Source organism: Zeus faber, assembly GCF_960531495.2.
Source record: "Zeus faber genome assembly, chromosome: 20".
NCBI lineage: Eukaryota > Metazoa > Chordata > Actinopteri > Zeiformes > Zeidae > Zeus > Zeus faber.
In genome coordinates, this window is record NC_137207.1 from 20,061,087 (window position 1) to 20,180,205 (window position 119,119).

At 43.9% G+C, this 119,119-nt stretch overlaps 4 protein-coding genes across 4 annotated transcripts; 3 read left to right on the forward strand and 1 right to left on the reverse strand.

Moving 5' to 3' along the window:
- Nucleotides 1-4,185: 4,185 nt before the first annotated feature.
- adrb1 (adrenoceptor beta 1) lies at nucleotides 4,186-5,436 on the forward strand (the record flags this gene model as incomplete). The annotated part of the gene is made up of 1 exon (XM_080021276.1): nucleotides 4,186-5,436. One exon carries the CDS (start codon nucleotides 4,186-4,188, stop codon nucleotides 5,434-5,436), a length of 1,251 nt encoding a protein of 416 aa, XP_079877402.1.
- Nucleotides 5,437-21,751: 16,315 nt separating this feature from the next.
- ccdc186 (coiled-coil domain-containing protein 186) lies at nucleotides 21,752-58,924 on the reverse strand. The gene is given in 17 exon segments (XM_080021044.1): nucleotides 21,752-24,316; nucleotides 25,597-25,731; nucleotides 25,734-25,818; nucleotides 31,461-31,686; nucleotides 33,944-34,024; nucleotides 40,005-40,194; nucleotides 40,421-40,676; nucleotides 42,219-42,361; nucleotides 42,474-42,560; nucleotides 44,416-44,514; nucleotides 47,405-47,509; nucleotides 49,559-49,678; nucleotides 50,198-50,410; nucleotides 52,645-52,773; nucleotides 54,841-54,967; nucleotides 56,373-57,388; nucleotides 58,866-58,924. Coding segments are annotated over 16 exon segments (3,078 nt in total). The 5' UTR covers nucleotides 57,371-57,388; nucleotides 58,866-58,924; the 3' UTR covers nucleotides 21,752-24,232.
- Nucleotides 58,925-60,185: 1,261 nt separating this feature from the next.
- On the forward strand, nucleotides 60,186-102,709 carry tdrd1 (tudor domain containing 1; the record flags this gene model as incomplete). The annotated part of the gene is made up of 22 exons (XM_080021277.1): nucleotides 60,186-60,291; nucleotides 64,188-64,225; nucleotides 64,328-64,388; nucleotides 64,886-64,952; nucleotides 65,393-65,459; nucleotides 66,841-67,020; nucleotides 69,952-70,095; nucleotides 70,990-71,158; nucleotides 71,577-71,660; nucleotides 72,260-72,436; nucleotides 73,089-73,196; nucleotides 78,702-78,872; nucleotides 79,039-79,314; nucleotides 81,510-81,638; nucleotides 84,032-84,199; nucleotides 85,009-85,362; nucleotides 85,871-85,981; nucleotides 88,230-88,352; nucleotides 90,648-90,815; nucleotides 91,338-91,505; nucleotides 100,846-100,907; nucleotides 102,701-102,709. The coding sequence occupies 22 exons, from the start codon at nucleotides 60,186-60,188 to the stop codon at nucleotides 102,707-102,709; spliced, it is 2,940 nt and encodes a 979-aa protein (XP_079877403.1).
- A 616-nt stretch (nucleotides 102,710-103,325) lies between these two features.
- On the forward strand, nucleotides 103,326-117,593 carry vwa2 (von Willebrand factor A domain containing 2; the record flags this gene model as incomplete). Its single annotated transcript, XM_080021280.1, has 12 exons — nucleotides 103,326-103,341; nucleotides 104,615-104,748; nucleotides 105,304-105,413; nucleotides 108,030-108,227; nucleotides 110,263-110,396; nucleotides 111,035-111,164; nucleotides 111,298-111,353; nucleotides 112,299-112,406; nucleotides 113,138-113,719; nucleotides 114,263-114,814; nucleotides 116,183-116,305; nucleotides 117,460-117,593. Coding segments are annotated over exons 1-12 (2,262 nt in total). The 5' UTR covers nucleotides 103,326-103,340.
- Between the last annotated feature and the right edge of the window lie 1,526 nt (nucleotides 117,594-119,119).

The following is a 119,119-nucleotide window of genomic DNA, read 5'->3' on the forward strand; positions in this document are numbered from 1 at the left end:
AATTACTGCCTCGTCTCCGGCCCAACAACCAGCGGCCGAGCGGGAATCCGCCTCCGCCCCCCGATCAGCCGCTCCGGGGCCGGATTCTGTCCATTCCTTGCAACCTGTTCGGCAATTTTCCTGCGGACATTGCTTCATCCTTGTACATTCCATGTTCACATTTTTAAAAAGTCACTGGTTGACGGGGCGGAGCCGCCCTTTTGCTCACGGCTGTTCCACCCCGCCGGCTACTTCGAGGCACTTGACCCCAGCCATTCTTTCTTCTTTTTTGATGAAACGTCTGACACCCGATGCCTAGGGCCACGCGGCCACGAATCGGCGCATCCTCGGGTTGACAGTGACGTCACCCGCCGCCACGCCCGGCGGATCAGGCTTCTGCCCGTTCAGATCGCCCTCGCTCCCTCTGTCGGGGGGAATCCACGGCGAGGTCTTCATCCGCACGACGCCAGCTCAAAAATCCAAACGTACTGGACCACTGTCCTCCTGTGGCTCGCGATGGATCGTTGCTCAAAATCCAACCACATATAAGCTTAAACGGTAAAATAAATGAATAAATAAATAGATAGATCAATGGATTAAATAAATAAATAACTAAAAATACAAATAATAATAACAATAATAATTATTGGAAATGTAATTCCCGCGCAGTCACCAGGACCTCCTCCTCGAAAGCAGGTTTGACAGTTCATGCTTCCGATGAGAAAAGCCGCGTGGAGGGCAAACGTTGCAGGAAAAAACAAGTAGTTTGATAGTAACAGGGTTAGACGTAGAAGGACGGCCCTGACTTTGTGTTTTTCCGGGTCCCCGCCGGGAAAAGGCCTGATATGATTTAACGACAACAACAGGAGACACTTAAATTGAGTAAGCAATGCCACGTCCTCCAACGCTGGCCGGTGTAACCTTTTGCAACCGAACAATTTATAACTTTATCTTGTGTGTGTGTGTGTGTGTGTGTGTGTGTGTGTGTGTGTGTCCTCCTGTCCTCTGAAGTGGAATGAACCGTGTCCGGCAGGAATGCAGATGAGACGGACTGATACAAGTTCTGGTTTGATGTCGCAGCAGTCGTGATTGTAGTGGATGTGTGTGTGTGTGTGTGTGTGTGTGTGTGTGTGTGTGTGTGTGTGTGCGGTCGGTTTGAAGCTGTAGGAAACTCATATTCACTGGAAATAAGGGGTTGTAGAGGTTCCAAATACATATTTAACAGGAATATAACAACAACAATAATAATAATAATAATAATAATAATAATAATAATAATAATAATAATAACAACAGATTATACCGTTTTATTTTTTTTAATTTAGCCTTTTTTTAACCAGGTTTGCCCCATTGAGATCAAGGATCTTTTTCACACGGGCGACCTGGCCAAGAATAGCAGCAACACAGGGTTTCAACAAAAAATGAACACGAAAACACATAGAAAACACAGAGATACGAGCAACATTAAAAATGAGCAGATAAAACACTTACGCACAGACAACCTGGCTCCAACCGAATTCACCAGCGCTTTACAATGGTTTGGGGTTACTGTGTTTGGAAGTTTAAGATCTGTCTGTAGATTGTTCCGTGCAGTGGGCGCAGAAAACCTGAAAAAAAAAAAAGCTTCTTTGCCGGTTTGCTTCGCACTTTGGGAACAGAAAATGGCAGAATGTCGTAATTGTAATCTTAAGATTGTAATTTCAATATGTCAAGTTTAAAAGAGGCGATAAGTGAAGTAGGGATTTTGCCAGGAAAGGCTTTGTAAATAAAAAACATACCGACGGCTGAGGCGACGTGCGCAGCAGCCCAATTCACTTTTGAGTCTCACACAGCGGCGAATAAGAGATCCACAGCTTGTAATGAATGTCAGAGCCCCCTGACATACAATGACACGCCCTGACACGGCCTGATCCGCCATGACACCCCCTGACACGCCCTGACACGCCCTGACTCCCCCTGACACGCCCTGACGCCCCCTGACACGCCCTAACACGGCCTGACGCGCCATGACTCCCCCTGACACGCCCTGACACGCCCTGACGCCCCCTGACACGCCCTGACATGCCCTGACGCCCCCTGACACGCCCTGACACGGCCTGACGCCCCCTGACACGCCCTGACGCCCCCTGACCCGCTCTACCATGGCCTGACGCGCCATGACGCCCCCTGACACGCCCTGATGTGCCATGACACGCCATGATGCCCCCTGACACGCCCTGACACGCCATGACTCCCCCTGACATGCCCTGACACGCCCTGACGCCCCCTGACACGTCCTAACACGGCCTGACGCGCCCTGAAGCACCCTGATGCGCCCTGACACGCCCTGATGTGCCATGACACGCCATGATGCCCCCTGACACGCCCTGACACGCCATGACTCCCCCTGACATGCCCTGACACGCCCTGACGCCCCCTGACACGTCCTAACACGGCCTGACGCGCCCTGAAGCACCCTGATGCGCCCTGACGTGCCCTGATGTGCCATGACACGCCATGACGCCCCCTGACACGCCATGACTCCCCCACACACGCCCTGACACGCCATGACTCCCCCTGACACGCCCTGACACACCCTGACGCCCCCTGACACGCCATGACTCCCCCTGACACGCCCTGACACGGCCTGACGCCCCCTGACACGACCTGACGCCCCCTGACACGCCCTAACATGGCCTGACGCGCCATGACGCCCCCTGACACGCCCTGACGCGCCCTGATGTGCCATGACACGCCATGATGCCCCCTGAAATGCCCTGACACGCCATGACGCCCCCACACACGCCCTGACACGCCATGACACCCCCTGACACACCCTGACGCCCCCTGACACGCCCTGACACACCATGACGCCCCCACAAACGCCCTGACATGCCATTACGCCCCCACAAACGCCCTGACATGCCATGACACACCCTGACGCCCCCTGACACACCCTGACGCCCCTGACGCCCCCTGACACGCCACAGCGCCCCTAACGCCCCCTGATGCCCCCTGACACGCCCTGACACGCCACAGTGCCCCTGACGCCCCCTGATGCCCCCTGACACGCCCTGACACGCCACAGCGCCCCTGACGCCCCCTGACACGCCCTGACACGCCACAGCGCCCCTGACGCCCCCTGATGCCCCCTGACGCCCCAGACACCCCCTGACGCCCCCTGACGCCCCAGACACCCCCTGACGCCCCCTGACGCCCCCTGACGCCCCCTGACACGCCCTGACGCCCCCTGACGCCCCCTGGCGCCCCCTGACGCCCCCTGACACGCCCTGACACGCCACAGCGCCCCTGACGCCCCCTGATGCCCCACGACGTGCCCTGTCCAGCGTGTCAAGACAGGCGCTCATCAGTTAAAAACCCTCGGTATTTAAAAGATGCCGACTCAATTTGCTGACCATTTCTTGCGGCAATTTCCTCGGACGATGCCGTTCTCATGGTTCTAAAAGTGGTAAAGAACAAGAGTTTTGTTTTATCTGCATTTGGAACAAGTTGCCGTTGACAGCGCTGTTGTGCTTCATCACACGCATCGTGAAGATGCACGAAAACCGAAACAGGAGAGAGAGCGAAGCAGTTAAACGACCGTGTCATCAGCGTAGAAAGGAAAGGCTGCGTTTGTAATATTCTGTGTGTGTGTGTGTGTCTGCGTGTGTGTGTCTGCGTGTTTGTGTGTGTGTGTGTGTCTGTGTTTGTCTGTGTGCTTGAGTGTTTCTGTGTGTGCGTATGTGTGTGTGTGTGTGTGTGTGTGTGTGTGTGTGTGTGTGTTTACATGTGTGTATGTGTCTGCGTGCTTGTGTGTATGTGTGTGTCTGTGTGTGTATGTGTGTGTGTGTGTGTGTGTGTTTACATGTGTGTATGTGTCTGCGTGCTTGTGTGTATGTGTGTGTATGTGTGTGTGTGTGTGTGTGTGTGTGTGTGTGTGTGTGTGTGTGTGTGTGTGTGCGTTTGTGTGTGTGTGTGTGTGTGTGTGTGCGTGCGTGCGTGCGTGTTTGTGTGTGAGAGAGACACCGCACCGCTATTGGCCGCGGACAGCCGTGACGTCACCGCCCCGCTCTCGGTCACGGTGCAGAGCGCGCGGGGGGCGCGGGGTGGGGTGGGTGGGGGGGCGGCTCCAGATGGAGCGGCACGCGCACCGGCCGCCACGCGCTCCGGATCGCTCCAGTCCGCGCGCGCACGCAGCGGGATGAGCCGGGCTTCCCTCCGCGCAGCATGGGCGGCGACGGGGCTCTGACCGAGCAGCTCCAAAACCGCACGGACGCGCCGCCGCCGATCCCGCCCGGCGGAGGCGGCGGGTCCGAGCCGTGGACGGCGGGCATGAGCCTGGTGATGGGGCTGGTGGTGCTCACCATCGTCTTCGGCAACGCGCTGGTGATCGCCGCCATCGCGCGGACGCAGCGGCTGCAGACGCTGACCAACGTGTTCGTGGTGTCGCTGGCCAGCGCCGACCTGATCATGGGGGTGCTGGTGGTGCCGTTCGGCGCCGCGCTGGAGGTGCGCGGCTCGTGGCTCTACGGCTCGTTCTTCTGCGAGTTCTGGATCTCCGTGGACGTGCTGTGCGTCACGGCCAGCATCGAGACGCTGTGCGTCATCGCCATAGACCGCTACGTAGCCATCACCTCCCCGTTCCGCTACCGGAGCCTGCTGACCAAGGCGCGGGCCAAGGCGGCGGTGTGCGCGGTGTGGGCCATCTCCGCCCTGGTCTCCTTCCTCCCCATCCTCATGCACTGGTCCCGGGACGACGTGGACACCGGCTGCTACGAGGACCCGCAGTGCTGCGACTTCGTCACCAACCGCGCGTACGCCGTCTCCTCCTCCATCATCTCCTTCTACATCCCGCTGCTCGTCATGGTGTTCGTGTACGGCCGCGTGTACCGGGAGGCGAAGAACCAGCTGCACAAGATCGACAAGTGCGAGGGCCGGTTCCACCACCACGGCGGCTCCAGCCCGGGGGCCGCCGTGTCCAAGTGGCACAAGAAGCGGAGCTCCAAGCTGCTGGCGCTGCGGGAGCAGAAGGCGCTGAAGACGCTGGGCATCATCATGGGCACCTTCACCCTGTGCTGGCTGCCCTTCTTCATCGTCAACGTGGTGCGGGTGTTCTGCGCCGAGGTGGTCAACAAGAACCTCTTCGTGTTCTTCAACTGGCTCGGCTACGTCAACTCGGCGTTCAACCCCATCATCTACTGCCGGAGCCCGGACTTCAGGAAGGCCTTCAAGCGCCTGCTGTGCTGCCCCCGGCAGGCGGACCGGAGGCTGCACGTCAGCTCCTGCGACCTGTCCCGGTGCCCCGGGGGCTTCGTCACCTCCCTGGGACCCAGCGCCATGGATGTCGGGTGGTCGGACTGCAACGGGCTGGACAACAGCGACTGCAGCTTGGAGGGCGGGGGTGAAGCCGTCCAGCTCCGGGTCCCGGCGGTAGGACCGGGGCCGACGGTGTTGGGGAAGCCTGGGGGTCTGGACTAGCCTGGGGGTCTGGGGGTCTGGACTGCGGACTGTGGAGCGCAGACTGAAACCCCAAAATGCCATATTACGCGTTTGGAGACGTAAATTACGCATTTGGAGACGTGGCCCGCCCGGCGGTGTGGACTGCAGTAGTGCAGACTGGACACCAAAATGCCATAATTCGCATTCGGAGATGTGAATTCTGGGCATTTTGGGTTGCAGGGTGACTCCAAAATACCGTATTGCCCATGCATGTGGAGACGTGACCCGCCTGGTGGTGTGGACGGCGGGCGCGCGGACTGCGCCTCAAAACGCCATGTTACGCATTTTGGAGACGCGAATAACGCTTCGCCAACACGGATACGGACGTTGCGGGTCACAGCGCCGCCTGGAGGTGGGTTTGTTGTGTTGTTGTGCCAAAGGTGAAAGATGCACTGGGTCCGAACGACCTCCAATCAGGGCCAAACTCTTTTTACTCCACCCAACAGCGCTGCCGGGGTCGTTTTTAGCTCATTAACATTGCTGTTGTGTTGTAATTTATTGCAGAATTCACACAAAATTATATGACATTTTTTAGACCTTAAAATAGGGCTGTCAGAGATAAGACCGGCGGACCGAATTAAGGCCAACAGAGTGATCCAATCCGGACTGAGGGAGTTTTTTTTTGACTGAGGGAGAGGACTAACACCTAGTTAAATGAATCCAAATTGTTCATGAGTTTGGCACCCCTGAAAACATAGCACATCTCAGTCAATATGAGTTTATTGTTTTCTTAAAGTAATATATCTGCATTGATTCATCGAGATTTACGATTACGCTTTTCGCCCTCTGTTGTTTTTTTTTTTTTTCTTTGTTTGTTTATTTGTTTTGAGGGGTCACACACCGGACCCCCGGCCCATCACTGGTGCCCTCACCCCAGCATTTCCACTCATTAGTACTATCACCTATTTGGGTGCCACTCTGCAGCGTAAATGTACCCGTGAAGTGTTGGAAACGTGTTTACCTCATCGCTAACAAGTGCAACTTGAACTACTTGTTTATATTAAACATGTTTATGTAAGATAAAGACGTATTTATTTGACTTTTCTGGCTTTATTTACACAACCATTTAAAAGCTATTGGGGGATTTATACCCTTTGAAGAACATCTCTTTCTTATTTTCCATCTCCTCTGCCATCAGCTCAGATCTTCAAAGTATAAAAAAAAAAAAAACAGTGTGTGCCGCGTCTCAGCTCATCTTTAAGCATTTTGGATCGTTCAGAGATGCATCGAAATAGTTTGGATTGTGTCAAATTGGTTTTACAAATATAACGGAACTAAGTTGGTTCATGGTTTCGTAGGGGAGACCAGGGCTGGTTATTGTCGTTTTAGCTGGGGTTTTTTCAGTACCAGGAAGACGTATTTTAGGCCTGGGTTGCTTGAAAGGTGCTTATAAATTAAACTTCAAATTATAATAATAATTATTATAATATTCAAAATTATTATTATCATTACCATTATTGTTGTATTTTAAATTAGGATTATTATGTCATTATGATTATTGTTTTTTACTATACATGTTTAATTATTTGTTTTGGTGGAAAAAAATACAAAATTGACAGAAATTCAATGTGTCTATTTTTTAGTATTGTCTTTTAAACGCAAACATCTGCATGTGGTATGTGTTATTGTCCCAGTGTATTCTCCCTGGAAAATACACTGAGGAATCAACTGACTGAAAAAAATCCCCAGAAATTGCCCACACGAGCGAGATCACACAGAACACGGGTCAGAGGTCACAGCGCTTGATTGGCAGATTAGCGCAGGGCAGGTTAGCGCACGGCGCCCCCTGGTGGTGACCACCGCGACAAACAGCCCCCGTTCCTCTTACTCAACCTCCGCTCCTCTTCAAAGGCGAGTCCCGCTCCCTGTCCGGCTCAGCTGCGATAGCGACGGAGCCCGGAATGCATCTGATCTGTGTTGACACAGCCGAGCAGAGGCGGACGCATGGGCTTGTTAAGGAGGTTTGCTTTATGGGGTGGACTGATAACATACCGAGTGAGGATCCGAAACTTGAGGGATTAGCCGAGACGGAGTATCGACTCGATCCATCCGACCATTGGTTTGGGATGTTTCAGACAACGATAATCCATCGTTCACACATAAGACATCGAACATTCTTCTATGTGTCCAAAATAAGTACATTTCTTTAATATCTTATTTTCTGATATCATATAACGATATCAAGGGTATGATCCTTGATATAGTTTTTTTTTATTCTCAGATACCAGTACCTTATTTTAGGCGGCTACATACTGGTGTGGTGTTTGAGAGCCATAACGAAGCAAACGCAGCTACATTACCTGACCTCCAGATTGTGCTTTAAAAGGCTTTTCATTGTGTGTGCAGCGGCCTTTATTGAAATGACTTCAGAGAGAGCCGGTTTTATCCGTCACTAATTCATAGCCAACAGGCACCAAGAAACGGTACTCGCTGTGCCCATTTGTTTAATAAGATAAAATAAAAAATACATTTAAAAAAAAAAAAGAACATCATGTCGTCCTCCAGCTGGGTATCAAGGGTGGAACACAACGGCCAGACTTCATTTCGTGAACCTTTCACAGTCTCAGTTTGGATATCCCATCCATCAAAAAATTTTTTTAACGAAAATCTGCTCGCTGTTTTTCAACTCCGGTCTTCTTAAAATGTTTGTTCCCGTCATTTATAGCTGTTCATAGCGACCGCCTCTCTGAGCGCTCTGCTGGTGTGAAAATCCCCACTCTGCTGCTTCAATGCAGTGCAACCAATGCAACGTTTGCAGGGGCAAACGCTTAAGAATTAAAAAAACAAAAAAAAAATAAAATGTCGTTTTCAGAAGGTTTTTTTGATACTTTATTGGCTTCTGGCTAAATCTGCGCTAACGATAGAAACTAGAAACAGGATGTGGAGCCGCTTTCGATTGGCCACCTACTGTAGCAACGTTACACTTTGGACGAAATTACAAAAAATAGTGACGGAGGAAGTGTGATTTCATGGTTATTAGACGAGGTATAAGTAGATTTCAATGCAGTCCCATGGGGCATTCGTTTGCCCCATGGGACTGCATTGAAATCTACTTATTTTGCATTGAAGCAGGGTGAGAAGCTGCAGCAGAGTGGTAAGTTTCTCAACACTTAAACGCTCAGGGAGGTTGTTGCTATGAACAGGAACCAAACGTTTTAATAATCAGGCCCGGGTTGAACGTATCCTTCAATCTGGTTTCGTCTCGGCGTGTAAGCGTCGCCAGAGCGGCAACAAAGAGGCGTCAGAGCAGGGTCAGCTCAATGCCTTGGTCTCCTCTTTGGAGCCGCTCCGACTAAAAGGTGACCGCGGAGAGAAGGCCTTTTGCTCAATCTGTGCGATACGCTTGTCCCTGTTTAAAACATTTGCAGTGACTCAACCTCGTCCTTTCTGGCGCTTTGTAATCTCCAACCTTTTTTCCTTTTTTACCTTTTTCATTCGACTCCATCCTGGAGGCTTGACATGCACTTATTTTTATTTATTTTTTAAATTCTGCCATCGCTAGTGGATGTGAGAGGAGACACAAACTGTAAAATACAAAAGAAAAAGTGCTTGATGGTATTGCATGAACAGTCAGTGCTTTAATAAACCAAACATATTTATAATTATTATTATTATCATCATTATTATTATTATTGTTATTATTATTATTATTATTATTATTATTATTATTATTATTATTATTATTATTAATAAAATAAAAAGCCAAAAGCATCATTGAATGAAAGCTTTTCTATCCTGGTTCTTGAACTATTAGTCCGTTTGAGTCCGAATCAGAGTCAAATTGATACTTGTGGGGTCATTTTGTGAGGGGCGTGGCTGGACACGTACCCGCCGGAGACATCGATTCATTGGTCAGGAAACATCGCGACGGAAACATCAACGATCCTTCTCCGAACGCGCTTAGAAATCGAGGGAGGTCAAGCGAGCACGGAGCTGGTGAGGCCAGCGTTGGTGTTCCTCCCCAGAACAGGTGACTGCTCGGTACCTACGGGGCCTGGCTCGCATGTCAACGGGCGGCCGCCCGCATCCCATAATACACAGCGAGCGGGGTTCACTTCGCGGCCGTTTCGTACCTTTACTGCGTCCACGCCGGCCCAGACGGAGGGCGCGGCGGGGACGCGGGAGCGCCCGGAAAGGTCCCGCGTGGTTCCGCGAAAAAGCATTCGGCTCCTAAAGAACCGGCTCTCCGCGCTCCTCGAAGGGTTCTTTGGGGCTTGACAAGGTTCTTCATTCTTATTTTTGCAGACCGGTCTCCGGCCTGGGAGCGGACGCTGCCATCCAGGGCAGCTCTTCATCACTCCAAAGAACCGTTTAGCACATCTTTTTTTTTTTTTTTTTCCTTTTCCACTGTGTATCCCCACAAATGACGTTGCCATCCAAAAACATGGTCCTGGTCACTTCCATTACAGCCAGAGGAATCACCACAGGGGACTACGGATGATTTACAGTGGTCATCTGTGACATTATTTTGTTTATGAAAAAAAAAAAAAAAAGAAAAAATCCTGTGTTTGATGCTTTTTTCAGCTGGGACTTTACAAGAAACAGCCATTCAATGTGTTTTCGTTATGCATGTGCTCCCTTTGCAGTATATGTCGCTTTAACATGTTGGTGGCGGGTCCGACTTCCCCGCCAAGAATGCACTGATCGCTCATATACATCAACTGAAAGGCAGCCCAAAAAAAACCAAAAACGATTGACCAGAGGAAGACGTACTTTTGAAAATATCAATGACCTTCTAAAACAAAAAAAAACAAACAAACAAAAAAAGCCTCCCGTGCTCCTTAGGGCCTTTGTTGGAGGATTCACAAAACATCCCGGAAAAACAGAATTGACGTGACTTCCTGACCTGGTTTTTGTTCCACTTCTCCTTCACCGCTCTGTCAAGTGATCAATAAAAACACATTTGTTATAAAACGGGATTTTCTTTCCCCACCATTTGAGCTCTTTTACTCAATGATGAATGAACGAAAGAATTTCCAAACGCGCACGCACACACACACACACACACACACACACACACACACACACACACACACACACACACACACACACACACACACACACACACACACACACACACACACACACCTTTACATGTTACTGATGAGGGTTTTAAGCCTTTTCCGACACTATACATCTAATGCATATTCTCAATGGTTTGTTCCTCATAATTCTGCTCAGCTTTGAAAGCCCACATCCACTTGAATACAAGGATAAAAAATAATTATATATATTTGACCACTTTCTGATTTTCTATAGTATATAATACTTTCCCTCCCACTTCTCTAGCGTCTTAGCGATGCTCGTTAAAGCCCGTGTGATGTGATCCATTAATCTCCCGAAAAGAAACTCCCGCTTTTGTCACGCCGAGCGGAGCTGCTCCGGAATACAGCCGACGGCGCTCGGAGTTCAAAAACGGGGATCGGAGCCGAACCCGAGAGAAATCTTTGGTCGGAGAGAACTCAGAAAGGCCGCGCTGCTGAAAGGAAGGCGTGCTGCCGTCCCTCCAGGGGCTCATGGATCTGCCGGCGGGGCGGTTGGACACAATCACATACATCTGCAGTCCTTCTCGGAAAGCTGTCGTACGGACCCCGAACTGTGTGCGGGGGGGGGGGGGGCATTGGACCGTGCTCCCAGAAGAAAAAAGGCTCCGCTCCTTTGAAGGACGGAGGCGACGGAGATCTACTTCGCGCTCCTCCAGAGCTCCTCCAGAGCTCCTCCAGAGCTCCTCCAGAGCTCCCCGACGACGACGACGACGATGATCCGGTCGGGTTGTTGAGGAGGCCACGGAGGGGGGCTCACGAATGCCTCCCCTGAATTTGCTTTTTTTCGTACGGTACGTACGGGGGGGCCGTCATCATCCTGGAATAATGGGGGGAACATCGCGGAGGGGACGTGGTAGGCACCCTGGGGCGCAGCTCATCATGTCAAATGGCTTCACGGTCCTTGAACGCTACACCAATGCAGAGCGATTCTTGGACCCAATGACTCCTATGGGATGGCTTCCCGCACCATTGAAGATCCCCCGCCATGTTTGCGACAAACAAGGCGGGGGGTTGAAGGCGTCCATTGGCCTCCTCCAAACATAAACCTGTCCGGGGGTAGGAAATGGGATGAACGGTGACTCACAAGGCCGTATTACTTTTTACCCCCGGGGCTCAGGGGGTCCAGGTTTTTTTTCTCTCCATATTTTCTCCATCCTTGTGCCTCGTTCGTCTTGTTTCGACAGTCCGAGCGGCGGCTCTTCCATCAGCTCCAGCTTGGCGGCCTCGTAGTTTGTTGAGACTGGCTCACAGGAACGCCGATTCAATTCTGCAATCGTTTGTTTTTTAAAGCGGTGCTTTTGCGGCAATTACCCACTACCCTGCGAGCGTGCGTCCAACCCCCTCCCTGAGCTTGGACTTACGGCCGCCGAGCCATCCCGCAACAGCTGAGCCCACGACACGCTGAATAATCCTGCAGTTGCTTTTGTGACCGACGCACTCGTGTTTTTGATGCCAAACGCATCTTTGGAACTCTGCCAGTTGCACGTTGCCTTAAAAAAAAGAACGTATGCTAATTGGGCTGATCGCCGGGGCTCTTCAGTAGCTCAGACACGCTGCTAATTGGTGACTCGCCACCGCAGAACTTTTCTCTCGAGAGGTGTTTCTATTATTCCGTCCGTCCCCTGTAAGGCTTCCGGCGACTGCATTTTCCTGAAATTGTTTCCTAAAGGTGACATTGATGAGATTGAAGAGTTTACCGCTATGATCTCATAATGGCTACGTCAGCAGTTCTCGTCGGCAGGTTTCTCAGCTCTGGGTTGCCGGGTCAATGAGCCCTCCTCCATCGTTCTGGCTGTTAATCTCCCATTTTGCGGCTGATTTGTTTTGTTGAGAGCAGGACGAACCAATGAGCTCCTCCTGCAGGAAGATCCTTCCTTCCATCCCCTGGAGCAGAGAATCTCAACCTTTTTAAAATCAAGGACTGATCGATATAATGTGAATCGTTAGGCCACGGACTCCGTTTGATAGTATCTAGTCTCTGGGGACCCCGATCTGAGAAGATTTTTATTGTTAGATCTGATTTAGTGTCTCTGCTCTCCTCAGGGAGATAACAGTGAAACGAGGATTGAAAGTGTCGTTTTCCCCACATCCGCCAACGCTGCTGAAGTTTGGACGATCCCGACCAATGTGCTGCTGAGGAAGTCCAGGATCATTTCCTTAACATCTTACCTGACACAAGGCCTGCACAGCACGTACGGCGTTCTGTGGTCGACAGCGTCGCAATTAAAGATCCCAATGTGCCGGGACTCCGTTGAGCTCAGAACAGACTTGGCTCGGTCCGTCACATCTGAAGCGCGGGAGTGTTCGGCGCCTGTGTGTTTTTTTTATTTCTATCTTCCGCAACTAATGTGCCTCTGAAAAGGCTTCCCATTAGACCTAATGAGACCTGGTGTCATCAAGTGGCTCTTAAAGGAAAGATTATTTTGTGCCCTCAGCGAGGGAATATTAATCAGCACTTAAGGCGGCTTAGTAACACATTCGCCTGTTTTCCTTTCCCGCTAATGACACTCGCCTGAGAGTCCTTGCCATCCGTTTCAGTCAGATTAGAAATATGAATGGATCCAGGCCTCGCACTCTGTGTTTAATACACATTTTAAAAACCATCGGCTGTGACAACGCACGTAACAACAGCAGCATCAACAGGCTCCTGGCAGCCACCCACCTTCCTTATTAAGCATTATTTCCTTGGCAGGAAATTCATATTTTGCCAGATTGGGCGTGGGCTCGCAGATGGGCACGCTCGTCAGTGGATTGAAGAATAATTATTTTAAATTGCGTGTGTGTCAGCAGACATCGTGGTCAAAGCCAAAGGGAAATTATTTGACATCAAAGTGTAATGAGTTTTGTCGGGATGGAGGTGACAGTTGGTCGAGTATTAGCAGACAATGGAACAGTGTTCAGCTGCAGAGGTGTTCCTGAGGAGAGCGTCAGGGTTAATTAGATGGGGATTTGGGTGGAACTTCCCGAAAACTAAAAGAAGAACGAGAAGAACAAGAAGAAAAAGAAGAACAAGGAGGAAAAGGAGAACAAGGGGGGGGGGGGGGGTAGAAAAGGAACACAATCAAAAAGAAAATGCGAAATAATTCAAAAGTTAATTAGACGGGGATTTGGGTGGAAGTTACCAGCAAGGAAAAGAAGACGAAAAATAACAAGAGGAACAAGAAGAACCAGAAGATCGAGGACAAGACGAACCAGAACAACAATAACAAGAAGAACCAGAAGAACCAGAAGAACAAGAAGAACATAACAAGAAGAATCAGAAGAACAAGAATAACCAGAAGAACAAGAAAAAGAAGAACAAGAAGAACCAGAAAAACCAGAAGAACAAGAAAAAGAAGAACAAGAAGAACCAGAAAAACCAGAAGAACAAGAAGAACAGAACAAGAAGAATCAGAAGAACGAGAATAACCAGAAGAACAAGAAAAAGAAGAACAAGAAGAACAAGGTCTGAAGAGTTTATCTTCAGACCTGTTCTCCAGCTCGAGCTCAGGGATCATCACCTCGCTTTAGCTCATGTATTTTGTGAGTTTATGTCAGAGATACTACCTGAACAAAAACCTTTTTTAATCCTACGTGATCTTTATCTTCGTTTGGTCGTCATCCCTGTTAAAGGGTTGAAAACCAAACAAATTGATCTGAAATCAAAATTAATCATCAGTATCAATCAAATCCGTAACCCCGAATATTGTGCAGCTCCCCTTCGTGCCGACAAAACAGCCCTAACGCGTGGAGGCACGGACTCCACAAGACCTCTGAAGGTGTCCTGTGGGATCTGGCACCAAGACGTCAGCAGCAGATCCTTTAAGTCCTGGAAGTTGTGAGGTGGGGCCCCCATGGACCAGGCTTGTTGTTCCAGCACATCCCACAGATGCTCCATCAGGTCGGACCCTCACCCCGCCCATCCACATGATGTAGAAGAAAAGGTGATTCATCAGACCGGGCCACCTTCTTCCATGGTCCAGTTCTGACGCTCACGTGTCCATTGTAGGAGCTTTCAGGGTTGGACAGAGGTCAGCATGGACACTCTGAGCGCTCCCATACGCAGCGAGCTGCCATGCACTGTGTGTTCTGACACCTTTCTATCACAGCAACATTCAGTTTTTCAAAACTTTGTGCTACAGTAGCTCTGGTGTGGGATTGAAGCAGATGGGCTGGATTAAGCTCCCCACGTCCATTGATGATCCTTGGGCATCCATGACCCTGTCGTCGGTTCACTGGTTGTCCTTCCTTGGAGCACTCTTGGTAGTGGCTCAGATCCTTACCCTGCTTCAACACATCAACTTTAACAACTGACTGTTCACTTGCTGCCTCATATAATAATAATATATAACAGTATGTATATAATAATAATGAGACTATATATATATATATATATATATATATATATATATATACTGTATATATATAATAATAATATATAACAGTATACAGTGTACAGTATATAATAATAATATATCCCAACCCTGCCATTGGAACCATATGATCAATGTTATTCACTTCACCTGTCACTGGTTTTAATGTTGTGGCTGATCGTTGTGTAAGGTTGTACAAATTAAATATCTTGACTTTGTAGGGGAAGACAACTGAATTGGAACATCTCCCATGATCTGAGGCAGGAGGAGTCACTTTTAAATCCACCTGCAGACTCAATACTGAGGGAGTCCTTTTTTTCCAGTGAGAGCACTATCTCAGTTTGTCTTTAAAATGTAAGTCTCCATGAAAACTCACTGAGTAAATACTCCTGGTCGCAGCGTCAGGTCCTACGTTCCACGCACAACGACCTCAACAAGGTTTCCTCCTCGTAAGGAGTTGGCTCATCACTTAAGCAAATATTTTCATTATTACAAAGATGTCGCATCCCCTTAAGCTGAAATGTGCAATACTTGTTGAATTAAAATGTCAGTTTATGCAGAGAGAGGATGAATTCACTTCCTGTCATCCAGACACTGTAACGTTCGCTCCCTGCCAATGCCGTCCCAGCGCCATCTGCACTTGGTTTTCAACCAATATAACGCTCCGTCCTCCAAAAACTAGAGAGAACTGTCTGTGTGATAAATTCCCCCTTAAATATGAAACAAATTATATGTATTTTATATGAAAATAATATAAAATATAATAATAACAGCATAATACATATTAAAATAATAAAACAATATATAACATAATTATAATACACACTTTTTTTTTAATAAAAATAAAAATATACAATATGTACAAATATAATATATACAAATATAGGGGGTCTTTATGGGTCTCTTTTGTGGCATAACATATAGAATTGGACAAAACCACGGATTGACATCGTATGGATCTTTGTGTAGTTTATTCTTAGTGTCAAAATCATTTTAATCGAAAAAAAAAACAAACATATAAATCGATTTACAGTAAGTGATCACACCTTCACTGAAGAGGTCTTGATGCAGCCATCTGCTGCATGTGTCGTTTAAAGTAAAAATCCCCCAGTGCATCGTTCTACCTTATTTCCCGCTGTGGGTGTGGACTCTGGGGTCCCACTGGGATCCAACTGGGGTCCATATGTTTGGACCAGTGAGGGAACCTGGCGTCTGCCGGGCTCCATCTGCCGTGTTTGGTCGAGGTCTGCTCCACCTGTCACATGGGGAATATAGAAATATGTTTTCATACACAATCAGGCCTGTTCCACTTCCACCTACTGCACACATTCTTTATTAACACACACACGCACACGGACACACACACACACATGCGCGCGCACACACACACACACACACACACACACTACACACTTAAAATGAGCCTAATGATGTCTATGTAAAAAGTATATAGAATAATGCTTTTTGCTTTTAAATGTGTTAGATGTTAGTTTATGGGAAAAGTCAAATTATAGTCACAATTTTTTCAAAGAACAGTAATATCACTTTTTTTTTTTCTTTAAAACTACTTCTTGCAAGTGCCTCAGCACACCCAGAGCGCAAGGTTGGTTACAGCAGGTTGACAGTAGGAAGCGACGCAACGTCCTGTTTCTAGTCTCTTACGTGGATCGAGCTGATTTTCAGAGGTGAAAAGCCTTAAAAACTTGATCAAATACTTTTTTTTTTTTTTCGGTATAACATACAAACACTCATTTTAATGTGAACTTCTAGTTTTCACTTCTTGCCTCATCGGACTGAATGTAATCCCAGTGATAAGCTGCAGCCGAGTGGTAGGTTTATCTGCGCTTAAAGCGTTCACAGAGGTTGTTGCTGTGAAATTAAATGATGGAAATGATGGAACTGGAAACCAACATTTAGATCCGAGGTTGAAAACCCAGATCTGGTTGAAAAATATCCAACCTACAGTCAAAACTTTAAAGTAGACATTTTGACATGACTGTATACGTGCAGTAGATAGATACTTTATTCATATATACTGTATATATATATATATATATATATATATATATATATATATATATATATATATGCAATCTATAGAACTCAACAAATATATCAGTATATATCTGAAAATAAGGCAAAAAGAAAAAAAAAGTGTAAGAAAAATCTGGGGAAAAAAAAGTAAAATATATAATACACCAGTTAACTGCACACAATACAAGATGGCAGGAAAATGGAAAATAAACCTGGACATTTTAAGCAGTAAAACAGAATAATGATAACAATAATAATCTGTATTAACAAATTCACACCTCCGGTTGTTGTATGAATGTTGTATTATTGTATTATTATTTTTTTTTATGTTTGTTGATGGTTTCTGTGCTTTACACCACTTTCACCTCCACCCACTCACCCACCCAGGAGTAGCGGCTAAATGGAGGGACGGCCGCATTAATGGTGGTGGCCGGGCGCCAAAATATTAATAATCAAGTGACGAACTGTGAAACACGTCGCCACAAAGAGTAAATCAATTTGGGAACCGTTGGAGCACCGTACCCCGGCGATACATCCCCGGGCTTTGGTGTAATTACTGTATTGAGTGGGTGCAGCGCCGGGTGACATAACACCCACTCACTTCCTGCATAAGTTAACTGGATCCCATTGGGGGATGGATGTTCGTGGAGGCTCCATCCCCAAAACTCATCTCGTTCCTATTGATTAGTTCTGTGCTCTAATAAAAGCCAGACGGCGAGCGGGAAAAATGTGGAGAGAAGCGCCTCAAAGTGTCCGCTCCTCCGCGCGCTTCTCAATCGATCCCAGCGCCGATTCCTCTGGGGACGAGACCAGAACTGACGGCCTCGGGACGACGACGCTGCCCAACGCGGAAGAGAAGGTTTTGGAAGGAAAGCGACGGATCGTGACGTCCTGTTTGACCTGGATGGAAATAGAATCACTTCTCTGCAGAGGGAACGTCAATACAAAGAGCATGATTATTATTATTATTACCAGGAGAAAATGGGTCAGAAATCTACTGTTTTAACTGTGTTTAAAATTTGATGGAGGGATAAGATTGGATTCAACTAATTGTCATTGCACAGAGTAGTACAAGCACTGAGGCAATGAGATAAATTTCTCTGCATTTTACATCCTCGTAACTGAGGTATCTAGGAGCAGTGGGCTGCCATGACGCGGCGCCCGGGGAGCAGAACGATAGACAGACAGATATAGATAAAGATAAAGATAGACAGAGACAGATATAGATGAAGACAGACAGACAGGTGGCTAGAAGGTTGCATACACTGTAACAAATAGCCAATAATAATTAAAGTAATATATATAGAAAAATTTACAAACAAACCAAAAACAATTGCACATATCAGAACGAATAAGCAATAAGTATAAACAGTACTTTTAAAAAGAAAAAGATCTGTCAATAAACAACATATGGATCAACGATCCAGTAAAATGAGGAAACTCTGCGTGATTGTATAAATATATCAACATATTCTAAATATATTCTAAATGCATAATCTGAACAAATCAACATATTCTAAATATATTCTAAAATCACATTCTAAACAAATCAACATATTCTAAATATATCAACATATTCTAAATTCACATTATAAATAAATCAACATATTCTATATATATTCTAAATTCATATTCTAAATAATTCAACATATTCTATATATATTCTAAATCCATATTCTAAATAAATCAACATATTCTATATATATTCTAAATAAATCAACATATTCTAAATCTATTCTCCATTCACATTCTAAATATATCAACATATTCTCAATCTATTCTAAATCCATATTCTAAATAAATCAACATATTCTATATATATTCTAAATAAATCAACATATTCTAAATCTATTCTAAATTCATATTCTAAATATAACAACATATTCTAAACACATAAACAGAGTGATTATAAAGCATATAGATATACAGTGCTGATGGTTAGAGAGGGAGAGAGAGGAGAACAGACAGAGAGAGACAGAGAGAGAGAGAGAGACAGAGAGAAGGACAGAGAGAGGTTGCGAAAGAGAGAGACTTTGACCCTTAAGGTTCCTTTAGAGAGAGAGAGAGAGAGAGAGAGAGTGTAGATGCACAGAACCTCTGACCTGGATGCTCCCGTCCTCCCTCCAGAACAGGGTGGAGGCCTTTGGCTGCACATCCAGGAGGAGCTGGGAGATATCGACAAAATCCAATATGAAGCACGCTCCTCAGACCAACACGTGGATGATCCATCACCTGGCGATGACGATGCGTCGGTCATGTGGATGTTATGACCCTGAGACCAGAGCAGCCCTACCTCACATCAAATCTATCACAATATATGTATTACGATAAAAATGTTATTATCTATTCAATACTGCGGCCTTAGCTTGATATATAAACCAAATAATCAAATGGAAAAATATTGTTTATAGCGCATGTGGCATAAAAGTGGAACAGCTTCAGGATAACCATCAAAAATTCAGACCCCTCGAAAAAATGTAAAACATTTTTGGTTTTGAATATTTTATTAGTCTCTCATCATTTTTAACAATAAAACGTTAATGCGTCTGAAATCCCGAGATGAAGTGGCTTCTCTTTAAGATCTGACTTTTATTTTTTTTTCCGGTTTTTATATTGACTTTTATTATTATATTTAATAATTATATTTATTATATTTACTTTTATATTTATATTTTATCATATTATTTTAATATTGTATTTAATTAATATATTGTTATACATGTTTTTATGATATTTTAGCCTGGTATCTGTTTGGTCCGGGGACCCGGGTCCAGTTTTTTGGGCTTATTTCTGGGCCGAGTGTGTATTATTTGGGACGTGAGGAAGAGTAGGAGGAAGGCAGCCCCACTTCCTCCGCCCGAACGGAAAAGCTGTCAAGAGAAACACAAAAAAGTATATTCAGCGGCTGTCAGGAGCCTTTGCAATAATTGCCTTGTTCTGCCTCAATTCTCACGTGCATGCTGACAAATGTGGAGGAAAGCTCTTTGTCACCGTTTTGGCATGAGAAACGTCAACAAATCGACACCCAAGGGACTTTAACGTTTTTTAACCGAACACGTGGTTCACGTCAGCGTATACCAAACCCAATTTAAGCGAAACGCTGTGTGAAATGTGTATAAAAGTGAGAAACAGACGGAAAAACGGTCGATTTTTAAGACAGATGGCTCCCATTGAGAGTCTCGAGGGTAAGACAATCAATTGGTATTTAATAAGCCATGTTCAATAATAACCTGGGACACAATGGATACGGCAACTTGCATCATGTAGCGTGGTCCAAACGATGACTGTGCTTCCAGTCACAGCGTTATATATTCCTGCAATCATAGCAACGTCTCTTTGACAAAATGATTATTCATCTCTCCAGTCGCACGACTATTTATTATTATTATTATTATAATAATTCCTCCTCCTCCTCCTCCTCCTCCTCCTTCTCCTCCTCCCGGGGGCCCGGCCCTCACGCCGGCTTGCGACCGATCAAACAGTAATGAGGCTCGCACGAGGCGGGCTCCGCCATCTGGTCGCGGATCACCTTCATAATGCAGGGAGTGGCACGGAGAGACGGCTCCGAGGCCCGGCCGCTCCCCGGAAAGTCGCGGGGGGGACGGCGCGGAGTCCATTCCCCTTCCGAGCGACGTCTTTTATCTGCAGACCCCGGCTTATCGGAAGAAACGGGGGAATATTAAACATTCGGCGGAGTGGGAAGCTGGCTTTACACCGGCTGCGACAAACGGCGACGACAAAGCGCGAGTCCGGTCATTTCGGTGGAAAAGCCGGGTTGGCTGCTGCCATGTTCACCGTCAATAAATCGGCTTTTTTAGGAATCAATTTTGAGGATAAAAAGAAAGTTTTTATAACGGTTTTCCGCTAACCCCTAAATTTAGGAAAATCAGAAAAAATAAAGTCGCAACAAAATATACTTGATGGTTAAACCCTGATGCAGGTCGTCGGATGGCCGCTAGGGGGCAGGATCAGACAGTCGGAATGCGTTTTTCGGATTCAGCGTAAAGTATCAACTGAAACTGAATTACGCAATATATATAAGTTTGGATTGGAAGACCAGCCTGTCGAGTGAAGGATCGCTCAATGCCGCCGATATCCTTGAGAATCATCTCCCCAATCTCCCGCCGCATGCTTTTCGGACGATTCAAAATGGCGGACTGCCCATGTGAGTAAAGGTGCAGCCGAGTCCAATTTTTCAAAAAATAGACGTAAAAAAAAAAACTGAGACGTTAATTCAGTAAAGGCAGAAATGTTTCGGAGCAGTTTTGCGTGGTCGTCATACTTACTATTACGCTGCTTTTACTTGTTTCTCACTTGATTCGTTCTCTGCAACCCTGAGCTTTTTGTTTTGTTATTTCTAGGCCACTGCCACTGGAGACTTGTGGGGAACTTCGCTTGATGCAGCTTTAATAGTTGCAGCACGATGTGGGTCTGAAATAATAAGGAGCATCTTTGAGACGTAAGAGACACTCGCAGGAACACACGAGTGGCCTCAAGCGGCTGGCGCTCCCTTCAAAGAGTCGTTCTCATCAAGTCCTTGTGTTCACGATGAGGAAATTGTGCTTTTAAATGTTAATTTTTTTTTTATTTTATTTGCTCCGTGATACTGGATTTCTCAGAACAAGACGGATCCATTTCACCGTACTTGGCTCCCAGGTGGAGCGGTCCCCTCCGATATGAAAAATATGAAACAACCAAGAGAATCTAAGAGATTCATGTTTTATTCCCTGGAAACACCATATATACAAATTTAATCCAGAATCTGCATTGTTTTGTTTTTTTTAAAAACATCTGACAATTTGTACAGATTTATCTACAAATGTATATCGTAATCACAGTTTGAATATTCCACAGAAGGGGAGCACAATCACCACACAGCAGAAGAAACGATAATAATGACGACAACGACAAAAAGAAGGAGAAAGTCGACAGAAAATACAAACGCCTCACTTTGCCGCCGGACGCACCGAACGGCTCCTCCGCACGGTTGTATCCACACGTGCCTTGTCCATTTTTTTTCCCCTCCCCACTTTCGTTTAATCAGCACGTCCTCAATATTCACACACCACGCCGTCGTACTCTGGGGAAAAACAAAAGGCTTCTAGAAGCGCCGGGAGGTCCCACGCAGGCCATACGAAGTGTTTCGTTGAGGTTTTTTTATTTGCCCCCGGTCATTAAACGGAAACCTCCGGTATTTTTTAATCTGAATCATCCACCGGTGGATTGGATCCGGTGTTGAGAGAACAGCGTTGGGTGCTTTCGGGGGGGGGGTCGCTTTCTTGGGCAACCGCGGTCACCCCCGTCGTCGTCGTCGCCGCTTTTCTCTCTCTCTCTCTCAACACTGGAGGTGGCGTTGTTCGCGAAAACAACCGGGTTTTTTTTTACGTTAACGGGCGGAACGGGGGCTCTGTTGAAGTATCTATAGGCTTCGCTGGTCTCCACTGTGTGTGTGTGTGTGTGTGTGCGTGTGTGTCTGCGTCCGTTTCGGAGGGCGTGCACGCAGACAACAAACCGGGCAGCTGCGGCGGAGGAGGAAACCCCGCGTTGTGGCGTTCCCGCAGGCTTCAGGCTGCAGGTCCCTTCCTTCAGCGGCTGTTCGGGACTCCGGTCTAAATGTAAATGGCGCTTGCCCTCCCGGACGCCTCTAACCCTGGGGTCGCGCCGCTGGAGAGGCGGCCATGACAGCCGGAGCGCGACGGCCACGGCGGGTGGGGGGGGGAAGGCTGATTCGCACGGAAACCCACTCACGACAGAGCGAGATAAGAAAGAACAATTAAAGCGAAGGCATTGCACGTTTCCCTCGGCGACATCCATCTATATAAGCTGCTTTTCTATTGGCTGCCGCAGAGCCGGGACCCCGCCCTCGCCCTCTCCCCCGTCCCGACGCTCTGCGTTCACTGCGGCTGCCGCCTTGGAAACTCAAGAAACACTGCGTTAATCGACGAGTGCGACGGGAATACTTCAGACAGTTTTGTTTTTTTTCTTGCAGTTGGATATATTTCCTTGGCACTTTGTGTGGAGAAAGTCTGGATCGCGTTTCGACAAGAACTAAGTGTGAACCGGCCGCTAAGTAGCGAAAGCGCCCAAACTGAAAGGGTATCCAAAGACAGATTACATTACACATAAGAGAAATAAACATCTTAAAATAAATCAGTGAGCAGAGATGGCCAAAAATAAAAATAAAAGCAATGCCGTGATTTCGGGGGGGAAAAAAAGTCATCCAAAGCTAAAAATCCATTTCTTTACCCCAAATAACAAAAAAAAACATGAAATAAATTAAATCACATTCAAATTGGACTGACTGACCATTCCAGACCTACATTCAAAGCCTTACATTTACATTTATTTCCAACGTCAATTTACTTCAATTCTATAGGATTTGAGAGGATGATGGCGGGGACGCCACGGCGCCGCGTCTCCCAGGACCCCGGCCGCGGGAACGCCCGTCCCACTTTGAAAGCCGGGGGATCTGGCTCCACCCGAGGAGCCCCGGACGGAGCCGCCTTCCAATTTTTTTTCTTTTTCCTCCGGGCAGAGGGAGAACCCCTTTTGCCTTCTCGTAGTCGGCCTCACGTGAACTTTGTCGGTGGAGAAGACTTCGGGCCGTGAAAGACGGAGCTTTCTTCTTTTTCTCGGCGAAAAAAGGAAGAAAAGAGAAAAGAAATAAAAAATGCATAGGTGGTGCGAGCGGCGTCCCAGAGGGCGGCCGAGTGTTTTAGTGCCCGTGTTTGCTTTTCTCTGCTTTCCGCTTCACAGAATTCTTCATATAGAGCAGAAGTAGCAGCTGTTTGGCCGACGGGACGTCTGCAGGAGTGAATTAAATGTCGAGACGAGAATAGACCGTTTTCCCTGTCCTTCACCCCCGGATGTGGGAAACCTACGCAGGTCCCAAATGGAGAAGCGCGTTAGAAGACCAAGCTTTGCGGAAAGGTACGATGTCCGCTTGTCCGCTTGTTCTCGATGTCCGCGGGAAGTTGTCACCGCCGCGCGCTTTTTGGCGCGACGGGGGTCGCGGCTCCCGCCTCCGCCCCGAACCGACGGCGTCTCCTCGGACGCCGCGTCGGAAGGCAAAGACGGAAATCCGAAGCTAGAAGTGCTCGCCGGGGGCTAAAGGGAGGCGGACATGGAGAACCAGGGGAAACCGACGCATGGACGGGCGGAGGGGACGGAGCGAGCGCCAGTTTGCGCCCAAACCCGCGCCGCCGTCGGGACAGGGTGGGGGTTTCCACACAAACGTCCAGACCGCTCGCGGACAGTTGGGGCTTCTCCCCTCCGCGCGCCGTGGACCCGGCAGCGAGGTTCCCCGCGGGTCCCTCACGTCCCGCTTCCTGCGGCGGGACGACGTCACTTCCCCCTGACGCCGTCCCCGGCTTCCCTCTGGTGTTTGATGAGTCGTTCGATCTCCGCCCCCAGGGTTTGGAGGTTTTCCTATTCGACAGAAAAAAAAAAAACAGATACGTGGGTGTGAACTGGGGCGTTGACAAAAATGAAATATCACAATATTTTCGGGCTAGTACCGCTGCGTCGATGATTTTCGGATACTTTGCGGACGACTACGGGCGCTTTTATGAGACATTTACACGTAGGAAATAATCATTCATGTGGATCATATGACCGAGCGTGGATTAGAACGGCGAGAACAGTAGATGAAGTTCACAACGTTTACAAAGCTTCAAATCCTCGCCATTATCTCGACTCCGTATTAAATCGACGTACTGCGTTGCCCAACCCCCAGAACGCAATTTCATTTGGTTCAGAACCTCGATGCCCGGACGCTGCCGTCTCCACGACCCCGCCGTCCGCCCCGCACGGCCTCTCACTTTTTAAGACCGTTTTGGGGGGGCTCCGCCGCGCAATAAAAAAAAAAAACAAACAAAAAAAAAACAACAAAAAAAACTCTGCCTCCGCCCGCGGAGCACGGCGTCCTTTCCCACCGACGGCATCAATAATGCAGCGCTGAGTTTTTGAAGCTGTCAGCTCCAACACGTCCCATCCCTCAGAGGGCCGCGACGGCTGACAGACAGGCTGACAGACACCCCGCCCAGACGGAGGGTGTCAATCTATCAAACAAGCCGACAGATGGAGGCCGTGTTACGCCCGCCACAACTTAGTTGGGGAGAGTTTGAAGAGACCTGACCCGAGTGTCCCGCCAGTGTCACTCAGAGGAGCTGTACGCCTAAGCCACCACTTCGTAAACTACGACTTTACGTCGCCATTGGAGAGCACGTCATTTCAAGTTGGGGGGGGGGGGGGGGGGGGGTTAGTGAGACGAGACGCCGTGCGACGATTATGGACGGGTGTCCCCCCCCCCCCCGTAAATCGTTCGGTTTTCACTGATTTCTTTTCGCTATTTCTTTTGTTTGATCTCGGCCGCTGCTGCACAACACACTGCGTACGCTCATAACCAACCCTCTGCGTCGCCGATGGGCTTTGGACAGGAAGACTAAAGTTTCTTAAAATGCTCTCACGTTATCACGGGATCAGAGAACTTAAATCAAGACATTTCGAGGACCTTTAAATAGCACTTTGAATTGAATAATGTCTCAAACAAATACAAAATCCTCCATCTACTGAATATGTACCGTACGAGGTGATTGCAGATGGAAATTGATCCAAAGAGTTCCAAAAAAAATGTAAGACGGAAGAGTTTCTAGTTGACACTGTTGGAACTGTGACGGAGCTGCCGGCGGGGCGGAGGGTGCGCTCACCTTCAGGGTGATGTTCTTGAGCAGCGTGTCCTCCAGCACCGCCTGCAGCTTCCTGTTGATCTCCAGCGACAGGTCCAGGGTCAGCCCGCCGTCGGCCGGGTGCGAGGTGTAGAGCGAGGCCATGATCCCCCCGCGCGCCGGCTCAGGTGGGCCTTGTTGAAGTCGGAGGCCTCGGAGGACAGGGCCCCCGACTCCTCCCTCAGCACGTAGCCCTGGATGATCCTGCGGGGAGGCGGGGAAATCAAACCGCTCCGGTCAACGTGTTTAGAACCGCCTGGAAGTCGGCTGGTGGCGGGACATGCAGGGGGAGCGAGGCCCGTCACGGATCACGCAAACCAGGGGAGTTGATCAACTGGGGGACGTGTTCATTTGGCATTTCAAAGCGGTGAGACCGGTACAAATATGATATACACTCAGTGGAGACCTGATTAGGTACACCTTTCTCAAAACACGGTAGGGGCCCCAGGACAGCCCCAAGGGGGGGCCACACCGACGTGATGGATATGACACAGTCTCTGTCAAATTCCCATTCCACCACCTCCCAAAGGTCTCCGCTGGATTGGGATCTGCAGACTGCGGAGGTCATTGTGGGGGGTCACTGAACTCAACGTCATGTTGGGATGGATCTGGCTTCGCGACACGCTGCGTTCTCCTGCTGCGAGTCGCGGCGTCAGAGGACGGCTGGACTGAGGGCCATAAACGGACGCACATGGTCAGCTGTGTGCTAATGAGCCCAAACGGGTACAACGTGAACAAGGCAGGGAGGCCAGGAGAAACCCAGGCAGCCAGTAATGTATTGCTGCCCACACACACAAAGCTCTCATGTTTACTGCCCTTGTTTACTGCGGCCTGAAGGACCGATTTGGATCTGGGCTGCTGCTGCACAATATATACACTGTGCGCCCACAATCAACTCTCTGCATCTTATCTATACAACCCATTGGCTTTGAAGACACGTTGGACTTGGACTTCAGAACTGTTCTTAAAAAAACGCTCAGACATGATCAGGGGATCAGAAAATGCTATTCAAAAAAAATAAGATTATTCTTTTTTTTTAAGTCCCTTTAAATACCAGCTTGAATGAAAGGTAATGTAATGTATTAATGCTTCCTTTCAAAACGCCGTCACATTGATCTCGCGCGCCGGCAGCTTTGTTGGAGCTGCCAGTTAATCCAGCGCCGCGTTGTTGGTTTAGAGCTTGATGATAAATCAAAACTTTGCTCTTTAAATTGGACTTTGATCAAAGAGCGAGGCATTCTGGAAGCTGTGAAAGAGAATAACGCATTACACGACACAGGCTGCTGTGCGAGGGCGGCATCAATTCATTTTGACACCTTTTTTTTTTTGGCTTTCATGTAGTTTTTACTGCAATTTTTCCATCAGTCATTTGTTTGTAATAAAAAAAACCTTTAGGATTATAGAAAATTGGCGCAGATATTTAACGTGAGACGTAACTGTAGCCATTGGAAAAAAGGGTTGCAATCAAATATTTTGAGCTTATTGTTATGCTGCTTATGTCTTTCATTGAATAAATTTAAATAATTTTCATTAGCATTTACAACTACGATTTCATCCGGTTTGTGCACATCAACTGATGAAATCACTTTCATTGTGTAAAAGCACATTGCGTGTCCACCTTAACTGTCATGTTAACGTAGAGTGCATCAAGGTTTATTGTCATGCAACCCCCCCACACCCCCAAAAAAACCCCCTTCAAACATTGAATATTAACATGTGCCTTTACATTAACTTCAGAGATCAACCATTCCCCACAGCAACCCAGTCACCACGAGTAACACGTCAGAAAGAACGCAAGTAACTGAAGGAGACACCGTTACTGAGCCGCAACTGACAGTTTGTATTCCTTGAATGTCCTTCAGCAGGACATAATGCTGAACGCAGATTTTATTTATTTTATTTTTTTATTTTTTTTTAAAGAGATCACAGGAGGGGGGGGGGGGGGGGGGGGGGGGGGCTCTGCTGAAGATCCATTTTACATGCAGGTGACTGAGAGGGTGAAGGGGGTGGGGGGTGGGTGTCACACCATGCATTAATGGAGTGCATTATCTTCCTTCTTATCACACAACACACATCATCTGCATCCGTGAACTTCAAGGGAGGACTGATAGCTACAGCTACAGCGAAGAAAAGCAGGAAAATAACCTCTACGCCGGCACTAAATGGAAGCCACAAAGGAATGCCACACCCACCCGCACAGACACAGAAAGAGACTTACCTCTAACTAGCCTTGCGGGGGCCCATACTAGGACCCCAACTCCGTTGCGACGGTGTTTGGTAAAAACAAACAAAAATGACAGAAATTAAAGGCGTGGTCTGAGCGCGGTTCAGTGATTATCATGCAGGGGGTGCGGGGGGGCGGACAGGTCGGGCATACCCAAGAGAATGAGCTGTCCTTGGCACCGTTTGTAAACCTCTGGCGTAGCAAAGGTTAGACTGAGTCAAACATGCACGAGGAGGAGGAGGGTACAGGGTCTACGCAGGGTTCGGGGTCAGGAAAAGCAGTCCAACGAGCGGCGCCGACAAAAGGGGGAGAATCAGAGAGGGAGGGGGACGTCTGCCAATGGCGAACGGTCTAAAAATAAAACCTTCTCCATCAAAGCAATCTCTCAGTTTTAAGTCATTGCCCGTTGCAGATCTCCATCCATTTATGGGCAGTTTCCCAGGTTAGGAAGCCATTGCAGGAGTCATATCAAGTCCCCGCGAGCATCGGCTCACAGCGGCAATATCAATCCACATCATCTGAGCTCCAGTCCTGGAGAGGCAGGGGGATGGAGGCGTGCGATAACCTTCAAATGACACGCCGCATCTTTAAACTTCGTGGGGGTGGGGATTGGTCTCTCGCTAGCCCACGGAGCTACTTACAGTGCATGGCTCCCTTCTGCAGTGCTCATTGACTGGGTCACCTAGAGCAGTAAAGAGGAGGCTCTCGGGAGGAGAAGGATACATAACGCAGGGGAGCTCCTCTGGATCGATCCCGCTTTCCATTCCAATTTTGAAAGTCAAGTCAATGGATGACCAGGCCTCACTGCGCGCACCACGCGCGCCGCGCCGCGCCACACACACACACACACACACACACACACACACACACACACACACACACACACACACACACACACACACACACACACACACACACACACACACACACACACACACACACACACACACACACACACACACACACACACCAAAGTGTTTGGTCCCTCCTGAGGCTGTGGTACAGACACATAAAGGCAGGTGATAATCTCCACTAGACGTACGCTCTGCATTAGAATTTACCAATCTATCCACTGATGAAAAGCAGTTCAATTCCCCCGAGTTTCTTATCACCTTTTTTATGCCACCATTCCAGCTTATAATTACTATAAGTATAAGAAAAGGTTATTAGCGAAGTATAGTTGAAAATTCAGCAGAAATTCAGCACCCAGGAGCCAAAATTGTTTTTGTTTTTTTTGTTTTTTAAAAATCACATTATTTTAAAATAGACAGGTTTACTTTTGTATATTGTATTCTACATCATACCTATTACATAATCTTTAAAAAAAAATTGTTTTATTTATATCATGAATATTATTATTATTTTTTTTATTTACAATTTCTTTCAATACATATGTTTCATAAAAAAAACCCCCACTAACATTTAAGTGTACCACTGAGGCCTCCACTCAAACTAAATCAAAATTTGGAAAGTGCTCTCTGTTCCCTCCCTTTCAGTTTCTCACGGTTGGCCCGCTGCAGCGCTCTCTGCCCGGTACCGTAGGGACGGCGACACAAAGGCAAAAGGACAATTTCACATCTACATCGCGGATAACGTAAACCCCCCCCCCCGCTAGGCTATGGTCTGACAGGGCTAAATTAAGCCTCACAACTGTGGGATTTGTCCTTGATTTTTAACTGGTCTATGTAGGTTATGGCTCATGGACGCCGTCCAAGCAGCGAGGGCCCAAATGAGATGTGGGAAAGGCGGTCTGACTGGAGCAGGAGGGAGGACAGGATGGGAGGTGTTTATATATAATACTGGCGGTGAACGAGATTTAACAAGATTTCACTGCTTGCTTTTCTTGAAATCAGTTCCTTCTGAGTTTTTTTTTGTGATTGTAACGACCAAAAATGTTTTATTTTTTCCCAACTTTTCTCAATGGAATTTGCAAACTCTTGCTTTTTGTTGTTTGTTTTTTTTTAAGTATAATTGTGTGCTTGGAATTGGCAAAAATAGCAAATAAAAGAAAAAAAAACAACAAAAAAAAACAACACATTTCTTTATGTGACAATGACTCTTAAGGGGTCATTTGTGATGACTTCCTATAACAATACACATTCTGCATATCACAGAAACAAATAAAAATATTTTAGAACTCGTCTTGCTTTAACTTTAGACATAAAGAACAATGAGATCAAAGTTACAAAAAAACCCGAAAAAAAAAACAAAAAAACCCTGTAATTCCAGTAATAGATCTATAAAATAAACTTCCCGATTCAAGATACACAAATAAAATCAGCACTGTCTGGCGACGTCTGTTTGGGATAGGGGCGAAGAGTTTAATGAGCCTGTTGATTTGGCGACTTTAACACAGAAAGTTCTCACACATGTTTTCCTGGAGGGACTGACAAAACATTCCTGGACAGTTCTGGTTGTGACCGACCCATCATGGCGGAAAGGAAATACATTTTTTATTGCCGTTGCCCAAATAGACGTCGATGACATTTCACGGAAACTCTTCATACCGATAATGGCTTTTAATCTTGGATTTGGCCTATTACTGCCGCCCTTCAAGGAGCCGTGTGCGCCCAGTTGTGCTGCGTCTCCTCGGGCGCGGAGACGCCCATGAATATGGAAATGGCTTCATTACAGATCCACACCGAGGAGATACTCATCCCCCATGAATGAAGAGCGCTGACAGAGCTTTGTACGCCAGGAATGAGAAGTGGGTACACAGAGAGAAAGAGAAAGAGGGGAGAAAGAGAGGGCGAGAGAGAGGAGAGAGAGGGGGGGGGGGGAGGGAGAGCGGAGGGGGTGAGAGAGAGAGAGAGAGAGAGAGAGAGAGAGAGAGAGAAGGAGAGAGGGGAGAGAGAAAGAGAGGTGGAAAGGAAGAATGGAGGCTAATTGGAGCAAAATTTGATTTGATTTACCACAACACTGACATTACACCGATGCAAAGAATCGACTGTTTACTTGCTTCAGTGTGTGTGTGTGTGTGTGTGTGTGTGTGTGTGTGTGTGTGTATACGTGTTCCGCTCGTAGGATGTCAATACAAACACGCGCAGGATAAACCGGAAACTGTTTCCGTCGAGAGTCTGACGAGAATGAGCGCTGGCGGAGTGATGGCGCCCGCCGATGCTGAGGTGGAGGTGTCAGTGGGAGCGACGGGCGGTGAGAGGAAGAAGCCCGTCAGCTAATCGGCATGCGACAGCACCCGCGCCGCCATGCAGGCAATTAGCGGACGCATTATTAGACTCGCAATCTCTCAGCTCGCGGTTCTGCCTATTGGTGAGATATTCCCGCGAGCGCAGGCTGGTCCTGGGATGGCAGCAAAAAAGGCATCAGCAGTCTTCTGGCGGCCGTCGCCGCGGGAACATTTGCCAAACCTTTCAGCGTCCGTCAGCGTTCTGTGACGGACCGTTCCACCGTCCACAGCCCAACAGCAGAGGCTACGGCCGACATCGAGGCTATTTCATTCTATTGTTTCTATTGTTTTTTTTTTTAAGTTATGCCACCACTTTCAAGTATCATGGTGTGTATAATGTCGATACAGGCGCGTCGTCACACACCTCATCAAAATTCGAATCGAAATCCTTCCCGACACCTCCCTCCAAAATAAAAGTCCTCCGCTCCCACTCACTTGGTCTTCTTGCGGATCTCCTCCACCAGCTGCTTGATGTGGTCCTCCATGAACTCGATCTTCTCCTGCTTGCGGGCGAGGGCTTTCTGCAGCCGCACGATGCGCTCCACCAGCAGAGCCTTGTCCACCTCGGGGAAGCTGTCCACCACCACCACGGAGGGCTGGTTCTCCGGAGAGCGGTGCTCCTCCCCGGCGCCGGCCCCGCCGTGGTGCGTGTTCAACGAACCTGGGGAGCGTCGGTGAAAACGATCATTCAGCACCACAAAAAAAAAAAAAAAAAAAAAAAAGAGACACTATACAACGAAACAAACGGCACCAAGATGAACCCTAGAATGCGGATGGGTCAAAAATGACCCAGATGATGTTCTCTGGATTTTTCAAAACATAATAATGACAATATTCCTGAATGAAGGAGTTAATTAATTATTATTATTTATTATTAATTATTATTAATTCATAATTTTTGTGATGTGAACCAAATAGTTTAACTCTATTAGTTTATTCAATATAAATCAATAAATAATATGTCCCAAAGAATCAATAAAAATTGTAAGTCGGGTCGCCTATGGATCAAAAGGCAGTCAAGTTGCCAATGCGCATTCTAGGGTTAAAATCACGAAAAACAACAGAGAATAAAAATGAAATAACCAATGAGGGCTTGGACATGATGAAAGAAATACTATGTAATTAAACATATCCAAACAAAAGATCAAGAAAGGAAGTAGTGTATGAGTGGCCACGCCCGCCCCCATCCCCCCTCCAGCCCAGGGAGCAGCACCAGGACAGCCGAGGGACCCCCACCGCAGATGCTCTACAGGCTCTTTTCATACTTCTCCATCAACACTTTGGTGGAGGCTCAGCGTGCGTGGCAGAGTTGGCGTGTGCACGGGGGGGACCGACGGTGTAATAAACATGTGTTGGTGCTTTCGGCGAAGTCTCCTCTCAATGTCCTCGTCCCGCTTTTGCGACGACGCGGCCCCCGATCAAACAGTCGACGTTCAATCGACGCGCGGGACTTTTTCTGGAGGTCGGCCACGTCCGCAGACACGCTTCCGTCGAGAGATTTCACCAGGACCGGACGCCTCGGCGCAAACACTCGTGGCTCAGACGACATGAGGTCTTAACGCTGCCGCTCGCGCGACAAGACCCCCCCCCCAATCCTCTGGTCTTTTCTTTCAGTCTCACGGATGTCACGGCGCGCTCCCTACACCATGGGTCCCGGACGAGGTGCTCACATGACATGGTCCTGCACGAGGCTTTGCCAAAAGTAAATAAGGACGAGAGCTTTAGAACTAAGAACATCTTATCGTTTCAGCTGGGAACAGGACACAGACTGTATGGATCAATTCTGAGAGGTGGAGGTCAATTATAAGTTTTACCGAGTAAATTTCGTAGTGCAACAAAAATACTTCATATTAATTTCTTGGAATATATATATATATATATATATATATATATATATATATATATATATATATATATATATATATATATATATATATATATATATATATATATATATATATATTTATAACAACATGCGTTTTCTATACAGACAAAACCCCAAAAGGGGCTAAAGTCATGTAGTCTGAGCCGGGCTGAAGCAACTTTGTGATCAGTTACAGCGGCAGGTAATGTGAAAATCCCTGGTCGACGAAGGTTCATGGAGAAGTATGTTTCAGATGCTCGGCGAACCACAAACGGAGAGCGTCGCGAACCCACCGCCCACCCACCGAACACACCGTCTGAAGTCGGACCCCCGCCCCCCACAGCTCAACTAAGACACACAAACCACAGACGTGGAGTCACCGCTACCCCAGGTTAAAGTGGGTGTTTCACTCGTCTCTCCCTAATCATTTAGAGATGCAATTAGTGCAATCACATCATAGTGTTTCCGTTTGTGAATGAACGAGTATAATGTTTTTTTAACAATAAAAAAATATCAATGCATTATCACTTTGTTTGATGCATGAACATTGAATTCTTTATACATTTAATTTTATTATGTGCTTATGAAGTATTCATGCAACTGAGGCAATTTATTTAAAAAAAGCTTGATTCAGATCCGAAACATATTTTTGTTTCAAACCAAACTGGAAAATGTACTTGAGTAGGAAACCAAATAGTGATCTACGTCATAACAACAAACTGTATTTAGTCTAGTTTCTGCTTTCCCATTGTGCACTAACCATATCGTCCAGGGTAGAAACGACTCCCTGCAAAGCAAACCCATGAATAAAATAATCAGGAAGAAGATAAAACAAATGCAATTAACAAAAAAAAATATATATTAAAAAAACTAACAAAAAAAACATCCAGAGCCCATTTTAAATTAAATAACGTGAATCAGTGCTTTCATTAGCCAACAAACAGTAGCTAAACATACACTATAAAAAAAACAAGAATCCAATCCAGCAGTGTGTTGAATCTCTGCAGTGGCTTCTATGAAGAGGTTGATCTGAACGGAAGGAGGGAGGTCGTACCTGAGGAACTGGAGCGACTGCCCATGCTGCCCACCTCACGGTCGCAGCCTCCGTTCTCCGCCTGCTCCAGTTTCTTGCGAGCTGAAAACAAATGAAGAGGCGCAGTTGAGAACAACTGAGTGCTCAAATGAGATGAACTCCTCCTCTAAGAGAATGACCCCAGAACGCTAAATGCATGAATATGGAATCTTTTAAAAGGGTATTCACAGCACTGACCCTGAAAACCTAAAACAGTGACGTTTTACAAGCTCCCTATTTATTTTTTAATAAGCACAGAATGGGTTATTTCTGAAATTATCCTTTTCATTTTAGAAAGTGAGGCATGGAATTTGGAAAATTTATGGGAAGGGAAAAAAAAAAAAAAAAAAAAAAATCATGGAAAATTTCTGAATTGAGGATGGATGATAGAAAGATTCTCCAGCTACTTTCTTTTCTGTTCATGCCAATTGTCCAGGTAACCTTGCAAACACTGTGGCCACAGCTGTGGCTCTACTTCAACTGGAAGGAGCTTCACCAAACAGCCGGTACCTTTCTCTTCATCCACAGGCTCCAATTAAGGAATTTACATTTGCAGAGCTTTTCCTCCTGGAAATTATAATATACAATACACTATATCAGCAGTATATCAGTATAATATCGTACTGTGATATGAGACAAGACATTGTCTGGGATTGCTTGGTAATATTATCCACATTATATAAAATATTGTCAAATTATGGAAATGGAGATAGGGGACAGGGGACAGCATGGACACTCTGAGCGCTCCCATACGCAGCAAGCTGCCATGCACTGTGTTCTGACACCTTTCTATCATAGCAACATTCAGTTTTTCACAACTTTGTCCTACAGTAGCTCTGCTGTGGGATAAGGCCAGGCGGGCTAGACACCACTCTCCACTTGCATCAATGAACCTTGGGCGTCCATGACCCTGTCGTCGGTTCACCGGTTGTCCTTCCTTGGAGCACTCTTGGTAGGTAGTAACCACTGCATAGCGGGAACAGCCCACAAGACCTGTGCTTTTGGAGATGCTCTGACCCAGTCGTCTAGCATCACAATGTGCTCCTTGTCAAAGTGGCTCAGATCCTTACGCTGCTTTAACACATCAACTTCAACAACTGACTGTTCACTTGCTGCCTCATATATCCCACCGCTTGACAGGTGCCATTGGAACCAGATGTTATTCACGTCACCTGTCAGTGGTTTCAATGTTGTGGCTGATCGGTGTATATATCAGGATATTTGATCTTTGAGTAAGATCGCCCAGCCCTACGCCAATGCCTTTGGAATGACAAAATCCATGCAGACACCTCAGGAAGAGGGTTCAAAACCAGCCTCGTTAACTGTTTCCAAAAAAATAAATGCGTTCCCTGGTTAGAAAAACTTCATGAAGTCCCTTGAAAATGTACTGCATACTCAGCGAATCTGTCCTCCATTGATAAAAGGCTTCAAAATGACTCCCTTGTCCAGGAATCTCACTGCGCCAGTGATTAAAGCTCACCGCTAATCGCAATGTGCTCGCCCATAAGGAGGGCCTCCTCGTCTCGCATGACAATTACCTCGTAACTCAGAGCTCCATCCATAAAAGGACCAAGACAACAGGCCCTGGAGAGGCCGGCGTGTTGGGGTGGATGCGCGGAGAGAGGGACCTTTGAACGCAGAGAGAACAATGGCTCCCGGGATGTTGTAATCATGTTTTCTGCCCACTTCCCCGGTCCGTGCCAGCCCATTCTCAGTCAATGAAATTGCCTCCGGCTTGACACAACGCTCACAAGCAGAGAATGTACACACAACATCGAGCACGCCACATGAAGCCTGAAGATAAGAGGCGGACCGTCCATTGTCTTGTCTTGTGGGCGAGATTGCAAGGGCAGAGCGTACTCGCGTCTGGAAACACCAGGGGCCGATTGCAAAAGACGGCATTAATCACTCATAAATAATAAGACTAAAATAATAAAAAAACTTGCATATAGAACTGAGTAGTTGGCAGGGTCTCATGATTCCATTAAGTTTTGATGCAAATCGTTCCGGTTTGATTCAATACCCGTTCATGTCCATATTAATGAGGTGGCTCATAATAAGATTCTATACATTTTATCCATGAGAATTTCAACTGACTTTTCAGTGTCCCATCGGATGTGCGTTACAAAAATATTTAATGGAACAAAGCCAATCGAGTACAGATGAAATATTTAAATTCATTTGTCAATATGGTAATATGCAATTTATGCAGAAAATGGTTTCATGACTCCCCAACCAAGTATTGATATTATACGCCTTTCGTATGTCGTCAAATATGGCACCTTCCTTCAAAATATTTTAACTTGGACTTTTTCCTCTGGCAACTTTAATAGCTTGCAAATACTTCCTGCAGCCAGCCAAGAGTCTCTGAAAAGTTTGTTTTGGGATTCCTCCCCATTCTAACTTGCCTCAGAAGCCTTCTAGTTTGGTTTCTTTGACCTCCTTGAAGGCATGGCATGTTTGAGATCTTACCACAGACCTTCAATGATATTCAAGTCTGAGGAATTTGTTTGCTATTCCAAAACCTTTGCATCTTTGCCATATAAAAACACAAAAATACTTTTTCAGTCATCGTCATTGACCGTCTTCCATGCTCCTGTATGTTTAAGCTTCTCGTCCCTTCAGCCTTGCGCACGAGGGGGAGGGACAGTCCATTAAACATATGGGGGATTTATTTTGTGTCCGATTATTATTATTTTTATGGCTGTATCCGAATGTTGTCAGTCGAAACGCATTTGGCGCACAGAGGACGGCTCCATGCCCCGTCCCTCCAAATGAAACAATTAAAAACCGTCTTTTTAGTTTCGGCTCTCCGGGATCGGGGCATGCGGGGAGCCGTGTTTGCGTCCGTATCCGGATGCGGACGACTTACACATATAAAAATATGTTTATGATTCCCCTTATTTATAATTCCTCATTTAAATGTTATCGCTGTGTTTTTGTAAGCTTGTTTCACTGTTATAGAAATGCACAGACTGAAGAAAGAAATAAAAAATAACTACAAATAAATAAAAGTGCCCCCTCCCCCAGATGGGTAAGCCACAACACCATGGTGATAGTTGCTTTTTCACCTCAGTAAGACAACAGTGACACCGTCGCAGCCCTGGTCTTTCCTGGAGGTACTTCATGGCTGACTTGGGGAGTTAGTCTTGGTGTAATTGCCTTGCTGGAATACCCAACCTTTCTTCATCTTCAGGACTTTAATACTTGTAACCCACAGAAGACAATCCACAAATGTGTACCCATGATCCACAAATATCTCACTATCCACAAACACGCATTTTTGATTGGTGTTGTGTAAAGCTATAGCCACAAAAATACAGAGCGATTTGCAAATACGCATAAATGCTCTATAAACACGTATTTTAATTTTACACAATGTTATGGGTTTTACAAATGTAAATAAATTCACAACAACAAATACATGTTAAGTCATATTTATGTATTTCTAGAGTCTACGTATCCAATGCCATTTTAGTCAAATTTTATTTCATAATGCCACATTTATTTATTTCGGGGGACTTTGATTTCATAATGCCACATTTCCATCTGTTATATGTAAATGATTGGGGCGTGGTTATCTCTCAGACTCCTTAGTCCGTGTTTCAAGAGGGATTGGGTGTGTATCCGACACCGCCGCCGAGCCTTTGCGGCCAGTGTAGGCGGGCCGGTCCTCGCCCAGAGCGACAAGACCCGGTCGGGGTGCAGTAAAGACAGTCCGCCCTGGTCGAGGGTCACGCCAAGCGAGGGGGCCCCGTCCATGGGGTGGAGCCGGGATGCGCAGCGAGCAACCGAGGGTAACAAATAATCTTCTGTGGGTTACAAATATTAAAGTCCAATAAAAACTTCCATACTCTCTAACATTGTCCTCTGGAATCTGTTGATATGTGATGGATGCATTGCTCCTCCAATATTTCCAGTGACCTCAGCTGTCACACAAGCCCAAAGCATCATGAGTCCACTCCCATGCTTGACAGTTGGCAAGGTGTTCTCAGCTACAAATGCTTCACCCCCCCCCCCCCCCCTTTTTTTTAATTAATTACATATATATATATATATTTTTTTTTTTTAAACCAAAACTACTTTCCTTGGTTGTCGCCCAAAAATATTTTTGGGGTTTTGTCCGTTCAAAGCACATTGTTTAAAAACGATTCAGGCTTCTCAAGGTTCTTTTTGGCGTACTTGAGGCGCTTCACTTTGGGTTGAGCTGGCAGGAAAAGCTTCTTTCTGGTAGCTGTTGCATGGATGTTGCCTTGTTGCTAAAGTGCATTGTGTTGTGTTGTGGTCTACTTGACCTATCTCAGCTACGGCTTTCTGCAGCACGTTTGCAGTGATGCACGGCTTCTTCTGAGCATTTCCCACCAGGTTTTGAGTGTACGGGTGTCTTGGTCTTTCAGAACTTGGCTTGACTTCAGCTATTTCATTTGTATTCCATTTTCTGATGCTATTCCTGACAGTGGAGGTGGGTACGTTAAAACATCGCAATTTTGTAGCCTTCTCCTTGTTGGTGGAAGTGAATTATGCTGATTGCTGAACACTTTAGAAGAGCCTATGGTTGCACTGAGTGACCACAGGCAATACTTAGTCACAATTAGTAGGCATAAGTGACCAACTTTAAAAAATAAAAATAAAGAAAGTAACAATGAATAATACAGAAGGGTTCCAAAACTTTTGCAGAGGGCCATTTTCCTTTTTTAGATGCAGAAACTGTAAAAATGTTGAATAAAAAGTAAACTTCTTTAAATTTTAAAGAATGTTTTAAAGATGTCACGTTCAACTTGATACATTTTAGAGCTCAGATCAGCCAAACGAAACCACATAAGGAGCCAAAAAATAAATAAAAAATTCTTAATAATAACAGAGGGGCTTTTGATGCAAAGTGAGAAATTAAAAAGCTTAAGATGTTTTCCACTGCTGTTACTGCAATTCCAAAGTGCATTTACAGCACATTCAGGAGAGTTTGTAACTATATGTGAATTTTTATAGTAAATATCGAAGCTGATTTAGGTATTTCAATGCAAACTACAAAGCACCTTGAGTGCAAAATGAATAAGGGTAAATTCCACAAAAATCTCAATCTCAAATCTCAATCTATTCCTATATTTTCCATACTACATATACATTTGTTAAAAGCAACTGATATACAACAACGAATCTTTAGAAAACTGAGCTTTATTCTCTTTCCTGGCGAGTGACGCCAACTTTAAACTCATGGTGCATTGGTCAACCAATAGGATCGGTGTTGTTTAGCTGCACTGCTAGGGAGGCCGGGGTCAATAAAATATTTATATACAGTTGAAACTTCTGTGGGTGATTATTGTTTTTGAAAATTTATGTTTTTGATGTATTGATGTTTTGACCATGTTCCAGAACCTGAAAAAATAGAAGATTCACGGTTGTAGATAGGGCTGCCATGATCACGAAATTTTAGTTGGCGATTGTCATACAAATAACTGCTGCCAAGAATTTAGCTGTGTTTTTTTGTTCATTTTAAGCCACTGTCATAATATCAGCTGAAGAGTGTAAAAATACACACTCACTTGAAGAAGAAGAGACATTTGACACTACACATATACATGGGTAGACATTTAATTTGCCTGACCCAATTTGATGGAAATGCATTTAATTCATATTTTATTTGTTGAAACATTTCTAACATTGTCTTAAAATCCCTCTTAAATTTGGATGGAAATACATGATTGTGGAATTTAACGATATTTTTCAAAATGATGACAATAAGCTCAAATAATTGCAATCCGACGATTATGTAATAATTGGGACAGCCCTAGTGTAGAGCAACATTATGGATGTTTTTAGCCATGGAGCCTTGTCTGGACCCTATCTCATCCATTCATTCATTTACGATGTTTGCACTTATTAATGGGAAGCCTCCCAAATAACTGAGGAACTTGGCTGGCCTAACCAGCTTGTCCCAGATATCCCAGCATGCCTTTCAACAATGACACTAACGCAGGGGAAGCCAAGCTCTCTCTTCCTCTTGTCTGTTCTTGGGCGACTCAGACGGGCAGCGGAGACGGCGTACCTTGCGTTAGCTGTTTGGCCAGGTCTTTGATGTTGATCGCATTCTTCCTCTTATTGGCCAGCAGCTCGTCCTTGGCCTCTATTACTATGGTTTCCAGTTTGTCGAGTTCTGCCTGCAGCGCCGCCCGCTGCGCCTGCAGGCCTTGAACTTCCTGCTGCCTCCGCACCTCCTCCCTCTTGAGCTGCTGGGACTGCGGAGGAGGGGGGGGACATGAGAAACTGTATGGTGGTATGGCAGTTGGTCATTCTTTTATTAGCTAAACAAAATTAATAACCTGAAGTCCATCGGACTCCAAACTGGTTTCATTTTTTTGTGGCAAATTGTCCAATATTAAAGTCAGCCAAAATAAGGCCAATTGTTTCGATCCCCCCTCCCCCCCCAATTTCTCATGCTACGATGACTTTCCGGTCTCCCACCTTGACATCCAGGAGAGCCTTGGTGTCCGTTAGCTGGCTGCGGAGCTCCTTGGAGGTGTTGCTCAGCTGGTCCAGCTGGGCTTGGAGGCCGTTGTTCTCAGACTGCAGCAGGGCGTTCTTGCTGCTCAGTTTCTCGGTGAAGCCCAGCAGCTCGGCCTCGCGCTCCCTGCTGCCCTGCACGTCCCGCTGGAGGTCTCCGATCTGGGCGTTCAGGCCGTCCACCTCCTCTCGGAGGGAGGAGAACTCCTCCTTGTCACTGGAGGATGACAGACACGACTCAAATTCACCAAACGAAACAAAACAATTCACTGAGGCGGATACAAAAAAAAAAAAAAAAAAAAAAAAAGAAAAAGGCAACAATGTTTGATTGAGGAAAAACCACGCAGGTGTTTATGACGCGCAGAGTTCCCCAGATTAAACAGACCACATGTAACCGCTACAGAAACAAGTTTACACAAAACCATCTCCCCACAGGGAAATAATCACATCAGTGATATTGTATGTACCAGTCCCAGCTGTATCTGCCAAGTTTTGTGTGATTGTCGCCACCAAAATTGATGCCACGGATTTTCTCAGAATTGGATTTTACTACTACTACTTCTGCTACTACTACTACTTCCACTACCATTGAGGGGAGATAGGTCATACTACATGTAATAATACACATCATCCACATCAAACTTATCTTTTGGCCATTTAATGCACAAAAATCTTCAAAATGACAAGTATTGCAGGGATCAGTGGAATTTGTATTCATTAGTGTGATCACAAAATCACACAATTTCCTGGAGAGACATAATCTATTGTATACACTGTAATCATAGTCAGCCTGTATTTTAAAATGGCAGACTTGAATAGAATAAAATGCTGATAGTAAAAAGATGTCATCCAACAAAACAAATCAAGGTGGAGAGACCACAGAAAGCTGCTTTTAGTAATAAACAGGAAGCGCCTTTTAGTTGGTCCATCTGTGCAGAACACCAGAAAACCCCCTTCCACAACACCACACACAGTATCTTTTGCCATACACTTCATCTTTCTTTGGTTTATCTTTCAAGGCTTCCATGAGGATTTTGAGGGAAAGGGACAAGGATAAAGCTTCTCACTTCTGTCAAAACCAATTATGGTGAGGGGGTTTTGTTGATGATTTTAGTCGACCTTGTTTCACGTGGACAAGAAGCGATAGCTTTGGTGAAAACAGGACCATGTTCTCCGTTGGAACAGAAAAGTTGAGAGACATAGCAGCTGAGAGGCGGAGCCCTCCTGTGGATGTAGCAGCGGTTCAATAAACTGTACGGCAGGCCTTTTCCCTTAACTCTCTCTGGTAGGTAAATCCTGACAGAGGTTTCCGCTAACATCCACCCGTGCTCCATCGCTCCCCCGGTTTATCTCCCTCCGAGCACTTGGCTGATAACAGCCACAATCACAAACTGTGGAACAGGGTGAGGACGCTTCCTTCCGCTGCATCTTGGTCGTAAAAAAAGTTGCGTTATGCTCAGCTTGTGCCTTGTGTTGGCACTCCTCGCCCGTAGGCTGTTACTATGTAGGTGACCCCGGCAGGCCTCAGGAATCATTATATGGAATTAAACAATCTTCTGAAATATCTAAGGATGGCTGTGGCTTCCACCATATTAGATAAGACAACACTTGATTAATGCGAGTGCGAGTAGGTGTGCGTCTTCCATTAAACTGAGAAAACGTTAAACTGACATTGTTCCCAGCAGAAGAGTCTGTGTGTGTGTGTGTGTGTGTGTGTGTGTGTGTGTGTGTGTGTGTGTGTGTGTGTGTGTGTGTGTACCGCTGGTGCTGCTCCTGCAGGGCGGTGACCTCTCCCAGCTCTTCCTTCTGTCGTCCGATCTCGGCCTTCTGCCTGTTGATGATCTCTCTGTACTTGCTGAGCTCGTCCTCCCAGCGAGGACGCTCCTCCTCCAGGCACTTTAACTGGAGAGCGCATGAAAATAAATTCCCCCATCTTACCCGCCCCTATAATGACCCCAAACCCGTGCACGCGACGTACTGTATGTACTGTATGGGTGTAATTTGCGTCGCCCACCTTGGTGCGCAGTGTAATGAGTTCATCCATGGCTTCCTTGTACCTCCTCTTCAGGTCCTCCAGCTCCCTGACCAACACTCTGTGCAACTGCCAATCAAACATGCTCAACTTCAGCTTTTAAATTTACTGTTCACATTGCAATTCAATACTAAGAATTGCAATGTGCCAGTTCAAAATGTAAAACTCTCCATGCATGGCTGTTCAAAATTCAAGACTTTCTCAGACAGTTGAATGGCACAATTTAACAAAATGTCAACGATTCAGTCCTGTGTTCCACAATGGAAGATGAAACTGCCGGTTAAAGTCACACAACGGGGAAAGACCCTGAAGCCCCGAAGCCCATTCCCACGCTGGCTCGCTGTTCATTGAACGTGTATGAATATTACACGTGTTGCGTATCCAAATTGCACCAAATTCCACACTGCAAGTCATTGGGTCCCCAGCGATATACCCGCCAAGCATGAAGTCGATTGGATGAGCGGTTGTCGAGATAATTGAAGGACATAAAGACAGACAGAGATTCCTTCCTTTATAGTTAGATTAATAATAATTATTAATTATAATTAAAGTTAATAGAAGATATCCAACAACAAACAGAAGGGGATACTAGAGCCTCTTTCCTTTGTCAAGCGTGAAATGCAAAGTTCTGCACAAACTCAAAGGGAATCTCTCTGAGTAGTTTTATCAGCAATGTTCTCTGCTTGACCAGCTGGACTATCATTTACTGACCAGACAGACATGCAAAATAAACATCACAAAGTAATGTGCCATAATGGCAGTGTAATGAGTATGATGAGTGATAAAAAAGCATTTTACTTCTCCTTGAGCAGCAAACCCCTTCTCCTTAAACAGCAAACCCACCCTCTCTGACAAGAAAACCAAGGCGAGGGGCAGAAATGTAGCCAGACCTATTATCTATTCACCTCTTCCCTCAGGGGCAATTATTTAGGAAGTCCCGAAGAGGGAACCTGCAAGAGCTGTTTAACTAATTAACGAATGAGCAGAATGAAGGTGTGACTGCAAGCCAAATGATCTATCAGCAGCTCTGATAAGAACAGACGGGGCTGACTTCTAAGAGAGGTAGCATCGGGGACAGACCGATACCACTTATTTAGTACCGAAGATTTGACAAATGCAGAGTAAGAATCGGTTCCATTACTTTTACTGCACAGTAAACTAAACTTGAGACTGTTAAGTCTGTAGAGTTATCAATATTTTTCACATTTTTCATTTATAACATTTTTTGCCTCTTTTCCCTCATCCAACATAACAACACAAAAAAAAGCAGCAGCAACTCTCCTTCCAGCTCCTACATGGTTAACAACATCTCCGTAACATAAGCAGTGATAGACTGGAAGCTGGGATATGGCTCACTAGACGGACAACTGGGGTGCAGACCGATGGAAATAGGCAATGTCTTTTAGGTTGTTGATGAAATGCACAGCAGCGTATTGATTATTTCTAGGCCATTTATTTTTAAAGGTCCCCTAAGAAGCAGGCACAGAGAAAAAGAGGCCAATGTGATTTGAGGAAGTCCACTTCTGTGCCAGTGTGTGAGCGTCTGCCCGCAGAGCCTGTCCTTGTGTTTCACTTTATTGTTCGCTCCTTGTTAAGCCAGAATAACAGCTCCAAGATTGGAAAATAAACCTTTTTTGCTGGAGTGCACGGGACTGAGCGCTTTTCATCAAGGCCAGGGCCCTGCGTGGTGGACTCTTAGAGGCAGCGCTGTATTACTGTGGGGCTTTGCAAGTTATGCAGACCATAAACACATAAACATTGTTCGACCGATTATTAATTTTGATCTTTTTCACATTTAAAATACAAGTCTCGAGTATTACAAGTTGAAATCGCAAAATGTATGCGACTGATCCGTTTGGCGTCACTTTGGTTGACTTTAAGCAAGTCTGCGAGTGCATGTGAGGATGTGAAAAATGATCCGTACCTCCTGTTGGTCGGTCTGCACCTGCTTGTGTTTCTCCAGCTCTCCTTTGGTCTCTCTCAGCTTCGCGTCCAACTCGTTAGACTTTATTTCCTCAGAGTCCTGAGGGACCGGGGGAGGGGGGGGGGGGCGACAACAGACCGTTCAGAAACAAACACAAACGACGCCAAGACAAACTGGAACGGGGAGACTCAAGCTTTTTCTTGCGGCTCGATTCGGGCACATTCCACCGGCGTGGAAGTGCAGTTTGCCAGCCATCACAACCGCACCTTGCATGTCATCAGTCAACCTCTTTGCATTTAGGAACGATCACATTAAAATGTAAATCCATGACATTGTCTGTGCTGGCTGGATTACACTGAAAAGCCATGAAATCCATTTCAAACTTCCTCCAACACCGGGTTTAGCCTCGTCACTTTCTTTCCTCCAGTTTGCCTCCTTCTGATGTTTCTTTTTTTTCCTTTTACAACACAGGATCTGCAGTTCATTATGTTTATTTTCTCCCACAAATACACGTGGCAAACTAGGGCTGGGTGGTATTTTAATATTTTTTCTTTTTGACTCATTTGCATAATCCTATAAATATATTTACATTTTTGGATGCAACATGTTATCTAAATCTAAACTAATGATGTATCAATTAAAAAAACAGGACAACTTATCAGGCTATGAGGGTTTAAGATGGGACTTTACTTGTATAAATAAAGGAAATAATAACTCAACAATTTCTCTTGAAATTGTAAAACTGTGCTGGCCCTGTGTTTGTGTGTGGATCTATCTGATCATATTATATAAATTATTATTATAATTATCAGAATTATGCCAGCACACTTAGGGCATTAATCACTCACCATGCTGACTCCTATTTCTTTTGACGTGGTTGCCATGACATCGGCTGCGCAATCTTAATCGTGGCTGTTTTTCTATTTTTCTTTCTTTACCACTCACTCACGCACACACATGCGTATAGCCCTTCTTCAGTGTAATGGGAGGGCAGCTTTCTTTTTGTATATCTGGATTTCTTAGCTGTGCTCTATTTTCCTATAGGAAACCTCTTTGGCAAAATGTTGTCATAAAAAGTGGAATATTTCGCAACACATTGGCCAAATCTTTCCACAACAACAATAGCAAACCAGTCAGGATCGCGCTGGTCGTTCAGATGTATTTCAAGTGTGTTGGGCTTGAAAAATGTGGAAGGAGTAGTGTAGTTTGGCTCTTCTTTTTATTGTGTTCTAACTGCAGCTCACATCCAATAGTAATATTGCATCAATGTGTGGCCTCCCTCCCCTTAGGACTGTAGCACTACTGGTACATCAGTAATGCTTGCTGTGTGAGAGACATGGGACAGCGAGGAAGGCATGGGACACGCCCAACCGGCCAGTTCAGCCGACTCAACGCTAGATCAGTGGGGTGACGGATCGCCCTCACATGTGATCTGGGCTCCAACCTCCAAAACACTCGGCTTTATAGGGGGAGAGCTGTGACATTATGATGGTGCCCCCTGGTTGCCGCATGGTTGCTGGGGGTGGGGCTATGTGGGGCATTTCCCCAATATCTTTATATGTGTTTCCATGACAACTGGGTTTTTCCTCCTCTTTGCTGGACTTTTCCCCAGAGGAAACATCTCGGGCAAAATTTTGGCACGTATAGTGAAATGTTTTGTAAACCACTGGCCAAATCTTTCCACAATGTATGAGCACACCCGTCGTGAGCAGGTCGTTTGGATGTATTAAACCTGTGATTGACTCGAGAACTGTGGGAGGAGTAGCGTCTAGAAATTTGGCTACGATAATAAGATGTGGAATAATAGTAAGCTTGCGCACTTACTTCATAAGAATAAATCAAACATCTGAGAGAGTTCATTTTGAGCGTTGGTCTCGTTCTGCGTACCATCATGATATTTCAATCCGATGCACCCGATTAGGATTTTTGAAGATCCAAATGGAGTGCAATGGGATAGATTTATCAGGAGATATCTTGATATGTGCAGAGACCAGTTCTCACCCAGCCCTGTGACCAGCAGCTGAGAGACAGCTCCAGCAGCTCTTTGCCACCATCCCAAGGCACAGAGGAAAACTGCCGCCAAACTGTCGCCCTCAGACAAAGTTAAACTGAAGGTAAATACTCATGACAAATTACTGGCCGAGCTAAGCCTCCCCTGCAGCGTAGCAGGCCAAGAGGGTATTTAATCTGTCAATCTACCATGTGCCGCTCTGAAGACCTTTTTAAAAATTAACAGGCACACAGTGGCCGTGGGCCTCCGATGAGGATTAAAGTATTTCCAGACGACTTGTGGTCGTGAGACAGTTCAATAGAAGATCTTATTGCTTTGTCTCTACAGAGGCAGTAGATGAGCTGCGAGCAGAATGCAAAAAAATAGCAAAAAACCTTCCATGTTATTAGAAGCTCAAGTTGTACAATCCGGAGCGCTGAGCAACTTGACCGCTGAGCAAAGTGTGTCTGTGATTCTGTGTTTGTGTGTGTGTCTGTGTGTTCAGCAGAAAATCTTATTGCTTTGCCTTTTTCAGAGACAATAGATGAATTGCAAGCTAAACAGGATGGATCTACTAAAAAGCAGGAAAAATATGCATGGTAAAAAAAGATAAAAAAGTTGAAATAAAAGAAGGCTCTTTAAAACTGAATGTCAAATCAATTGCGCAGGTTATTGCAGGAGAACCGATTTTGCAGAAGTGTTGTGGTGGTGACGTGGCACAACTTGAATAGTCAACTTAAAATAACCTACTCAGAAGTTTTAGAAATGTGATATTGTATGTTGACAAATGTACGACTTTAAAGGCAGAATTGGAACGGGACTTTTAGGGAAAGGGCATCGATACCTCTTACAGTGCGGCATGGATATAGAAAGTGAATCCAGAAAAGGCCAGAAATGATTTTAACAGCCTCGCCTCATTTCCTGTACTGAGCAGACGTACTTTGTAGAGTTTCTACGTCTGCGTTGTCACACATGTATGGACTCCAGGCGAACACACACCTGGTACGTGCGGATCATGTCCTGGCAGTTCTTGCGGATCTGTTCGGTTTCCTCTCGGGCCTGGGCCAGTTTGGCCGTGGTCTCTCTCAGCTTGTCTTTACTCTCCTGTGGACAGGGACGTTACGAATGAGACAGCACGGCACAGGGCGTCTGCAGGCAACAAAGACATCTTTTCGAGACAAACCGGATCCAAATTTAAGACGGGAAGAAAAGATTTCTGGTCAGGTTCAGCAGTTTAGGGTTTAGCTAACGTCAGAAATGTTTGTTCTGATTTAGAAGAATCTCTAAATGACTCATTTTGACGGAAGGAAAGATATAGATGAATCAGACAAACTGTTTGTTGAAATGAAGACCTCATAAATACATACTGAGGTCTTTTTAATGACCTTTAGGGCCTAATATCTGTAAAGCTGAATTGAAGACATGAAGAATTTGCAGAGGCCCTGCCATAGCACTGTAATGATCAGGGAAAATAACTTCTCCAAAGCAGCGGAGGACACAAAATATGAAAATGAAACGAGTAACCTAATGAACAGCATCATTAAAATATACAGTATAATATGTTTGGATATGGTTATAACCAATATAAACAGGTTAATCCCACCCAAACTGACAAAGACAACAATACAAAGCTTTAGTATCCATTAGTTGCTGGGAAATATCTATAGTATATTGATATTTTCAAGGAATACCTCAACATTGATCATTTGATTTTGGGGATGACTATTGGAGCTTTCATAAGACTTTTACGCACAAGAAATAGTTGAGTGCATCTGAATATAAATATATTCATTAATAATGTGGATATTATGACTAAGTGGATAGAGGCAGTGACAGGAATGCAGTCTACAAAGTTTACTTGACGGTAATGCAGCAGAAAAAAAAGCAGAAAAAATACATTTTGACTATATTATAACCAAAATCCCAGATGCTGTCTGGCATCACAATATTGACCTTATCAATATATTGCACAGCCCTAGTGTCTATCACAACTAAAAAGTTGCGTATCCCCTTTCCCACAGTTTAAAATACAGACAGGCATCATTTAGCAACAGACATCATCGAAAAAAACCTGCCCCTCAGGTTGTGATACGGCCCGAGGATATCAGCCCCCTGAACACGCCTCATGCAGCCATCTTCATCACATAGCAACCGCTGATGAAATGTCTAACGAGCCAATCTGTCTCCGGGAAATAGGATCTGTGGAAGAAATTCTTCTGCAATGATCGGTGAGGTTAATCTGCCCACTACAAGAAAACAAAAACTGAGAATATTCAAGATTATTTATACCTTAGAATAAAGAGAAAGATTCAGTACTGCTCCAAAGCAGTCTTCTGATCAGTCTCATCTTATTTCTGATCAAGAGGGCTTTATACAACAACAGAGGGTGTGGCTTGGGTCAGAAGTCATTTACAAGTCTGTGTCCCTCAACTGTCTCCCTGGATGCCAACCTCAAACAGTAAATTCACAGGAACTTGTAAATGACCTGACAGACGCGGATTACAATCCCTTACAATGCACCTCCAGGCTCCCTGTGGTTATTCTTCCTCTCCTCACAAGGTAAACAGGGCCAAATGTGATCTGGTTCTTCCATGTTAGAACTACATTGTAGAGAGAAAGAACATTTCTCTTTACATAAAGTTGGGGGGGGGGGGGGGGGGTTCCTGGGAAAACAGAGACAATGTTTTAAAAAACTCCCCCTCTGGAGGTAGAGGCCTTTGATCTATTTAAATAAGACAACGTAAGCCCCTTGCTTGGAACAGATAGATGTACATCATTTCAGGTAAACAGCAGCTATATACGCATTTTTTTTGTTGTGTGTATTTCCTAACTTCAGTTATCTGGCGCCATCAGAGGAGATTGAGATCTCTGCGCCATCCTTGTTTTGCATTTTTATGTGTAAACAAATGTTTAAAGTATTTGCATGAATGCTATGAACGGTGCTCTGGAGCTTGTGTTTGTGTGGATTGCTGTGTTCTGTTTGAGACTCCTCACAATGGGATGGATGCTGTTTAATCAGGTAACCAAAGGAATTTGGATAAAAAGGTCAAAAAAAAAAAGTTAAAAAAAAAAAAAGGTCAAAAAATTAAAAAAAAAGGTCAAAAAAATAAAAAATAAAAATAAATAAAGGCATAAACAATGGCATCAACGGACCTTGTGGGCGTCCATCTCGGTCCTCAGCTTGTTCTGGGCCCATTTCACTTTGATGAGCTGTGAGTTGATCTCCTCCTTGAACTTATCCAGCTCTCTGGTCAACCTGTTGACTTCCCCTTCCTGTGAGTACAGAGGTCAGAGAGTTTGGAGAGGATAAGAACACAGTCAAAGAGTCTCACTCTGAATCTCTTTGTATTTTGTGACCACATAGCAGTTAAAAGAGAAAGAAAACCAAAGTCAATGTCTAGCAGCAGTAGCAGGAGCACATTTAAAGTGGTAATCCATAAGATTTATTTGTGAACGAGACTCCCTGTAGCACTGCACTACAAACAGCCATTCAATTCATTTGTGTGATGCACATGTTGTAGCATGTTGTTCTATTCTTCCTGAGTTGCTGCCCCCTCAAACTGCCTACTACTCCCTGCTGTTGGTGGCGGGGTCCACTTTTCCCGGCAAGAGGATAGGAAAAAGTACAGGCACACGCAACCACCCCCAACAAACACCTAAAATCTGACACAGACGAAAAAAATCAAATACTAAAATGAATAACAAACGTCTGTGGATTCCTTAGTGCACGCCGAGGGGGCCACGGACCCCAGCTTGGTAAAACCCTGTAATAGCCAGCCCTCAGGACGTCACCTTGGCGTCGTGCAGCTGCTGCAGGCGGCCTTTCTCCTGGGCTAGCTGGTTCCCCCGCAGGGCCTGGCGGTCCACTTCCCTGCTGGCCTCCCTCAGCTTCTTCTCCAGCGACTCCTTGTCCCTGCGCAGGTCCAGAGACTCCTTCTCCCCCCGCACGTACTTCATCACCATGGTCTCCTTCTCCTGGCGGGCCTCGTCACACTTCTTATTCACCTGGGAACAGAATGAAGGCTGCGTCACCTCTCACCCAGGGTTTTTTTTGTCCCACGTCCTTCAAGTTACAATGTGTGGACACAACGGTGGACTTGACGAGGAGCAAAGTTGACCGTAAGGCTCAGCCCTGCATTTCATTCTCAGCTAAATCAGTGAGTTAAAGCAAAGTTTATTTATAGAGCACCTGTCTAGACACGGTCACAAAGTGCTTTGCAATAAAAAAATACAAAAAGGTAGTGACATAAAAAAAACAGACAGACACAACACAAAGACAGAAATTAAGCATCGGCCAGTTTGAACTGGTGGGTCTTGACCTGCTTCGTAAAGGTGTCGACAATGATCTAATGAGTTCAATGATCTTAAGTCCAAAGTGAGGAGACTTGAGCTACTACTAAGGCTCGTTACCCTTGGATTTGGTCTAGACCATGGGATGGTTGTCAAACATTGGTCAAAATAACCTATTTATAGTGACCGATTTGTAGTGTAAGGATGACGTAGGTCAATAATGCATGCTGGCACGTGGTCATGTTACATTCTATACTTGATTACAATCATTTTGATCGGAAATCATCAGTCTGATCAAAGATTGTTCAGGAGGTTTGTTGAGCTCAGGAATGGGAAATCAGGGACTAAACAAAGTCAGAACTGCCTTTTGAATACAGAAAGGCAGTAGAGGCCGATATGAGTCCGTAGACCTGCTCGACTGGTTAGTTCACTGGTTTCCACATTGCCATCAGGGTCAAACGCCTCCCCTGCTCGCTGTGATTCAGCAGAGCAATGTAAACCCAAGAACAGAACTGTGTGAGGGAGATTCGGGGACTATCGATTACAGTGATAGTCGCTTATTTAAAGCAATCCTATTGCACGCATGGTATCTAATTTTGATAACAATCATATGAGCAATTCTCAAATGTTTTGAGGAGCACCTCAGTATAAGAGGGGGGTCTAGAGAAGGGGTACACCCAAAATCCAACCTGATTCAATCACCTCTCTATTTAAATGGCATGGTAACTTTTTTTTCCTTTACTACACCTTGTTTTGTTTGAATTTGTGCTAATTTAATGCTAGGGAGAGCAAAATTATCTTGAAACTAACATTCACATGGATTTTTGAACCAATATCTGACTATTAGGAAACATATGCCTAAATTTTTTTCCCTGCCGACACCCCGTTGGGGCCAGGCACCTCAGGTTGGGAAGTGCAGGTCTATGGGGAGTAATGTCTGTCTATAGAACCTCTTTTGACTTCTGTTTACTGGGCAGTGAAATTGAATTCTGTTAAGCGAAACAAAACTGTCAAGGGCATTTTATTCATCTTTTTTTTTTTTGTTTCGCTCACTGCAGAATGAACACCCAGCTTATTACCACGCCTCACTGAAGTGGTGGGCTCTGCGGTAACAAGAGTAGTGTGCAGCGACCATAGAGGTTTATCTCATAGCTTTTAATAAAACCTATTCAGCAATCCAGGCCATGACAAAGCAAAAAAGCAAAAGAAGACAAATCTTAAAAAAAAAAAAAAAAAAATCACAAGTCTGGAATTTTGGAACCCTTGCGCTTATTTTTTTCCCCGATCCTTGGTAGTCATGGCGAGCGATTGGCACCAGAATCTTTTAAATTGATCCAGTATTGAGAGAGAAGATTCTGTCAACTGCGGTGCTCTAGTGGTTCAGGAATACTACTAATACTATAATAGTACAAAGCTGCTTTTTAAATTCACACTTGGGGTTGATCCGTCCAGCCATTGGTCACTAAGTGGGAGCAGCTTAAAGCTGAGGACAAAGAGGGCTTTCACATCAGATCACAGGGTCTTCTTATTCGGAATGTATTGGGTTGTTCATTGAATTGGCAATAGGCAACAACAATTATATTGTTAAAATATATATCTTAATCAGGGTTCGACAGCAACTTACAGAAGTGGTCACCTAATATGCAACCATACATCAGTTGTTGGTTGTCACAAAGACTGACAAAAGGGTTGCCAAATTTCAATCTTTTCATAATTGAGTGATGCAATACATAATTTCTAACTCATGTTTCAATAATAACGCCTGTTTCCATTTTGGACAGAGTAAATAAATCCATGTTCCAGGAACAAATTTTCCCAAACTTTCTGAACATACAGAGGGATACTGCAATTATTTTTGTGTTTAATTAAACAAAGGCCATTTGTTTAATTGAACAGTAGAGTATACTTGGCTTATTGAAAGGAGCTGCTGGTCGGGCTTCCTGCGTTACCTGCTCCAGGCGGTGCGACATCTCCCTCTGCAGCTGCTGCAGAGCGCCTTTGGCCGCCTGGTCCTGGTGAACCAGTTTGTCCCGCGACTCCTTCAGCTCCCTGAGGAGCTCCTCCACACGGTTCTCCAGCTGCGGGGAAACACAAAAGGCCCTTCAGGTTAGACGGCATATCAAACGGCGCCCGCGCCTCGGCAACCTGCCACGCGACAAGACACTCGCCAGCGGCCCGGAGGAGTTTGGTAAGTATCACTGTGCTGGAAGTGGAAGGGAGATCAGCGCGAAATACGGCAAAAGCTCAACGAGATATGAATGAAAGGAGATACGCTGCTAGCAAACTAAACCTGAAAGAACAACACGGCTGACCTTAGAAGACGTTCCCTTCTTTTGCTTTAGGATATTTGAATGCTCAATATCAGGGATGGAAGTAACAAACTACAACTACTCACATTACTGTAATTAAGTCATTTTATATGTGTTCCTGTGGATTTTTGTAAAGTCTGTAATTTTACTGTCACTTAAGTATTCATTACATTATGTAATCTACCTTGCGTCTTTTACAACCACCAAAAGCTCCAGAATGCATGAATTTTATCCAAACCCCTCATCTGAATTTTTTATTTATTGTGACCAATAAGGTAATGGTTGTCCGTCAGCTGGTCCCAATCATTTCCATTTGGCCTTCATAGGACACATTTAGTACGCTGCTTTATCCGTGTGTGATGTAAATGCCGATCTGTGGATTGATGGATCCATTCATACAATGTATTATTAGAGAAATATCTGCAAAGCTTTGCTGAGAAGAAGCTGAAATATAATTTCTACATGGACCTCCCCTTTCGACTGAACGCCCCTATTGATAAAGGCATTAAAGATCAGAGGTTAAAAAGCAACCAAGAGTAGTTTTTGACCGAAGTATTTTCCTAGACCAGTAGTTTTAGTTGTAGTTCACTACACTACTCCTATTTGAGTACATGTTTCAGTACACTTTACACCATTTGCCCTTATTAATCCAACAGCTCCTGATAAATAAGAACCAGCAAAAACATGGCTGAAAACTAAAGAACTAAAGAAATATGTCTAAATTGGACACAAACCACACAAGCTTTACATCACTGAAAACCCCCATCATGTACACTGCATCTTGCATTGTAAACAACACGTAATCGAACCCTGTTACTCAAACAGGGGAACCAGTAATTAGTTTTGCTCTGGCAACAGCCATGCCGGAGGAGTCAGACTGAATAGAATAGAAGATTGAGGTGTTTTGGAGCGCTGGAGGCTTTATAAGCCCTGGTGTATTAAACGCCAAGACAAACACGGGAAGGCCCGAAATACAAAGCCCTTTAAAAACAAACATGGACCTTGATGTGCATGTAACGTTTGACGTACATCCCCAGCTTTTTTGTAATCAAGACACAGTCACCTTCCCGCCTCCACTCCCAGCAGCTTACCTGGCTCAGGCCTCTTTATTACCAGTGAAGCAGGACTGGTAGATTTAATTAAACTGTGATACACTGATACCGGAGCTGCCGCACAGCATTTGTCCCTCAGTTTAGGACAGCAACTGTGGAACAATCATCAAGGGGCTTTGTCAAATCCCTGGTTCAGAGAAAATCATTTTTCTATTTTTGAATTTCAGTTTTATTTTGTCGTATTTTCATGAGAAAGACATCTTGTATGCAACTGCTTGTCTCATGGTGCTCAATTATATCCTTTAATTATCCTTGTTCCTATCCTTGTTCCACCTCATAAACATCTTCACCCCCACTTCAATTGAAAGTGGAAATCTGTCAAATCGTTTTGTAAAAAAAATTAAATAAAAAATAAATAAACTCGGTCATATTTTAAGATACAGCCATTCAATATATGTGTGTGTGTGTGTGTTATGCATGTGCCACGCTGTGTACTGTTTTTATTGTCGGTGGCGGAGTCCGCCCTTCGTTGCAAGAATCAAAGATTCTTCGGGATTATGGATTACGACTTTAACAAAATAAAACAATACTTTCCTAATGTTACCAGAGCATTTTGAAGCCTTTGACAAATGTGCCTATTGAGAGTCACTGTGGATCAAAGCTTCTGCTTCAGCTTCTGACGTTGTGTGAAGTCTGGACCGATAACACGCAGGTGACAATAATCGTGCTATTCTCATACTCTTTCCACTTTATACTCTTTGTGAGCGCAGTGAATAAGACGAACCTTATTGATGACGGCAACATGCTGCTTCTCTGTGTCGGCCCTCTTCTTTAGCTCGTCCCTCATGGTATCCTTTTCTGAACAGATTCCCAGAATCAGCTCCTGATGCCTCTTGTTTTCCTCGAGCAATCTACGCGCGCGCACACACACACACACACACACACACACACACACACACACACACACACACACACACACACACACACACACACACACACACACACACACACACACACACACACACACACACACACACACACACACACACACACACACGATAACTGCATGAGGCAGAGAAGCAACATCGGGTGAGGTCTAAGAACAGGTACATATGGTACTTACACATACAGTATATTTACAGGTTGAACGAAAAATTCAGTTTCAGTGGAAAAGCTGGGGATGTAATTGTGTGTCACAGGGTTTTGATTATCATGTACCGGGCCGTATCGCACAAAATGTTGGGGCGGGGGGGGTGACAGAGTCTCTCCCTGTTACGCTCGGAGGAATATAAACACATGAAATACATCGACAATGAAAGAGTATAAGGGTCACACAAAAAAAGAGTGCCCCTGTGTTTTGAGAATAAACTCGGAATGCTGTCCCCGACTTCCGGACTGGCAAGCAGAGTGAGGCCGACCGCGGCACCTCCACCTTCACCGCGGCCGCCCACCACCGTTAAAGCAGTGTATAGCGCGGTAAGGGAAAATAAATAATACGGATATTTAAATAAATAAATAGATAAATACAATGAAACACTGTGTTTGCTCGCTTGTTCTCGATTTGAGATCGCCCTGATAGGACTTTGCAAATAAATAAATAAATACATAAAACAGGACACAGGCTAAACAGCACACCACTGCCCACCTTCTCACCACCCGGCGGCAAATGCCCCACGGCCTGGCACCGGTGCCTGCCCCGAGGGTTGAGAACCCCTGGTATATCATACTTAAAATCACCATAGAAATGCAGCTGGATTACTCAACATGAGGCTTTCAATTAATATGCAGATAGGATATGATTATAATGTACATTTCCATATGGATGTCAACATGATAAATTTTACCATAATGCGAAGTCCTGGATATGGTAATGATATTGAAACAAGCTGGTGTGTAAAGAGATTAAATTCAACATTTTGACAGCTCTGTGCGTGAGGGAGGTAAATTATCATGTTTGACTCACTCTTCCGACAATATTCAAAACATTATAGGCTCATAGCTAAAATACATACAACCCAACCATTTTTTAGATGTTGCAGTTCTGCTCTTTCAGTGATGGAATAGAGAGCTTGAGCCAAATAATAGTATTGAGATTCAATACCATTATCGATAGAACGGGTATGCGCGAGCGTGTGTGTGTGTGTGTGTGTGTGTGTGTGTGTGTGTGTGTGTGTGTGTGTGTGTGTGTGTGTGTGTGTGTGTGTGTGTGTGTGTGTGTGTGTGTGGGGGGATTGTTAGTATTGATATTGCTGAAAATTTGTCTTGAAACCAATTGAAATATGCAACACTAAGCCCTCACACTAGACACTGGCCTACCTTTTTATTGCCTTCTCCTGCTGAGCATATTTGTACTGGATGCACTTCTCAAAGACCACCATACAGCCCTCCTGGTCTTTGGGGAGGCCGTTGACCGGGGGGCTCTGCCTCTCGCCGTCCCCTTCCCCGTCCTCCGGCAGGCGGCTGGACAGCAGCTCCGCCTCCAGCTCATCCAGCAAGGACTCCTGCGACAGGGACCGCTGGATCTGGGAAATGAGCTTGCGACTGCAGTCCGTGTCATAGGGGCTGGACAAAGGGGCGGAGGGGGGAGCGACGGAGGAGCCGACAGAGTGGGAGCTGGGGCTGGAAGGGCAATTTAAGACCCCACAGTTAACTTGTGAGCATTCTGTGGGGCACTGTGGGTACGACAGCGTTTCACCTGTGCCGGCACTAAGGGGCGGTGAAGAGTCCACGGAACATTCAGGAATCGAGGTTGTGGGCTGTGCTTCTTCCACGAGAGCAGCAGTAGAAGTAGCAGCAACGGTGGGAGGATCTTTCATCTCCTCCACAGTCAATGAGGTTTTTGTGGTCCCTTCTAGAATGGAAGGAGGGCTCTCTACCACCTCATCCAAAGTGCTGGTCGGGGCTGTCTGACCTTCGCTAACCTCCTCCAAAAGAGAGAGAGAAGGCTGCACCTTTTCCACAGAGGTTGTATCGCTACCGCAACCTGTACTGGCAACGAGTCCCTTATCCGTATCAGTTTCCCCTTCCGGCGCTGGACCCGAGGGTTGGGGTTGAATTTGACTGTCCGGTGCAGTCTCAGCATCACTTTGAACATGGGGCTTGGCTTCATTCAGTTCAGAGTCAGGCTGCGCTTGTGCTCCCGCGCTGCTTTGGCCTTCTGCCTCGTCTCCACTGTAGAGGCAGATCTCTTCCTCCTCAGACATCGATGCATTACCATCATTGAGCTGGTTGGGCGCGGGCGCTTCCCCTGACAAAGTTCTATCCTCTGATCCTTCCATCGTGTCAGCAAACGAGGCAGGACCAGGCTCCTTCATGGCCTCTCAACTCCACATCTGAGAATCATCAAAATTAAAAAAAAAACAAAAAACAGCATAAGTTAAACACATTCAGCAAAGGTCATTTAGAAAAGCCCAACTCAGTATGACATTTTTTGCCGTGTCTGTCAACCATTTTCCAGTGCGTTGATCTTTGATAGAGCTAGTCCCGTAAATGTTATATTATCAGGTACAAAGTGCACCAGTAAAGCATTTCCCTATTCTTTACCTTCAACTAACCTGTTGCCTACATCCAAACATAACTCAGAGACCCTCAGCCTTTCTTTCCTTGTCCCATTAACAGTGGAGGGCGTGGTGCTATCGAGTTAAGAGTTCGAGTTATAGTTCACTTGAATTAGAGCTTAAGACGGCAGCATGCGATCTGGAAGGAACAGTAATGATAGGGGGGTTTAAAGGTGTCAGTCTGTATAACAATATTCGCACGTCACATATTTAAGAATCAGACTGCAGATTGCACTTCACGGTAATTTGATAAAGGATATCAAGCAAAGTCACAAGAAATTCAGATGAAACTTCCCCAATTTCAGGCCTCGCCATCAGACATATGGCAAATATTTCAACACATTTTTGTAGCACAGAATCGAGATGAACTGTGGAATGTTCAGCCTCCGCAAAACTCTCCAACGCTTATGGTACTTGTGAAAATCAGGAACAAGGCCAATCAGTAATGAGAAATGTTAAAAATGTCTTTGGATCGTGACTTAATCAATCAATCTCAAGTCTCTTGAAACTTTGGTCGCCCCAATGTTTTGAATTAACTTCAACTATCACAATCTCTTAACTACCCTGGCCTTCATGCTGCTGATTTCTATGTAAAACGTGGAGCTTGTGAAGTCCTTTTAGACTGTACTGATTGAGGGCTATGGAAATAACCTTGACTTGACAACACCGAAGATAACAAATAACAACTTACACCTCAACCAACCTAGAGCTCATTTTGCATTGACATTGGAGAATACACAGCAGCAGCAATGCATCAGTTCTCCTGTGACAGGTGTATGAGCGATCAACCAAACTAACCCAGAAGCCTTGTAATAAAAAAAAAAAAGTATAGATTTAAAGAGATGATGGTCAGTCTAGTTTACATTTACATTTAGGGGAGTATGAATTACGCCCGTTTTCCTGACAGTTGATCCAGCGCTGCTGCATTACATAGAATAGCTAGCTCGTTAGCTTGGGTCGTGAGTACAAGCGCACCGGAAAACCTCTCACTGTCGCATTGAAGACAACTCTGCTTCGTTCAATTAGATTATCAGGCATAATGACACGATTGACATTTAGTACAGCGGTGCTTTTCAGATAACAGAGCTGGCTAACTGTTAGCAGCGAGCTAATCTCCAGTATACAGTCGATGGCTACGAGCAACACCGCTCCCGCTTGTCGGTCATGCTAAGCTACCGTATCGTCACTGTGACGAGTTGACCACCGTCCGACATGTAAAGTAAAGAGACAGGGTCTGATCATTTTCACCCACCGACGCCGATCGACCCATCGCGGAGAGACTTGGTGACAGCCGGCGTCTGCTGAACTTTGAGCCCGGTGACGAACCAGCTGATCGCTCCGGCTAGCCGCTCACCTCAGAGCGGTGACACATCAACAAACATGGCCGCCCAACACAGGAACGCGATGATGGTGGAATTCAACCAATCACAGTCGAGGGCGTTGGTTGACGTCATCAGTGAACAGGTAAAACAGGTAAAAGACGTTTTCAATGTATTACTTCTATAGATATATTTTTAGAATGATGACAATTAATAAATAATAATAATAATTATGATCAATATTATTATTATTATTATTATTATTATTATTATTATTATTATTATTATTACCATCATCATCGTCATCTTCATCATCATCATCATCATCATCAGCATCATCATTATTATTATTATTATTATAATAATCGAACCTTAAAAGAATATCATTATCTACTAAAACAACAAATACATCCATAAAAAAACTAATAAAAAAAAGTTTGATATTCATAACATCGATTAAATGACAGATATAGAATGGTATATAGATAGATTGATGACTATGACCATTGTGGTTGGGATTATAATAATAATAATAATAATAATAATAATAATAATCACAATAACAATAATAATAATAATAATAATAATAATAATAATAACAACAACAATAATAATAATAATAATAATAATAATAATAATAATAATAATAATAATAATAATAATAATCATCATCATTTATTTGAATAACTGTAATAAAAATAATAAAATATATATTATTATTAGTTATGTTGATATTGTGATTATTGTTTTATTGTTCTATTTATTGCATATTATATTGTTTTTTTTATATTATTTTATTATCTATATATTTATATATTTTTTTAAGTTCACACAAGGAAAAGTGGCGTCATCCAATGCAATAAATTAAAAATGAAAACATCAATTACGTCCAAATCTATAAATTAACCTTTGCGTGACCTGACGGCGCATGCGCAGCATTCCGGATGCAGGCAGATGAAGGGACAAGGTGAACTTACCCGTCTCGATGTCCCAAATCTTGCTCGTTTGTTTACCCTGTTTTTCGTTGCAGTTGTAGGGTTGTTGTCGCAATGGACGCCGTTTGTTTGAATAAGTCCGTGGTATTGTCGTCCAACATTCATTAATTGACACTAAATCAACGTTAATTGGGCTAAGAGCGTGATTGCCACGTGAGTTGCGCCCTCAAGTGTTGCATTCTGTAGAGTTTCACAATATCACACGATGACATTTATTTCCCATCACTGTGGTTCTAACCCTTCACAACAGCTGCAGATATGAACTCCCTTCCCCAAGACCTGGTGCGACCCAACCTGCCCCTGAGGAAGCCCTCCAGCAACCCGGTAGGGGGCCCCGGGGCGCTGGGCCTGGCCGGAGGACCAGGTGAGAGGCCCCGAAGCGCCTTCCATCCAGTTTGGCAAACATTAGGCCACAAAAAGTCATTGGAAAAAGAACAAAACAATTCTTAAAGGGGAACATTTATGCCCCCCTTCAAACGTTAATATAGGTTTCTGAGGTCCCCAAAACATAGAAGAATTTTTTATTTGCTAAAAAATACCACTCAGATAATCTATTATCGCCATTCTAAAGCCGCGTTTCCACCAAAGTTTCCGAGGAAGTAAATGGTTCAACAACTTTACTTCACATTAACTAACTAATTAACTAAACTAACTGATTCTTCAAACGCAATTCAATCAGTAAATAGTAAAAGAATATACAAAGTGGGAATACAAAATAGAAATAAAAGGGATAGACTATTGTGTGTATATACAGATATGTGCAGTAAAGTGACGTCCAGTCGGTGGCGCTAATGCAGAAGACGATACAACGAGAAGAATCTTCTTCTTTGGGCTGCTCCCGTTAGGGGTCGCCACAGCGGATCATTCGCCTCCAACACCTTCTGTTCTGCGCATCGTCCTCCCTGACACCAACCGCCTGCATGTCCTCCCTCACCACATCCATAAAGCGTCTCTCTGGCCTTCCTCTTTTCCTCTTGCCTGGCAGCTCCATCCTCAGCATCCTTCTCCCATTGTAACTCATCTCTCCTGCACATGTGTCCAAACCATCTCAATCTGGCCTCTCTCACTTTTTCACCAAACTGTCCAACCTGAGCTGTCCCTCTAATGGACTCATTCTTAATCCTGTCCATCCTTGTCACTCCCAATGAAAATCTCAACATCCTCAACTCTGCCGAGAAGAATTAAATGGAAAAAGAAAGACAACCAATGTGATAAAGCCGAATATCACCTTGGTTGTCTTTCTATATCATTTTATTCTTCTGTTGTATTTACTGTATAAATAAGGTGTTTGTGTGTGTGTGTGTGTGTTCGCACTCAGGGTTTATCAAGTTTGAAACATTGAAAACGTTGACACATGGGGAAATTGTGCCTGGCTCTACTGTGTAGCAGGGCAAAACTTTACTCGCTACACTAGACACACCCCATGTCACTTTGTGTATTCATACATATATATATATATATATGGACATTTTTCTTTGTTTTTTTTTTTCATTATCAAAACAAATATTTTAAAAAGGGTTGTTTTTTGTACGAACGGAACAATTTTAGAATAAAAACGAGCACACTGGCGGCTGCAGATTTTTAAAATTGGTGTCTGAAATTAAATGCTGCGGGTACTCAACCAATCAGAAATGTTTAGCTCCTCGAGCTCCGAGTTCCCCTGAAGGTTCCTAGTTCCTGGGGAAAGGCGGAATTGCGGCTTTACTTGCCTCTATGCCATCTTGTAAAAACAACGGGCTGTTTTTTGTGGGAGGAACCACCCTCCCGACACCCCGAGTTCTGTGAACCAATGGCGTTTGACCATGGCTTACGGGTTCTGTTGTATTTACTCTGTAACTTTCACTGATTCCACCTCATCAGTCCACCAAAATCGGTTTATGAACAAATTTGAGTTGAGAAATTATCAATCCAGTTGCTGAATCCTCACCCGTATTAGATCTACAAGGCCTCATTTCAAGATTCAAGAGGTTTATTTAAAAGTAAGTTCACTTTTTTTGCTGACACGGCACCGGGACACCACATGGATGGATTTTTTGTTTCATGTAAACTTCGGAACATAAAATAAATACATCTACAATAAAAATACTGTATTAGTTTTGTTGTGAGAAACAGACAGCGGATCGCCCGCGTGCCCACTTCTTTCTTTTTATTTTTGAAAGACATAGCAGATAGCTAATTCAAATTTTGTCTCAACGCGACGTGCCTTCTGAATTTGAATGCTCACAGAAAACTGACTGGGTTGTCTTATTTCACAGTATATGTGTAAATAAGGCCATGAGGGCCCAAAATGAACGTCCACAAACACTGGAAAAAAGTAGTTTTGCATAATAGGTTACATTTTAAAATTTGAATCTACAAGTTCTTGATTTTTATGTAAACCTTTTGTCTTAATTTTGACAAAAAGCAATATCTGGAGAGAATGAAGAAAATAGCTTCAATAATAACTTGATCCATTTTAATAATGGATTTAAAATCATTTTATAACTCTTAGGGGTGAAATGAGCATTTGATTTCGAACTTGGAAATCACAAGTAGGTTCAGACTAGTTGAATATATGTTTATATAATAATGCAAAACCAGCCATGAATGTAACATTACTAAACTAGAAACCGCTTGCCACAGTATTTTAGTCGCGTAACAATGCCAAAATAAATGAGGCACAGTTTCAGGATGTACAGAGCAAAATGAACATGAGAAGTTATCAGTCCCAAATCTTTGAAGAAAATGTTTTACAGGGTAATTTTTGTGTAAGATGAAATGGCACCTCCTTTATCTTATTGCTGGTGAGATATTTGTGAAGCAACAGCCAAAAATTCTGCCCTGGAATATCACTTACAAAATGATTCCAGTAGGTGGTGACTAGGTAGGAATAGAGAAACTCTCTTGCTTAAATCAGGAATGTACTTGCTTTATTATGATTTTTAGATGGTACAAAACAGATTTTACCATCAAGGACTGTCAATAGGATGATGTAATGATATATCAGAAGGATAAGGAACACTTATGTATAGAGCCACAGAGCCATTCAGCACTGCTCTCATTATGATTTACAATATGATCAGGAGATAAAAAAGTCGAAATTTGAAAACACATAGGCGATAGTGATTGGCGAAGCAGTTTTTTTCTGTGTGCTGAATCAGAAGAATCTGTTTCTTAAAAACATTTGTTCAAAAGATTTGTTCACCAAATCGTTCAGTGCTTGACTGAAGCTCCGACTTACTGACTATGCCAAACAGAAGGAGAAGGGCTCAATACTCTACGGGAAAAACGCAGTAAAAAGCGGCCTTTTTGACAGGTTTCTCCTGCGCAAAAATCAGCATTTTAATGTTCCTCACTCGAGCCCCGTAAAAAGCTGTGTTTTTATGGCGGAGTAAACTGACAGTTTGTATGCCACATTTATGCCATTTTTTAACAAAACTAGTGACGTTATTTGGCGCTGATGGCTTGCCCTTGTGACGTCGGACTCTGCCCTGACGGTGTGACGTGTAACCTTTTTATAATTGTCGTATTAACATTGTGACTGCTGCATTCACATGGAGAACGGGAGACTGCCGACCAGAAGTCATGTTGGTGGTCGACAGCATCACTGCAGCCCAGTAGAGAGCACAGGCACCGTGCAAAGTTAAAATGATTTAACTTTTTTCCATCCCGCGTGACGGAATTACAGACGGATGTTAAGAAGGTGAGGAGCCGACTCTACTGCGCATGTCTGCTGCGGCTGCCTGCCGGTCGAGAGTTTTACACTGCAGGAACGTAGCCGGCTCTTTTCTCTGGAATATCGCACTCAAATGGCCTGAATAAAACCTGTGGTTTGATATATACATTTTTTTTTTTTTAACTATTTATTAATGCATGGAGGCTGTTTGGTGCTTGTAGCATGGAAGCAGATGGAGGATTTGGATGTAGTGGCGCGGATGGTTCGGTGATTAAGTTATGGCGCCATATAATTAAATATGAATAATTAATACCGGTAATAAGAGAAGGGCTTCTATTGCCAGTGGAACCAGGTATTTGATCATTCATTCATTCATTCATTCAGATCATTCATGCCCGCTGCCCGATGCGATGACGCTATATGTTATACGTCACACGGGGGCAGCGTTATGCTGCCTTTGATTCAGTGTAAAAAAAGCAAAGCCGCGATGTTGATGGGTCTTCTTTATGCCAGTATTGAAGTATCTCTGTATAAAAGCCGCTTGAGTCTCTTGCGACCCTGGTTGAAGGTTAAATTTTGTGATGTCATAATTGTCTTTGTTGCAGGTGACTCAACTTTGATGACCTGCATGGACAACTCATCTGTAAGTATCAATCTGAATCGTGGATTAAGAATTGATCAAATAATTTCCATGGATGGCTGTCTCGAATTGTTGCTGCTCTCGCTGTTTCTTTGGTTCTTCCAGCTGATCGGCTCCGTTCTGTATGCAATGAACATAAACCTGTGCAACTACTGCAGCAAGCAAGGTAACAAAAACATCACACACATACTTTCTGAAGAAATTAATAAAAAAAAAAAATGTAAGAGCTTTGTTGTATTTGTTTTTGCAGTGCCATGGCCTTGTCACCTGTGTATTGATTATATTTGGCTGGAGACAAGGTTGTAGTTATGCCAGCAGCAGTGCTGAAAAACACACTTGGACGGTATCGAGTTTAATAGCCACTTGGACCCTGTCATGGCGTTGTGTCATTGAGTTTTTGCACATTTATTGGTCGGCGCAAATATTTCACATTACTGACTACTCTCCTAACGATGGCTCCTCTTATTTTTGTATTGTCCCCATTGTCCCCATTGTCCCCATTGACCCCCCCCCCCTTGGTTCTTTGTTCCCGAAATGGTTGCTGCGTTGAATTGGCACTCGCGTGCATCGACCGGCAGAGTATAAATGAGCTTTAACACTGCTGCTTTTCAACAGCAGGCCTCCGCTGCGCGCGCTGTAAAAAGACCTTCTACTGCTGTGCAGGCTGCCAGGCCGAGGACTGGAAGGCTCACCGGCACATGTGCAAGTCCAGCTGCCCAGAGCCTGCCAGGTTGGGAGGTTTAGTTGATGAGTCAAACCAATTTTAAACTTATTTTCTTACAAATAATTGCGATGAATCAAGCCTCCATTAATATTAGTCGGTAATAGTGTAGTATTACACTTACACCTTACCCTAGAATGCATATGTTGTGTCAAGATGACCCGGCTTCGAGTTAGTTTTGTTTTTATTTTGTGCTACATACATATTCTTAACTCCATTCATATTTTATTAAAGTTGTTGAGAAACAATGAGTTACCATCATCAAGTATCTTAATTAAGGAATTCCCGGAATTGTATTTGCTGTAAAAGAAAATTTGACTGATGAATTCTGACTTGTCTGTTGATGAAACTCTGTTTTAAATTGCTACTCTTACTAGACAGGCTTTGAATCAGGAGGCTGTTGGTGTGGAAAGAAAATCTAATAAAATGAACACACATCAAAATTTAAGTGAGAAACTGAAGGCGACCCCCGCCTCCTCTCAGGCAGGAACCAGATTCAGCCTTCCAGAGCCCAAGGTAAATCTCATTAAAATGGTGAAAATACATTGTCTTCTGATGACTTCTTAGTGTCTCCACATGTATGTGGATTTTGTCATTAAATATTTATGCCATTAGTAATATAAAATGTGATTATAAAGTAATATGAGTGACATGTTGAAAATAATGTTACTATCATGTCCTTTAATCAGGTGAACCCCAGCCAGGCGTCCCCTCATCAGAGGGTCTATCTGGTGGATTTAAACAACAACAAAGTATCGAAAGGAACGGAAATGCAGGTACTGCAGGCTCAGTAAGATCCGTCATTAGACCAGCGATGGTATTAGTTCTGCTCCAATCCATTACTTTTACTGAACAGTTTAGACTGAAATGCACATTTAAAAAAATAAAAATAAATAAAATCATGATGGATCTGGAGTCTTGGGAGTTATTCCATAACGGTGACTAGAAAGAATTGCCAGTTCTCAAAACAGTGATTGTTGTACAATCTCTAACAGTGATAACGTCCTGTAAATGAATTAATGGTGACATTTAACTATCAGTCATATTTCTGGGGACCTCCTGGTACCTCTTGAAGGACCCTTGGGGGTCCCTCGTCCCGACTGCACATTGAGAACGGATCTGATCTAGATCTTCTGACATTTGTCAAAGCAGTTGGATATGGAAAGTTGATACTAAAAGTAAATGAAGACCATGGTTCAGTTATTGCACACATACAAACTGCGTATATTTTTAGTATACGCAGTTTAGTATACATAGTTTAATATGTGGCATTATTGTCCAGAGACGAGAGTATTCAGAGGTGCTCTTGGGTGAGTTTAGCTCCTTGTCTGTACTTTTTAGCGCCTTTTGTGGATCGTTACATTTTTACCCTCCCTGCACAGGACACAATTATTTGTCAAAAGCAGAGACTTTAAAAGGGGCAGGTGCTCAAGAAAAAAAGTTCGCATGGACCCCCAGCTCCAGTTCTAGTCATTTTGCCGCTCTGGGCAAACTGAGCAGCACGGCGGAGTACAGATCACAGACGACCTGCGCTCCGCTGTGCGCAAGTCGCGGATGCTCGAGGACACATTCCTCATGAATATGCATATCTTGCCCAGACAATCCGCTACCTTGATGCCCATTCACACTTAAAAAAACAACAAAAACCCCATGTCTGATAAAAAGGGCACCATGGGGTATAAAGTGGCAGGTGCTTGGGCACCCACCCTTTTTGCACGATTGCCCAAGCCTAGCATGCTGTACAGAAAATAAGCATTAAAAAAAGTGCGTGCGTCCGGCCCACAATAAAAGCAGAATATACAAAATGCAATTCGATGCAGAGGACAAGTTAGATTGATAAATTAATTGATATCAGTGTCGGCCACACTTTCTATGTGTTTTTTTTTTTTTTTTAAAGGTCTCTGTAGTGGTGGCCCACAGCCCCGGCAGGTTCTTCGTGCACACGCGGAGCTCGGAGCTGCTGGAGTCACTGCAGAGCCTTAGCATGGAGCTGCAGAACATCTACAGCCGCCTTTCCAACACCAGGCACCTGCCCAACCTGGGCGAGGTCTGCGCCGTGCAGTTCTCCCTCGATTTGGTGAGTTGTCGGCGGTTATTTACACATCCGTTTTACACTCCTCACAAAAAGTTAGAGATATTTGGCTTTCGGATGAAATTTATGGAAAATGTAAAAAGTTCACGCTACAGTGATATATCATGAAACTAGGGCATTTAAGTAGAAGCATGCAATGGTGATTTCCTCATCTCAAACAATTTATTGAAACAAAACAACACCAGTGGTGGGTTACCACAACAAAAAATGTCAGTCTCAATAACTTGTCATGTGCCCTTGAGCATCAATTACAGCTTGACAACGACATCTCATGCTGTTCACAAGTCGACTTATTGTCTGCTGAGGCCTGTCCCCCCACTCTTCTTGTATGGCGGCCCTCAGGTCATTGAGGTTCTGGGGTACAGAGTGACGAGCCTCTACACGGCGACTCAGCTGATCCCATAGGTTTTCTATGGGATTCAGGTCTGGAGAAAGTGCATGCCACTCCATTTGAGGTGCCCCAGTCTCCAGCAGCCGTTCTCTAATGATGCCACCTCCATGAGCTGGAGCATTGTCGTCCATGAAGATGAAATGAGGCCTGTGTTGTTCATGCAGGGGCACAATGACTGGATTAATGATGTTATTCAGGTAGTATGGGCTTGTCACTGTACCATTCACAAAGTGTAGGGCAGTTCTGTATTGTCTAGACACACCTGCCCACACGATAACACCACCACCACCAAAGGCTCGTCTGTGACAACAGTGGCTGATGCATAGCGCTCTCCTTGACGTCTCCAACATCGTTGGCGGCATCATTTCTGCTCAATGTGAATCGACTTTCATCAGAGAACAGCACTGAGGCCCACTGGTGCCTTGTCCAGCGTAAATGCTCCCTGGCCGACGATGATGCCTGTACCTGGTGGTGTGGTCAGGTACCCTTGCAGGTCGGCAAGCACGTAGACCAAGCTGATGTCAACGGTTTTGAATGGTCTGACGTGACACTTGGGTGCCTCTCACCTCCCTTAAATGTGCCTGCCTTTCTGTGACTCTTCCAGTCTCTCTGTATCTCTGTTGCAAGCTGCTGATGACACTCTGTGACACTCTAAGCTCAGTGGCCACTTCCCTCTGAGAACATCCTGTTTGAAGCGAGGTACTGTTGATCAGCTGTAAGGTGTCGTCTTGGTCTCATGATGTCAAAATGTGAACAGCATGATGAAGAGGACTGTTTAAATACCAATTCTAATTGAACCAGGAAATGTATTGGTCGATTCATGGAACAAACACCTTTTGTGAATTTTGCCGTTCAGCTCCTTGTTAGAGAACAGCAAGTTGTGCAAAAAGTACTGAAACATTGAACAGTTGGACATGTGCATTCAAAAGTTTAGAGAAGGTCAAATTAAGTTCACCTGTAAAGGTTATAGTGCATTTTAGGTTCATCCTGAAATTTCACCCGAAAGCCGAATATCTTTTTGTGAGTAGTGTATATGTAAATCCAAAAATTAACCGTGGGGCAGTGACCACATGAAATTTTCGTTGTTTGTTAATAGTCGTACAGATAAATATCAATGAACAATTGAATTGCCTTTTTTTTGTTCATTTTATAGCACTATAAAAATGACATCTTAAAAAAGATGAAGAAAATAATTAATTTTATGGATAAGATAATAAAATAAAATTTCACCTAGTAATACATGTCGACCTGCTGTAGAAGAGACATTTTTTTGGAATTGAAGATTGCAACATCTAATGTTTCTCAACCCAACTGATGTTCTGTTTATTGCGACATTTCTAACATTGGCATTAAATTCCCCTTAAATTTGGATGGAAACATGATGATGGAATTTTAACCAAAAGAATTATCAGCTCAAATAATTGAGTTGAGGCGTTTTAGTAGTGGTTGTGACATTAAATATCATGTATCGCATCTTGTATTATCGACATTTGGATATGTGACAAATAAATCTCTTGAATCTGATATATTAGTGGTTGACCGATTAATCTGGCTGATATCTGCATTTTCATATCATCAGCATCGGTCAATGACCGCTCTCATGGGGCCAATAAAGAAACATGTCTGCAGTAGGGGTGGATGGTATAAACGGTATAGAAAGTACACCGGTATTAGTTTGCCCTGCAGCATAGATTTTGACTATACCATGCTGACCGGTGCAGCTCTTACAGATCTAAAGTAGGGATGCAGCGATGCATCGGTAACGGTAGGAACATGGTAGGCGGGTATGGCAAGGGGGAGGTACGACAGCAAAATGAAACAAGCCTGAACACATGGTGCTATTTTTGTGACGTACAAAAACTGTAATAAAATATATGAAACTAAATTATTTTGTGTCTGTTATTATATATAAGAATTTACACAACTAATAACCTGGAACAATTTTGAACAACAATGCAGGACATAACATTAGTGTTAAATAAATGGTTTAACTTCAGCAATTTTGTCTCATTTGTTATTATTATTATTATTAGGTTGTATTTTATCAGATGCTAAAAATAAAACATATTAGCTAGGGGTGTAATGACTGCTGATCAATCAGTCGGAGTAAACTGTGTTTGGTGTGAAGTGCGTTTATATTTATGAAAATTGTTCTCAGGTCTTAAGTCATAAAAGTGTTTTAAATTTAAATTTATGACTAATTTAGTTCAAAAACAAACATTTTGTCTTATTTTTATTTATCTATATATTCCTTTTTGTCAAGATTTCCCAGGTTTTTCAAGTAAATATTTCAGATTTTCTAAAACCCTAAACCTACCACTTGTCCTGATACTGGCCTTTACCCAATATATAGTACTACATTTATACTTACCTTTAATACTTTATTAAATGAGAGGGGGGTGATTTATTCAAAAATTAGTCTTGAAATGACGTCAGAAATTGTCTTAAAATGTCTCCCCTGGAATGAGTGCTTCCTATGTTTTGCATTTGTTAATTTCTAAAATGCTTTCCTCCCTCCTTGGCAGAACTGGTACAGAGGCCTGATCCAGTCAGTGGCTGTGGACCAGAAGGTGGCCAGCGTCCTATACATCGACTTTGGCAACGAGGAGGACGTCCCTGTGGACCGGATCAGACCGCTGGCTGCAAACATCAAACCCATCGCTCCCTGTGTAAGACCCAAAAACTCTGCAGTGTTCTATGGAGGTTCACTTTGGAAATCCTACTTTTCCTGTCTTCTGTGAAAGCTGGGTGGGTGATTTGGAATGTATAGTAACATAACGGTCGAGATGGAGTTTTTCACTTGTATATCTTGTATGTATGTATGTATGTATTTATTTACGAGTTGAAAATCACACTGAAATTAAATTTATCAGATTGAAATACAGTATATTGGGAATGGAAAGTATGTTGGCCAAACTGTTGAAATATTTCATACATTAATCACATCTTCTGATCTTTGTTCAAGTGGAAATCAGATTGTCTGTGCTCTTGCTCTGTGACAATCACATTTTTTTCTTCAAAGTTTGCCACGTTTGCCAAATATCCCCACCATCTTGCCAGAGGTGGTGGGGATATTTTGTTACTTTTTGTGAATGTTCATCCATATCGGCAGTTTATTGACCACAACTAGCTACTGTACACTGCTTTAGCAAATTCACTGCATCTGCTTTTCACTTCTAATGTCGTCCGATCTTTGCACTCAATCGTCACCAACAATGGAAACAGCATTGAGGAGCAATGGCATAACACCAATGCATTGAATGGCCGGTTCTTAAAAAACACCATCTACTCTATATGAAGTGTCAAAGATGGGATTTATTTTTTTCAAAATAATCTAAAGGATTACCACTTGAAATTAAACGACAATATTACAAAACACACTATCACAATCACAATATGTCTTGCATCACAGATCGCTTCTGAAAGATGAGCAATAATGATAATAACTTTGTGTGTTTTATCAAATGCCTCTTCAGGTTTAACATTGACATCTCCACCTTTCTTAAGACCCATAATTGGGCCCATGTTTTACCTTTTGACCCGCCCACCCGGTTCTCCACCAGGCGATTGAGTGCTGCGTTGCCGGCGTGGTGCCTGTGACCGGCATCTGGCCGGTTGAGTGCTGCATGGCTGTGAGGGGGCTGCTGGTCGGGGAGATGGTGACGGTCAGTGTGGTGGACGTACTGCAGAGCGCCCGTGTCCACGCGGTGGACATCATGATGTCCTCCCTAGGTGGGTGACGTAGTGATTATCCCTTTTTCTTAAACAGTGGTGCTATTGTCCAGAGCACTTGAGTGTTTGAGTGAAAAGATCCATGTCTTCTCGGACACAATAAATCAAGTGTTTTCAACCACAGAGCTGCCAGATGTGCCGTTGAAGTGATTGACTGTACTTTGACTCTTTTTTTTTTTTTTTTAGATTTGGTAATAGTTACTGTACAAATGTTTGTTGCATTTTTAGTGCTTAATGGGTGCGTGGTGTGCCAGGGGAGGCAATAGTTTGAGAAACCATGTACTACAGACTCCTTTCAGGACATTTAGCATCGATGCCGACATGGAAGACAAACCTCTGCCAATGCCCTGGTCCTCACGATGCGTCGTCAGTCCCATCAACACAACGATTGAGAAAGAAATGTCCCCTTCTCTCTCAGGCAAGCAGCTGAGCGTGTTCCTGGTGGATCAGGGGTACGCACGCGTGGAACCTGCTGCTGTGAAGCACATTGAAAAAGACATAAGTGAGCCCACCTTCTCCAACACCTGACATTGGGAGTAGTCTAGGGTTGGTGGTTCAAAGATAACATGGAAAATGACGGTCTCCTCTTGTAGCAATATTTCTGGGCTCAGGTTTATTTTGGATAAATATTGACACAAACCTTGGTTGAGGAGGTTTCTAAGAACCCTAATTTCAGGAGATTTAACCATATTCCCTCCTTTTGTAGTCCATGTTGGCAAAAAGCAAACCCTTATCCAAGCTCCTCCCAAGATCTTAATTGATCCAAAAATTGTATTTGATATCTTTTAACACTTAAGCACAGGGGCTCTGAACTTTTTTTGCCCATGACCCTCTTTTTAGGGTCCCCAAATTTTTGTGACAACAATAATTATATAGTCTTAACTTATTAAGTAAAATAAGTTGGAGGAGAAGTTTGAGAATATCTACCCCAGCCACTGAGACACAAACTCTTTACTGGAACGCTGGTTTTTGATGGACAAGGGTGGTGAAACTGCAGGGAGGGAGAATGTTTTACTCATCATTTGAAGCACAAGTTGTTGTCAGCAAAGTTGGTGTCTTGTTTTGACATATTTTCATTATTACATTACATTATTTTTTTAGGCTTGCTGTTGAGCACCTCCTTGGCTAACTTCAGGCGGCTGTCCATCGGAAAGGACGACAACACAGAGCTGTCTCCCCCGGAGTCTCTCACTCACAGTCTGGGAGACTCGTTCAGGGCCTTGGTCACGCTGCTGCGCTCTCCCCACGACATGATCTGCCAGAAGGTGGACAACGCCAGTGAGTAGCACCTAGTGAAAGCCTCGTTTTCTAGTAACCTAACCAGGATTGGATTTCTTGGCATGTTCAATTCTCCCTCAAATTCCAAATTGTGTGAAGTAAAATGAAATCTCACTGAGGCACGAGTTGGCAAGTCAGTCAGTTTCACAGCTATTTAGGATGGTGAAGTACTGTGTTTGTGCGGTTTGCACAAATTCTAGCTTTAACAGTATAAGATAAATATATTTTTCTTAAAGGCAGCACCTCCGCAGCAGGACCTCTCCCAGTGGGACGGGGTGGAACCGTCTCTCAATTATGTTTCCATTTTTCATTTCTATACAAGTTGGAAACTAACAGAAATAAATAAAACCAGTATTTTTCTAAAAGGCCGCTCCGTCTCTTCTCTTTTTGTTCCACTTGCCATTCACTGTAGTGCTGGCTCCATCCCATCTCCCTTATGTGACATCACATTCAAGTGTGCGGGCAATGTCAGATTTTTAGGTGGGCGGGGCTAATTTCATTACAAAAATAAGTCCAGCTGTAATTCAAAGTAAAAAAAAAAAGATCAATATATTTAAATAGAATTGCTACATCATTTCCTACACATTAATTCACTGGGGATGCCAACCTGAAAGTTGCCCTTTAACTGTTGCGAGAACCCATTGATTGGCAGGTGTGATCCAGGAGCTGCAGATGAGACTTCAGGATCACTGCTGCCAAATCCCTGCCAGGCAGAGCTTCAGACCGGCCCCGGGCACAGTGTGCTGCTCCCAGTTCTCTGGTACAACACACACACACACACACACACAGCTCATCACTGTCTTGCTCTGTCACACATTAAAAAAAAAAAAGCCGCTAGCAACGGATACTGGTATCAGATGTCTGTCCGATGAGAGGGTCAATCACCGTTTTAAGTATAAAAATAAAATAAAGAATTGTGTCAGGATTTAAAAAAAAAAAAAAAAAAAATTTAAGGTAATTCTATTGGCACCATAAAAGTTGGATTCATGCATCCCAGTGAAGGTCAACTGTTTAATATTGGATTTCTGTGACCTATGTATTTTGTTGTAGATCTGAGCCCCTAAACAATTCCCACATGTTTATTAAAAATTTAAAAAAAACTAGTCAGAATCCATTTGTCTTTATTTTGGGCTAACAAGATTCGTTGGAAAATGTTCCCTTATGACTTGGTTCCATTCAGGTCTAAAATTTAGTCTGCAGCAAAACAATCACACAATGACAACAGTAGAACATGCAATTAAGACATGAAGGACCCAATAGAACACAATGTTTTGCACGTATCTATCCATGCACAGCCATGAGAAATTGTTCGTAAGGAAGGTGCTGCTATGCAGTTTGCAAATACAGCATATTTATTAGGGTTGTCACGATTCAAATTCACAAGCAGGTTCTTTACAAATCAAGACTCGATAGTCTAACGATGGCATAGCCGTCAGTGCTGGGGGGGAATCGAATCGTGATCTTAAAATCAAGGTCGAACTGTGCATTTGGAGAATTGTGACACCCCTAATATTTATCACACAAGGGATACAGGCCCAAGAATGAGAGTGGCCTTTTCTCAATCTGCGTTTTTGTCTGTACTTGTGTTCTTGTGGACTTGTGAAACGTCATCAGTCGCAGCCCAAGTACTGTTCCAATTCAAAGTACGCATCAAGCCAAGTCCAGTACAAATGCCCAGATGTGGACTTGCTCCGCCCATTTTATCGAGGATGCATCGGTGGTGACTTGTGTGGACTTGGGACAGCCAAGTATCCCAGAATGCATTTCGCAGAATGACCGTCCTGTGTCCTCCCGTCCCCGGGAGTCTGTACTCCCGAGTCGAACTTGCCGAGTCTGAACTACCAAGTCCGCAAGTCCGGACTTCGCGTACTTGGTATTGAGAAACAGGAAGTGTCTTCTGCAAGATTTGGTGATCATAATAGTGGGGCTGCTGCATCCCAATCATTTTGACTGACCAATTTAACTACAGTGGTGCTAGAAATTTTGTGAACCCTATAGAATGATCTGAATTTATGCTTAAATTTAACCTGAAATGTGATCAGATCACCATCTAAGTTCTAAATCTAGATAAAAGATAAAGACATTGGAATTTCATAACATATGATATTGGACCATTTTTCACAATAAATAGAAGAAAAAGTATCCGTATTTTTTTGGGGTTCTCTTGATTTATTTTTTCGACTTGGAAGATGGAGATCCGATCACATTTGTGACAGCCACTGGTCTTTTGGGTCTCGAGTGGGCCACGGTCATTTTTCAGTTTATTTATTTTTTTTAATTTTTATTTTTTTCTGGTTGTAAGCTTTGAAATGATGTCATTGATTGAAATCTGAAAATATTTGAAGGTGATGTGGTTATTTTAATGTTGGTACACCTAAACTCATCTAGCAGAGAAAATGTCCCTCAAAGATCCTGAGGTTTTCACACTTCAGAGGCAGGTAATGGGTGGGGAAAAATAGCTGGTAAACTCCAGCCGCAACCACTACCCCACTAAACTACCTGTCATTGTCAGTGGGTTAATGTGTGTAGAGTGTAAAAAAAAAAAGCGGAGATTTCGTACTGCGCTCCCGTCAATCCACCTGCTGAATATCTGCTTTCCGGCAAACAAGATGGAGGAACTACTGCTCCTCAACAGAGCAAACACAGACTTTTGCCGTTCACAGGGCGGTGAACTTTGCTTCTACATAAACAAAGGTTGGTATACGGATGTCAGTATTTAAGAAATCATGCAGCCCTCACTTGGAGACCATTTTCATTGACCATAAGCCGTTTAATTCACCACGGGAGCTCTCCTCGTCTATGCTGGTCGGTGTTTACATCCCACCTCAGGCCTGTGTTCGTGAGTCGTTACAACACCGGGCTGACCAGATAACAAACATGGAGGAAAAAAAGACCCAGAGTCTGTGCTCATTGTTCTTGGGGACTAACAGAGCTAACCTCAGCCACAACTGCCAAAATAGACAGCACATTAAATGTCCAACCAGAGATCAAAATACACTGGACCACTGCTACACAGTATTAAAGGGCGCCTATCGCTCTGTTCCCCGAGCAGCTTTTGGACTCTGATCACTGTCTGGTTCATCTTCTCCTGACTTACAGGCAGAAACTAAGATCTGCTAACCCTGTGGTCAAGACTGTGAAGAAATGGACTAGCCAAAGATGGAGTTACATGCCTGCTTTGACTGCACTGATTGGAGTGTTTTTGAGGCTGCTGCGACAGATCTGGATGAACTCACTGACACTGTGACATAGTACATCAGTTTTTGTGATGGCGTGTGCCGACTAAAACCTTCTGCACATATAGCCACAATAAATCCTGGTTTACTGCACATCTCAGGCAGCTTTGTCAGACCAAGGAGGCCTACAAAAGTGGGAACAGGATCCTGTACAACCAGGCCAGAAACACACTGACAAAGGAAATCAGTTGCAAAGAAGTGCCATACATAACAAGTTCTCAGCGAACCACCCTGCGTCATTGTGGAGAGGCCGGCAGGAACTCACCAGCTACAGGAAAGCGTATCCTAACACTGTAGCGAACCTTCAACTCCCGATGACCTGAATGGGTTTTAGTGCAGGTTTGAAAAGCCCACCTTCATACCCCTCACCCGCTCCTGCAACATCACACACCTATCTTCTCCCCCTGCCTGCCCCTCACTCCTCCCCAGTGACTCACCCAGCTCACTGTGCCAGCCCCCACCTGCCAGTGGATAACTAACTTCCCGACAGACAGGAGGCAGCAGGTGAGGCTGGGGAAAACCCACATCCAGCACCCAGACCATCAGCACTAGCGTCCCCCCCAGGGATGTGTGCTCTCCCCTCTGCTCTTCTCCCTCTATACCAACAACTGCACCTCAGGAGTCTGTCCGTCTGCTAGACTCCTGATGTTTTCTGACAACACAACAGTTATTGGTCTCCTCCGGGACGGTGACCATTCTGCATACAGACAGGAGGTTGAACAGCTGGCCCTCTGGTGAGGTCAGAATAACCTGGAGCTGAACAAGCTCAAAACTGTGGTGATGACAGTGGACTTCAGGAGGATCCCCCTCCCTAACACTGCCTCACCATTCTCAACAGCACTGTGTCTAATGTGGAATCCTTAAGATTTCTGGGATCCACAATCTCACAGGACCTAAAGTGGACACCCAACATCGACACAGTCAATAAAAAGGTCCAGCAGAGGATGTACTGCTTGTGCCAGCTCAGGAAGTTAACCTGCCTCAGGAGCTGCTGATCTTGTTCTCTACACTGCAATCATCCAGTCTGTCCTCTGCACTTCCATCACTGTCTGGTTTGGTTCGACTACCATCCCCACAATATAATAGAAGTATAGGGAATAGTTATGTATATGGGATAGACTATTTGTATATACAGATTTGTGCATGTTAAGTGTGTATGGAGGTATACAGTATAAAACAGTACGACACGGCAATACAGGAACACCGGATTGAGACATTGACAGAACAATACAGCGCAGTACGCAGTAAACCAGAACAGTGATACAGTATGCAGTACAGTATGTTACATACAGTACAGTAAGGCAGTGGGGCCTGTGTGATTGTCTCAGTGCTTTTTGTTAGGACCCCTGGTGATTTCACCATTGACAGTCCTTATGGCTTGCGGGAAGAAACTCTGTCTCTCTGTCCTCGCTGTGTGACTGCGGAGGCACTTGCCCGACCACAGCAGCCGACCAGACCAGACTACAACGGGCTGTCAGGACGGCAGAGAAAATCATCGGCACAAACCTGCCCTCCATTCAGGACTTGTACGTGTCCAGAGTCAGGAAACATCACTGCAGACCCATCGCGCCCTGGATACAACATGTTCCAACTCCTCCCCTCTGGTAGGCGCTACAGAACCCTGTACGCCAAAACAACCAGACTCAAGGACAGCTTCTTCCCACAGGCTGTCACACTGAACACCTAAACGAGGCACATAGTGTCAGACAATCCCTGTGTAACTCTGAACACTCACTGTAAGTACAAATTCTAAATGATATATTTGGGAGGCTAAACCGTTTTTTTAACATTGTCAGTATAACCTAAACATGGTGTATATACTGTACATAATATACATGCATATAATGTCATACAGTATCAACCTACCTCATGTATATAAAGGAACCCGTTAATTATTCCATATTTATTACAGCATCTTTGCACTCTGCACTATTGCCTTTTCTGCCTTCCTGCTACAATTTCATTGAGGTTTCTCTCGCTCTCTCTCTCTCTCTCTCTTTCTCTGTGTGTTTTAAAATGTTTGTTTTAGCTTGTCTTTGTTTCAGCTGTATGTCAAGTCCATATACTGTATGTATATTGAGAATAATGAGGGGAAAAAGTCAAATGCCATGTATGTACAGAACATACTTGGCGAATAAAGATGATCCTGATTTATAAAAAGAATGGAAAATGCGTAGTTAAAGTTAATCGTTTAAATTTAAGTTTTCTTTTCATTCTCACTGTATGCGCATGACCCCTCAATTATTCTGTAACTTCTAAACATTCTGATTTCCTGCCTTTATTGTTTTATAACAATGATTGTTTTTCTGGGAGCAGCCCACCGCCTTGACGCTATAAATGAGAGCCGCCACCCTCTTCTTACAATCAATAACACAAAGATTATGTTTTCAGGGCGGACTGAGGTTTCTTGCTTCTGGTCTTTATCTGTTGGTTCTTTTTATAACATTGTTACGGAAATGACATCAGGTCTTCTTCGTGTTCTCTGAAGCATTGCGGCGCAACTTTTTTTCACCATGTGATGACCCAGTGTTGTCCGTGGTTAGTGTATATAACCTTATTTTATCAAAACGTATTCTTATTCTGACTTGACATCACACGGAATATCTAAGGATTATCTTGATCTACATGTGTGCATCAAGGGAACTGTAAGATGGCCCGTTCGTGCTGTTGTTCCGAGTGCAATAATGGGTGAATACGGCATTCTAAAGCTCAGTTTTGAAAATAAGTTGAGAGAGAAAATAACTTGCGGAACTCGTGAAACTTTACTTCATCATAGATCGAAAACAAGAATGTGTCTGTTGACAATAACGCTGTGTTGCATTTTGTTTATGGGAAGGGTTTCTTTTTGGTGACCAACTATAAGTAATAAGTGACACTAAGACTGTTGTTTGTTATATTGAGTGGGTTCTTCAACATTTAAACTTTCGTCATATCAAAAAAACAAATGATGCTGTCTGCAATTTATTACATTAAAAAATATTAAGTCTTCGCCTTCCTCTCTTACATTTCTCTCTCCCTACCCCTCCCAGAGGACAACCAGTGGTACCGGGCGAAGGTTCTGGCTTATTCTTCTGAGGAACGCGTGTGTGTCGGCTACATCGATTTTGGGAACGCTGAGGACGTGGAGCTAGGACATCTGCGGCCCCTCAATGCCTCACTGCGGGAGCTTCCCATGCAGGCCATTCCCTGTGCCCTCGCAGGTCTCTGGAGAGTTTTGATTCCACTACACTGGCTTTGATTACTATCTCAGGAAAAATCAATGATTTTTGAAGATGAATCCATCCTATTCCTCCTATCCTCATCCTTTCTTCCTTCTATCTTCTTTCTCCTCTGGCTTCATCCTGTCACCCCCCTTCTCCCTTCCAGGATTGCAGCCAGTCTACAGTCCAGCCGGCCACTCCTTGGCGGTCTGGTCCAAAGAGTGTGTGCTAACCCTGCAGCAGAGGGTTTCCAACCGTATCCTGCACGTTCGCATCCTGGGGGAGAGAGAGGGTGTGGCCCTGGTTGCCATGACTGATGAGACCAGTGATCCCCGTGCCGATGTGGCAGAACTGCTGATCACCGGGGGTTACGCCGTTTCAGCCCCCGGGGGCTCAGAGCTGGCCGGAGCAGAGACCACCACTTCAGGTGCAGATGCAGAGGGTAAAACTGATTAAATATGTTTATTAAATTGTTTTAGGCCAGTGATATTCAAACCTTTTTTTGCCAACCTCCCCCTCCCAAATAGTACAAAAAAATACAGAATGCTTGGTATGCAAACTAACGTAGTTTAAAGTAAACCAGGTCGAGCTTCACATTCAATTGTGGCTTTTTTTGCCTATACACAGGCTAACGGGGGCCGAAAGGAGCATAATTAATGAAAAATAATTTGCCTGGGAACCAGGCTATTAAATTGGAATCGGAATCTGCAGCTCATGTCTCATTTGTTCTGGCAGATAACGTCCTGCCACCCTCCCATTCAAAAAGATTTCCACCCGACTTTGCCAGTGTCGGTCCAATCACAAGTGTTTATCGAATATGGGGCGGTTGTAATACAATGACTATGCTGAGGAGAGCCGTTGATGCACCTGACCAAGATGGCTGTCGCTGACGTGGGATGGTCTGTTGAATCGGCTGTTGACGGTGAGGCACCTTACCAAGATGGCTGCCGCTGATGTGGAATGATCTGTTGAATCCACTATTATGACGGTATCAAACAAACTGCCCGGTATATTTTCTCTAAAAAGCTTCTGTTGATAAGAAAGATGTTTACCGTACTTCCCACATGATTTCGTAAAAGTTGCAGCGCTACATCGATCCAATGCTCTGATTGGTTGTAGGTCTATCCAATGCTCTAATTGGTTGTAGGTTTATCCACTGCTGTGATTGGTTGTAGGTTATTCCAAGAGTTTGAGTTTGATTTATAAATAATAGAAAAATGTTAAACTGTGGAGTTAAATATTCCCATTTGATTACATGGGGAAACGCAGTTCACTTACCGAGATGCGGAACAGCGCTGAACGCTGATCGATGGTTTCCTTTAAAGGGAGCGTCCAGGTGAAGATCATTCCTCCATATTCCATGTGATGTGAAGTCACAATGCAGAACCGTTTTGATAGAATTCAATCTTTAAATCGTACTACTTTTCCACACACGGAGCCACTGTTGTGAAATGGCGAAGAAGGAAAAACCCTTCGCGTCACGCACCTACGTCACTTCCGTAAACAGACGGTTAAAGCGCAGCACGGGGGTGTTTCGGGCTCACTTGTCTGTGAAAACTGTCTTATACGTATCGTTATGGATTACGAGAAGCGGGTGGCGGAATCATATTTCGGACCTTAATCTGACCAGTGCAATAGATCCAAGTCAGTGTTAGCAGCACGTACTGGATGTTCTGGATGTTGAGGCACTAATATTCTTTCTGATAGCTTATAATTTTGTTATTGAATTATGTATCGAATTCTTCACATTTTTCAGTGGAGAGCATCTCTGATGGGGTTGTAGATGGTGGATTTATAAGTCGATCAACAGTGAAGAAGAGCATTTGACTATTTTTGATATTTTAATTCATGATTTTAGAGATGAGACTGTCTGGCCTGTTTAATTTCTTTCTACTGATTAAGTCTATACTTGTAAGTTTCATGGTGAACCTGAAGTTTTGTCTTTCTCCACTTTTGTTCTGCCTCCACTTTCTCTCAAGCTGCCTAACAACTGCTCCATTTCTCCATGGGGCTTTTTGTTTTTCTATGTTTTTAGTTTTAACAGGTACAATGATATTTTGTTTTTTTTTGAGTTGAAGTTGTTGATCCTCAGTTGATGCCATGAACAGCGGTAACTCATTTACAGTTCTCTTAAAGGTTTCAATGGTATTATTATTAACGTTTTTTTAATTGTTTGGGTACCACTCTGTTGTACAGGAAAAGCAGACACATTAAAAAAATATGCAACAGTGATCTGAAATAGCAACATCAATAACACAGGGTACAGTGATATTAAGTCCTTTTGATGTGACTAAGTCCAGGGTATGTGCCCCTCATTGTGGGTCAGTCCAGAAATGTGCACAGTGAGGTCAAATGCCTCCAATAGGCTAATGAAATGTTGAGCATCTGGGTCTGTTTGATTGTCAACATGAACATTAAAATCACCTGAGATAATTAGACAATCATAATCAGTGGAGACCTTGGACAGTAGCTCAGTGGCGCCCTATTAGGGGGCCACGCCCCACATTTTGAAGACCACTGACACCGCTATTCGGTGTCGAGTACCAGTACTAGTTCTCCATTAGAGTCCGTTTGGGAGGCTGAACCAAATGAAATGATGACACAAGGTTCTCCGGGGTTGCAATGTGTCCTCAGCAGCTTCCCAGCAGAGATGCGAGCCCCTGGTGTGGTCGTCCATTAAACTTCCCTGCGATAGCCAGAAGGTGGCGATGATGCTGTGCTCAGCGGATAGTCCTGGAGAGTTCTACTGCTACTCCAGTCTTGAAGGTAGAATATACAGTAGTTTGATGCTTTTTATATCTCACTAGACATTAGATATATATATTTTTCTCTCTAATTGTTTATCTTATAAAGTGATATTCTCATTTAAGTTATGGTGAAAGTTAAACTTGTAATTGGAAAGATTCAATGGTAAATTAAATGACACTACTAAGAGTGGTATGTTAGTGGTATGTTGGTGGTATGTTGACCCATCTAAAGCAGTTTGTGTTCAGGAAAAAAATACAAACAATTACAAAATAATTAATGTGTTCATTGAATTTAAGCAGAATAAATTACATTTAAGGTGAAATAGGCAACTCTTTTGCTTTTATTTATTTTTATGAAGTTAATGTTGATTGCATAATAATCACCGTTTAGATTGGTTCCATATAAGCCTTGATATCACTATGCAATTCGGACTGCCCCGGGTATGAAGTCAACCAATACGCAACCGTTGGTGGAAATGGTGGACGGTGGAGCAATCTTCTCCAGGTAGATCATATACCCTGGAAAATAAAGGCTCATTGAAATCTGTTGAGAAATGGTAACCTTATAGAGTTTTTGGTATTTTTTTTATCCAGAAAAAACGCAGCTCCCCTGTTCAGTTGTATGTGTATACAGGCCAGTCACGCCCGTTCCAATGTGGCGGTGACATTAACGTATCCACAGAAAAAAGGCCACCACATGGCACCAAATTCAAATAACATATCCCAAACAAGTTAATTACAACTGTGTTTTTTGCAATAAAAAAAAACAGCCCCCCCTTCGTAGCCCCTCCAAGGATTCCCTCACAATTTGACATTTTCATCAAACACTTTAAATGAAAATAACTACTGTGCAACAATTATTTTAAGTTTTATATTTATTTGACTGATAATTCATAAAACAGGCAAGTGTAGAGCAGTGGCGTATGCATAAATAGACTCCAATATGCATCTCCACTCTGTGTGTGTGTGTGTGTGTGTGTGTGTGTGTGTGTGTGTGTGTGTGTGTGTGTGTGTGTGTGTGTGTGTGTGTGTGTGTGTGTGTGTGTGTGTGTGTGTGTGTGTGTGTGTGTGTGTGTGTGTGTGTGTTACTTTCACATGGATAATTGCGATCAGATGGGAAAACAATGGCAAATTGCACTCGGCAGCAAAACTTAATGGCCGTGTTTGCGTTGGCATATCATGAACACAAATCTTTTGTAAATCGGACGCTGAGACGGCACAGATAGCGGAAAATTGGAACAAAAAAAAATGGTCCCCGGCACGATCAATTAATTGTGGAGGCAAATATCAACAATGCGATTAATATACGATTAATTGTTCAGCCCTAGTATTTAGCATGTACAGATATTGAGTTAGATGCTTTGCTCTTGAAAATTCTAATTCCAGTATGTGAATTTCTCACCCACCATGGAAAAATGCAGAATGTAGACAATTTTGAGTGTTTAAAAAAAAAAAAAAAGTGTAATCAATAAGGGGTGTGTGTGTGTGTGTGTGTGTGTGTGTGTGTGTGTGTGTGTGTGTGTGTGTGTGTGTGTGTGTGTGTGTGTGTGTGTGTGTGTGTGTGTGTGTGTGTGTGTGTGTGTGTGTGTGTGTGTTCAGTGTGTCAGAAGCTGGTGGAGCTGGACACTGAGTTGAAGAAATACTGTGAAGCAGAATCTCCTCCTTTCAGGCCCAAAGTGGGAGATCCCTGCTGCGCCATGTTTCCTGGTGAGACCGGTACTTCAATCCCTATTTAGGCCCCATCCACACGTATATGTTTGAAGACTGAAGACGTAGTGTTTTCTCTGCGTTTTGGCGCACTGGAAAACACTGAAGCTTTTGGAAGACATCTTCCAGGGTGTCTTTGTGTGAAGGAAGTTCAAACGGAGCTTCTTGAAAACGCTGCCGTGAGGACCTCAACTTGCGTTGGGAACGTACGAAGATCCTCCTCCTAATGTTTTTTTCTGCATTTTTTGACATCAAGTTTTGACATTATCGCCCCTTACTGGCCTACTTTTATTTTATTTTTTTAAACGGGAGGTGCGGCCGCCTGCGTGAGCACCTTGTGTTGATTACGCACATTTTAGTATTTTTAGAGCTTATACAGCTTATTGTGCATAATCACCGGGTGTCATGACATTTCCCTGCATATATATGTATATGTATGTGACAAATAACCTCTTCAACTTGAAATGAGAGCCAGACTAAAAGGTGAATCAAGAACTTCTGATTGATTCTGGTACGTGGGCTTTTAAAATCCAAAAGCAGTGATCTATCTATATTGTGTTCCCTCAGATTATCCTGATTATGAACTCTTTGAAATCATCCAGCCCTAACTGCATGATGGGAAGTGGCCTGTCTCAGGCCAAAGTAACCAAACTCTATTCTGTGCTCTGCGTGCGTGCGAGCGTGCGTGTGTGTTCCCCCCCCTAGATGACAGAAGGTGGTATCGGGCCACGGTGCTGGATCTGTTGGAGGACAAGGCTGTGGTGTCCTTTGTGGACTACGGCAACACAGTCCGGGTGGAGAACGGCCACCTGAGAGCCGTCACCCCCGGGCTCCTGAGCCCGCCAGTCCAGGCCGTGCGCTGCTGGCTGGCAGGTGGGTTGGTCTGGTGTCCAGGCCTGAACTTACACCAAGAGACGGGTCAGAAGATTCAAAGGTCTATGCCTTATGTGAGAGGAGGCATTTTGGATTTTTTTTTTTTTTCCTATTGTAGAGGAGTGTATTATATTTCAATTATTGTGTTCTGTTGATGCCAAACTGGCATTTTAATGCATGCCATACAATCCCGTGTTCTTTTATTTTGTCAATTTAAACCCTGTCAGGAGTTTTGGCTGATTAGACTTCTCAGGTTGAAGTAAAGACAGCAACACTCTTTCACTCAATTTAATTCTTTCTTTTTCCTCTTATTCTCTCTCTCTATCCCTCTCTCCTATGTTTAACTCTCTCTTGCTCCCTGTCTTCTCCCTATCTCTCGCCACCCTCTTCTCAATTAAATTATTTTTCTCCTTTTTTTTTTTTTTTCAAATGTTCTTGTCTGTCCTCCCTTTCTCATATCTCTTTATCTCTGCTGTCTTTCCCTCCTCCCACCCTCTTTCCCTCTCTGAATCCCTCTAACCCCCCCCATCAGAACTTTTCTGAAGTCAGAAATTTGGAAGTGAGCAGGTATAGGACGGTGTGTGCTTTCCAGTTTCTCCTCAGATTGAATTAGTCGAAGTGGATGGACAGGGTCCTTTAATATAAATGTGTGGGTCATGAAATATGTCTTGGAAAGGGCTTATTGAAGAAAGTGGGTTCAAGGACACATTGTATTTTAAGTAGGTTTTCTTAAATACTTAATTTTCACTGGCAACAGAGAACTGAGCTGATCCCTTAGTTTACCTGGAGCCCTCTGTGTTGTGGTTCAGGTGTGGAGCCCGTGGGCCCGGCGTGGAGCAGCGAGGCCCGTCTCTGGTTCCAGACCCTGGTGGGTCAGCAGCTCTCTGCTCGCGTCATCCAGGCCACAGAGCACGGCTACGGCGTGGAGCTGGAGAGCGGCGGGCGGAACATAGCCGCCGTACTCATCTCCAAGCAGATGGCCCGGGTCACCAGAGGGACCGTGCCACCCGCTGCTCACACACCCGCCCGCTCCCCCACAGAGGAGCCGGAGACCCCGAAGGGCTCGGGGCAGAGACCCGCCCTGCTCCAGACCTCCAGTCCTACGGGAACCAGCCCCACCTGCTCACCAGGGGGGAAGATCACTATGGCAACACAATCAGCAGGTCAGATATATCAGTTGTATGTAAGGATCAAGATTTTATTTTGTGATAATAACCTGGTCACTATACTTTATTTATAACTTACTTGATAAATAAATATATTGATCTGAATTACTTTATAATCGGTTAATAATTAGTATGCCTAGTTTGAGATTCCGCTAACAAATGAGTGAAATGAGTCATGACTGGACTCAATGGAACGTTGGGGATTTTGATATTGATGTCCGTATTCAGAGGTACCCCAGTATCTTTTTTTCCTTTTTATTTTATACTTTTTTTTTAAACTTTTCACACAGCTTTTCTGTAACACTAATCATCTGGAGACACGCACCAATAATCACCATGACAAATTCCTAGTACAGGTGACTGAACCTGCCGGAATAAATTGGATTGTGATTTGCAGCTATTATTCAGTACACTCAAATGATGAAGCTTGTTTTGGATGAATACTAAAACAATGAAGTTTATTCTGGAAAGTCCTTGCCGTTGTTGAATTGTGTCCGGTTTTCAGCGTTGTTCCCGGTCGACTGGAAGACAGAGGAGCTTCCACGCAGGACGTTCCAACCTCGAGTTGCTGCCGTCACCGACCCTTCCCTTTTCTACCTCCTCAGTCCCATCCAGGGTAGGATTCCCTGGGTGGTTCTCAACCGAGGGTGCCAGGTCGCAACCTTTCGGATGCTTTGAGGCCTATGGTTCCTAATAGTCAAATATCAAGGCAGAAATCCACAACTATATCGTATGTCATGAAGTTATTTTTGTGTGTTTTGCAAGTTTTGTTAAAACCTTGTTCTCTCGATCATGACAATGAACAAATTCAGACAAGAACAAATGAAAAATACCTGAAGGAAAAAATGTATTGCATTGCACGATTAAGGCCATGTCCACACGTATATGTGACCCACCGCATACTTTAGGGTAATTTGGCGGCTTTCGACTTTTTTCCCCCGCATCATTTAAAAGAGGAGAATCAAAGCTTCCAAACAAGGTGTCACGTGTGCAAACCAAGCAAATATTTTTTAAAGCTGTGACTTGTAAATGACAGGAGTGTTGCAAACTGTTTCTGAGATAATCACCTTGAAAGTTTCGCCAAGACTTGGCTTCATTCACCTAGCTCCCAGAATGCAAATGTGGTAGCCAGAGCCACATGGCTACTGAGCATACTGCGGAATGGGCCAATCACTGCTTTGTTCTTGTGTTTTGAAACTTTTTTTTTTTTTTTTTTTTTTTTTTAACGGTAAGAATGTACGTTTTATAAAAGTGGAATTTATTTTCCGGTGGTTCTTGAAAATAATCTGTTTCATAGTCACATTCAGGTTGAAATCCGCCGTTTGAAATGTTCTCCAAGTCCGGAGTAATATCAGATTCAGTGTCTCTGTTGGAGAACTGACTATCATGTGGAAAATTAAGTCCAGTGCGTGCTGCTTAAACTGACTTGGATCTATTGCACTGGTCAGATTAAGGTCCGCGAAATGATTTAGATCTTCCTCCACCCGCTTCTCCTCATCAACCGGAGTTTTCACAGACAAGTGAAACCCGAGCCTCGTCTTATTTACGAAAGTGACGGCGACGTCGGTGACGCGCCCCCTGCACAACGTTGTCTCCGTGTGTGTACAAAACACGTGATATTTAAAGGCTGAACTCTATCAAAATGGTTTCTCATTGTGACTTCACTCCACATGGAATATGGAGGAATGATCTTCACCTGGACGCTCGCTTTAAAGGAAACCATCGATCTGCGTCGTTCAGCATTGTTTAGCGTCTCAGTAAGTGAACTGTTTCCCCATGTAATCTAACGGGAATATTAAACTCCACGGTTTAACATTTTTTATACTATTTATGAATCAAACTCGGTTTTGAAAATATGTTGAGAGATAAAAAAAAAAATAAAAACACAAAGGAACACAAATCTGGAAAAATCGAATTTTCCTTCGAGGGTTTTTTTTTTTTCCCCAACTTATTTGGCTGCTCCTGGCCATTTTAGAAATGCACAAGATGGAGGCTTTTGCTGTGGTGGGACACATATGGATATTTCTGAAAATGTATTTATTTTTCCCCCTCTCCGTTAAATAAAATCTCCGTCCACAGGAGAATGCAAAAATGATTTAAAATGTTGACATAAGCACGCCAGGCCAGAAGGGGGCGATAACATGTCATCAAATTGATGTCAAATGCCACAGAAGAACATTAGGATGCATATTGAGCTTCATAATATTAATACACCACGCTGTATGGATGCCATTCCAAGTTGGAGAGACTTTTCAACTTTTAATGACAACACATGACCCTTGTAGGTTCCCGACACAGGTCGAGCGTTTTCAAGAAGCTCATTTTCACTTCACATGAATACACGGAAAACAGTTTTGAAGAAATCTCCACACTGAGAAAAAAAATTGGGTTTCTGAAAGTTTGGTTTCCAATGACCTAAAAGACTGTTTTCATGTGGACAGGCGTCCAAAACTCAGACAATACTACATTTCCAAACGTATCCATATAAGTGTGGACAGGGCCAGTTTAGATTTAGGGGGTCTTGGAGGTGAAAGGGGTTGTTTTACCTCTGGGATAGTGGATGAGCACAGCTAGTGAGCAGAAAACATCGTAGAGTCTGGAAATCATGGATGGATTAAAAAAAAAAACAGCATCCCAGAAAAACAATTTATTTTTAAGTCAATTAGTATGGTCTCCGGTCCCTCCAGTCTCTTGTATGATGAATCACAGATCGATGCAACAAACTTCAACTTCGCTTAATCATGTTTTTCCATCTAGAAGTTAAACATCAATAGCATTGAGAATCGATTTCGGTGGATGATGTTTCCCAGCAGGTGTGTTGTTGTTTTCTGCATCACTGTGTTGTTTTTTTTTAGTGGACCCAGAGAAGCTGCAGCAGGTGATGATGGAGCTGGCGGTCTACTGCAGCACCAACCAAGCTGCCTACGCCTCCACCCCTCTGCACATCAAGCCTGAGGTTGGGGCGACGTGCTGCGCCCAGTTCTCTGGTGAGGGGCCGGCGGGCACACGCACGCTAAAATACACACACACACAGTGTGATTTAAAACGTCACCCACCAGAGGTGACCCCAGGGAACAACACATTTTTGGGTGCTGAAACTTTGGCAAAAGTCACAGAACCAGTCATCGTGTGTGTGTGTGTGTGTGTGTGTGTGTGTGTGTGTGTGTGTGTGTGTGTGTGTGTGTGTGTGTGTGTGTGTGTGTGTGTGTGTGTGTGTGTGTGTGTGTGTGTGTGTGTGTGTGTGTGTGTGTGTGTGTGTGTGTGTGTGTGTGTGTGTGTGTGTGTGTGTGCGCGCGCGCGCGTGCGTGCGTGCGTGCGTGCGCGCCCTGATAGATAATCTGCATTTGAAAATGAAACAATTACTTTTAACTGTAATAACCCCCTCATTTTTAGTTTACATCTATTCTAATTCCGCCTAATTAAGAAATGCCGCCTTGTGCTGTATTACTAGTATTTAAGTATTTCACTTTGGTACCAAATGTCTTTTTACATTAGGGTGGGAGTCACTTGGATTTAGTCAAAGAAAAAAAAACACGTCGGCAGAAGATGCTGTATTTCCTTAAAGCCGAAGCATCTCATCAGTGTAGAACAAAAGCGTGGACAGCTTCAACCCCCGATGGTTAATGTGGCTTTTCCCGCGTGTCTGTTAACATTTTCAGTTTGGAAACCTCGTCTTCAAAAAAACAACCAGTTTTCATTCACACACTCCCCACCGCTCGCTGTGATTACAGGTTGGAGTTCCCCGTGAGGATAGACCAGTCTCTCTCTCTCCCTCCTCTTTTCTTTCCGTGCACATTTTTCTCTCGCGCCTGCCTTTTCCCGGGAACCCACCCCACCTGCAGTTGTTTCCAAAAAGGCGGTAATTTGGCGTCTGCTCGTGGATATAATTACACGGGGCGCATGCGGCCGAGCGCAGGGCCCGTTCGTCTCCTAAAACGGCGTATACAAGCTAGAGACAAGCGTCTGCCCTGCATTCCGCAGGGTGGCTAACAACCAGGTTCAGTTTAATGGAGTTTTCTGAGCTTAACGGCTAAGACAGGGTGTTTTGGAAACAGCAGAGGTTTCGAGTGTTGTCTTAAGGGCGGGGTCGAGAGGATTTTTAATGGATCAGTGCTGTCGAATAGTAAATGCGCCAGGCTAGCCAGCAGACCCTGCTCTGATGGGACTGCTCTTACCAGTTGGTGGAGTGACGGCGACTGGTTTGCATCTTGTCCTGTTAGAAAAAGGGTTTTCGTAATTATCTGCAAAAAAAGTCACAACTTTCCAATGAAGACATTAAATGAAGCTCACAAAGTGCTGCATTCACGCTTATTCTTGGGAGAAAATTGCTTATTTTTGACCGGACGATGTGGTTGGTTTAGCCATAAGTGAGCTTTTGTCATCTTTGTATTAGTATAGCTGGAATGGCTAAACTGGTTTTAACTCAAAATTATGAACTTCATAGTTCGACAGCTGTCACATTTTCAGGTTAGAGTGGAAGAGTATTGTTACTGGTGACATTCATTTAACATTATTTTTCACTCCATTACTTTTCTTTATCTGTAGAAAAATTAAGGGGTGAGCTCTTAAATTTAGTTTCACGTAGTGAATATGTGGAGACTATGGAAGAGGAGTCATTCTTAACTAAATGTATATGGATGTTTGAGGTTGTTTAGGTATTCAAACATTGCCACCAAATACTCAAATAACCAATACATTCGGTAAATATTACGTGTACCTTTTCAGTATGTGTGTAGTGTTTACTCTAATACCCATGACACACAGTTGTTTATATCTGTCTTTTTTGTTATTTACATTGTGCAACTTGAATTTCTTCCCAATGAACAAATCCGCCGGCAGTAAGTTTCAAACCAGCTATCTTCATGACAAACTTTGAATTTATAAAGAGTGATTAATTGAGCTATTCTCAAATATCTGTCACTTCTTGAATTGGTTTTATATTTAATTGTGGTGTTGGGGTGGTGTGGTACAAACAGCCACACCTGTCTTGGGTCTAGGTAATTAGGTCTGGGATCAGAGGTGGCTGTACGCCTGTTGCTCGTCAGAGCAATCAGCAGGCATCAGGTAAATAACCCATCCACACACAGGGAGAGCCTGTGTGCACATCTGCTCCTGGCTTGTTCCATCTTGATACGCTCTACAATAAACTGATGTGTTTGCAACATCTCTGCTTGGTCTCTGTCGGAGGGCCCTGAAAACAACTCCAAAAACCCCCACTTCCAATCTAATTGTCAATATGCTGTATAATCTCACTTATACTTGACTGTGAGTACAACTGACAGGTGACAACAACTGGTACCGTGCTGTGGTGCTGGAACTCAGACCGAGCGAGGCCAACGTCGTGTTCTGCGACTACGGGAACTGTGAACCGGTTCCCTGGTCCAGGATCCTTCCCATCCCAGCTCAGCTGCTGCAGCTTCCCTTCCAGATCACCCGCTGCGCCCTCATTGGTAGGAGGGTGGGCACATGAGATTTATTGGAGACCGTTGGGCGGATGTATCAAACTCTTGCATCACGATGGTTTCTCACAGAAGGGCTTGTTATCAGAACAACCTGTCATTTTAATTGGGCAGTTCTCTAAGTCCATGGGACCAACATGTAACTGGGCAAGACTGGTTTGCATACCAAGTGAGACATATTGGGTTGATTGCCACTATGTTCTGGGTAATGTCAATATAATATCAACATTGCGATAAGACAAGATATCTTCTATCTTCGCAGTATTAATTTTCACTATGCAGGTGTCAGCTACACAAAAAGTCAGACAAATGAATGTTGAATGCTAAGGTTTCTGATCTGGATATTTGTGAAAGGTTCACTTGGATTGTGATTTGCAATAAATAATTTCAGGTTTATTTTAGTCTGGTGGCATTCTAAAAATGAAGCGTAAAGAAGCTAGAGAGCTAGCTATAGAGAAGTGTTCCCTGACTTTCTGCTGAGCTACATCTTTCCAAACTTCTTTCATCCTGCAGGGAAGGAGAACTTTCCCCCGGTTTGGCCCATCGAACTGCTGCGGTGGTTCGAGTCCTTGCTGTCGAAATGCGCACTGGCCACCGTCCAAGGCTTCAACGGCGTCTCGAACCTTCTCACCATATCTCTGTCTGAGATGGGCGGAGCGACCCTGAACAACATCCTCGTGGGTCAGCTTCACCGGGCATTAAACCCTCAGCTCCGTGTCGGTACCACCTTGCCCGGCGCTGCTCCTCTCGCTGCTGCACCAGTGGATCTTCCCCGGCAGAATTCAGATGCTGTTGGGTGCGACGTGCTGCAAAGTCTAGCCTCTATGGCACGACGCCCCCTGGCGGAAGCTGCCGGTTCTGCACTTTCAGTTCTTGGTTAGTGGAGATGGATTTTATTCACCTGTGGCTCAGAATGCAAGGTCATATGGCGGTTTTGTCTTTATATTTATCTTTCTTGTTCTTCTCCTTCATCTCTTTGGTCATGTTCTACTTGTTCTATTTTTCTTGTTCTTCTCCTTGGTCTTGTTCAACTTATTGGTATTCTTTTTCTTTCTAAATTTTATTTCTTCTCGTTGCTTCTTCCACCAATACCACTTATCACTGCTTAATGCAGGTTGCAAGTGTTACAATTTGGGCATCCATCCATTCAACAACAGATTACTTGTACTTAGCAGTACATGCTTGGACCATTCGGTTTGGATTGTTAAAATAACAAATACAGGAATCCATTAGGCAGCTCACATATTTCTGTGCAAAAAAAAGCCAGGGAAACAAGTTGCTTCTCTTGGAATATCTGTGTGGCTGCTTCACCTACCACCCGCCACCCAGGTGGCGTGTTCATGGACCTCCGGCACAAGGATGCAGAAGATGGGGTTTCAGAATTTGGAAGTAGCCCAGGAGCTGAAAGACATGTCATAACAGGGCTCCTCTCCTGAGTGTGTGTGGGGATGGGGGTTTTACCTGTTGCTCGTTAGACCAACCAACGAGCAACAGGTATGCAGCCACTCTGATCCCAATCACCTAGATCCAGGTCAGGTGTGGCTGCTCAAACCACACCATCCCCACACCACAATCTGGCATGTTATGTTGTTCCAATTTCTGAATTTGTCGATATTCACAGACATTTTGTCTGCATCGGTAATTTCACTTCCTCTAAATAATGTATTTAATGTTTTGCTATTTGAGCTGTCTTAAACGTATAACAAATACGCCAAGCCTGGGAAAATTGAAAATGAGCCCTGCAATAACTTCTATCTACTTTGGTGTTGAGTGAAACACTTTTGGTTGGGTAACTGCTGTAGGTTATTTTGTTATTTTTGGATCAATTAACGTTACATGTTAATGGATGGGAGTGACATATTGAAGTTAACACTGCTTTTACCACATTTCAGAAGATGCTCAGAGTATCGCTGCCCCGTCTGGGCCAACGAGCTCCGACAGTACGAGTTATGGTATGTGTTGTTCTTTCAAATGATAGTATTTGATTAGTACTGAAGGACCGACAAGTAGATCTAAATAATGTTGGAACAAATGGTACATACTAAGGATGTGACGGTATACCGTACTGGTTGGAATGACAGTATACCGTGAAATTGAAATATAAAATGGTACTATCATAAACATAACTTATACCATGGCAAAATATTGCTATATTTGACACCACATGCAATATTTTCACAGAACCGAATATCGCCAATATCGTGTCCAAATTTATAACCTGCTAATGGTAGGTTAGGGAAAAGGAAATGGGGTGCCATCTCTTGGGAAAATGAAGGCTCGATTTACAGCACTGCTGCAAGGTTTTATGGACCGAGTAGATGCCTTTTTTTGTCTCTGGAATATCGCACTTAAATGTCTTAAATAAAAACAGTGCATTGATAAAGTTGTTTTTTTCTATTTATTAATTAAATGGAGGCCGTTTGGTGCTTGTAGCGAGGAAGCCGATGGAGGATTTTGATGTGGTGGCGCGGATGGTCTGGTTATTAAGTTGGGGCTCTAGGTTATTAGTTGCGTTACTAAAATTATATTAAAAAAAAAAAAAGTTTTATAATTGTTATACAAAGCTGCCAAGTCTCACGCTTTGACGGTGAGAGTCAGGCATATCAACCAGTTCACACGCCACACCTCGTATTTCTCATGCTGAGAATCCCAAAATAAGTAAAATTCATTTTTTTTTTTTTTTTTTTTAAACATAGGTATTTCCTCACTCATGCTTGCTTTGCGCCGGTCTCTGTTGGGCATGGTTAACGGGAGATCCTTTCCGCATGTATGTTATGTGAAAGCCCACACGCAGCTTCCTATTTTGAGTGGTATAAACCAAACGATCCGTTCTTTGCATTCCGGCATTAAAGGGTCACAGTTTGTCCAAAGATAACAAATACAGGGTGTTTTTATTTTAGGTGTATTATATTATATTGTAATTGAATTAAATCAAAAAGCATTGTGCGGAACCGTGGGTAACAGGAACACTTTCTCTGTCACTCTGAAGAATAACGTCATTACCAGTTACCTTAATTAATTAATGAATTGACCTGATAGTGATATATCAAATCGTGATATTAAGTAGTACGATTATCCTACCGTGAAAATGTCCGTCACATCCCTAGTACATACACAGCATGATTCACCTGTATTTGATAGAAATGCATCAATTAAAGGTATATTGGTGTCCATAGAAATTATATAAAGGCTGTCTTTATTGCATAATACCAACATTAAGAGTGAAGGCCAACTTCAGGAAATTGAACACAAGATAATAACACTAATTGTTTGTCGGCACAGCAAGCATGTTTTCTTTCAAATCACAACAATAATATTTAAGTTCAAGTAGTGTGTCATGTGCATAATACGGCAAGTAACACAATGAAATGCTTGCTCCTTGTGAGGAGATGTAAGTACAAGAAGAATGAGGAATTGCTAAGAGTAGGTTAAAATGAATAGTAGTATGCAATTCACAAAAAAATGCAAAATATCCAGCACTAAATAAAAATAAGGGGGGGCGGTAATAATATTTAGCAGAGGCAGGTAATATGACATATTTTGGCACATCTGAAGTCGTATTAGAATACAATTCTATTGCAAGTCATATTACTTCGGGTTTCTAGTTATTTCCACTGGTTCCTTGTGATAATATTGTGCTTCATTAAATTGGGATGTATTCTGATGGACTGACTCACTGTCTTTTTAAACCCGCAGGTTCTCAGAAATGCTGCTGCTATTGTGGATCCGAAAACAAAGGTTAGCGTGATCCTCCCTGTTCTGTGAACCTCTTGTTTTATATACATATGTGTGTAAAATGTATTTCTGGGGGTTATAATTAGATATTTCTATGGCATTGGCCCAGTCACGTCAACACAATAGTCCATCAGCTGCATTTCATATAAAAATTAGATTCTTAACGAATTATGTTTAATTTGTTTAATTTCACACACTTAACGCCAGTGAGTGAAAAATAGTCGTATTTCTATTAATTTGTAAATTCTGTAAAAAAAAATATATATATATTTTTTTTTTCAATCAACTTAAAGAATTTTTTATTCTAAAGCCGTTGACAAAGTCAATACATCCGTATAAAAAAAAAAGGAAAAATAAATTCTATTTAAAATGTATTGTTCAGGAACTGGCACTCAATCACCCTGTCTAACAATACCAGTATCGAAAAATGAGGCATGAGAGCAGGTACAGTAAGCAAACCTGACACTGAAAGTCATGTGAAATGTTTTAAACACACTAATCTCAATATTCCACTTTGTATCCGTCGTCAAATCTCTCTCAGGTCGATAATCTGGAACGGTTGATGCAGCTGCAAGTTTCTCTTCTCAAGTAAGACAAGCGAGAGGTTGAGCCAAAGTCCACAACGTCAGAAATATTTTCATTTTTGTTGAATTTGTTTTTATTATTGTTAATTAATTATTGTTTTATTTAAACGTTTTAAAGCCAGCGTCTGTTGACCTGTGAGTTCAGTTGATGTATTTGGGCAGATTTGGGTTATGTTTCATGTTTTACATTAAAGCTCTGCTTTGATATGGTAATGTTGATTCTGAGATTCAAGCTTCAAGAGGTTTATTTGTCACATACATATACATACGTCGTACCTTAATACAGTGAAATGTCTTTGCAACGCACCCAGAGATTATGCACAATAGTAACTAAACCGAACATAATAGCTAACCTAATTCCTACCTAGCAACTAACCAAAACTAACTGATTCCTAAAACGTAATGCAGTTAGTGAATAGAGTAATATAGATACAATTTAAGACTCAAAAAGATAATAGAGTAGGGTTACAAAATAGAAGTGAAGGGAATAGAGTTATGTATATGATATAGGCTATATGTATATACAGATATGTGCGGTAATGTGCATGTGAATCAAGTGTGTATGGAGATGTACAGCAATACAGTAACACAGAACAGCAATACAGCGCAGTATGCAGTAACCCAGAATAGTGATACAATAACTTGCAGTACAGTATGCTACATACAGTAAGGCAGTGGGGCCTGTGTTAGTGTCTCAGTGAGGACCCCTGGGGAGTTCAGCGTTGACAGTCCTTATGGCTTGCGGTAAGAAACTCTGTCTCTCTGTTCTCGCTGTGTGGCTGCGGAGGCGCTTGCCCGACCGCAGCAGCTGGAAAAGTCCGTTAAGGTTGGTGAGGATCCTTCAAGATCCTGTGGGCTCTGCTACTACACCTCCTGGTGTATAAGTCCTGCAAGGGGAGAGGAGGGTAGGTCCAGTGGTATGTAGAGCTGAACGCACCACCCTCTGCAGGGCCCGCCTGTCCTGAGGAGTGCAGTTCCCAAACTAGGCAGTGATAAGGATATATAAATAAAAATAATAAATGTTGCCTGTCAGGATGCTCTCCACCGCTCCAGAGTGGAAGGACTTGAGGATCCTCACCGAGACCCGGAATTTATTCAGCTGCCTGAGGTGGTAAAGACGCTGCCTTGCCTTTCTCACCAGTGTGTGTGTGTAGTCCACGTTAAATCATCCATGATGTGAACTTCCAGGTACTAGAAGCTGCCCACCCTGTTGACAGAAGTCCCATTAATCACATGCGGTGCAAATATTTATTTTTTGGGATGAAAAGTGTCCCGAACAGGACCACCGCTGGAGCTACAGACACGGTTGCGGCGTCTTAGAACCAGGACGTCACAGACATGTCGTGGTTCAAGTTCATCCAAACCGATCCACACATTGATCAGGAATTGGTTAAAAACCGATGAAATTTGACTGAAAGTGGCCGAACCTTCGCGCTTCACCGACACGCCAACGTTGGAAGCTTTCGATCAGGATAACCTTTGATTCATATTCTCGGAATGAATCGGGGGAAAAATTGTAAATCATGTAAAAACCTCAACCGTTTTCCAGTTTCTTGGAATAGTAACCCATCGAAAAAACTTGCACACAAAAAAAAAAAAAAATCCGCAGAAACTCGTGATGACGTCAAGTCCACCTGAGTGTGGGAATGAATGACGCTTTCATACACTAGGAAGCGTCGGAAGTCTAGAACACGTGAAATTGTCACTGAAAAATTAGGATTTATCTGAAACCAAACATCCTGACGTTTCAGCCAGCGCAGCAGTCTAAAGCAGTTGAATTTTCCCTGGCATCATCTGCATGTTTCCTAGTTGTTACTGAAGGACTGTCATTATTTTGGGTGTGGCAGTAAATTTGGTGTAGGTCATTGTTTTAGGTGTTTGGAGATAAAAGCACCCCCCGCCCCCCCTACACTCACCATGGTGACGGCAGGTGGGCGTGGTCCCCGCTCTCCCCCTCTGTGATCTTCATCCTGCAGGAACAGTTTCATTGTGCTGCTCCGGGGGACACATGGTAAGGTAAGCTCTCCTCATATCGCCTAAGTGGATGGTGCACGGGTCAGGTGTTCTTTGGTGTTTCTTAACACCAGTCTTAAAGTCTTAAATTCACTTTGTTTAAAGGCCTTTAATGCCAAATATTTGTCATTTGTTTTAGTTTGAGCCCTTAATGTCAACAGAAAAACATTTCTCTGGTTTTGTTTATCCAAATGAGTCGAGGTGTTCTACATCTGTCGACATTTCTGATATAATATGTGATGTTATAGAACCCTAAAAGTCTCGAGCCGGATTTAATTCTTGCCTTCATACTGACATACTCACTTTATATTAACCTGTAGTGGGAAATTCCAGCAAGTACTTGTACGTACTTACTGTACCTGTCTGAATTTTTGTTAAAGTGTCTGTAGAATCATCAGTTCATAACCCCAACCCTGTTTCTACCTGACGCTTACACTGTACCGCCGTACCAAATATACCTCTCTGTGCCTGCAATACTTCAATGTATAAGATATATAAGAGGTAGATTTGTTTTAAATTTCATTCAAATTTGTTTTAAAAATGTCTTTAATAGAATACAACTTACCTGCAGACACCCTGGTATGATACAGGATTTGGTTTGAGGAGTGTTTGCTGACACCAGACCCTACAAGCAGTCAGTTTAGTGTCAGGGTCACGACTTCTGACCCCATTTAAACCACCCATATGGCACACCACCTGATCAATATACTTACAAGCTGCACCAGTGGTTGAAAATCAGTTTAGAGAATGGAAAAAGAAGAGTTAAAACCCAGATTGGACTTTGTTCCTCGCTTGCCTCCCTGTGTGAACTTGCGTGTCTTACATGTGAACTTGCATTTCACTCAAAAACTTTGTCTACATTACAATTTCTTGGCGTCAGAAATGGCCAAGCCGGATTTTTTTGAAGGTGTGTAGTTGTGTGGGAAAAAAATTACCAAATGTATAAATCTTGCACAAATAATCATGTAAATCATTATATTTGCTTCAATTACTGTTTTTAGTCTATATAAATGAGTCCTAGGTCTGCTGTAAATGCCTGTTGGGATGCAGAATCCAAGGTGTTCTTTGACAGTAAACTACAGGTTTGGAAGTCTTGGGGTTCTGTATGAAGATGGTCCAAAAGGCAGCGCTCCTAATTACAGCCCACAGAATGGAGGCATTTTCTGACTTGTCAACCAATTCAAAACAGAAGGCATTTCCATGACTAAGAGCACTTTGCATGCGGTGTGACTTCTGAGGTGGTATTTTAAACTTCAACGTCAGCGCTCCTTATGATGAGCTAAAATTTGAGATCTAGAAGGTCAAAGTAAAATATTGCTCAGAACTATATCCATTCCTTCAGTCCATGCATAACAGTCTTGCATATTATTTAGCAATAACGATAGTGCAACACTTGAACCCAATAGATCATCAAATTTAAATCCATTTTAAGGTGATAATCCATAAAATCGTCTATGCAGTGGGTAACCCTTCAAGTCCCAGAATTCTATAAGAATTGTTTTAGTTTTTTTTTTTTTTTTTTTGAATGTTCATCCATTTTGACAGTTTACTGACCACAACTAGCTATTCTGCTTTACCAAATTCACTGCAGTTGCCTTTCACTTCTTGCCCGTGCCCGATCTTTACATTCTTGGTAGGAAAGGCGGACCCTTCCACCAACAATGAAAATGGCATATAGAGGAGCAGATGCATAATGCAAATACATACATGCTGATTCTTATAAAGTTGAAAAAATAAAGGTAGTTTGACAAAATAATCATACTGATTACCACTTTGAAGTAATTTTATTCTTACATGAATTTAGTAATTTAGATTTTTAGAAGACCATGGAATGAGACTTCCAGTGCAGGTAGAGCCAGAAAGGGCTCGTTGACATGGAGAGAGGAGGAGAGGAGGTATTGGATGAAGGGCCCAATGGAATGCTTGTGAAGCGTCGCCAATTTTTTTTTTTTTTTTTTCTCTCTCTGCTTTCTGGAGGAGGTGAGGGAGGGTATGTACACGGCAGCTTGCTCCTACAAGCAGCTGTGTGTGTGTGTGTGTGTGTGTGTGTGTGTGTGTGTGTGTGTGTGTGCGTGTGCGTGCGTGCGTGCGTGCGTGCGCGCACTATCAAAAAGCTATGCCCCGTTGGCCGCAATTAAATCTGTTGTCCCTCGGTACCCCCTCCACGATGCTTATCAGCCCAGAGCCAATCAGCTCGGCCCCTCAGTTCCATATCACTGACACCAGGACAAACATGTCTGTCCACACACCACCACACACAGATTAAGGGTTGCTCCTACACACACACACGCCTTGCCTCCTTAACTCCTAAAACACACAGACACACACACACACACACACACACACACACACACACACACACACACTTCCTGATATTTAGACACACAGGATATTGCAGCCGGCTTATCAACACACTTGACTCAGTTCTTATCTCAACCCCCCCTTGACTAAAATCAGTCTCTCAAACGGACCACACTTTAACGGAAATCCTCAATTTCCTTGATGGCTTTGTTCATTATGAAGGACTGTTGATGCTTTTTTTTTTTAAATCTAGATTATTAGGATTGATTTGTCCTGTGATAAGAGATTGGGTATCCTTTGAGCCTTAACTGACATTTTATACAAGACGGAATTTAAAAAATTCAATTCAGGGACATTGCTTTTGTCCTTTGTAATTTTCTTGCAATGTTTCAACCTTAAGTAAGCAGTTTGCTACGAACGAAGAAAGAACAACCAAGGTTGTTGAAGTGATGCTCTGTGTCATAAGTTTACTGCCGCCATTAGTCTTCCAGAGCAATGACACCGGGAAGTCCCTCATATTGTCTTAAGAAGGAAACATAATTTGACAGACAAACTCTGCCCTGTTGCTCTTCGTCTCTGGATTTTCCGCTCAAATTCTAACATGAGAAGCAGCTGAGACGTTTTCACGTTCTATAGCCTTGACCCCGGGTACAAGAGATGGTCCTGGAGCGATCGCCTATTTCTAATGCAAGTGCTTTCATTTCTAATGTCCGTATAACATAAAATAAGGCTTTCTATGGCCCCTGGTGGTTAAAATCCCAATCTTTATAAAATTGCAACCAAATGTTCCTAGTGGGGAGAAAACAATGAATATTAAAATGTCAAGACGTTCTACAGTAAGTGCACATTTGGACCAAAGCTTGGCATTTTTAGTGAGTTACAGTGATGAGCACAAGCTGTGTGGCTTTATTAAAACCAGTCACTCAAATGCCAACACTGCAGAGTGTTCCTTTTCAAAGGCAGCAGTTTGGTAGACGACGTTAGTCAGCGATGCCTTAATTCACTTTCTCAGCTGCCCTTTGCCCTTTGAAGGCCTCGACCCCTGAACTGAGTCTGGTGGACCAATCAAGGGGTTTATTATGACGTCCGTGAAAGTTTCCAAGGAATCCTTTCGGTCAGGCTGCCGAACCTGTTCTGTGAAAGTCACTGAACGGTTCGGACTTGCGCGGCATGTGGGAGCCTTCTGTTGCCCTTGCCCTTGTTTATTTTATCATTGTTGTGGAGATTCACCTTGTCAACACGGTGCACTGTATAGAGTTGTTTTTTCTTTTTGTCTCCCTTGTTTATCGCACAGATGGTATGCATGAATTACACACTCCCACCAACTGTGATTTGATGCACAGTTTACTCCCAGCCTGCTCAGCACATCCTTCTGTTCATTGTTCCAGGTTTCCCATCATGCACCCTGGTGGCCTCATCCCCCTTCTCTCCGCACTGCTTCTCCTTCAAGGTCAGTTGAGAATGTTTCGCCTCAGCTCCTCTCCTGTGTTGTCTTCTTTCGATATTTTAAGTCGAATGATCAAATTAAGCAGTTGTACCGGTAATGAGTTGCTTCCGCCGCTGGGTACAAGGGAAGCAGTAGAAACCAGCGGGAGGGGATCGGGGTGGAGTAATATGCCGCTTGGTTCACTGTGGATGAAACCTCATGGACGGTAATGGCAGGAAGACAGCGCTCGGCTGGTGTTTAGGGGCTGGACCCCATCGCCTGGAGGTAAATCCCATTGACATCAGGGACGGCGCTGTCTGAGGGGGATAATAAATCAAAAATAAATCATTTTGACTGTAGTGCGGTGATACTGTGCACATCGCCATTCCAAGGTCAGATTTGAGTTATAATCTTATGTATAGGTTATTATTTATTAAGTAACTCAATAAACTGTTGTTTCTGCGCATACATGCTCAACCACGTGCGCATCTGTGACTGTGCATTTGTGTTTGGGAAGCTTCAGCCATGGTTCACGGATCGTCCAAAAGCTCTTTAACTGCTTAAGCCTTCAACGCTGCAGAGTTCCTAAAATTCCCCCCTCAAAGTGGTACAGTATCCTGCCTGGGCCTAATGTAGTGCTTGTTTCCAGGCCGGCTTGTCAAGTTTTGCGTTTGTTTTATGGCCGATCGTCAGTCGTTCACTGGGACTGAAAGGTATTTGTCTCCGGGAGGGGGGGGGGGGGGGCAGGCCATCTGGGTCAATATAAGAGTGTTAGAAAAATTATTCTGCTGAAGGCCCTGTTTTCTAATAAACAACGAAGAGGAAAAAGTTCTTGGTCTCAAAGTGAACGTATAATCTTGTACAAGGGCCGGATCAGATGTGCTCAAGAGCAGCTTCCTGAGACGAACCCATTATTCAAGACGCATAAGTTTATATGGTCGTGGTTCGCATTATGACATAGGAAGGAGTTTTTCACAATGTAAGAGGCGATGAGGTGATTAGAACTGGTTTCAATGGGTGTTGTCTATTGTAACAACTGTACACAACACGCAGAGTACGTGCGGTAATGCATGTTCAGACATGGCAAAGTAATTCATAAAATTCCCATCAAATGGTTGCGTTATTTTTTGAAATGACAGCTTTAGCACTCAAGTAAATCTCAAGTATTTACTATTGACCAGACTTTGAAATTCCCAGCACGCAGCCTGTTATCATCCCTCCAATACCCACCCACCGCACCCCACTCTGCTGCCGACAGGTAGCGGCTTGATTTCCACGTAAACCCTACTGTCAATAAAAGTGTCCCAAATGCATGGGACTTGATTCCAGTCTTGCCCTCGGACCTCCTTGTAGCATTCGGAGAAACCGCTCCGCTGTCTTGCCCAATAGACGTAGTGATAAACGTTTGTTCAAGATGTTGTCGGTGCAGCCGGAGGGCCTTTCCTATTCTGCTCCTCACACCTTTCCTGTGTTTTGACCCTGATCCATCAAACGTAATTGTTCTGTATATCAAACTCTCTGTTGGATGGACAAATGTGTTCAGAGCAGCTGGGCCCCAACGAAGGTGAGGAAGCCAACGCTTCCACTGGCAGTAGGAGCTTTGGCCTTGAGAAAGGTAAAACCAAAGGGCCGAGGAGAAGGAATCCGTGGGGCCCTGGATGTCAGCCAGTGGTTTGACTGATTTGTTGTGCATTCATTTTAGCTACTAATGCCACAGGTGACATTCTTAAAGAAACATCAATCCTGTTGAACCGTTTTCATGTCCTGAGTTTCAATAAGGTGTTTAATTGTCCTTGACAGTTCCCCTTTTCTACCAGGTTGTGTAATCAGTCAGAGTTGTACATAGATTGTTTTATTTTAAGCAAAAAAAATGCTTAACTATATTATGCGTAGTCAAAATTTTTGTACATTCCTTTGAGATGTATGGTTGATAAATTAGGGCACAGGAAGTGGCACGCCATGCTCCCCCTGTCCATGAAACAATATTATGATGCTGCTCACATTCAGTTTGATTGAAATGGGAGGTGGGGATTTGAGTGAGATTGAGAATGAAACATCCCAATCATTTTGGTTTCAAGAAGCTGAAACAATTAAAACGCCTATTTCAGAGATTTATATCACATTTAATTGCGGGGGGAGGGCTTAAACGTCCGGGGAAGGGTGAGCGTGTGGGAAGCGTGACCTGCCCTCGCAGCCCATGTAATTCACAGGTTTGCAGATGTTCTGTCGTCAACAAGGGCAAATCGCCAAATTATGCAAATGTGATTCATATCAGATGCACATATATTGACAGTTTTTTTTATTCATGAATACTAGTTCTAAGGCTTAATCCATTGAGAACCTCTGTCATAACCTGTAGTGTATTTTATTTTGTACCTTGTAGTCCAGCAGGGCTACTCCATCCAGGAGATACAAACCAGCCATGAGATCATCGCCAAGATCAACTCAGCTGGAGAGAGTAAGTCACACCCTTGCAGTCCCAAGTACAGTAAACTTGTATAACCTCGTCTTGGTTGAGTTGAGCAGATGATGCTAAATATGCTACGATACTAAATGGCAACAGAGGACAGTGGAAAAAGATGTTGGCATCAAATTTTATGAATTCCACCCCCAAGATGGTGGGTTTTCCTTCACACAAACCGTACACTGTAGCACTGTGTCTTACAAAAGCAGGGTGGTAGCATGTTTCTATCACAGCACATCATGGCACCTTCTGATGTGCTTTCAATACAATGGAACCCGGATTGGCTTGTCACAGGAAGTCGATTTGAAACGAAATGTAACATGAAAACACAGCAAAACCGCGTTCTCTTTAAGCAGAGCCTGACATTCAATTTTGTAGCCGTAAACTCGTCCGGGATTGTGACTGATGCTACAGCAAGAATAGCTCAGAAGGGCCAAGAACGTCCAAAGACAGACAATGTAATGTGATAGATGTTAGAGCAAGAACTGTCGAGAGGACCTAAGAACAGCTGATTAAGATAGACTGTGAAGGATGTCACTGTAAGGAACAGACAGTCAAACAGAACCTGGCATCACCTCACCTAGTGGGTTTTCTCTGGGCTCTTTCTAGGTAGTACAGATGTGTGTGTGTTTGTGACAGGAGGCACACTCCCCCCTGTAATGGTTTCTGGTTTCATGATGAAGCACATTCTGACTTGACAGCTGCACCGATTATCATGTTCCCAGCAAGCCAGTACAAACATGCTGTGTGTGTGTGTGTGTGTGTGTGTGTGTGTGTGTGTGTGTGTGTGTGTGTGTGTGTGTGTGTGTGTGTGTGTGTGTGTGTGTGTGTGTGTGTGTGTGTGTGTGTGTGTGTGTGTGTGTGTGTGTGTGAGAGAAAATTGTAAAAGTGTTCTTTATTGATTGTTTTTCTTTTGCATCCTCGTTGGAAAAAATAGTGCTTGAATTTCTGTGTGTGTGTGTGACTTTTTTATGCTTTTGGAAAAGTGTATGTGTAAATACCCAATACAAGATATTTCATGTCACTCAAGCAGGTTGATCTATTCACTTGAGTTGACGATGTGTGGATTTGGTTGCTCTGTATTTGTAGGGTATTCATCAGGAACTGCATGTAGGTCATTTCATGCTGAAATGTGTGTTCTTCAGTATTATGTCAAAGTAAGAGCAGGACCGGGCTATGTAGTTGTGAGATGTCGTTCCTTCCATATATGCTTCAAAAATTACAGCCCTGGGGATTCCAGGTCATTTTAAATGTTGTGTGTCTGCAGTGATGCAGTGCTCTGCTGCGTTGGACGTCCTCTTCCTCCTGGACGGGTCGTACAGTGTTGGAAAAGGAAGCTTCGAGCGCTCCAAACACTACGCCCTGACACTCTGTCGAGCGCTGGACATTGGACCAGATAAGGTTCTGTCCGGGGCTCTGTCTGTCCGCCTGCCTCTCTGTCCATCTGTCTGCCGTTCCGTCCGTCCGCCACTCTGTCTGCCTGCGGCTCGGTCTGTCTGCCGCTCTCTGTGTGTCCGTCTGTCGTTCTGTCTGTTGGTCGTACCGTCAGCTGCAGTGTCTGTCCGTATGCCGCTCTGTCTCTGTTGTCAAGTCATTCTCTCTGTCTGCCGTTCTGCCGGTGCTGTTCTATCTGTCTGTCGGTCTGTCTTCCAGTCTGTCTGTTTTGTCTATTGGAAAGTCGTTTTGTCTGTCTGCCATTCTGTTTGTATGTTGTTCTGTCCGTCGTTCTGCCTCCTTCATTCTGTCTGCCTTTCTGTCTGCTGATCTCTCCATCCTACTGCCTGTTTGCCGTTTTGCCTGTCTGTTGTTCTGTCGCTCTGCCCTTCTGTACGCCATTCTGTCTGTCTGCCAGTGTGCCTGCCTGCCTGTCTGTCGCTCTGTCTAATCGAACCGATATCTTTGCCTCCCAAACGGAGGCTGTGTTCAGTAAATGAAAGTGTGTTCCCTGTGCTCCAGGTGCGTGTCGGCCTGGTTCAGTTCGGCTCCGCTCCTCGCCTCGAGTTCTCTCTGGACGAGCACACGACCAAGGAAAAGCTGATCAAACACATGAGGAAGATCTCCTACAGGTCCGTTCTAGTTCCATTTGCTTCTATTTTATTCTGTTCTCCTGTGTTCTGTTGTATTTTATTTCTGGTTCTGTTCTATTCCATTTTATTTCATTCTATAATTTTCCGCTCTTTTCTGGTTTTGTTTTAATTTTAATTCATTTTGTTCTATTTTATTATCTGTTCTCTTGTATTGGAATGTATTCTGTTCTATTTCGTTGGGATTTATTCTATTCTGCTTATATTTTATTAATAATGAATTATTTTGTATCTTCAAATTTATTCTATTCTGGTTCTATTTTATAATTTTTATAATATATATAATATTAGAATTTATTCCAGACAATTCTAGAAAATATTATAACTACTGTAGGAGCACCAGTGCGACTTGCAAATATGTAGATTTTTTTTTTGCGTGTGTGTGTGTGATGGAGAGCTGAGGCTCTCGCAGTGTCCACAAAATCAACATTGACCGCCATTGACTGGCACATATTGATTTTCTATATATTCTTTTTCACTATTTAAAATTAGTAAAATCGTATTTTATTGTAGAGCTGCACGCAGCTCTCTCTCTCTCTCTCACACACACACATACACTGGACCGTCTGTGAAAACCCTCCTCTCTGTGCACACTCTGAATCAAATCATGATCATGCGTGGGATGTTTATAGGGTTGGTTACCAGAATCCGGACCGAATCGCAGATTTGAGTGTCTCATTTGTGCCATGCCCGAGCTGCCGATTTAAATATCTGTCCCAGGTACATTATGGTGTGGCCGCTGGAAATGCTCTCTGTTCCTCTGTATAAGGAACAGAGAACGCAGCCGCTTTCCTCTCCCGTGCGACTTGATCCAAACAGCAGCGGTGCTTGTCAATCTCCCATTATGGGTGCTTGCTTAGCCAATCGGATAAAAGAGGCGGGTCATAAAAGTTTTCACTACCAATAACGTCCAGTTCATACAAACTGTCAGTTATTTGTTAACCTGTAACAAGTGAAAAGTATATGAAAAGTAATTAATGATAAAGGTTCAAGTAAAAAATCTCTAAAATAGCACCGATCTTAAAAAAAAAAAAAAAATCAATATTTTTTTAATTATGTAATGATTTTTCTGTTAAAGCACTACTTCACTTTGTGACCTTTTGCTTTAAAATAAAACAGAACATTGTTATCTCTGTCAATTGTATATTCACAGAATTCTATATATTTTCCACCAGTGCTACTAGTGGAAAAAGTTAGTCTGGAGCCCTGTTGTCTATTTTATTCCTTTATTTTCCATTAAATTCTGCTCTGTGCTATTCCAATATCCCCCTTTTCTATTATTTTATTACATGACCTATAACATAACTGTTATATATTATGTTATAATAGAAGATATCTGTTATATGCTGGAATATACTAGATTCCAGCATCATCTATCCTCAAATTCCTCTGCACTGCTCTGATTGCTTAATAATACAAATACAGGGTAATAACATTGCAGCTCCTAACATTTCAACACGATTACACATCTCCTTTCTTAATTGTACAGACTATAATAGATGTTCTGATGTACACTGTGGTTTTAAACTGCTGTGAGAAGGATCCAGGAAAGACTTCAGGGTCAGATGGTTCGAGTTAATGAGGAGCTGTGACTGGTTTCAAGCTTTATTTCATTCTTATTAAAGCTGAGCAGGAATGTTCGAACCTTCTCACACCTCCAGAAGTGTGGGGGTGGAAAGGGGGGGGGGGTGTAACTAAATCTTGGATCATATTTATACAGACGGGGAACTTAAGCGCGGGCAATACAATCAATAAAATGGCTATGACGTTCTTTCACATTCGATAACGCAGATTGTTCATAACGGATTTAATTACGATCGTGCTGAATACCACAACACACACTTGAAAACGCGTGCGCGCACACACACGGTAAGACAGATGTACATGTATGTGGGATGGGTGGTCCGTGGTAGTGAAAACAAATTAAATTCAGATTAAGAGTTTGGTGGTCACTGGATATTGCATAAGCTCTTAAGCTGACAACCCAAGATAAGGGAAGTGTGTGTGTGTGTGTGTGTGTGTGTGTGTGTAGTTCCACAGTTGGCTTGCAGATTTCCTCTGTGTGTAGATTTAAAGTCGGGAATACAATCAGCCCTGTTTTGTAGTTATCATGAAATGTCTTTTGATTCCTTGTCGTAAAAAAATATAACCATTCCTAAAGTAGAATTGTCCCTCGACAGCTTTTGTGTGTTTTTATTTTATTATACGTACATCTTGTATTTTTTATGTGTAATAAATAAAAGATAGTCGGAAAAAAATCAGAATCATAAAATATAAATATTCCTCTTTTCTCACTCGCTCCTCCTCCTCTAGTTAACTATCACTCTAAATCTAGTTTTAAAACTATGGGGAGTGGCGCCCTAGTAGGGCATGGAGGAATTGCAAGATACAAGAAAATGTAAGATTTAAAAAAACAGCTCCACCTGGTTTACTACAAACTACATAAGTTTTCATATTACACATTTTTATTTACTACTTACTTTTTTTTAGAGGAGAGGTGGCGCCAAGTTCTTGAAATCCCAGTGACATAAAGAGGTTTGAATACCACCGCTCTAAATTCACCTCTTGGTCTATATTCCTCCCCCCACCCCATTCCAGGGGCGGCAGCACCCAGACAGGCCTGGCCCTGAAGTGGGTCCTGAGGAAGGGCTTCCCTGGGGGTCGGAACACCTCCAGTGTGGCCCGCGTCGTCGTCCTCCTGACGGACGGGAAGTCCCAGGGCAACGTGGCCCGGGCAGCCGCCGAGCTGAAGCGCAGCGGGGTCGTGCTGTTTGCCGTGGGGCTGCGCTACCCCAGGTAGGTGGAGGAACGTTCAATATGGGGGGGAACTGTAACTTGGTTTCGGTTTATTTGTGTAGAACACCTATATAAAATAGCTGTAGATGGGGTAAAAAATGTCCAATAGGCACAGATGGTTGATTTAAAAAATAAAAAATAAAAATAAAAACCATGACATTTAAGTTTGCCACCTTTATAGCAACCTTAGTTACACCATAAGAAATAGAATTACATCACAAGTTATAACTATGGCAATGTATATTGTGTATACTGTATATGGTATACAATATCTGCTATGCAAACTCCCATGTCAAGAAATGCAATCACTTTGAACTGCATAATAATGTTAAGTATGTCCGACAGAATGTCAAATGTTTGTGGGAATTACCAATTAAATGTAGCTTTAGCTACTTCGTTGAGTCCCTTCCTCACTCACTGACGTATCATCCGGTGTTTCCCTGGAACTTATAGCAAGCAGAGGAGGTAAAGCGGATAGGATGCCATTGACAGGCGACCGAATGAAATGGTGCGTTACCATTATTAAAATGACTGATTTCTCTGTGTAAGAAAATTGTTGAAAACATTTGGGATAATGCAAGTACACAACTCAACAAAATATGTCACCCAACACATGCTAACCTGGCACATTTCGCAGCGCCGTATTGTCTGCTACACGGCAAAAACATTGGCAATTCAATATTCCAAAATTTGATTTTATCAGATTCATGTTCTACAAGTTGTTTGGTCTCTTAACGTGTTTTCGAAACTGAGTTTGATTTATGAATAGTAGATCAATATTAAAATATTGAGGCTAGGCGATCCACCAGCATTACACAGGGAAAAATAGTCACTCACCCACGATCTTAAATTTCCTTTAACCCAAACATGCATCATCATCCTTCCATATTCAGTGTGATGTCAAGTCAGAGTGTGAAACCGTTGCTAAAATAAGATTATAAATTAACCCGGAGTACACCGGGTTTTCTTCACATGGTTTAAAAAAAATAATAATAATCTTGTACTGACACTGGCTCAGAGGACACGAAGAAGAGGAACTGACGTCATTCCCGTAAACACTGTTTTAAGGAAACAACAACAAATAATCACCTGAAGCAAGAAATGTAACTTCTCCGTGAAAACATCGTCTCTGTGTTGTTATGGATTATGAGAACAGGGCGGCAGAAGCTCGTGATCATTTTGCGGAACTGGCAGCGGGAGGCGGCGGAGCGGGGTGCTCCCAGAAAACAACAATTCCCAGAATGCAAATGGCTGAGAGGAGCCTGCCTTTTGCATTTGGGAATTATTGTTTTCTGGTGATAGGTTTTCAGGTGCACGATATGAAATGTGCCACTTTCTTGAAGCGATCATTGTTATAAACCAATATACGCAGGAACTGGTGATGTTACTTTAGTGAGCATCAACTTAGAATGAAAAAAATATATATTTAAAATTAAAGGATTAATTTGAATGATGCATTTCCAATATTTTTTATACATTTATAATTCAAACATTATTTCAGACAAACAGATTCAACATTATCGGATTAAAGCAGTACAGCCCTGTCAGAATTAACCATTTAAAGCACTCGTTGTTTCTAAATGGGTATTTTGTTCTGCTAAAGTCTGGAAATTCTTCTCAAACTTTAAAGCCTGATTTCTCAATTTGTCTCCAAAACCTTAATCTTTAAGTCATTGCTTCCAAGGTGTTTCCTTGATTCCCAAAAGTGATAGCTTGTTTTGAAGCTCTGATTCTACACTTTGACATTATGTGAAAAAAAAAAAAAAAAAAAAAAAAATGTCAAATTTCAGGTGTGACCTTAAAGTATCATTCAGTATATCTGTCATTTTTAGACATTTTAATGTGGAAACATTACATATTATAACTTGAACAGACCAATTTCGTGCTGATATAACCTTATCAATATTGGACACAATTGTGTAGGAGGAGGACAATACACTCTCATTAAGTATTCTGTCCAGTATGGATCCTGATGGGGTGCAGTCTTCAGTGTTCAACCCCACCTTCAGATAACCTCCGCGTCCTTCTCTTGCAGGTGGGAGGAGCTGCACGCCCTCGCCAGTGAACCCATGGAGAGTCACGTTTTCTTTGCCGAGCATTTCCACGACGCCGTCAACGGCCTGTGCACGACGCTCACCACCTTCTCCGTCTGCAACTCAACGCCTGCAGGTACGGAGAGCAGGGCGCTACCGCCGCTCCCTTTTCTAGCGGTCGACTCTAGCACAGACGTTTCAGTGCTCCAAAACAGATGCATTGATGGACATCAATGCATCTGTTTTGTGAGTGTCTATCTTTTGGGTTAGTTGTTTATGGTATATGCTATTAAAATTTAAAAAAAATAATAATAATACCAATCGCAAACTATTGGAAGAGTCTGCAATCAGCATCAGCCATATTGGAGAGGTCAGAGAGCAGGATCAGTCATATTGGAGAGGTCAGCAGCATATTATATACATATTTATCTGGGCTGTATGATTGTTCTTTTTTTTTTTCTCCAGTGAAGAGATTGAAAATCCTTAATTTTCCTGGAGAATCTATGTATATTTAAAACACAACCTTTTTTTTTTTTTTTTGTTGGATTTTTTTTTTTTTTTTTTTTTTTCCCCCCCGTTCGTCTTGGATGCGGACCAGAACCCAATATTTTATAATACTCTGTGACCCCAACAGAAAATAAGATGACCTTCAGTCTTGATGAAAATCTCTGAACCTTTCTCACAACTCGTTGAAATTATTATCTAGTTATTATTATTATTATTATAATCAAGCTTTTGACACACCCTCTCTCTCTGACCGTGTTCCTCCACAAGGCTGCCAGGTAGATTCGTACCCGTGCGAGAGGAAGACTTTGGAGACGGTGAAAGAGCTGCAGGGGAACTTCATGTGCTGGAAAGGATCCAAGGGGTACTCTCCCTACACCGCCCTGTGTCCACATTACAGGCACGACAACACACTTTTTAACGCGCAGAGGGGCCAAAGAGGCTGAGGAGAATTCACAAAATTCACAAATTTTCCAATTGACAATTATTTGTGGCAATTTTTTTTTCAAATAATTGATATTTCATTTTTTCAGATACAGAAAGGCTTACAAAAGACACCAGACAGTCTGTCATCGGACAGTCTGTCCAGGTAACACCAGCTATGATTCGGTCTCATTCTTTCTCTCTCACCAGTTAATTAATTAAACTAATTTCCCTTTTGTTTGCTTTACCTCCCAAAACTCCCACACACACCCAGACCTTCACTCTGCTTCAGTCATTTGGCTTTTTTCCTTTCAGCCGGAAGCACGCGGCTCCTTGTCTCCAATTTCCCAGTTATAAATGCATTTATTATAGTTTTTCCAAAACAAACTGATTAATAACATGGAGACAGCGAGTCATAGTAGACAAGATGTCCACCACTCTTAATGTATTTTTATTTATACAGAATGGGGCAGTGCGGGATGAAAGCGGCCCTGTCAATAACCATTTTTATGTGTCCTATTTGGTTTAAATACTGATGACAGGGTTCTCACCAGGTCTTGAGGTGCTTGAATTTCGTCCTCGGAAATTGAAGTACTGGAGGACCTTGAAAATAGGCCCCTTTTGTGCTGAAGTCCTTGAAAACCTATGATGTTCTCCCTGGTTTTATAATTCAAATCGTAAAGTCATAAGAAAATGTCCAGAGTCTCTTCATAGACGTAGATGGTGGAAATATTGTGTGTGTGTGTGTGTGTGTGTGTGTGTGTGTGTGTGTGTGTGTGTGTGTGTGTGTGTGTGTGTGTGTGTGTGTGTGTGTGTGTGTGTGTGTGTGTGTGTGTGTGTGTGTGTGTGTGTGTGAGAGAGAATAACAACGTGATAAAATTGTAAAAGTGATCTTTATTCATTTAAATTGTATTTATTGTTTTTGTTTTGAGTCCTTGATGGAAAAAAATATATAGTGCATTGAATTTCATTGTGTCATGTCAAAATGAACCCTATAATGACTGAAGTACTTATTGTGGATCTGTTTGGGGGAAAAAAACATGTCTGTTAAATGATGTAACATAATGAAGCTGGAGTTTTAGAACCCTGCTCCTTCCTCTCTCCCCTCCAGAGCCGTGTGACTCTCAGCCTTGTCTTAACGGTGGAACCTGTGTCTCCGAGGGTCCCGAGGGCTTCCGCTGTGTTTGCCCCCCCGGCTACGGAGGAGACCCCCACTGTGGTGAGTGTCCTCTGGGGATGGTTTAGAAAACATATGAAAGGAAACGTTCGGATTTCCTTTCAAGCTTATCCCTGTTTTGTCCTCGCCCTTACAGTAGAACATTTGGTTGTTTTCGTTCCCGTTTTTCATTCCTTTTCTCCAAACTCCCATCGGGAGTTCAATGCAAGTGATGGGGTGCAAGTCCACAACCTGCACTCAGTGCAAAAGTTCACTGCGCATGACAGGCAGAGCTGACATGGCACCACAGCAGCCTGACTTGGCCAATTCGAGGAGTTCATTTAAAAAGATAAATCAGTTTTATTTGCATTTATTTATTTTCCTAAGTTTGCTGGTGCTATTTCCGTTGCTGTGCCGCAGTGTTGTCGCACCCAAATGGGTAAACTGCCAATATACTGCAGAGTTCTTAGAGTACTTTGAAATTTCCTCCACCGGAAAAATGAAAAATCGTCACTCTGTTGTCGACTGATGCACTGACCACCGGGGGCGTGACGTTGACCCATCACGGCGCTCCTCCTTCGGCTCGGACGGCTTCTGGAGGAGACGAAGGGCCGAGCGTCTGCCAATTGTGTAGGAGGCATAAACTAGGCGTGAACTAGGGGCCGCTCTTTATTAAAACAAAAAAAGGAGAGACTGCATGATGAGTAAAGTTACAAGTGATGGTTGAAGGTATTAGTGCTTCACATTCATGCCAGACTTGTGTCATTGTTACTCAACCTGTTCTCCATGCTCAGCCCCGGCGCTCGCCCTGGACTGCTCCGTGGACCTGCTCTTCCTGGTGGAAGGTTCCGGCGCCCTCACCTTGGAGGGCTTCCTGCGCCTCAAGTCCTTCCTGAAGCGCTTCCTCCAGGCCGTCATCGGTTCGGACACGCCCACCAAGGTCGGCCTGGCCGTGTACGGCGGGGACGCCCGCGTGGAGGCCCCGCTGGGCCGGTTCCAAGGGGACGTGAGGGGTCTCCTGAAGGCCGCCGAGGGGCTGCGGCCCGTGGGCGGGGAGACGCGCACGGGCCAGGCGCTGCGCTACATCACGCGCCACGGCTTCCAGAGCGCGGCCCCCTTCGCCGGCGTCTCGGACGACCTCCCCCGCGTGGTGGTGCTGCTCACGGCCACGCCCGCCGTCGACGAGGTGGTGGTGCCCGCCAGATACGCCCGGGACAGGGAGATCTTCCTCATCGGCGTGGGGCCGGACTCCCTGAAGGGCCAGTTGAATAATATCACAGGGAACCCCCAGAGGACGCTCACCTACCCCTCCCCCGACAGGTTCAACGCCAAGATCCCCGAACTGAAGGCCAAGATCTGCAGCGTGGACAGCCAAGGTACGGACACGCCTTTATGCACTGGAGGTACTGGTTCAGCGAGAATATGGTGCTATTTACCAGAGCAATAGAAGTACTACGACCATTACTTTTGATGGATTTAAATTCTACCACAACCGCCTTCCATCACTTATCTTTCTGATGTATTTGATTGTGATTTGATGACCTTGAGTGAATGTTTCTTTTAAAGTGTAACAGTCTCTTTTCACTACAGATGCGGTAGAATATAATCAGTAATATAACACACTTAAAATTGGTCGTCAATGATTTCTGGTTTGCTCTTTCAATCATTATTCTTTAAGTCTTAACAGCAACCTTTAATTCCCTAAAGCCGGAAACTCATGATAGTCTCATCAATTCGTCATAACTACTTTTTGTAGTGGCCACAGTACATTGTGTAACGGTGACTTACAGCTTACGTTAGCATGGCTGTAGCCAAAAGCGCTGATTTGCTGAAAGTCAATACAGCCTTGTAAAACGTGCCAAATGCACCGTTTGCGACCAGTGATGCATTTAGTTTGGTGGGATCTCCGTGTCCCGCAGGCTGCCTGGGTCAGGCGCTGGACCTGGTCTTCGCCGTGGACGCCTCGGGCGGCGTTGGCCGCGACAACTTCGCACTGCTGCGTGACTTTGTGAGCAGCGTGACGGTGCAGTTCGACATCAACCGCGACGTGGCACAGGTGGCGCTGGTGAGCTACGGCCGCCGCCCCACCACCGTCTTCCAGCTGGACGCCCACGAGTCGGGCTCGGCCGCGCTCAAGGCGGTCGCGGGCGCCGGCTTCGTGGGCGGAGCGGCGTCCACGGGCGCGGCCCTGCTCCACGTGCTCTCCGACGTGCTGACGGTGGCCCGGGGGGCGCGGCCCGGGGTCAATAAGGCGGTGGTGGTGCTGACGGATGGCTCGGGCGGGGACGATGGCGCGGTGCCGGCCCAGAGGATCCGGAACGACGGCGTGGCGCTGTTGGTCGTCGGCATCGGGGACGTGCAACGGGAGCGGCTGCTGAGGATCGCCGGCTCGGAGGAAAACTTGATCTCTGTCCCGTTCTACGAAGAACTCAAGTACTTTGAGGACGTGCTGGTGCAGATGCTCTGCTCTGGTGAGACTTTTTCTGTCCTGGGTCAGTCTTACTGGCTCCTAAACGATTCTCTTTTTGGTACCAATCTTTTTTAATAAGGGAAACAGTAAGTTAAAGAGTGTAAACTTCTTTAAAATCAAATATATCCGCCTTGCTCCCTGACAGCATCAGTATCTGGTGTCTCCATAACCTCTAGCATCAACAAGATAAGAGAACATTTAATTAATCCCTCAGGAAACCGTTTCGATGCAATTCAGTGGAATATTGAAATTCAGGGTTCCTTGAGGTGCTTGAATTGAGACTGGAATATATATATATATATATATATATATATATATATAAAATTTACTTTTTAATGTTTTTTCTGTACAGCATGCTAGGGTTAGGCAATCGTGCAAAAAGGGTGGGTGCCCAAGCATCTGCCACTTTATGCCCCATGGTGCTTTTTGTTGTTTTTTTTAAGTGTGAATGGGCATCAAGGTAGCGGATTGTCTGGGCAAGATATGCATATTCATGAGGAACGTGTCCTCGAGCATCCGCGACATGCGCACAGTGGAGCGCAGGTCGTCTGTGATCTGTACTCCCCCGTGCTGCTCAGTTTGCCCAGAGCGGCAAAATGCCTAGAACTGGAGCTGGGGGTCCATGTGCCTTTTTTTTCTTGAGCACCTGCCCCTTTTAAAGTCTCTGCACAGGACTGTAGAGCCGGGAAGTGAGATCTGATCAACAGTGGTTACTCGACAGCTCTGAGCAGAGAGGGGGAGAGCCGCTCCGCTCCCACTCACTAAAACAAGGTATATCTAAATATGGAAACATATATAAAAAAAGACAGTAAAAACTGAGATAATATTCGATTGTAATAAATAAAGATCACATTGAAAATTGATTATATTTATTTTGCTTAAAGTCCTTGGAAATTAAAACAATAACTTGGAAGTCCTTGACTTTGGTTTTGTAATGCCCGAATGAATCATCGTATTTCCAAATAACAGACTATATGTTCTATAGTGCTGTAGAAATTAAACATTTACTAACATGTCACAAACAATGTATTTTCTCTGTTGCATGAAAACCTCCAGAGAAAAATCTATTATCTTGTTTTGCTTAAATCAGCAGTTGAGTATCTTCACTTTAGAAACAATGACCTCCTGAGCCAATGAACCAAAAACACACATTTCTTTAACCCGCAAACTATATTCCTCGTGGCTTTCCTACGCCAAGCAGGTGCTTTTGCGTAGACCGTCCGACTCTGCGGTAAGGCTTTGACACCGAAGCTCCGTGGATCCTGAAGATGAGTCAAATCCACCTGTGACCTTGACCTCGCCCCCTGACCTTTGGACGGCGATCCTAACCGCCTCGTGTGCCGGGGTTTTTTGTTTTTCTCTCTCCCAGAGGTGAAGAAGCCAGTGGACCTGTGCAAGCCCAACCCCTGCATGAACCACGGGGCCTGCGTCCTGACGGGAGGAAGCTTCCGCTGCCAGTGCCCGGGCTACGAGGGACCCCACTGCGAAACAAGTCAGTCGGGGTCGAGGGAAACCCGTGATTCGGAAACAGGTCCCGTGTTGCTTTTTGGAAAAAGGTTAGAGGTCAAAGGTTAGAGAGGTCATCAAGATGCGGCTGCAAGGAATACGGTGTTAATAGGTCTCTTGTACAACATGGGCACTAGTACAGCCAGAGGACCAAATTGAGTTTTAGTTTGTTTACTAGTTGGAACAAATTTTACATTACCCATAATAATTTAAACTGACGACAGCTCACATTTGTGATTGTTTTCTTTACTCTATTAAGTTTATGGACAATTTGAATAATATTGTGAGAAACCAACCTTAAAATGACTTTCCTGGCACGATTGCTTTAACATGAAATAAATAAAAAGAATTACAGTAAAATTAAGTAACTTTTATGAAATGTGTGTAGTTGTCAGTGGGAGCAGGAGATTATTCAGTTTATTAATTCTGGAAAACTGATAAATAAATAATGAGCTTGAAAATGGGTCTCATTTTGGGATGGGATAGAAACGTTCTAACAGTATTGTTGTTAGGCTGTCACCAAATCGAACTCCAAAATCCTTCCAGGTTTTGTGATATTACCAAAAGTAAATGTCATCTTAAAGCTGCATTATGGGAAATTCAAGGAAATTAAACTAACTCCGTTAGGACTGCGGCCTGAAAGTCAACGAGTCAAACCATCAGTTGGAAACCCCTCAGTCCACTGGGGTTCTTCAAGTCGAGTATTTTTATTTTTGTTCAGTCAGTGTGCATTACAATAACAGGATAAAACACAAGCTCACAAAATGCACAGGGATAGGGATTTCAATTAGGAATTATAAATAAGGGCAATTATAAATATATTTTTATATGTGAGTGGAACACGGCTCTCCGTGCTCCCCGATCCTCCAAATGAAACTGCTTAAAACAGTGTGGGGACGGGGCACGACCGTAGACTCGTTGAGATTATTTTTCTTTTCACGCACTTTTCTCCGGGTTTCAGCCTTAAATCCCATTTAGCGGTGGATGAGGGGAGGTGATTTTCGGGGCGATGGGCGGCATTCAGCCATCCTTCGCATCACAGGAAGGCTCCCGGTGGAAAATCCATCCGCAGAAATATCCCGTCGGCGAGCTTTAATAATCCGAGTCCGCGTCGCGTGGTGTTTGGGTTCATTTCCTCAGAGAGCCGCAGATCCAGAGGGGACCAGCCCCGACCGGCGGCCCTGAAGGGGAGGAGTCGCCAGAAGAAGAGTCACCGGGAGCTGCTGCACCGCTACAAGCTGCACCGCAGGAGGCCCGCAGCCCGCCACGCCTGAGACCGCTCCCGCCCCCCCCCCGAACAGACTGTCACACAGCTGCTTAGGAGGCCTTTAACCTGCACATAACAAACACATGCACAGGTACAAGCGCCGTCAAATACGTGATCAAACCAATAATATAAATACGGTGAGCGGTGGTTTCCGCTGGTCACCCTGAGGTTGCCGCATCGTCGGACGAGTGCTACTCGTCCTGATGCCGTCACCAGGCGCCTCCACGTACAGTATGTGAGTGGAACCTGACTGGGGTGGCACTTGTGGGATTTTGTTCATTTTGAACCGTGGATACAACAGCGATATCACAAAAGCGGTGCTGTTGTGCCGTACACCAGCACTCCACCGCCTGTTGCTGTGGTGAGTGTTTCTGCGTCGCGTTTTGAGGCTTTTTTTCTTGTTAATGTCTATTCCTGAGTAAATGTTAGTCCTCCATCCGTGACAGTCTGCGGAGAAAAGTTGGGAGCAATCCCATCATTTCATGACGGCATAAATTACTAGAAGCTCAAGTTCTTTACACTGAAATTCTCCCATTTCTGCACAGTCCTCATCCACTTTATTAACTTTCAGTGATTAGTCGTTTACTCTGTATTTATTTTTGCTCAGACATCTTACAGCTATAGCCGTCTTTTTCTTATGGGTTTTTAATGTTGCCACAGCTGCCTTTTTGTCGGTAAAGGAAGAAATTATTCTGGAAAAGAACGAGCTCTGTCAGCGACGGGTCCTTTTCTTCCGAACAGCTGTCTTCTTTACAAATATAAAAACTGTATTTCAAAAATAAATTATGAATTCTTACTTTAGATCAGTGGATATCATTTTTATCTTGGCATTACATGTGGTGTTTGCCTTTTGCAGGAAGAGGTAAGTAAATAGCCTTTGAAAGGGACGTGAGATCATGGGCTCCCATTAGGGGACTTTTAAAGTGGTAATCCATACGATTATTTTGTTGAAAAGTCTCATATTTATCAGGATATCTCATGGGAGCAGGCTGTGATCTCGCAAGAAGACGGAAGTGAGTACAGATCCAACATGGTGGCACCGTCCGTACTGACTATAACAGACAATGCGCTCCAACTCAGAAAGACATATTTGATATGTAATTTATTTTTATTTTTTTCTTACTCTGGCACTTTATAAGAAACAGCATTTCAACGTATTTGAGTTCTGCACGTGCTCCTTTATATGCCCTTTCCATTGTTGGTGGCGGGGTCCGCCTTTCCCGACACAGAAGCCTCGGAAGAGAAATGCGGCTGGCGTGCCTTTCTGTGGCCAGCGAAAACTGACGATGTGGTGAAACGTCCCCACCACCTCACGTTCTTATGGAATTCTGGGTGTAATCCACCCAACAGGGACAATCTCATGGACTCGCACTGTAAGTTATCCGAGGAAGCTTCCGCAAAGGTTTCACAAGAGCTTTTGGGCAAGAAGTGGCAGGATCACCGTCTGGCTCCACCTGTGGACCTGGGTCTGCTCTGAAAGTGGCATGTGGTGACCTGAACCAAACCTTTGGTTGCGGGAGGAAGGGGACGCTG